The following is a 144,179-nucleotide window of genomic DNA, read 5'->3' on the forward strand; positions in this document are numbered from 1 at the left end:
CCATGACAAAAGAAATATTATGAGAGTCCTTATGACAAAAAAAGGTCTTCAAACCCTCAGGATTACAGGAAATTGAGTCATTCTAAGGTTCAGAATTGTCTAAAACAAATATGGTGTGGTCTCTTGAGTATGCCAGTTCTAACGCATGCAACCCATACATAAGCACAGACTGCAGGTTAAATGCCTTTTTGTCTGTAGTATAGCCAGTGTGGCAGTTATTGAAATTATATACATTCATTAAGGCTTAGAGCCAATTCTTATGGGGAATTGATGCTAAAGGATAGAAAAACATAAAATAGACTAGACTAGGCTCAGTATTCACAGTGTTGCAGTTACCAGGCTCACTAGTATCTCCCTTTTCCCCACATTTCAAGGTATAGGATTTAATAGGCAAAACACTAAGTTTGAACTTGACATATAGCGACTGACACATTTGGTGGTATGTCTCGTCCAGGTACAGCACAAAGCCAGGGTGGTCTTGTGCAAAAATAAATTGTGAACCAGAGAACACCTTCCCCTATTTGCATTATAATGTTTCTTTTACTCTGTGCAGCTCATACACCTCTGCAATTCTCTTGGATGTATCAGAATTGATGCTGTTGACGGGTTTTCTCCATATCTCATCATGTTCAAGTAGCTTCAATGTCCTTTCTCTATGCTTGAATAACTGTGCCAATGTTAGTCTACCAGAGCACCTAATTTCCATCACTAATTTCATATAAATACCTGCCTCTTTGTTTCTGTGCAGCTGAACCCAAAATGATTCTTGCATTAGAAAAATAATATTAGAAATGGATGGAATCTCTAGTTCCAGACTAATAGACAGGCGATACCAGGGCCTAGATTCAAAAGAGATCAAAGAAAAAAGTTTTCTGCTTTTTATAGAGTCAAAATATCCAAGAATCCCTATACGAGGTTGCAGCTATAGCCTTGAGATGGTATGCATGCAGCAGAACAGATTAACCCAAATCTTCTGCTTTATATCCAAGGATAGCAGCAGTTGTTTGCTTCAGCCTTAAAGCGTCCTTCTCTTTGTGTTTGGACCATTTCAGTTTTGCTATGGAAGTGACCACATTTTTGAAACTATGTATATCAATGTCTTTGGTCAGTTCAGATTCAGTGTGACTCGCGGCAGCAGTTTAATCATTTATGCAATGCACACTCTTGCTTTACAAGTGATAACAATGCTGCATGCTGAGGAAAAGCCTACACTCATTACTTACATACCCACAACAAAATAGAGGAAAAAACAGGGAAAAAATTAGCCTGATAACTAAATGACACATTTGATAAGCTCACGCCACATGGCAAATGATCATCTACAAAGACAGAGATTTAATTAGAGGTGGGGACTTAGGGCCCGATGTAGGTAGGGCTTTACCGATCGGTATCGGCCGAAAATACCGATTTTTGGCCCTTACCGATCGGTAAACAGCCATCGAGATGTAGGGAACCAAAAACAGAACGAATCGGATAGAAAACCGATTCGGAATGAGTACCGAATGGGAAAGAATCCGATACGTACATACCGAAAATCGGATATGTAACGAATCGGAAAAACACCGATTCGGATGCAAAGACCGAATCGGTCCAATTACCGAATCGTTAGTGACACCGAATCGGAAAATCACCGATTCGGTCCAATTACCGATTCGTTAGAGACACCGAATCGGAAAATCACCGATTCGGTCCAATTACCGATTCGTTAGTGACACCGAATCGGAAAATCACCGAATCGGTCCAATTACCGATTCGTTAGTGACACCGATTCGGAAAATCACCGATTCGGTCCAATTACCGATTCGGTACAAATACCGAATCGGACATGATCCGAATCGGAAAACATGCCGATTCGTATGATTCTCCGATCGGGAAATTCCCCGATTCCGACAGTTGGGGAGATGTAGGGAGGCACAGAAACACCGAAATCGGCTCAAAGTCGGTAGAATTCACTCGGTATTTACCATGGATTGCAATCAGGTGGTAACCAACTCCAACCCATATAAACAGTCCCAAAATGCATTGCAACTTGCAGGATGGCAGCTTTCTATGTCATTGCGAGGCGGCTACGGCTACAGCAGGAAGGACAGAGGGAATGGCTAAGAAATGAACAGGTCTACAGACAGAGGGTAACCCTGTTCATGCTCACTGAGGCTGAGATCCTACAGAGATACAGGCTGGACTCTGACACCATACTCGAGCTCATCAGGGACCTTAAGCCATTCTTGGACCACCACACCCCAAGGGCACACGCCATCCCAGCGCACGTCCAGGTGCTATGCAGCCTACACCTGCTTGCGTCTGGCAGCTATCAAAGTGGAGTAGCAGCAGCAGGAGGGGTGAGCCAGAGCAGCCTGTCAAGGTTCTTCCACATATTCCTTGACGCCATGATAGACAGGATGGACCAATACATCTCTTTCCCTGCAACCCACACAGAACTGCTACAAACTAAAGCTGACTTCTACCAGATGGCACAATTTCCCCAAATCATCGGTTGCATAGATGGCACACACATTCCGATTTGCCCACCAGCGGACACCGAATACATATACCGCAATCGGAAATCTACACACACCATCAACGTGCAGGTGATCTGCAATGCCAAGTGCACCATCACAGACCTGGTAGCAAAATTTCCAGGGAGTACCCATGACTCCTATATATTCCAACAGAGCGGCATATATGCACGGCTGATGGCTGGCGAATTCGGAGAAGGATACCTCCTAGGTGAGACACATCATCAGACCCCCATAACACATAGTAGGTAGGTGGAATACATGTATGCATGTGTCTAATGTGACCCCTTTCTCTTCCAGGCGACAGTGCATATGCCCTCCGCTCATTCATACTCACCCCCTACCTCAACCCCTCCACACCCAGCCAAAGGAGGTATAACCGGGCCCACATACGCACAAGGAATGTTGTCGAACGGACCTTTGGCATCTTGAAAAGTAGATTCAGATGCCTGCACAAGAGTGGAGGTGCAAGGCAGTATACCCCCATCACCTGCTGCAAGATCATAGCTGTATGTGCAATGTTACACAACCTTGCGGTCAAGAAGGGCACTGAGGTGGAGTTGTCTGACTACGAGGACTATGACGACGACGAAGCTGTGCCACTGACACAGCCAGCTGGGGTGTGTACGCCAAGTGATGGCAGATACAGACGTGAGGAGATCACTGAGAACTATTTCTGACTGAGTACAGATGCAAAGACTGCTAAATGTTGCTTGCAAAAAATCAAATTTTAATAGTGATGCACCACAGTTACAGCACTGATGTGCATCAAAAAATGGAGTTTGTAAAATCAAATAAAGTCCAGGGTACTGGTTTGCTCATCCCCCCTTGTCAGGCTATTTTTTGGCCCGCTTGCCAGACCCACTGGGGTGTCCCTCGGCCCCCTCCGAATGCCCAGCAGCATCAGCGGATCGCCTGGTGCTCCTCCGTGGTTCAGATGCAGCGCTGGCCGGGCTGCTGCGGCTGCTGCTGTCTCCAGCATCACCCAGGTCCAGGGCAGGATTGGAGGCGGCGTTTGATATTAACATGGCCTCCATGGCCGTGGTGATCCTGGCCATCCCCCTGGTGAGCTCAGCCGTATGCTGACTGAGCACAGACTCTTGGTTGGAGCTGCGATGGCACAGTTGTGCGGTCGCCGCTGCAAGGCGGGCCATGGCCCGGTTCAGCACCCGGGCATCCCTCCTGCGTGCAACCTCATGCTCCTCCTGTCTGGCAGATGAGTGGGTGATGGCAGTGGTCAGCCTGCCTAACCCTGCTGCCACCTCCTTGTTGCTGTCCACAACAGCCTGGAAACCCTTCACCAACTCCCCCATCTGCATGTTGTGCTGCAGGAGCTGGCGTTGGCAGGCCATGGTGGATCTGGCCTGTTGGCGCTGGATTTTAACCATCTGGCCCTCCAGGCCCAGGAACACACTGCCCTCCCGTGCTGGTGCAGCAGTGGTGGTGGTGGTGGCACGGCGTCGGGCACTGCTGCCTCCGGCCTGCTGAGTGGGCTGGGGTGCCACTGGTGGGGGTGTGGTGCTGGCCGGTCCCGGAGCCCCTGCTCCCAGGACAGGTTGGACGGGTGGCAAGGCCACGGTTGTGGCAGGAGCTGGTGTCGGCGGAATGGTCTGCCTTGTAGGGGAGTTTTGTGGTGAGAATTGCAAGGGGGGTGTGCTGGCCAGTACTGGTGAGTGCACTGCTTGGAAGTCAATGACCAGGACTCCCTCCATTCCTAGCCCTGGGGTGTCTCCTTCCTCATCCTCCTCCTCCTCCTCCTCCTCCTCCTGGCCAGCCTGGCTGGTGCTCGGCCCTGCGACTGCAGTGTTGGACGTTGCTGCTCCCTCTGCTGTCACAGTTGTGCCGCCTGATGGTGCCCCTAGGTACAAAGAAGCATTTGTAAACTGAGTGCCGATGTATTACAGTCAGTACAATTATGGCATTCCACATGTCCTTGCATCTCCTTACACCGTGTCACACTGTTTCCTGTCTTGTGATTCTGCACTGACATATTTGGCTAACTTCTGCTGACTACATGTACCATGATGCTTGTCTCTTGTATGTTGGTGACAGTACAGTGCTGGTGTTTGCCTATGCATTGTGTCTAATGGGGAGGTGTCTGGTAGGGTGTGTCATGATGCGCATGCTTCTTACCTGTAGCTGTGGCTCTGGCAGAGCTGTCCAGGGTCCCGATTCCTACGATGCTCTCCCTCTCGATGGTGCTGGAGACAATCTCCTCCAGCTCGGTGAGGGGTGGCGCCGGGTTGTTGCCTCCTCCAGTGAGTCCAGCCTGCCTTTGAATGTCAGCCAGCTTCCTCTTCGTGAGGCTGCGGAGGTCGTAAAACCTTTTCTTCAGTTCCTCAATGGACCTGGGGGTGACACCAGCAGCGTTGACCTTCTGGGCGATGTCGGCCCACATTCTCCTCTTGGTGCTGTCTGGCACGTTGAGGGACAGCTTGCCAAACAGCTGGCGGTGCACCCTCACCACCTCCTCAACCAGCACCTGAAGTTCGGTGGTGGTGAACTTGGGCTTCCTCTTTTGGGAGGACTTCTGGCTTCCTGCCTGATCTGCCATTTTCTCCTGTTCAGTTTGCAACCTCCTTCTCCAACTGCTGCTAACTGTGTGTGTTGGGCTCAGGCAGGCTTTCCAGATATTTCCAGAAACTTCTTAATTAGCTGCACCTGCCAGGGTTGCCACTCCCTGTTTGGGTGGGGGAGGGGGAGCCACCTCATTGGCTGAATCGCCTATTGCCGATTCGGCTTTTACCGATTCGGTAATATCCGATTCGGTAAAATCCGATTCGGTATTATCCGATTCGGTAAAAGCCGAATCGGTTCTTTCAATGCATTCCTATGGGCTTTTTCGCCATGGGTCTATGATTGCCGATTCGGAATTTACCGATTCGGCTTTTACCGAATCGGTATTCGCCGAATCGGGAATATCCGATTCGGTGGTAGCCGATTCGGTGATTTCCGAATCGTTGTTGGCCGATTCGGTACTTTCCGATTCGGACCGAGCAGAATCGGAACGTACCGAATCTCATTACCGATGCCGACCGATTCGGTATTCATTCGGTTTTTTTCCCCTACATCTCGTTTTCCGATTTCAGAATACCGATTCGGCCCGCCTCGGTATTTTGAAATCGGAAAATCGCGTTTACCTACATCGGGCCCTTAGTGAGTAACCATAAAGGGCAGGTGTTGGCAAATACATCTGTTGCTCTTTCACGCAAAAGCACTCTTTCATCTTGTTTGCAATCTCTTACAGGCCACTAAATAATGACACATATGTGGAGGGGATCCTATCTAACTTAATGCTTCCATTGATATTTATTGAGGACATAATCATTGGTGATTTCGATGTGTGTATAGAAAAAATCAGACACGAAATCTCAGTGGCTGTTGAAAATGACCATCCTGTGTGTGGTTTTGCGCCGGATTTTTACCTTCTGTTGCTGAACCCGTTTTTGTTTTGCCATAGACCCTGTGGACTTTACAAATTCCAACCAATGGTAAAGTGCTTGTGGTCTCTATTTTATACATGGTAAAATTGACAAACACCTAACTGGCACATTTCATTTACTTATACTTCCTTAGCAAATGTTACTACCCATATCCAGGGCTGGTAAACTAAAATGTGGCTAGTGGGATACAGCACTCATTGTGCCACCCACTGCAGTAGCCCTGTAACTTGCCAGATATAATAGGGACCTGCAAAATCTTACACCTAAGAAGAAGGAAGTCTCAGCCTGCTATTGGCATCTGGTATCAGCAATGGATGAGACGTTGAAGCCCCAACACTCAACCTGGATGACAGACTTACCACGTGCAGAGATTGAGGAAGTATGGTAAGTATGCCTGAAATTGTTGTACTTACAAAAGGGGGTGGTGATGAACAGAGTGTCTGAATTGAGCAGACCACTCTTACCCAGTCCAAAGATCAGGGCTTGATCCATCACCGCTATTTATCTCACTGCCCCATCCCAGCTCAGAACCTGGCTATATGCAAATCAGTCTGTCCCTGGCCCAGTGCATCATGGGAACAGGGCAGACTGAACTACCAAGCCAATTCTTTACCAGAAAGGAGACAAGCTACCGGGGACCGGTTTCTGGCATTTCAGCCTCTTAGGCCCGGCTTGCTTGAATCCTGATGGAGCAGTGAGAAAGAGACTCATGTCTGAGTATACCCTGCCACACCTATAGTGGCCAAAATCGATTTACAAAAGGGGGTGGTGATGAACAGAGTGTCTGAATTGAGCAGACCACTCTTACCCAGTCCAAAGATCAGGGCTTGATCCATCACCGTTATTTATCTCACTGCCCCATCCCAGCTCAGAACCTGGCTATATGCAAATCAGTCTGTCCCTGGCCCAGTGCATCATGGGAACAGGGCAGACTGAACTACCAAGCCAATTCTTTACCAGAAAGGAGACAAGCTACCGGGGACCGGTTTCTGGCATTTCAGCCTCTTCGGCCCGGCTTGCTTGAATCCTGATGGAGCAGTGAGAAAGGGACTCATGTCTGAGTATACCCTGCCACACCTATAGTGGCCAAAATCGATTTACAAAAGGGGGTGGTGATGAACAGAGTGTCTGAATTGAGCAGACCACTCTTACCCAGTCCAAAGGTCAGGGCTTGATCCATCACCGTTATTTATCTCACTGCCCCATCCCAGCTCAGAACCTGGCTATATGCAAATCAGTCTGTCCCTGGCCCAGTGCATCATGGGAACAGGGCAGACTGAACTACCAAGCCAATTCTTTACCAGAAAGGAGACAAGCTACCGGGGACCGGTTTCTGGCATTTCAGCCTCTTCGGCCCGGCTTGCTTGAATCCTGATGGAGCAGTGAGAAAGGGACTCATGTCTGAGTATACCCTGCCACACCTATAGTGGCCAAAATCGATTTACAAAAGGGGGTGGTGATGAACAGAGTGTCTGAATTGAGCAGACCACTCTTACCCAGTCCAAAGATCAGGGCTTGATCCATCACCGTTATTTATCTCACTGCCCCATCCCAGCTCAGAACCTGGCTATATGCAAATCAGTCTGTCCCTGGCCCAGTGCATCATGGGAACAGGGCAGACTGAACTACCAAGCCAATTATTTACCAGAAAGGAGACAAGCTACCGGGGACCGGTTTCTGGCATTTCAGCCTCTTCGGCCCGGCTTGCTTGAATCCTGATGGAGCAGTGAGAAAGGGACTCATGTCTGAGTATACCCTGCCACACCTATAGTGGCCAAAATCGATTTACAAAAGGGGGTGGTGATGAACAGAGTGTCTGAATTGAGCAGACCACTCTTACCCAGTCCAAAGATCAGGGCTTGATCCATGACCGTTATTTATCTCACTGCCCCATCCCAGCTCAGAACCTGGCTATATGCAAATCAGTCTGTCCCTGGCCCAGTGCATCATGGGAACAGGGCAGACAGAACTACCAAGCCAATTCTTTACCAGAAAGGAGACAAGCTACCGGGGACCGGTTTCTGGCATTTCAGCCTCTTCGGCCCGGCTTGCTTGAATCCTGATGGAGCAGTGAGAAAGGGACTCATGTCTGAGTATACCCTGCCACACCTATAGTGGCCAAAATCGATTTACAAAAGGGGGTGGTGATGAACAGAGTGTCTGAATTGAGCAGACCACTCTTACCCAGTCCAAAGATCAGGGCTTGATCCATCACCGTTATTTATCTCACTGCCCCATCCCAGCTCAGAACCTGGCTATATGCAAATCAGTCTGTCCCTGGCCCAGTGCATCATGGGAACAGGGCAGACTGAACTACCAAGCCAATTCTTTACCAGAAAGGAGACAAGCTACCGGGGACCGGTTTCTGGCATTTCAGCCTCTTCGGCCCGGCTTGCTTGAATCCTGATGGAGCAGTGAGAAAGGGACTCATGTCTGAGTATACCCTGCCACACCTATAGTGGCCAAAATCGATTTACAAAAGGGGGTGGTGATGAACAGAGTGTCTGAATTGAGCAGACCACTCTTACCCAGTCCAAAGATCAGGGCTTGATCCATCACCGTTATTTATCTCACTGCCCCATCCCAGCTCAGAACCTGGCTATATGCAAATCAGTCTGTCCCTGGCCCAGTGCATCATGGGAACAGGGCAGACTGAACTACCAAGCCAATTCTTTACCAGAAAGGAGACAAGCTACCGGGGACCGGTTTCTGGCATTTCAGCCTCTTCGGCCCGGCTTGCTTGAATCCTGATGGAGCAGTGAGAAAGGGACTCATGTCTGAGTATACCCTGCCACACCTATAGTGGCCAAAATCGATTTACAAAAGGGGGTGGTGATGAACAGAGTGTCTGAATTGAGCAGACCACTCTTACCCAGTCCAAAGATCAGGGCTTGATCCATCACCGTTATTTATCTCACTGCCCCATCCCAGCTCAGAACCTGGCTATATGCAAATCAGTCTGTCCCTGGCCCAGTGCATCATGGGAACAGGGCAGACTGAACTACCAAGCCAATTCTTTACCAGAAAGGAGACAAGCTACCGGGGACCGGTTTCTGGCATTTCAGCCTCTTCGGCCCGGCTTGCTTGAATCCTGATGGAGCAGTGAGAAAGGGACTCATGTCTGAGTATACCCTGCCACACCTATAGTGGCCAAAATCGATTTACAAAAGGGGGTGGTGATGAACAGAGTGTCTGAATTGAGCAGACCACTCTTACCCAGTCCAAAGATCAGGGCTTGATCCATCACCGTTATTTATCTCACTGCCCCATCCCAGCTCAGAACCTGGCTATATGCAAATCAGTCTGTCCCTGGCCCAGTGCATCATGGGAACAGGGCAGACTGAACTACCAAGCCAATTCTTTACCAGAAAGGAGACAAGCTACCGGGGACCGGTTTCTGGCATTTCAGCCTCTTCGGCCCGGCTTGCTTGAATCCTGATGGAGCAGTGAGAAAGGGACTCATGTCTGAGTATACCCTGCCACACCTATAGTGGCCAAAATCGATTTACAAAAGGGGGTGGTGATGAACAGAGTGTCTGAATTGAGCAGACCACTCTTACCCAGTCCAAAGATCAGGGCTTGATCCATCACCGTTATTTATCTCACTGCCCCATCCCAGCTCAGAACCTGGCTATAGAAATTGTTGTACAGCACAGTGAAATCTGATGGACCTAAAAGGATACTTACTATTTACAGCTGCTATTGGACCCACTTAAAGATGGCTAGGAATTTGAGGAGGGATGCTTGCAGTTGTAAGAGATGTGGTCTTCACGAGCTAATGCATATGCATGTATCTGGATTGCCATGCCTCTGGGTTCTTTTGGCGAGATGTGGGTAAGGTGTTGTTAACCATATTAAACTTTGATATAAAGGTAAACCCCACTTTGGTCTTTTTTGGTATTGAAATTAATAAAATGGAGTAGATCAGAGTTGAGGAGGTCCTCAGGAGGTTGTGTTTCTTCATGAATTTGCAACCAAATAAGGAAATCTGCAGAAATTGCTGCTAGCCTACCCTCCAACTATGGCAGAGTGGCTTTGAGCGGTAAAGCCAGTGTATGACACAGAGTAGATATGATGGTTTGGCAGTTCTGGCTTACTATGGGTTCCTGTTGAAAGATGGATATCCTATAGGGTACCAGATATCACAGTACAATGATTACACTTAACCCCTCATGAAATTAATACAGGTGAAGGCTGAAACAGCTATGTTGGTATTAAGGAAAGATTCCAGGGGATGGAGCTCCTTGGCAGTACTGGAGTGGGATGTTATACACACTGCAGGTGTCTGTGGCACTCTTAAGGTGATATGTTGTAAATAATGGAAAGGAAACAAGTGTACATAGCATTCACTAACACATTATTTTTTTTTGTTTGGAAACCAATATAATGTTGCTAAAACACACACTCATACTGCCACAAATACAAACACATATATAGGTGTGCAAACACATTTACTCCAAACACATACATTCAAGCAAACATGGACATGCAGACATAAAGTTATATAAACAAAAATACATACAGCCACCCATCAAAAAATGCCCATTTAGACACAATGTAGGAAAGTAGGATCTGTTTCTCATGGTTGATGTGATGCTGCTTTCGACTCGTCTGACTGGGATCCTGCTAATCGGGACCCCAGTCTATATGCTTTCTCCTCAAACTGTTGTGTTATGTACTTAGGTACACCCCAGGTTGGATTCTGGGATACACTTGTCAGTCTCTAATATATAGTACCCATGTACCCAGGGCATAGGTACCCCAGAAGTCTCCCATGAGCTGAAGCATGTATTTTGCCTCCCCTGGAGACCATTTAAAATGGAACAACAGACCTGCCATTACAGCCTGCATACATTGGTGCATGCATCACTTACTAAAGATATAGGTTTACCATATCTAAGGGTCACTGCACCTAAAAACTATAAGTCACCCCTATAGCAGGCCTTTACAACCCTGAGGGCAGGGTGCTTGGTTCTAAGTGTGAGGGTGCTAGTCAGATCGGCGTTCTAGTCACTGAGGTGGGTTTTGTGGTACACCACAATACACCGAGGTCCTGGTTTCCTGTGCATAGTTCTGTGCATGAGCAGAATCCCTGCAATATGGTGCCCAACGTGGGTGTCCATGCTGCAGGGATTCTGCTCATGCACAGAACTATGCGCAGGAAACCAGGACCTCGGTGTATCGTGGTGTACCAAACAACCCACCTCAGTGCCTGGAACCTCGATCCGACTAGCATTAGTGTCTCATTCGTTCTCGGTACTACAGCAAAGCTACCAATGATTAGACAACCTAGAACATGCAACTTAGTAAACTCTGAGGAATAATGGGAATCAAGAACACTCTTTTGCTCTAACACTCATACTAGTCTACAACGTAGAGTAAGCAAAGACACAATAGAGTTAAATGTTTATTTTAACTAATGTACTCTAAGATGCAGTACTCTCAACAATACTAACAAAAAGATGGATAAAAAAATACAATCAGCATTGTTACAATTCCATAAAGCACAAAGGGGGAAATCATATTATAATGACAGTGGAAACAGGACTACAGCGCCTTTACCACCCTCCCCGTGTTGGGAGCTAGTTATAGGTAATAATAAAAGAAGACCTCTAGGTTTTGATGGGGGACCCCATACCTCCAAGATCAGATGTAATGAATCACATCCCAGGACAAACAAAGCTCCTCGAGGTTGGAAAGGTTTTTCTCAAGTGCCTCCTCATGCATGCATAGCCATATTAATAGCACACTAGTTTTAGTTTGGGCAGCTGCACCTTCTGTTATGTCTATGTGCGTGGGACTGATCAACTTGAATTAACAGCATACATTGTTATTCGACCTTGAACACGCTGTGCAGACAGAAAGCACAGTGCACGCCTAGATATGTGAAAATCAGAGAATTCTCATGTGAAAAAGCTCAAGCAGTTAATGTACGAGAATCACGCCATGTAGTGTTGTGTCCAAAAGCAGTAAAATGGTGTCTAACCATATATTTCACTTATGCTAACATAGCAATGTCTGCAGTTAACGCCTTATCCTCTCTACAATGTCATATAAAAAGGGATAGATAACTGTGAGCATTGAAATTTCCAAACATACATACACACAAATATTTGCATGCATCTTCCCAGATATTTAAATCTTCACAGACATATGCACGCATATACTGACAGATGCACACATATTCACAAGTAAGCCTGTCGAATTAGGTTGATGTTCCTCATAAAAAGATGAGATGTTAGCCAGTATTAATGCACATGCACGCACACACACACACACACACTCACACACACACACACACACACACACACATACATACTCTGAAACATTGAAATAACTATGCAGAAGGTCAGGAGCTTTGCATAGAAATACACAAAATAACATGCACAAAAAATATACTCAAACAGGTATGGTTTAGAAGGCATAATGTAAAGGAATTGAAAATTTGACATTTCCTCACTACCTTTTGGCACAGACAGGCAGAGCTTCACTATTTTATGTTGCAGATCACATACCGTAGAGATGGCCCTCACTGTACTGGCCTTCTCCGGCCCTAGAAGAGATATGTCTAGCATATTTACCAACTTGCACATTAGCATGATGGAACTACACTAATCTGATCAGTTTCTTGAGGCCCGAAATTCCTCCATCCGCTGTGGTGCCCAAATTGTAAGATATGCAGACTTTCCCATGCCTTAATATATTTCCACATTTAGTACAAGTCAGGTATTTCACCAATCGCCATTTTACATTTTACATTGGCCAACCACATTGCAAGATTGATTGATATATACAAAATATAGGGTGCATCATAGGCTTGAGGCAGAGCAGAGCTCAGAGGGTTACTGGGGTTGGTTATTGGGAATTGGGTCTAGGAAATCCACATCGAGGGCCCCAGACAAACCAAGATCAATTATTGGTCTTTTTCTCTGTAATAGACAAGCATGACAGGTCGTAGAGGTGGTGCAGAAACATGACAATTAGGACCTGGATGTAAATGCTATTCTTATCACCACTGACATTTCCACAGACATTAGTGTTATAAGAAAAGCTTTTCTGTCACAGAGGCTGAGATTAAGGAAATGGGACATGAAGTCCTAGAAACCTCCCAGCCTGTTTTCGGAAGCAACCACAGTACAGAGATTCCACTACTCACTGCCACCGATGACTTCTGCTCCCATCTCGACTAGGGCGAAACGACAGCCCTCATCCTATTGGACCTCTCAGCCACCTTCAACACCATCTCTCATCGCACCTTAATCACGAGACTCCACAATGCTGGCATCCGCAACAAGGCACTAGACTGGATCCACTCCTTCCTGACTGGCCAAACACAGCAAGTAAGACTACCCCGTTCCTCGCGCAGAACCTACAGAGATCAGCTGCAAAGTGCCCCAGGACTCCTCCCCGTGTCACACCCTCGTCAACATCTACATGGCTCCCCTTGCAGCCATCATCAGAAGCCACGGAGTCAACATCGATTCATCTCCTACACCACAACACCCTGCTGATCATCTCCCTCACCAACGAATCCCCAACCGCCAGAATAAACGTTCACAACGGAATGAAGGCAATTGCTATCTGGATGCAACACAGCTGCCTCAAGCTCACCTCATACAAGACCAAAGTACTCATCCTGGGACCCACCGCTCATCCTGGGATGACTCCTGGTGGACCGCTGCACTAGGGAGCCGTCCCACCCATACCGATCATGCATGCCACCTCATCATCATACTGGGCTCCTCGCTCTCAATGAACCACCCAATCAATGCAGTATCTTTATCCTGTTTTCACACACTCTGCCTGCTTTGAAAGACATTCAGTTGGCTCCCCACAGCATCCATATAGATCTTTACCCACACTCTTATCACGAGTGGACTCACACACTATGCCGGCACCATCCGGAAACAGCTCAGGACACTACTGAACGTCCAGAGCGCCACAGCCAGACTGTTCCTCAACATCCCCCTGCCACATCTACATGACACAACACCTCCAACAACCCTACTGGCTCCCTTTCAACAAGAGAATCATCTTTAAGCTCCTTACACATTTCTACAAGACCCTTCATAATGCAGGACCAAAATAACTTTACCACTGCCTCGCTTTTCACACACCTGCCAGACAACTCCACTCCACCCAACTTGCCCTGGCATCCATGCCACAGACCAACAAGACCAGAACTGGAGGAAGGTCATTTCCCTACCTTGCCGCAAAGACCTGGAATGCCCTACCCCTCCTCTTCAGGCAATCCGCGTCGTTGACCCAGTTCAGGAAGGACCTCAAGATGTAGATGTTGAAGAGCGTGGGGCTGGGCGATGATCCTTGGGGTACTCTGTAGTTGATCTCTGTGGGTTCGGAGGGGAAAGGTGGGAGTCTGATCCCTTGGGTTCTGCTGGTGAGGAAGGAGCAGATCCAGTTGAGGGCGAGACCTTGTATGCGGCGTTGTGGAGTCTAGTGGTGAGAGTGCGGTGGTAGACGGTTTTGAAGGCAGTGGAGAGGTCTAGCAGGATGAGGGCTGCAGTGTTTCTTTGGTCTAGTATCATGTGGATGTCGTCAGTGCTGTGGTTGTGCAGAATCCGGCCTGGGAGGAGTCGAGTATGGTGAAGGTGGTCATTTGTTTGTTGACGATTTTTTTCTGTGACAATGGCTGTGAAGGGAAGGAGAGAGATGGGCCAGTAGTTTTTCAGGTCTGTAGGGTCAGCTAAGGGTTTCATGAGGAGGGACTTGCCCTCAGACCACTTCTAGTCATTGGGGAAGATGCCGAATTAGAGAGTGGTGTTGATGGTGCAGTGTAGTTCGGGTGCTATGGCGGTGGCGGCGCAGTGGAAGATGTGATGCGGGCAGGGTCATATTGGGGCTCCTGAGTGGGTGTTTATCGTGGTCACGGTGGTGTCTTCGGTGTTGACCGGTGTCCAGGTGGTCCTGTTGAAGGTCCTCTTAGTGGTTTTTATGAGTTGGTGGTATTCTGGCATGGCGTGTTTGTAGGTGGACTGGTCTTTGGTTGTTTTGCTGTTTCTCCATCATTTCTCGAGCCGTCTGCATGCGTGTCTAGCTTCTTTGGTTGGTGGTGACCCAGGAGACCTTCCGAGGGCATTGTCTGTCAAGGCAGTGGAGGGGAGAAAGCTTGTCAGCGCAGCTGGAGATCCAGTGGTTCAGTTCCGTGGCTGAAGAGTTGGGGTCGGTCATGGCAGAGGGAGGGTTGTGGGTGAGGGTGGCACTGTGAGGGGCGGACCTATGTGCGGAGGTGGTGCTGAAGGGGAAGTTTATGCATTGGCGGTCAGTGAAGAGGGGCTGTGAGGTGTTGTGGAATTGGATGTTGGTTCCTCCTGCAAAGATGGTGTTGAGGATGAGTCCAGCCTTTTGGGTGGAAGTGGTGACAAGCTGCTTCAGTCCAAGGTTGGTGAGGTTGTCCAGGAGGGCAGTGGGGTCCAGGTTGCTGGGGTTGTCGAGGTGGAAATTCAGGTTTTCGATGAGTAAGACGTCCGTAGAGGCGATGGTGTGGGGTGCGATGAGGTCAGCAATGGCGATGCTGAAAGGAGCATAGGGCCTGAAGGGTCTGTAGGCAAGGGTGCCATGGAGCACGGTTCTGGGGCTGGCCTGAATCTGGAAGTGGAGGTTTTCGGCGTTGGGGAGGGAGTCATTTGTGCTGGAGGTGGAGAGCCTGAGGGAGCTCTTCTGTGCGATTGTGAGTCCACATCCTGGGAGATGAGGGCAGTCTTTCATCTAGATTTTGTAGCTGTCGGGGATGGTGGTGGCGATGTCTGGGGCAGAGGAGGCATTAGTCCAGGTTTCTGTAAGGAAGGCAACGTCTGGTGAGAGGGTGCCGAGGAGGTCCCAGATCTCTATGGCGTGTTTGTGCAGGGAGCGCACATTGGGGAGGATGCACTTTAGGGCTCCAGGGTAGTTGGTGCTAGCTGTGGAGGCCGTGTCCATGTAGGTGTGGTCAGTAACAAAAGTCTGGTGGCAGTGGCGGCAGGAGAGCTGCCCGTGGGTGGTGTACGGAGTGGCCAGCTGGCAGTAGTCGTTCCTCCATAGGTTGAGTGCGAGTAGGACAGCAGGATCCTAGCGGTGTGTGTGATGGAAGATCCAGAGGTTCTGGCTCTGGGCGTGGTCAGGTCACGGACGAGCGCAGACGCGCTTGCCTTTGGCGCACAGCGGCTGCCATTAATAGGGAACGGGAAGGGAAGAGCAGCTGGGAGGCGGAAATGAGCAGGGGAGGGTCTACAGGGGCTGCAGGAGCAGAGGGAAGGGAACGGGCGAGAGGGGGCTGAAGACAGCAGTACAAGGCACAACAATGAGGGCAATAGGGGACAGAGGAGACAAAAAACAGGCAACAGACAAGATAATACAGGCACTAAAATAAATAAGGAATAAAGGAAAAATGGAAAAGCACAAGCAAATAAAACTGGCCGAACACAGCAGGCACAATGCGGAGGCTCGAACCCCTATCTGCACCGCACTACCCAAGGAGCAGCAGCAGTGCAGCAGTGCAGCAGCGGAGCTGCACATAGAAAGGGCAGGGCTCTGGCGGTCTCAGGTAAAAACATGCGTTCTAAAAATGTGTGGTAAAGGCACAATGTGCTTCCCAATATTTATGCACCCCTTGGCCTCACTTGCTTGAATGACAATTGCAGAGCTTTTCTCGTTCGCAACATTATCAGAGATTAGATTGTGCAGGTTATCTCTGAGTTACCCTGCTCTGGAGAAGGTTGGAGTCGAGTGGGAATTTTATAAATGGATGAAGCTGAAAAGTGCGGTCTTGCTCTATATATTCTTCGATGAAGCACAGAGCAAAACAGGAAACCGGATTCTGGCACTCTATCCCATTTAACTGTAGTAATTATAGCCAGATTTCCCTTCTAACACGAATGTCAAAAACCTAGGGACTTATTCATGAGCCCTTGCGCCACTTTTGCGCTACCGGTGCATCACTTTGTGCGCATCACTTTGTGTGACACATCAGTTGCGTAAAAAATGTGCCATGTTACGCCATATTTACAAAGTGACGCAGGTAGATGCATCACTTCGTAAACCCCTGTACTATATTATACCAGCACCAGGTATAAGGTATGCAAGGTGGGCGTACCCCTGCAAGAAAGGGTCGTAGGAGTGGCGCAGTGAAATCTAAGAGATTTCCCTGCGCCACTTCTAGGACGCCAATGCGTCAATACCTTGGTGTAAGGGTGATGCAGGCCCTTTCACATGCCCCATGTGAAAGGTACATTTCTGGAGTTGCGTCAGGCTTCCGACACAACTCCAGCAATGCACCACTTTTTGCACTGACAGATACATCAGTTATATTGAGGTATCTGTCCTCCTTTGCAACATGATGCGTCATTATGTAAATATGACGCATCATTGGTGTCGCAAGGAGGGCGCACTGAGAAGTGGCTCATCGCTGCTTTCATGCAGGGATGCTCCACTTCTCGTAAATGAGGCCTCTAGTGAGCAGCCTGGCATCATGTCTTACACTGCTTATCCCAACGCTGATTCATCCCACACAAGTGGACTCCGTGCATATTTTGTCACCTAAATGTGGACTCTTGCCCTCCGGTTTTTATCTTCTGAAGACTCCTATGAAGATGTTTTTGGTCTGTCCTTAGATGCCAAAAAGTAAGGGTGAGCGGGAAATCCGTTACGCTCGCGGATTTTGCGGATTTGTGGGAAATCCGCAATCCGCGAATTTTGCAGATTTCCCGCAAAATCCGCAAAAAAAATCCGCAAACGTAACGGGTTCAAAAGTTGAACCCCCACTCATGCAACTATTTTACAATGGCGCCAGCAAGCTGCCAGTGCCGTTGTAAAATAGTTACAAAGTTAGCTTGCACAGGAACCACTAGATAAAACGAAGCAGGTGCTGCTTTATTTTATCTAAGTGCTTCCTGTGCAAGCTAACTTTGTAACTATTTTACAACGGTGCTGGCAGCTTGCTGGCACCATTGTAAAATAGTTACATGGCTGGGCACAGGTCTGCAGCTCACTCAAGGGACCCCTGTGCCCTTCGGGGCGATTGCATAGTAACACACACATGGTCGCTCGAACTAGTTGATGCTCAAATTCAGTGACTCATTCATTAGCCCAAAAACAATCGTGAGCGTCGTCGAGGCTGGACATGTGTGCCTTCTTCCCAAATCTACCGTGGAAAATCAGCTGTGATGCTGGATAGGCTTTGCATCCTTGACTTTCACGAGCGCAATACCCGTGCTGTTCCTGTGACCAGGAGCTTCTTTCTCTTCATCTGCTGTACTGATCTTTCTCTGACCTTTTATTCACACAAGAGGCACATACCCTACTGGGCACATTGTGTTCGCACGGGTTTCTGCAAGTTCGCACGTGATTTGTACAATTTCGCAATTTGCGAAATTGTACAAAACCCTCGCGAACTTGCAGAAACCCGTGCGAACCTTAAAAAAAAAAAAATCCGCGCAGATTTACGGATTTTGCGGATTTTAGCAATCCGCAAATTCGCAAATCCGCAAATTCGCGGATTGCCAATCCGCAAAATCCGCTCATGCCTACCAAAAAGGCGTTGAACTAAATTGAGTGGGGCTATATGTTCGCCGTCTTCCATAGGATTGCTCTTGGTTCGAATTTCAGCAAAAAGGTGTGTTGGTTGTAACATCACCTCATTGTGCAGGTCAATTGTGGGGGTTACTTGTTGGACCCTTTTCCAAATCCACATGGGTTCGAGACAGGGCGGTCTACTTTCCCCTCTGCTGATTTTAAAAGTTTCTTCCTGAAGTCCGTCAGCGAGGGTGATGTTCGGAGTTGGAGAGGGGGGACAGAGGTGTGGCACAGCAGACAGGGCAGCTGACTCTGAAGCACAGGGCTCACAGTTCGATTCCCGGCTGCAGCTCAGCGCAGTACCCTGTGACTCTGGTCAATTGCTCGGTTAATTTCACTGATGGCCACCAGCTCCTTGAGACCCTTAGGGGTGATTAGTTTGTGCTTTACAAATACCAGGTCATCATTATTATTATTATTCCAAGACTTGGCGGCAAGGTGGGAGGAGTGACCTCCGCTGTTGATATGGTGGATGCGTTGTGTCTGTGCAAGGCTAAGGGTGGTGGAGGTTCCTGGATGGTAGGTGGAAGTTCAGGCGGTGGTTCATTTGTTCTGGTGTTCGTCCATGGAGGACTTTGTACGCGCATATCAGTAACTTGAATCAGCATCTTTTCTGGACAGGGAGCTAGTGGAGGCTCTTCAGGTGTTAGGTGATGTGGGTCTATTTGAGCAGGTTGACGATCAGTCTGGCTGCTGAGTTCTGTATCATATGGAGCCTTCTCATTATTTGGCGGTGGTTCCTGCGTACAGTGAATTGCTGTAGTCTAGCCAGCTGGTGATTAGGGCTTGCTTAATAGTTTTTCATGTGCTGATGGGGAGCCATTTGAAGATCCATCAGTGCATGCAGAGAGTGTGGAAGCAGGTGGAGGAGACTGTGTTTATCTGTCATTTCAAGGTGCATTTGCTGTCCGGGATGATGCCAAGGTTGTGGGCCTGGTCTTTTGGGATGGTTGTGGGTCCGAGTTTGGCAGGCTACCAAGTGTCACTCTAGAGGGATGCGTGGTTACCAAAGATCAGCACTTCGATCTTGTCATTGTTGAGCTTCAGACAGTTGTCCTTCATTCAGTCTACGACATTCTTCATACAGTTTTGGAAGTTGGTCTTAGTAGTGGTGGGGTCTGCTGAGAATAATATTTGAATTTGGTATCGTCAGCATAACATATGATGTTGAGATCGTATGTTCTGATGATGACGGGTAGAGGCTTCATGTAGGAGTTGAATAGGGTGGAGCTGAGGGATAAACGTTGAGGGAGTTCACATAGGGTGTTCATGGGTTCAGAGGTGATGGTAGATAGGTAGATGGTCTCCATTCGTTTAATGAGAAATGATGTAATCCATCTACGTGCATCTCCCTTGATCCTGATCTGGTGTAGTCTCCTGATGAGTGTGTAGTGGGATAAGGTGTCAACAGCTCTGTAGAGGTTGGGGAGGATCAGGGCCACTTATTCTCCCCTGCCTAGTAGAGCACAGATTTTGGCTATGGCAGGGAACAGGGTGGTCTTGGTGCTGTGGTAAATGCAGACACCTGCTTGGATACATCTAGCAGGTTGTTTCTTTCCTGGTGGTCAGTGAGCTGGCAGTTGGTGGCCTTCTCCGGGACTTAGGTGGGGAAAAGGAATGGTGAGATGGAGAGGAAGTTCTGGAGTCTGCTCTAGTTTGCTAAGGGTTTCTTTAGGAGAGGTCTGACATCTGCATATGTCCATGCATCGGGAAAGGTGGTTGTGGCAATGGATATATTGAGGATGGAGGTAAGTTGTTGGCTAATCTCATTGCTTCCTATGTTGAAGAGGCGGTGGGGGCACAGGTCCGTGGGTGCTCGTGAGTGGATGGAGTTCATGATGACTATGGTGTTCGATTTGGTGAGCTATTCCCATGTAGTGAGATGCTGGTCAAGGGAGGCTTCCTTTAGATCAAGGAGGGTGAAAAGGTTAATGAGTAAGGGGTCAAAGTTCATAGAGATAGTGGATAGCTTGTTGTGGAAGTGATTCGCTAGAGTGTTGCAGAGTTATTGCGAAAGAGAAATTGTGTTCTCTGGCTGTTGGGCAGGAGAATTCTCTGATGATGGTGAAAGGTTTCTTGGTGTGGTTGGTATTTGCCTCAATGCCGTCTGCAAGGGCTTCCTTTTACATGTCTTTGAGTCAGTGGTCTCATTTGTTGAGGGCTCACTTGAAGGTGGCTCTGTCTGTGGCATCTCTCCTGGTGTGCCATCTTCTCTCCAGTTGGTTGTAGTTGTGTTTCATTATGCTGAGTTCCAGTGTGTACCTGCTGGTTTGTTTGGTGGATCTGGGGGTTTTGGCCGGTTTGATGGGGGTGACTAGGTTGGCGGTGTTGGTGATCAATTTGTTTAAGTTCTTGAATGCTTCTTCCCGGTTGGTAGCAGCTTCGTGCTGGCTGATGTTGCGGGTGTCCATCCACTGATTCTGTGTCACTTTGCTCCAGCTGCAGAAGGAGGTGTTGGGGGGGTTTGAAATGGTGCGAGGTGACCCTGCAATGGTGAAGTGGAGGATGGTTTGGTCGATTCAGGTGAGTTCTGTGCATAGCTGTACTTGACTCTGTTCCTGAATGAGACGATCAGGTCCAGTATGTGTCCTATCTGTGTGTGGGGTCTGTAAATACTTGGGTGAGGCTGATGTTGTCCATTCATACCAGGAGATTGACAAAGTTAGTGCCTTTGGGGTCATGCAGGAAGAATTTGAGGTCTCAGAGGAAAATATAGTGCTTGGACTTGATGGCATGCAGGTCAATGAAATGTGTATTGGCATTTCGGAGGCCGGTGCATAGTCCTGGGTGTCTGGTAGTAAAGTTGTCTTTGATGGTTGTTTTGTTGTTGGTGTTGAGTTGGAAATGTGGGTGTTACATGGTAGGTGTGTTGTTAACTTCGGTGGTTGTGGGGTGGATTGATTCTTTATGAATGATGGTGATGCCCCCACTGTTTGTTGGTTCAGTCCAGGTGTGTCATCCTATAGCTGTTGGGCATTGAGGTGGTGATGTTGGACAGGAAGAGGATTCAGCCTGGTCTCTGTGATAAAGGTCATGTCAGGGGCGAGGGTAGAGATGGTGTCCCAGACTTCAATGGCGTGTTTGCAGAGAGATCTGGCATTGATCAAGAGGCATCTGAGTGGTGGTGCGGTAGTCTTGGTCGGCGGAGTGGCAATGGTTTCTGTGAGAGTGGGAGATCCTGGGTTGCCGGTGAATAGACAGTGGAGGCAGGTGATCGGCCCTACTGTAGAATGAAGTGATGCGAGGCAGCAGTTATTTTGGCATCCAGGGCCTAGTACTCAGAAAACTGTGATGAAGTACCTTTGGGGGCCCTGAGGGCCAAAAATCCTGCTGCTTGGCATGGTCCAGGTGTGGATGGAAGCAAAGGGGCTTGGCTTTAGCATGGCAGTGGCACACCCACTGTGGGCCGTCTCCTGTGCTGCAGCACTGCGGCATCCATTAAGTAAGTCCTGGAAGGGGCACTGGGGAGGCAGGAAGCAGGTAGCAGAAGACTGTGAGCAAGCGGCAAGATTTGCTGAGCAGACCAGCCAAGCAGCATTACCAGGCTAAAAAATAAGCAAAATACAATTAAATTATGAAAATAAAGCTAAATAGAGCTAGAGAGTCTACTGTTGCTAAGCAACTAGGAATGTGGGTTCAGAGGACAGTTGGACGAGAGGAGAGGCACACAGCTGAGCAGCATGGGGGAGCTGGCAGAAGGACCTGCTATGGCCCAACAACCAGGACCCACTCTCATGGGCTTACCAGAGAGGTACTTATACAGAATGAGTCTGACATTCAGGTGCTTTATAAACACAAGATGCTCTCGGCATTAACCTGCAATCCCATGTTGCAGACAATGAAACGTGTCTCGCACAGCTCACATAACTTTTTACAGTCACACACTACCATGCACACCTTTTGTGAAGGGACATCCCCAGACCATTTGCCTCTAATTTTACTGAGTTCATTTTTGTTGGCCAAAGGACTCTGTGCACATTACCACTGCTAACCAGTGCTAAAGTGCATATGCTCACTTCCTTAAACATAGTAAAATTGGCATACACCTGATTAGCATATTTATCTATTTATTCAATTTATAAAGCGCACTATCACCTTGCAGGCATCCTGGCGCTAAGCAACTCAAAGGCGGAAGTGAATCCGAGACAAGGTCCGGCCAGCTAGTTCTTGGGGAACAGTCAGGTTTTTACACATTTCCTGAAGGGGAGGAGTTCCCTGATTTGCCTAATCTCCCAGGGGAGACTGTTCCACAGTCTTGCCACTGCCACTCCAAAAGATCTACCCCCCAACCTGAATTTCCTAAATCTTGGTACCTTCACCAGTCTAGCCGATGACGGCGGAGCACAGGTCCTATTCCATGAAGGGCTTTAAAATACAGGGAGAGAGATTTAAATTGCATTCTCTGTCTCAGTGAGAGCCAGTGAAGATTTGCCATAGCTGCAGTAGCGGAAGACCTTCTAGGCAGCCCTAAAACTAATCTGGCCGCTGCTGACTGGATCCTTTGTAGTTTGTCCAGCAGGAAGTTAGGGGAATCAAGCAGGAGGGCATTACAGTAGTCAAGCCTACTGAGAATCGTACACCTTGCCACTTGGGCGCGCGACTGAGAAGGTAGTAATGGGAAGATTTTGTGAAGAGACCTCATGATCGCGAAACAGGAGGATGTTGTTTTTGTCACCTGGGCATCCAGGTTAAGCTTGCTGTCAAACATCATGCCCAGGTTACGGACAATATTTATTGGCCAGACTGTGGTCGAAGATCGAGGCGGCCAGAAATTGCCAGAAAGGAGGTAAGGGATCCTGTTCGCAGCACAAATGATCACCTCTGTCTTGCCTGTGTTAAATTGTAAGGAATTGGCTTGGAGCCAGCAGGCCGTATCCTGCAGGCAATTGTGAAACACCTCCACCGACGTTGAGTCCTCGCCCTCAAAGGAGAGGATCAGCTGTGTGTCGTCTGCATAATTTATAATATCGATGTTATGAGACTTGATGACCGCAATCAGACGTTTTCAGTAAATGTTAAATAAAATAGGGCTGATTGCCGAATCCTGGGGAACACCATGCAGCACGTTAGAGAAAACGGATTGGAAAGGGGAGAGGGACACTGCCTGCTGTCTATCCTGCAAAAAAGAGCGAAACCAACGTAAGGCACAGCCTCTCACCCCGGCCTCATTCAGTCTTTTCAGCAGGATTTCATGGTTTACTGTATCAAAGGCGGCAGACAGGTCGAGCAGGATCAGAGCTGCTGCTTGACCCCTGTCTGTCCGCCTCTGAAGCTTGTCCATAACGGTCAGCAGGGCCATCTCAGTCCAATGAGCCATCCGAAATCCAAACTGAGCCTCCTCTAACCAGTTGTGTTGTTCTAGGTGCGTAGAAACTGTGATACCAACAGCACGTTCCACAATTTTAGATGGGAACAGCAACAAGGAAATGGGTCTATAGTTTTCAGAACATTCAGGGTCTAGAGATGGTTTCTTTAATAAAAGGGACACTAAAGCTTGTTTCCATTGTGGGGGAACTACACCACTTAATAGTGACTGATTACAGATCAGGCGAAGAGTGGGGAGCAGTTCATCCTCATACTCTTTCCAGATCCTATGTGGTACTGGGTCCAAGGGTGAGCCGAAGGAGATACCCTGAGCCAAACTGCTGAAGTCCTCCGCCGTTAACGGCATGAACTCAGAAAGATGTTCAGGATCCTGCCAAACCAGGCCATTATCCACACCCTCAGACTCATCCCTCACAGGAGCACCCATGCTCCTAGCCTCAAAGACTACGTTCCCGACTGCCAGCTGACCACCCGCGAGATCATCGATAATCAGCTGCATCTTTTCCTGAAAGAAACTAGCCAGAATCTCACAGAGTTCTTGAGAGGGAGCTATTTCATTCCAAGAGCAGCCAGTGCTGGTGAGACTGTTTAGAATATTAAAAATGCTTCTAGAACTATTGGAGGCATTACAGATTACGGAGGAGAAATAGTCGGCTTTGGCCCTTCTAATCTGATTCTTATACTCAGCAATTTTTAGTTTCCACAGCACCTTGTCTGTCTCCTTGTAACCACGCCTCCATCTCCTCTCAGCCTATTTACATCCGAGTTTCAGATCTTTTAGTATGGCATTAAACCAAGGGGCAGAAATTCTACCCTTGCCTCTGTGTTTTTTAAGAGGGGCACAGGAGTCCAAGAACGAAGTGATCCTTAGACACAATGAGGCGTAGTTCTCCTGAACTTGCTTATCAGAGGAGAAGCAGTCATCAACTTCAAACACAGAACCGCAGCTCCTTAAGCGAATGAGAGCCTTCCAATCTCTGTTAGAGTATTTGGTCGCAGGACGCGGGACCAGGGTCTGAGGGGTCTTAACTTTAACAAAAATGTCATAAAAAAGTGATCCGTCCAGTCCATAGGTAAGATCTCATCAATATGCAGAAGATGGATTTCGGAGAAAATTAGGTCAAGGAGGTGGCCAGCCTTATGAGTGGCCTTGGGGACCTGCTGACAAAGGCCAAGACCTTCTCAGGAGTGGAGAAGGTTGTGAAAACCTGAGTCAAGAGAGCCATTGAACCACAAATTGAAGTCCCCCAGGATAATCAATTTATGGTGAGTGGCTGCCAAATTAGTGAGGGTATCAAGCAGTGATTTTTGCTGCTGAGCGCTAAAAGCCCCAGGAGGCCTATAGCAGATAATCCCTGTGCAAATGAGGCCTGAGTCATTTTTTATGGTCACGTTGAGTAATTCCAGACCACTGATTTACTTATAAGTCCCTTGTGGTGTGGCATACAATGTACTCAGTGCCTGAGCAATAAGTGCTACTAGTTGCCCTGCAGCAGTTATTGTGCCACCCATTTAAGCAGCCCTTTAAAACATGCACCAGGTCTGCTATTGCAGCCTGAATGCAGTTTAAAACTGCCAAATTGACTTGGCAATATAACGCCCTTGCCATCTTTAATTCACATTTGATTCCATATGTCACTGCTAAACCAGGCCTATGGGGCTGGGTGTATTAACATTAACAGATTGGACATGGCAGATAAGCATTTCATGTTTTGTATCTATGGAATCGTCATTAAAAGTATTCTTTAATGGTAAAGCTAGATTTAAATTGCAATTTTGAAACTGCCACGTTTAGAATATTAGCATTTTCCTGCCTTCTGGCATTTAGTGCCATCAGCCTCCAATGGGTTACATGACTGTGTGTAATCAGCAGTTAGACTTTGTAAATTCTTCCCAGACCGTCACACAATAGTGGGATTAGGTGTGCCTGAATGGACCATCTTCTGGCAGTATGGGGAAGCAGAGCTCTGTGCAGCCCCACTTGCAACACATTAGGCTGTACTCTGTCTTCCCCAAATGAAAGCAATTGGGGAGCATCAATCCTCAAGGGCAAAGAGGTACGAAACGGGAGAGCAAGCTGGCAGAGCACTTGCTCTTCGGATTAGACAGGAAGATCAAAGAATGCGATTGTGTGTATAGAAGAGGAAGGAATAACATATACTGAGATAAAGGATATTCTGCTGGTGTTTAAAAAATACTATCAGAAATTACATGAGGAGGATCCCTTTAATAATAATCAGGAGGAGGGATGTATTGACAATGGACTCTGCTTGGATGATTTAACAAGAACATCCCTCGATAAGGATATTACGTTTGATGAAGTTTTATCTGCCCTGCGAGAGTTAGCGCCAGGGAAAGCATCTGGCCCCGACGGTCTCCCCTTGGAGGTATATAAAGCAATGGAAAAAGAGATTGTTCCTCTATTAGTAGATCTATTTAACTGGATACTGTATTCAAGGGTGGTCCCGAACTCGTGGAAATAAACCAATGCTATAGTCTTTCATAAGAAACGTAAACCAGCTGAGAAACCGGGGTCATATCGGCCTATATCCTTAATAAATGCCAATACTAAACTATACTCAAAGATCTGGGCGAAGAGGTTGGGCAGGATCATAGGCAGTCTCGTCTCCCTGTGGCAACATGGTTTTGTTCCTGGGCGTGGTGCGACAGATCATACCTGTAGGGCGATAACTTTGTTTGACGTCCAGGAAGCCGCGGGGGAGAGACGGCCATGATCTTGCTCGACGCAGAAAAAGCTTTTGATCGGGTGGGGTGGAGCTTCCTTTGGAGCATTTTGGCCGGGAAAGGTTTTAGTCCAAATGTCATCAGGGCTATCAAGGCTATGTATATAGATACAGTGGCAACAATTACGTTTATGGGGGAGAAGACAGATAAGTTTAAGATAAGTAGAGGGACACGGCAGGGTTGCCCCTGCTACCCCATATTATTCGCTCTGTACATAGACCCTTTTATTCAGAAAATTTTAGAGTGCCCTAGAATATCTCCAGTGATCTATAATGTCTACGGAAATAAGATTTTAGCCTACGCTGATGACCTGGCTGTTAGCACAACAAATCCGCAGCAGGCACTCCCGGAATTTGTACAGATGGCTAAAGTTTTCGGTCAAGGCTCTGGATATCTTTTGAATGAATCCAAAACCCAGATAATTTGCTCTAGGAATATATCAAGACCCGATTCAAGGTATGTTGATTCTGCTATATATTTAGGGGTAAAGATTAAGATAGTGGAAGAGAACTACCCCCCCTTATTAAATCCATAAAGACAGAACTGAAAAGGATGGATGTTCTTCATCTTTCTCTGGATGGGAGGGTAATTGTCCTAAAAATGGTGATGTTTCCCAGGGTCCTGTATCTATTTAGAGCCATTTCCCTATATATAGAGAAGAAGATTCTGAATAAATTAGAGTCTGCCTTTATTAGGTTCATATGGCAGTATGGTAAGGTTAGACGATCAACAACCCTTATGTCCCTTCCGTGGGAAAGGGGTGGGATGGCACTTCCGAACCTGATCCGGATGTCAATTCTGTTCCAATGTGACACTGGCACGACTAATGTAGACAGTCAGGGTCCCCCTCCAATCTTCAAACTGTTAATGGGGCGAAAAGCAACGGGCCTATTGTTGACGAAACTGGAACATAGGTTCTATAGGAAGGCACGATTTAAGACCTTACTGGGGGCATGGCAAGTATGGAAATCAATATTAAAATTCTATCATGTCCCTAAAATTAACCCTTCTCTTCTTTTGGAAAATTCGAGTCTTTTTCCTCAGTTAAGTAATGATGGGAACCTACAAATATGGAAGGGCTTAGGGGTTAAGACTATTGGAGACCTAATGGTAGGAGCCAAGATAAGTGGTTTTAAGGACATGCAAAGGAGATATGGTCTCCCTGTAAATCAGTGGCTTATATATGGCCAAATCTCGGGTATCATACAGGCTTTTAGGCCAAAACTTAAACCCCTGGTAGACTTCCCTGTGGTTGAGGGCATTGGAAGAAGATGTAGGAAGATAAAAGAGGTTTATAATATGCTGACGTCCCGATTACAGGATGATGTAGGAAAAGTAGAAAGTGACCGGGCCATCAAATTGGGAAACCCGGATATAGATTTGGACCTAGCATTATGGTTAAATAAAAATATCTTTTGGGCGTCCAATTTACGGGTACAACATTTTAAAACAGTTTTTAATCTGTATCATACACCGGCCAAACTATTTGCCTGGGGTGTCAGGAATGATGACTGCTGCCTGAGATGCAACAAGGGAAAGCAGACTTATTACATATGTTTTTTACTTGTGAGCGGCTAGGCCCTGTCCTGGATGGAATAACAACATTTTGGGAGGGGCTGCCAGGTCATAAGATCCATCTATTCCCAACACTGATGCTATTTGGCTCAGATTCTAAACTGGTTTTAACAGAGAATGAGGCTGCCTTGGCTTTTATGTCGGTCGCCGTGCTCAGAATTTTGATCTCGGAAGGATGTTACAGCCCCCTCTTTTCAGATGTGGATCTCTAGATTTTTGGGTATTTATAATATTGAGTCTTGTCTCTATGAACTTAAAGGTGCTAAAAAATGAGAGATGGGAAGACGATTATGGGCCCCGGTTAAGAAATGGCTGGAGGACAGAATAAGAACTTGAAATGTACTGTATTGTTATATTTATTGATAGATCTTCCGCATCTTTTTTATCCCCACGTCAAATAATGTGTTTTTAGCTGTTTATATTCGAGTGATCATGTAATTCCTATACCTTGCTTGTGATTAATTATGTATTTTGTCAATGCACCATGAACTCCAATGAAATAGAAAAAAAAAGGCTGTACTCTGTCTTCACACAAAGGGATTGACACCTCCCCATTTTCCCTGCAGCCGATGTAAGGCCAAGGCAGGGGAAGTAGGAACATTTGAAGCACTTCAAAGAGAAAACATTAGAAACTTCTACCACCTTCAAAGATGCCACCAAGTATAAAAATAGGGCTCCCAGACTGACTCTTCATTTCACATTCTGGATCTGCAGAAGGACTCTCAGATGGCTGCCTGCTGCTGTGCAACAATCAATAAAACGGTGGGAGAGGACCTCGGGGAAGTTTAAAGACCTGGCTCTGGATACAGTCCCCAACAAGCCAAACATTTACAAAAAGTACCAGAGGGTCTAGAGAAAGGAGGAGAGTTCAAAGGTACTAGACACTCACCCAACAGTCCAAAGCCCTTTAACTAACTAAGAGGCAGCGTAGTGTGCACATAACATCTCAAGTGGATGAGGAAAATACCCATCAGTCACCATTCGGATCCGCCCTTCATCATTTGGGATTTATCCGGACCACCCGTCTGAGAATGTTTGTATTACAGTCAAAGAGAGACCAGGTGGTTGAAAAGTCTCTTTTGCTGAACCAACTACAGTGTGGTCTGCCACTCAATATTAGTGAGTGGAAAAATCATGGGACTGGGGTGTGCAGTTCGAATAACCGTGAGTGAAGAACAAAGAAACCAAAAGTGTGCTAAAATTGGTTAAGGGAGCACTCTACTGCCGATCGGTACCTCCCCAGTCGGCTCAGACGCCAGCCACGGAGTACCGACGGACAGGTAAGAGGGGCTTCAGTATTTCGAGTCAGAAACGATTCTTCTTCAGTTTCACCTTACTCGCTGCTACAATCTTTTTCCGATGGGTCAGAGCACGATTCTCGCTTCTTCAGAGTCAGTTTCTAAACGCAAACAAATGGGGTTGTTACCTATTTAAAAAACAAATGCCTTTCTTCAGCCAACTTGAGAGGGAAAATGTATGGATTTTGCGTGCACACTATGTAAACATGTTTTTACATGTTTTTTAGAGCGGTGCTTCACTCTTCCCCTGAGCCACTGCCAGGTGGGGTGAGGTTGTCCCACCTTACAGAATAAGGTAAGATCTTCCTAATGTTTGTATTGTAAGATGTATTTCCTAATATAATGCAACTTACTTTCTATCATAAATAGAGCAAGTGTCAACACCAGTTAGGTGTGACATAAACTGTTGATCCATATATGATGGATTAATTGATCAGAAGAGTTCAAATGGAGCAGACAGCCTTATCTGACACTCATTTCTCCTTTTACTTTCTAAATTCCACAGTGAACAACACTAGCTGTAATGGTATTTGGAACATTCAGGTGACTTTTTGCACTTGTTTTACTCACATTTTCTGGTGTCACTTCTTCATTTTTTCACTATTGTGCAGTAGCACCGGTTTTGTTTATTTGGTCCTGATGAAAGCAAGGACGTAGCAGTCCAATATTGCTGAAACATGTCGACCCGGCTTTACCTTAGACAGTCTACCTAACCTGACTGTCTTAGACAAAACAATTTTAATCTTGGTACAGGGAGCACTCATCGAATAAAGGTTGTTCTGTGCTCCCTTAACCAATTTTAGCACACTTTTGGTTTCTTTGTTCTTTACTCACGGTTATTCGCACTGCACACCCCAGTCCCATGATTTTTCCACTCACTAATATTGAGTGGCAGACCACACTGTAGTTGGTTCAGCAAAGGAGACTTTTCAACCACCTGGTCTCTCTTTGACTGTAATACAAACATTCTCAGACGGGTGGTCCGGATAAATCCCAAATGATGAAGGGCGGATCCGAAAGGTGACTGATGGGTATTTTCCTCATCCACTTGAGATGCTATGTGCACACTACGCTGCCTCTTAGTTAGTTAAAGGGCTTTGGACTGTTGGGTGAGTGTCTAGTACCTTTGAACTCTCCTCCTTTCTCTAGACCCTCTGGTACTTTTTGTAAATGTTTGCCTGCTGCTGCGACCTGATGTGTACTCCACCTCATCAATACTACTATACTGCTTCTGGAAAAAAAATTCTACCTTGAGCCTGAATTGAACTCTCAAAGGCCAGCCTTACAGTTTGAACCCTGCTTCTTCATCTGAATAAAGGACTACACGATTGATTCAGAGGGCTACTTTCCTGGCCTCCTGTTCAGAGTGACGGAAATAGCAGGGTCCAACCATCTTGAAAACGCACTTGGACCCAATTTGAGTGAGTCCTAACCCTGCAGGTGTTGCCCCTTATTCCTGAACCCTTGGTGGTGGTGCTAAAGTTCCCAGACAGCTCAATTCCAAAATGTGGGACTTAAAACAGTTTTGGCTATAAACTGCTCTGAGAACTAGGGAAGACTCAGCCCAATCTGCTTGTCTAGCCACTCAAGGTGCATTGCTGGTCGGCCTGACTTTGTGGTTGCTCCCACTACATTCTTCTCCACAGCAGAACATTCTAATCAGCAGTCCCTCACCTCCTGGAACTGTCTTCTGGTACTTCCATAAAAGTGACTAAGTCTGAACGTCAAAATCTTAACCAAGACTTCATACAGCCGCTCCCTGACGAGGATTCTCCCTCCTTGGGCACCACCTGCGCCTTGCCCTGCTGAACCTTACCTTCTCAGGCATTTTTAAATTGTTTTCTTGAAAATTCTTCTAAGTCTGAAGGTAAGCGCTGATCGGCCTTATTTTTCAACTTTGACCGGGTCTTACATGACTAGAGGTCAATGTTGACACTTTGATCTTTTAGCCACTTGTTCTTACAAAACAAATACAAAAATCATATTTCCAGTTCTACTGATTGTATTTTTCCAAATTGGTGTGGGATTCTTTTGTGTAGTGTTTGCACTTTATTACTGGGTGTGTGTTGCATTAATACTTTACATAGTGCCTCTAAATTAAGCCTGACTGCTTTTTTGTGCATAGCTACCCAGGGTTAAGAACAGGTGAATTTAATGACATTTGTGGTTCACACTGACGTGGATTGTGGCTGTTCCTTGACCAGGGCTAACACTCTAGTCAACCAACCACACACTAGCTCACATATCCTTATGGGAGTACTGCAGCATTTGCATGGGAGGCTAACAGATTGTGTGGGAGTTGTGGCGAAAAGCTGATATTCTTACAATGGACCATATGTTACATCCATCAGGGTAGTATGAAGTCATTTGTTGCAAGCCAGATGGAAAGTAGTTTGCCCCTCTCAACAGTGGAAATACATTCGATTACCCCGCTGCCTGATTATGAAATTGGGTAAATCTACATGATTTACTGGTGCAGAATTTACAGCCGAACCCCTACTGACATCTCTGCATATCAAGTGGCTGAATGTGCTCCACATGGATTAAACTGAGGAAGACTGGACAGAGTTTGTAAAAAGGTTTGGACAGGAGTGTGAGAGAATCCAGGATGAAGTTCTTCTTTCTAAATCTCTGCCGGATATGTACTGGACACCATATAAGCTCTCAAGAGCTGGACTCCTCATCAATCAAGCTACTGAATGTCTGTCTAAAGACACTGACACACACTCCATATCTTCTTTGACTATCCAGCACTGAGTATCCTCTAGTCACAGCTTGGCAGCACACTGGGCGTTACGCTCCAGATGCGGCTCCGTCTCGCTAGACAGTCTTACTGCATAATGAGGTAGATCTCCCTTCCCTGACTAATCATATGGGCTATCTCCTTCAAAATGCCTTAACAACAGCTAAGATCGGCATCTTGAGACATAGGCAGCCACCACACCTACCGCAAAATGATTAATGACTTACTGAACTGTACAAGATGGCCTCTTATGAAAAACCTTTATGTACTCTCCAGGATTCTTTGGAGGCATATCTCTCTGTATGGTCTCCCTTCCTGGAGGCAACATGACCTGTCTCAGTCACTCATTGTCTGCATCCTATTGGTCTGTGAAGTTGCCTGGGACCTGTCATTGTTGATGGGTAAACTATTCTACCTCATTTTATTTTACACATTCGCCTTCACTGACTCGTGTAATGTCCCTTCCTGAATTCCTTCCTCACCCCCCTATTCCTTCCTGCCATGGGGACTCCAGGGGTGGTCTTCAATAGCACAATATTACCCCATCCCCATACCTCTCTCCCCATCCTGGCCTGATAACCCATTTCCTGCTACTGTTAGAAGCTTGTGGGTGGCCCTATATCCTGATGATATTCCTCTTTTAATCAGAGAAGCAAATGTTTTTTTACTCCAGACCTGACCCTGCTTCCATGTTCCTATGCAGGCGCCTACAGTCTTTTTTCAATTATGGGATTGCTACTGTATTATTATGAGTTGTTGTGTTATCAATACCTGCAATACCAAAACATATATCTAAAAACATATCTGCTTCGTTTTCCAGAAAAGGAGAAGAATCAGCCTTCCGATGCCAGATTCTGAGGTTTGTAATAAAAGCTTTGATCCCAGAGAGAGTAGTGTAGGAAATAACCATCTTTTGAGTGATGTTCCCCCCCCAAAGTTTACAATATCTATATTGCTGGCAATAGAATTATGTGAAGTTCACTTTTAAGTGTCTCTGCTCTCCCTTTAAACATATCAAAATTGGCTTAACCCTGATCAGCGCAATTAATTCTCTTAATAAGGCCATAGTAAATGGCACAGAAATACACACTGACATGGAAAATTGTGTGTCAGACAGGGACTGAAGCACCTACTAAGCCATCAACTACAATGGCAAGGAAAACATTTCTTAAGGCCTCCTCTGTGTAGCCTGACAGCAGCAGTTTGAGCCCTGATGCACATAGTGGTCAAATGTAAAAATATGATTGTAAATATTACATAAGTCACCCCTAAGCAGACATTACTGCCCTCTAGATTGGGTTCATTATATTTGAGAGTGGACCACGAATGACATAAGAACTAGAATGTTCCTCCAATGACTAGGGCCAAAGCAGCATTGTCCCTGATTAGGCTGTAACTTTAATCCATAACTTTTTACCTCTGCTAGCTATAGACTCCATTCAAAGACTTCTTTACATTGAACAAAAATCTAATGCAATGGTAAAAGCTATTATTTACTAAATATATTACTTGTAGCAGGTGGGAGCTAATCTGCATCAGCTCCCCAGGCACTTCTGAGCCTGTCCTTTGCCTGAATTATCTTCAGAAGTGGTGTATAAATTGCTCCCAGATCTGAGACAATGGCCTTGATGTGAGGAGTTGTTTCCTTCCCCATACAGGAAGACCAGCTAGAGTGGCTTCCAGGAACTTCATTATCTTCAAAGGGGCCTGTCCTGATACAAACTAATGTTAGGTGACATATGGAAAGGCCTAGATTCTGTCTCCATAGTCAGGCTGGTTCCAAAACCAGTGGGATGACGGCTACCACCAGAATCAGATTTGAGTGACCACAGAAGACGAAACTGCTCATTCTGCACAAGAGGTTTCCTCATCTTGGAATTTGAGAGTAAGGGCCACAGTGGCATTGTTTGCAGTAAGGCAAGCAGAAAATGCTGGAAAGTAAACAAGGTTGCCCTTAGAAATGTTTACTACATTGGATAGAGGTTCCAGGAGTCATTCCCACCCACTACTAATGCCAGACACAAATGTGGCATCCCCAGGAACCATCCTCAGAAAACATTCTAGACATGTGGATGATCAGAAGGGAACTGGACTGTGCTGTTGGTGACCTGAGAGTTGCCCTGAAGGACTTGCTCCACCTTGTATCTAGGAAAAATAATGGGCTTCAGTTGGCTGACCTCCTGTGTGGCTACAGGGACACAACAAGCTACAGGAGGCCTTCTTTCCTGCAGTACCCAACAAAACTAAATATATAGACCGGAAAGAAACCTCAGGTCTTCAGACGCCCAACTCCTTGTTTGCCCACTTTTCAATCTGGCTACAATGGGAGGGAGATCTTTCTCGGTCGTACTACCGAACCTATGGAACGCCCTGCCCGAGGCACTCCGTAAGGAGGGTAATCTGCTCTGTTTCAGGAAAGCCCTGAAAACCAACCTTTTCAGAACAGCATACAACCCAGCGTAATTCCTGTCCTTTCCTCTACCCTTCACAGTCCCTTGGTTGTTATGACATGTGGTATAAGCGCCCTGAGACCTGCAGGTGACTTGGCGCTATATAAACCCGCAATAACAAATAACAAATAACAAAACAGTGGCAACGGGACACATATTGGTCTTTGCATGTCACTCTGGAAGTCTCTAGGTGCCTCCTAGGGGGCCTTAGCAGAATACTACTATGGTTGCTTGGGAAAGGTACTACAGTTTGGAAACAGGTTCCTTCACAGCCTTAGTGGAACTTGCCACAAAAAGTATTAAACCAGCAGTACTACAGCGTTGGATTGAATTTAAGCTTTGTCCCACTCGGGGCTCCCAGCGCCTGGTAAAACATGTTTATGTGCTGTTCCGTGTTGGGAGTAACCTGCTTCAGGTATCTGGCCTTTGGTTCTACAAAAGTGACTGCTATTTCAGTAACAGTCCACTCAAGGAGTATTTTTCCTTCCAGAAAGCTCGGAAGTCCATTTCAGAAGTGGGACATTTTGACTTCCAATCTTTTCACTAGGTCGATCCACTTGTTGTAGCTGACCTGGGTTCCTACTGTGGTCAGCCTCAAATTGTGCCTAGTTCCCTGTTTACTGCTCCCATAGACTATTGTTGTTGTCCTCCCTTGTTTATTTTTTTGTAATTTTGATGTCTGTCTGTGTGTCTTTGTTAACTAAATTTTACTATATTTTTCAATTCTGGAATTTGTATTCTTTTGTGTTATATTTATTATTTGGTGTTTTGAAATTATTACTGTTCAAATACTGCACACATACGTTACAGATTGCCCTAGGATAAAAATGCTGTTCTGTGCTATAGCTACTACTGGGTTAAGTTGAGGTTAATTCAGTTACTTTGACGTTTCATCCAGAGAGTGATTATTCATGAAGGTGGGTTGTCACCCACCCCAAATAACAATTCACTTTCTTACAAATAGTTTAACTCACACTGCATTCAATTTGTTTGGCATCTTCATTACTGATCAGAGTGGAACTCTTACACCATTATGCATGGGTAAGACGCAAGCCTAATATACCTAATATATTTTAATAAAGCGTGTTCATCCTTTTAGCTGTTACACTTTCATCTTGACTTCAACACTGGAGCAGGTAACCGATTTCACTTCTCCAAATCATGACTACCCAACCTCAACAAGCCCCTTCACCACTACATTGAACTGAGTCACCTGAATTTCCATGTCAACACCCTCTCCTCCTTTACCATAAATGTTCTGTAAAAAACATGAGAGAAACATCTCTTTTGCCTTGGGACAATTCATGATCATTGTTAGTTGGATATACTCAAACCATGCTAGAATCAAAATGGCAGCAAAGTATACTAAACATCTAGGGGCATATATATGAGAGCCTTGTATCATGCTTGTACCACGCAATGGGGTACATGGATGACACACAGCTCCAAATCATATTTATGAAGCCATACGAAGCCACGTTGTGTAGTTTTGAATGGCTTCATTAAAATGGAGTAAAGTAACGCAGCACAAAAATCGCGGCATTGCATAACTCTGCACAAGGGAGGAGTTCCATGGGCATTGCAGGTAGGTGTTCCCACACAAATCACAAGGTTTTTGACAGATACCCTGATTTATCAAACCTGCTAAACTTAGGAATGCGCCAAAAAGTTACGCCTCCCCAAGTGAGGCGTAACAAGGGGAAATATCTTTCTTTCTCCTAGTTTTCTCCTAGTTCTATTTGCAGCAAACATAGAAAGAGGAAAATGCCTCTATGGATTGTTTTTGTGTAGGAATGTGCCCCTTTATGCACGAAAATAGTCCTGCCTACAACACAGGCACCCTTGCAACATGGTGCAAGGGTTCCTGCTTTGTCGCTAGACTGCCGAAACAGTGCCAGCACAAAGGAAAAAGCAGGGACGTAACACAGGCCCAAAGCCCCCAAGTTCCAGGGGGCCCCTACAGAACAGCACTCTTGCTGCAGAGCCCCTGTTTGGGGAGGGGGCCCCTCCACGTGTCTTGCAGGGAGGCCCCCTCGAGTTTTCTACACCAGTGGGAAAAAGACAAGAATGTACTGCTTTGGATAAATACGGTGCATTCCTGCCCTTTCACTGTAATGCAGGGCAGCACAACAATTTAACTTGCTGCGCTGCCCTGTGCCACAATTCCCATACTAGTGTGAGCCTTTTCTGTCCTAAATGAATTGTAACATAATAGTTACTCATTCACTTTGCACAGATGTATAACTAAGTGACCTTGCCATCCTTACCTAATATGTGAAATATTTTAAATTACATTTTCCGGTGAAGAAAGATCAAAATTTACATAACTAGATAGTAACACAACTATACTAAAGACAATAACTTTGATCTGTGAAAATATTGGACAAAGACCTAATTTCTTTTAACATTCATGTGTATTATATTTGCACTTTAAGTACCACACAGTTTAATAAAGCATGGCTGGTTTAAATGGCTTGTCAAAATGTGTATGTTAAATGTCATATTATAGTTTGTATGGATTCATTTAAATGTATTTGCCCAAAACATATAATATGAGTTGAAGGAACTATCCTTTGCAGTCATTTATTGCAAGATTGTCCTAAAATGACAACCATGCAAACGTTATTACCTTGGCTACATATCAATATATTCTCTGTTGCTGCCTCACATTACTCCATTGTCCGCTTATGTCTAGCTCATTTATTATAGCAGCGTATTCGAAACAAGTCACTAATTTGTCTGTTTGGCAAGACAGCTGTGAAGGTTGTTCTCCTATAAGGATTTTTTGCAGAACTGCCATCATGCCAAGCAATTCATAAGGAATGCCACTTCTAATTACAATATGTTGAATTCGCTAATTTTATTTGTGAAGCATGAATATAAAAATTGTGACAATAAATCTGGGAAAATATTTCAGAATAAATGCGCTATGGGGCAGCCTGAATTTGCTTTACGACTACCATCTGCAGAGCTCCTGAAATACATCCAGGGGTGAATTGTATTTTAAACATTGCAACAACATATGAAAATGCATTATTTATAAACTGAAGCACTGCAATTTACTTGTTTGATTCCTGCAAATACATAAAAAGAATATTGCATTATCTACGAGTAAGTATTTGAGAATGCAAAGATCAGTCATAGAGTACTTTTATTACCGCTATTTCACTACAACTAGTGAGATAACAATTGCGGATTTGGTGACATTACAGTAGGCCTTGGCGGTAAATTTTGTTAGGCTCGTGGAATTTGCGATATCTTGACATTTTCGCGTTCAACAGAGAGCGCGAAAATGTCAAAACTTTCGTAATCTGCCGCAAAACTGAAGTTTTTTCTTGTTCGCGCTTTAAAAATGCGTTCTAGTGCGCAGTAGCTACTTACTGGGTCCCTGCACTCGCCGACAAGTTTTCCTATCCGTTTGCATGCGCCACGAGATGTTGGATTGTTGGTAACCGGTCACGCTATCCCACGTGAGTTTGCGATCGCGAACACGTCATTCGACCCGAACCAGGAAATAAGCATCGCGAGCAAGATGGACGCGCCCATTAGCGACCGCATGGGCAAGTTAGAGGTACATTTCCCTGCGAGCACGCAAAAACACATTGCGAACCGGCAGGAAAAGCAATCTCCGCATCTTTGAGAAAGTTCTGCATGCCCGCGGAGATTTTGCACAATTTTGCAATAGTTTGCAAAAGTCAATTTCGCAAATTCCGCCCACCCCTACATCACAGTAGGGGAGCAGAGACTAGCCACTCCAGGACCGACATTGGAGAACCCTGGTCTACAGCATTACTTTTCTCGTTTGAATTTACCCTTTTCACGGACGTCCCTTGACCTTGGATGTCACTCGGTTGTCAACCTTTCACCGCTCCTCCTAAACCAGCATGCCTCGTCCTTGATTCTGCTATTCCGGTAAGCCATGTGCCCTTAAAAGAATAAAAACCATTTCATGAAGACGTAGTCTAGGTAGAACCTGTCCTTTTTTTCTCTATTCTCCTTTCCAATGTATAACCGCTCAGTAACCAGATACTACTCATTATTACATGTTAAGGGTTCTTGTAACAATATGTCTTTCTCATTATTTGTTCACTTCCCTCCATGTTTAATCCCCACCGTCACATTTATTATTGTCTTCTGTTAGAACTGGCACCCTTGGCGTGGTTTCCCCATAACTTTCTCCCTGCAGACCTCTTGTTTTTGCTGACTTCGGGGGTCATTGTAATGCAGCCATTCTCCGCCCACGAGATAAGGATGGCGGGCGGTGTGCTGGCGAACGGAAAGCCTGTCCTCCACAGATCGACACAGGCAATTGTTACCATTGCCTGTTGCACCCAACCCACATCCACAAAATGGTGGTGGTGCCTAGCAGGCACCGCCAGCAGATTTGGATGCTGCATCCCCGCCAGACTGTGTAAGGCGGTTCAACCGCCAATCAAAGGCTGGCTGGGATGTACTTTAGGGTCCTGTGTCGGGCCCACCTTTTGCAGGGGCATGTTACTTGGTACTTTTGCACTTGGGGGGCACAGTTCCCTACACCAGGTAACTGGCTACGTGTGGTGCCTGCCACTTTGTGCAGAGAAATTCACAACATGCATGTTTATCATTGCAGGCGAGTGCGCCAGCCAGCAGCACCCACAGCAAAGGTAAACATGCACAATGCAAATGCCACAGTGGCATTCTCATTGGAATTACAAGTGGGGAACCACCGCCATATAGGCGGCCGCTCCCAATTCCTGGGATGATGCAGGCGGACTTGAGAGCATCCGCCATCGTAATCACCCTCTTAGTTTATGCTGGCCTCATTACTATGTGCACCTTACCACTGCTAAGTAGTGCTAAAGTGCTTGTACATTTTCCCTTAACATTGGCTTATACCCAATTAGCACATTTATTTTACTAATAAGTTCCTAGTGAAGTGACACTATATGTAACCAGGGCCTGTAAATTAAATGCTAATAGCGAGTCTGCAGCACTGATTGTGCCACTCACCTCAGTAGCACTCTAAGTATTTCTCAGGCCTGCCATTGCAGAGCCTGTGTGTGCACTTAAACTGCCATTTCGATTTGGCAAAAACAAATTTTGCTATGTCCAAACCTTCCATTTAATATATGTGTCACTCTTAGTGTAGGCCCTGGACAGCCCAGTTGGGCATGGTGCAATGTGTTTAAAAAACAGGACATATACTTTCAAGATTTATATTTTCTGGTAATGATAAACTCTATAACATTGGAGTAGTTCAATTATACTTTATAAGTGGAATTTACGAATTGAAAGCATTAAGTGGTTCATGTTTGGTGTCTCTGGAATCACAATTTAAAATTGTAACTTATCGTGAAGTCAGATTTTAAAATGAAATTTTGTAAATGCCACTTTTATACAGTTATTAAATTCACAACAGATGGTCAGTTCTGACGTATGATCACAAGCCATACAAACATTCGCAAGTCCAATGTATTCAATAATAGTTACTGCTATTTGTTTCTTTCGAATGAAATTTACCCAACTTTAATTTTTAGAATTGACACTCAAAGGAGGAACAACAAAAATTAAAATTCAATAATACACACTGTACCACCCACTGCATATACAAAACATGTACATACATTCAAATTAGACTAATCACATGAAAGCCATTTGTACAATTCACATATACATAAAAGAACAATCAACATAAATATTAAACAGTTCTGAATTAGCCAAGCCCAAACTGAGGATAAACAATAATTTGCAGCAACTCAATCCAGATTCCTTCGATCCTGTAACCAATGGGCACTGCAAGCTAACAATGCTCTACTAGTGCCACCTGGAGAGTCCATCAAAACTTTGCCTATTGGACCATGGTTGCATTTTAATCCAATAATGCTTGTTAGTTGCGCTGATGTTGACACATTTCAAACCTGTATATCTCTTTGTCGGTTCTCTTTAGGACTAAGATCTGTAAAAGAAACAAAAATCACAATGGATACCTGTGCATCACAAGCTGCAGTGGTGGATGTATATTGTGCACCTCCATCACATCAATTAAAAAGATCGTACCTTAATACAACTATTATTGAATAGAGTGGTCTGGTGAGTATTTGTATGGCTTGTGATCCTATGTCTGTACTAGCCATCTGTTGTGATTTTAGTTTTTTAGTGGCTTACTGATGAATAGGGTCCAACCCCATAGTTACTAGACTTTTAGAAAGTTGGCATTTTCTTGCCTTAGCCATATGGTGCCTGAAGTCTGGCTCTGGTCACATGACTGGCTGAAGCTGACAGTTCGTCTTTGTGTATTCCTCGTAGACAGCCACACACAAAAAGAACTAAGGTGTGGCTGGATCGGCCATCACTGGCAGGATGTGGAGAAGTGTGGCTCAGTGGTTAGAGCGGCAGACCCTGATGCAGAGTTCTGACCGGGACCAGGGTTTAATTCCCAACGCGGCAGGGTCTTGGGCTCAATGTCCATGAACTCGATAATTCTCGCCTCGGTGCCTACTCTAATCATGGGTCACACTCCGCAACTCTGATCAATAGCTTGCTTATTCTCCACAACGGCCCTAAAGCGCTGGGATGCCTGGTTTCACCTTGGGGGTGCCCAGTAGGGAGCATCTCACAGGGAAAGCCAGGACGGGTTCCACAGCTGTATACAGCCCCAAGATGCCTGTCAGGTGATAGCGCGCTTTACACGTATACATACATTTACATTTACATTTACATGGGAGGGAAGAGCCGGACACAGCCCCACTTGCACTTGAATAGACGTGTCCTGCCTCCACACAAAGGGCTGCATACCCGCTATAGTTAGTCAGGATCCAAGGCAGGGAAGGTAGGACATGCGTTCTTCCAAAGCATGTCTCCAAAAGCTTCTCTCCACTTCAAAGGCACAACTACGTACAAAAGAAGGACCTCAGAAACCATCTCTTCAGTACACTTCTGGCCCGGTGGATACTTTGCCAGGAAGAAGGACTGCAGTGCAGCTCTCTGCTGAATTGTTGCTCTGAAGGAACTGCTGACCTGCTTTGCTGACCTGCTTCCTGCTGCCCTCTTACCTGGAGAAGAAGAACTGGATCTGCAACTTCATCTTGAATGCAGGGTCTCAGAGTGATTCCAAGGGCTTATCTGACAGACTCCTGATCTGAGCCTTAGCTTCATAAAAGTCTCCCCAACCAGCTCATGGACCAAGCTGCAGAAAGTTCCTGACACCCAAGCGGTGCTTCCCAGGTCCTGGAACTTTGGTGTTGCTCACAAGCTCTTGAACTCAAGTTTTTGGGTTCTCCGCGAATGGGTCCGTTTGCACCGGAACCATGTCGCTCACACCCAACTTCAGTGTGAGTCACCGCCAGCCTGTCTCATCGCACAGCAAGAATCATTCACCGGCGGAGGACTGACACCGTGAAGCTCCAGTGCTCCTGCCCTCAAAGACTGGCCTGCACTTTGTGCCATGCTGACCACTGCCTGTGACACTCTCCTTTCGCTCTCTGATCCTTTCCAACATGAACGGGACTCTTAGCACAAAACCTGAGAACGTAAAACTTCAGTGGGACTAATCTGCCATTGTATCTGTCTAGCACTCCATTATGGTCTGCCTGGACATTTGGCTTTGACCCGGTCCACTATGACCAGATAGCTGTGGTTAACGCTTTCTTCTTTTCAGTGCATTTTTACCGTTTATTTTCAAAAATGCATGACTTTGTTTATACTGATTGGATTTTTGTCATTTTGGTCTTTAAAAAAAATTAAATTAAGCTCTATTTTTCTAACCTGGAGTGGGATCTTTTTGTGGGGTGTTCTTCTCAGTTTTACTGTTTGAAGTGTTGCAAAAATAAGTTACACATTGCTTTTAAGTTAAGCCTGACTGCTCTATAGCTAGCTACCAGGGTAGGAGCACAGAATAACTTTTGATTTGCTTGTGCCTTACCCTGACTTTGATTGTGGTTGCTGCTTGACCAGGTCTCACACCCCAGTCAACCAGTAATCTAGTTTCTAATGTTTTCCATTGCCATTTCTTTCAGTCCTACAAGTTAAATCCCTCACGACACACCTAGAAGAAATGTTCTTTTCCTCTGCCCTCCCACTAGAAGCATATCTCATGCAACAGCCTTGTGGATTCTCCATTCATAAGCACCTTGGGGCATATTACCAATAACAGGCGAAAAATATCGCTAACGATATTTATCGCGACAAATTTTATCGCCAAGCATCGCCTGGAAATATCGCTGCCGTAGCGAGGTATTACCAATACCGCGCAAGGCGGCGATATTTCCCCAGAAATGCGATAAAAGCGTGCGGTAAAACTAGGGTGACCGCGCTAAGCCGTCGCAGGCTAATGTGAAAAAATTCACGTTGGGCCTATCAGCGATGATTATCGCTAAACCAATAGGCCCAAGTCTACCATATAAGGGTGGGCGTAAAATCCGTTTCGCGGGCGAATTTGCGGATTTTCCGCGATTTCGCGATTCGCGAATCTTGCGAAATCGCGGTAAAATCCGCGAATCAGCGGGGACACATTTTCAGCCAAGCAAGGGTTACAGCAGCAGGTGCAAAAGTTGAACCTAATTTCTTTGTAACCTTTTGCAAAAGGGTTACAAACAAATTAACTTCAACTTGGACACCTGCTGCTAATTGCTTCCTGGCGCCTCGTTGCCTACTTGCAACTATTCTCTGACCCTGCTCTGACCCTTGAAGCAGGGTCAGAAAATAGTTACAAGTAGGCAGCGAGGCACCTGTCCAAGGAATTAAACCTCATTAGGAAGCACTTACAGTTATAAAAAACAGGAAGAAGAGAGAGGATGGCAAATACACCCATTTTGAGTTGTCAGGAGGGGTTAAACTAAAAGAGACCTTTACAGCACAATTTTCATATGCATTTTGCTAAAAATAAAAAGCTGTATGTTCTGTAGGGGCAACTCAGGAATCTGGCCCTTCAGAGATACTGCCTCTCTTTCTTTCTCTCGTCCTCTCTCTCCCTCTCTCTTTCCCTCTCTTTCTCTCTCTTTCTATCTATCTATCTATCTATCTATCTATCTATCTATCTATCTATCTAACTACCTATCTATCTATCTATCTCTCTCTCCCTCTCCCATAAACGACTGCATGGGTAACTTCGCTATGCAAGCGGCTTGCGAAGACGCAAAAAGCCTCGCGAACACGCAAAAAACCCGGCGAACACGCAAAAAACCCCACAAACACGCAAAAAAACGAAAATTCGCACAAATTCGCGAATTTTGCGGATCGCGAATTCGCAAATCCACAAATTCGCGGATCACGAATTCGCAAAATTCGCCCATGCTTACTACCATATAACGCGTTAGCGGGACGAAAAAATGCCCGCTAAACCGAAAATCGTTGCTAAACATGGAGAATATTCAAAATGATGGTGAGCAGCCAGGGACTAGTGCAGAGGGCACAAACACAACCCAGGAAGGCCAGGCAGAGACCCAGGGAAGGGGCAAGAGGAAGAGGAACCCAAAGTTCACTCTAGATGAGAACCAGGTACTGGTTGAGGAGGTGACACGACACCAGCAGGAACTCTTCGTGAGTTCCACCGTCACCATGGCGAGGAAAAGGGACATATGGCAGGACATAATGACCAAGGTCAATGCCGTGGGGGAGCACAAGAGGACAGTGGAAGAGTGTAAGAAGCGGTGGCACGATACAAAAAGCAAAACAAAAAAGAAACTGGGAGCAAACCTAAGAGCAGCAAGTGTGACGGGAGGCCGTGGACCAGCTCCACAGGAGGAGCTGGATGAGTTGGAGGAGCTGGTAGCGAACGTCATCAGTGAGGAGACTGTCATCGGAGCCACAGGCCAGGATTCTGCTGTACTGGAAGTCACACAACAACACCAGGGTGAGTGTCAAACAGGAACAGGTGGAAGTGGGTGGATGGGCACCGTCGCATTCATGTACCATGCAAGTCTTTACAGTGCATACCCTCATGTACTGTAGAGCAAGTCCTGGAGAGCCCGGGTCATGCTGGCATAGGGACACATCACCAGGAGGATGAGGGCAGATGTTTTGCTGTTGCACAGTTGGCACATAATGTCGTCAGTGGCAGACATGAGTACTGGCAGGGTGCTGTAGACTTGAATGATGCAGGCCTGGGATGGGTACTGGATGTTGTTGTCTACCAGGTGGTGGGCCAGTTGCATGTTGAACAATTCCCAGTGATCGGCCCTGGAAACAGGAGCAGGGAGAAATGCTGGAAGCACTTCAGGTCCATGTGGCCTGGCTTCGGCTAGTTGAGGAGGGTGTAGAATAAGTTGTGTTCCAAGCTCCATGGAAATATTGCTGTAATGTAGTCAGGTCAGATAGCAGCATCTGCCATGTTACATACGTGGTGTGGGAATAGGTGTGACAGGGAGCGTGAGTGGATGGAGTACATAACCTTGTGTATCTTGTAGCCGTTGACATTGGACCGGGAGGTCAGGTGGCATGCGCTGCTGGTGTACACAGGGGAGGTGGGCCCTGGCATAGTTTGGGTGGGTGTCGTGTTGAAGCTGTCATGGATATCAGCGAGCTATCAGTAGAAGAAGATGGCTAGTGAGTTGCACAGTTCTACTCAGGGAGTCATGTTGTTGGTGTTGGAGCGTGAGCCAAAGAGTTCCCTTATGATGCAGAAGAGACCCTTGCTCCTGTGTGTGTTGTCATCCAGTTAGGTTTAGAAGGAACAACCCTTGGTCAATCACAAGAGGTGGAGATGTATGTGTATGGCATCCTTGTGGTCTGTGTGGTTGTCTGGAGTGTATATGGTGACCAATAACCACTCCTGTTTCCGGCATCCAACTCAGGATACACACCAGCACATTGGTGAACGTGGCGGCTGGCCTGCTGTTGTGGGTTTAACAGGGTTCCTTGAGTGGCCCAAGTGTGTTGTCACAGTTGTACATACACTGCCTGAGGTGGCGGCCTGCAGCGTAGGAGTTGGTCGAGATGTTGTGTGGCCTGTGGGTAAGGGTGGTGATTAGCTGGTCTACAGTCACTCTCCTCCAGCAGTGGTGAGTTACCCGTTGTGTGCGGTGGTCTGTGGACTGTACATTGAAGTAGGGAATGGATGCAGCACGGTACAGTCCTGTGGAAACAGGTGTTGTGTACTAAAGTAACGTGGGTGCCTGTGTAGAAGGTGGTGTCCAATGTGTGACCAGCGGCGTGGGTGGAAGTGTTGGTGTGACGAGTTGGCTGAGGCTGAGGTTGGCTAGTGTGGCCGACAGGCTTCTGGAGTTGGTGTTGTTCTTCTTCCTGAGCTGGAATGTCCGCTCCACGAGGAGGATGTAGTCTGTGGAGGTGAGTGCATGGTTGCAGGCGAGGTAGGCGAGGGATTTGCTCAATTGACAATGCGGTCTGGGAGGGCTGGAGATGAGTTTACCTCTGAGGGTGGCGTTGGGGTTGGTGTGGATCTGGAAGTGGAGATGTCTGGCAGTGTTGAGAAATAAATTTGTGTGGGTGGTGAGCTTGAGGGTGGCAGTGGTGAACCAGAGGGTAGTGTGAAGAACAAAATAGTGGCAGGTGTGAACCAGAGGGTGCTGTGAGGAACCAGAGGGTGGCATAGCTAAACTGCCTGGGAGACCTGTGTGTCTGAGCCCCGTGCTGCATAACTGCCCCTGATCCCTCCCAGTGTGAAAATATTATTTTGCACAATTGCCTGTGGTCCCTCAGGGTGTGAGCACATATTGTGCCAAGTTACCCCCTAGCCCCACTACATATATACCCGTAATGCACAGCACGATCATGCCCTTGCACCATGAAGTCTTGTGCCTGGATGCTCCATATCTGTGTGGGTGGTAACACCGTCAGTGCAGTCAAAATGTAAAGTCATAACTACCTACACAGCACCATCAAACATCTGTCCCCCTTGGCACAGGTATGTGCATGTACCATTCTTGCAGCACCTGCATGCCCCTGCACCCTACTGCCCAGCTCGAGCATAGTCCTGTATGGGGCATTTAAGTATGAGATGGGACATTGTCCAGCAGCAGCAGCTGCATGTGCATGAACACACTGAGCTGGATCTGAATGGCTATGTACCAACACGCACAGCAGAGCAATCTTGGACATCTGTAGGATTCTGGGGTCCAGAGCCAAACATATATTAGCATCCATTACTTTCCCAAGCCCCATTCCTCTGAAGCTCCTGTGACAAGGTGCCTGCATTCTTCTCACCTGCTGCTCTGCTTGGTCTCTGACCCCTTCTAAACAAGATGCATGTGAACTCACATAGAAAGTCTACCTGTTTGGCAACCTCCACCACACACTAGCAGTATGAACCATCTTCTCGGCCGTACACACTATAACGGGCAGTACACTCAAGGGACCTTGTTGCATTATGGTGTGCTGGCAAAGTGACAGGCACATGTGGGCACATATTTGTTCATATTGCAACCAAATGCACAAGTACGCCAGCAACTTAGCAAAATTGTGGACTGTCTTGCCATTCAGTGCAATATAGCAGAACGCTAAGTAGCTGGGGGTATATTACCAAGCAATAGCGATCATTATCGCTGAGCACCGAGGAGTGTATACCGCTGAGATACCGTGATATTATCAAGGTTCATCTCAAAAGCGGTAAATATCCTGCGAAATGCATTAATATGGCAGAAAAATCAGCTAAATACATGAATTATCGTGACAATGCTCTTAGCCATGTTATCCACCTTCCATTGGATAACATCGCTAAGAACTGATTTTAGCAGGCGTTAGCTTTTTGAGATATTTGCGCTTAGCGCAAATATTTCCAAAAGTAGTTAATAGGAGTCAGAGATGCTAGCAACTGTTTTCAGACGCCAACATCTTGGCACGCCCAATTTGCAAGTCATTAGCGATAATTATCGCAGACATGCAAAGTGGGCACCTAAATTCCTGCTATCGCCTACAAGCTGTTGCTAACTGGTGTTAGCGACAGCTTGGTAATAGGGCGACAAAATTATTGCCGCATGAGCGGGAAAAAGTCCACCTAATGCGGCGAGAATGCCCTTGGCAATATGCCCCCAGATTTTGCCCATACACAATAAATCCAATGTAATCTGTCAACCATGCAAGTCAACAGATACCACACCTAAGGTGTACTGAACACTATACATGCATCCCAGTAACAGGTTGCATCCAAAGTCACACATACAGGGATCATACCACTGATGACCTGAGAAGCATACAATGTGTGAAGACCCACACTCTGCAACCTACCTGACACCAATGCAAGTAGTAACCAATTCAAAAGTATTTATTGTACACATAATAAACTAAACTACACATATAATACTGACTAAACCCTACTACACAAACTACAAAAGGACATAAACCCCCCACCCAAAGAGAAAATAAACAATAACAATATCTCACTACACTAAACTAACTATACCTAATCTAAAACTATTCTACATCTAAATCCTATTATACAACTATATACAACCAAATAACTAAGAACAAGGAGGGAAGGCAGAAGAGGGGTGTGGGGCAGAAGAAGTCCAGGTTTAAAGTATTCCAAGTTTAACAGCAATGTCATTCACCCGCCGGTTCAGGGTTATCAGTTCATTGCGCACATCGAGGAGCAAGTTGTTGTTCCTGGCCAGCTCAATTAGTATCTCTTTATGGGTCTCAGCCATTGGCGGCGTTGTGGTGGGTGCCCCCAGATCCTGGGCTGTTGTGTACTGGGCTGCTCCCTGGCTGGGTGCAGCTTGAGCTGACCCCTGGCTGCTGGTACTCGGAATTGCTGCAGTGGTTGGGATGGGAATATCAGGTGAGACCACTGTCTTAGATTTCTTAACTCCTCCAGCCTTGCCACCAGCCTTGGATTCCTTTGACTTGTCTCTGTGTCCCACAGCCTCTGGCATCGCGTGCCAGGTCCCATCCTTCTGAGCAGCCGCGTATTTCCGTGCCATGGACCTGTACCCCTTCTTAACCCTGCAGATGTGAACCCACCGTTCCTTAGCCACATTGAAGGCATGTGTCTCCTCTGCATTCATGTTGTCTGAAAAAAATAGGAAATGTCAATCCCAACCAATGACACTGGTTCATTTGCCTATCATCATATTATTTGGCACAAATCACATACCACATGGGAGGCAACACACATGTCACATCCTGTAACGTCTCAAAGTGACCTGACCACATAATTGACAAGCCCTACTTTCTACAATACAGGCCCTGGAACGTGACATGACAGTACATGGCAGGTGTGATGTACTGACAAATTAGACTCCAAATGAGACAGTGATAACATGTCACCTTTGTGCATCCTGAGAGTGTGCAAGTAGTCCAATTAACATTAGTAGTGTGGCACTACCCCTCCATGGGCAGCACCACCCTCATCTGACCCTGTGACACACTGCTGCTACTGCTGTACGATGCACATGTGCAGACATGTGTGTCTATCTGAAAATGTGTACAGGTCATGTAGTCACTGACAAGACAGCCACTCTTTTACATGTTTGCCAGTGTGGCTGTATGAATATGTCAATTGAAACTCAATGTAAGCTCAGCCTACATGCATGGGAAGAAGACCGGGACACCCCTACCAACAACAGGTGTCAAGAATATCAAGAAAGTTCTCCACAATATTGCTGCGTACATCGGCAGGAAACAGCTGCAAAACACGCCATAAAGGCCTTGACAATATGCACCTGAGAAATCACATAGCTGTCCTGGTCATGGGGCAAGGATCTATCCTAAGTCCAAAGCTGTTCAATCTATACTTGAGCCTGCTGGGCAACGTCGGGAAATTGTACGGCTCATCTAAGCGTATTGTATGCTGACAATAACCAGTAACTGAGTACGTGTGGGACAAACTACACTGACACACGTCTCTGTTGTACAAACAGCATGTTTAACATGAGTAACTAGAAGAGCACCAACAAACTCAAACGAAACAGCAGTAAAACATACCTCATTCCGTTTGGCAGCCCTGAGGTATCTTGGTCACATGAAAGGTGGCAGCTGGAACTGTGCTCCTGTCCCCCTTGCAAACATGTGATCTTACACCTACGACTAACAAAACAACATGCCCTGTCCTGGACAAAGCCCGTCAGGCAGGTAATTTTCACCTGCTACGGGTTCATGTGTAAAATATGGAATAACTCCAAATGCCATCCTATTGAACCAAGGAACCCTTTGCTGTAGGGCCTGCCCATCAGCCACACCGATGACAGCAATCCTCTGATTTTTTGACTACATTTAAATATTTGTGTCAAACAGCAGACCCTGCAGAATCTGCCAGCCACACTGACTCACGACCTGTCGCCTATAACCCCTTCCACACCTACATAGAAAATACACCACCGGCTCATCATGCGGCAGAAAAGTAAGTTTAAGAATCAGAGTTGCATGCATGACACCCTGTCTAACCCAGGACCTAAAGACCTCATAAAGGAGAAGGACTGGGATGGGCAAAATAGACCACTTAGATCCTGGTATAAAACGTTCATGACCCAGTCTTGTGTCAGTCCCTCTCAACATGGCTACGCTAGGTAACTTCTCTTGCCCCTTGGCAGTGTAATGAACTGCCCCCTCACCCATTATCCATCTATCAACACAAACTCTCCTGTGAAAGTTGGTAAACTTGCCTGTTCCCTATGTGGTGCAACATTGCCTTGAACCTCGATGGCACAGTTTCATCTGATTTACACTGCAAAAGGACCTTCAAACCTTGTGTGGATGATATGTGATCTAATCATACCTTACACATGACATGACCTTAACTGGGCATGATATGGGTATGTCCCAGGGCATATAAGTAAACGTCAATGTCGGCTTCAGTGGCAGTGTACTGCAGATGAAGCGTGGATACATCTTCTGGCTGGTCTTGATAATATGTAGCCATGTGTGAAAATCCTGTAGTGTAATGCCTGCATGATCCCTGGATCATTGTCTATTTAGCTATAATCTGTGCTGGATGTCATGCACAGGTAATCAGAGCAGTCGCATTGTCCCTTCATGGACAAAGTCACAACTTAGATAGATATGCGTCTAACCACTCTCTTATACATATTGTCTGAATAATAACATAACAATACTCAGCACCTTGTGGCCCAGTGACATGCTGAACACACCAGCATTGCAAAACTACCGTGTGTTGCATTACTCACTGACATCCATTACATCACACATGGCAATTTACATTACAATTACTCACCAGTGGCTTTTGGGTCCTTGAAACGATCCACGTCACCCTGCGTGATGGGTCGCCGACCATCTGTGAGTGAACCAAATAAAATATGTGTCATTGCATGGCATCCAGAGACATTACATAAACATGAGGAACAACTTTTCAGTCACAGGAAATGCTACATCACTTTGTAGGGGATTCACACATTGTACTAATGACTCTGTGCACTTTCATTGGCATGCACACATGGGCTTGCTAATGCAGTGGTGGCCAAACATAACATAACCACAGTCATACATGCACATAACAGTTGGGTTTTGCCATTTATAAGCACCATGTCCACACATGCATCATGTGTACGTTGTACTGCGAATGATGGTAACTATGCATTTAGTAAGAGGCTGATACACAGTCCTTTGGGATGTAAAACACTCTGGAGCTGTCAAACGCACACATTGCATAATCACCTGGCAAGGATATATCTACACATGACCCATGTACAGGGGCCGTGTAGATACAGTCCTGCTGCTCATGGATTTGAGCATCTGTCACACTGTGTACTGTTGTGGGGGGGGGGCGTGGGGCTAGCTGGACCATTAATATAACTTGTACACAGATTGCCAGCTACACACTTACTTAAATCCTCTATTTTTGAGGGAACAAACCATAAGAGACTTCCTGGTTCGTACGGGTATATCACTCTAACCCTTTTATTATTCATTTATTTTTTGTCTTTTTTAGTATCGATGTATGAACGGGACACCTTATCGTTTTGTACACCTTATATACAATTATTTACAATTTGCGATTATTTACAACTCAAACACATACACATAACTAGTTGTATTATACAAAGTGAATTGCTCTGATATATATACACTCAAATATTCATACTACGAAGAAAAAATCATCCGTAATTCCATAAAGACCAGAGTCAAAAGTATAAACTTGATGACAATCATAAATCAATGAACTACAGTTAAATGTAGGCAGTTCAAAAAAGGAAAAATAGACTTCAAATTAATTCATTCAGTCCATTCGACCAATAAATGGCTAATCTTTTTACGCCAACGCGTTTCGAATCCGGTATGTCAACTCTACGGATTCTCATCAGGGCTCTGTCTTAATACGGGATATCTGCAAGTGTATAAAATAAAACTTGTTTTAGCTACATTTCTGACAGTTGTTTAGCTTCCAACTACATTTAACTCGTATTCCTTTTATTACCTGTTGAACCAGCAGCCGCCGGTCAAGGGTAGAGTATTAGTTCTGACTGAGTTTCTTTTCTTTTCGGGATCTAAAAACAAATACAGGTATCATGACCTGTTCTTGCTCACTTTCTATGAACAGAATGGGGCACATGTGTTATCAACATACCTTACTGGATCATTCTCGTGATCCTACGTTTCCACCAAATGGGAGTTAATTTTCAGTCTTGTATTACAGCCTGAAAATAATGAGAATAACGTTTTACGCGCTTTTTATGCACAGACGGAGAGAGTATGGCACTCGTTGCTCTACTCGGCATACCTGCTCTGAGGGATTCCTCGCTTGGGCTGTTCGTGTTCTAATCGGTTGCAGCGGTAAACGCTTTCTAACCATGCAGGCACCGCTTTCCTCAGTCCTTTTTACTCGCGCTCGCTTTCCCTAGAGGAAATAACAGCGTTTTATTAGGTTTCTGGGGCTACTGCATTATTGGTAGCAAATCAAACCCATGTTAGCTCTAGACTTACTTGAACAAGCTGTGACTCGGCATCTAGCTCTCATTCACTTAGTTTGGCAGCCATGTTGTAACATGGTTTTAGACCTACTTAAAGCTACTTGCTTGGCGGCCATCTTAGAGTGGGGTCGCTAGTTTGGCAGCCATGTTGTAACATGGTTTTGGACCTACTTAAAGCTACTTGCTTGGTGGCCATCTTAGAGTGGGGTCGCTAGTTTGGCAGCCATGTTGTAACATGGTTTTGGACCTACTTAAAGCTACTTGCTTGGTGGCCATCTTAGAGTGGGGTCGCTAGAGAAGGCTATCATTTAGATGTGAAAAAAGGTGAATTTAAACCACATATGAACACATATGCGCAATTACCATCGACTCTTTCTTTTGGAGGCACTGTACTAGATATAGCTCACACTCTAGATATTTCAGATAGCGAGTTGAGCCCGCTGAGTGCGCTATTAAACTTAAGTATAAGATAGGCCTCTTTTTTTAGTAGAAGTTTATCATGGTCAATGGATCTAGACTGTTGCAGAGCATATAGAATTGACCACTTCAAGTCATTCTCAGTGTGTTTATTTTCAATGAAATGCTCCACCATGGGTGCTGTAAGCACTTTATTCTTGATTCTAGATTTATGTTGCGTTATGCGCAGCTAGATGCCGAGTCACAGCTTGTTCAAGTAAGTCTAGAGCTAACATGGGTTTGATTTGCTACCAATAATGCAGTAGCCCCAGAAACCTAATAAAACGCTGTTATTTCCTCTAGGGAAAGCGAGCGCGAGTAAAAAGGACTGAGGAAAGCGGTGCCTGCATGGTTAGAAAGCGTTTACCGCTGCAACCGATTAGAACACGAACAGCCCAAGCGAGGAATCCCTCAGAGCAGGTATGCCGAGTAGAGCAACGAGTGCCATACTCTCTCCGTCTGTGCATAAAAAGCGCGTAAAACGTTATTCTCATTATTTTCAGGCTGTAATACAAGACTGAAAATTAACTCCCATTTGGTGGAAACATAGGATCACGAGAATGATCCAGTAAGGTATGTTGATAACACATGTGCCCCATTCTGTTCTTAGAAAGTGAGCAAGAACAGGTCATGATACCTGTATTTGTTTTTAGATCCCGAAAAGAAAAGAAACTCAGTCAGAACTAATACTCTACCCTTGACCGGCGGCTGCTGGTTCAACATGTAATAAGAGGAATACGAGTTAAATGTAGTTGGAAGCTAAACAACTGTCAGAAATGTAGCTAAAACAAGTTTTATTTTATACACTTGCAGATATCCCGTATTAAGACAGAGCCCTGATGAGAATCCGTAGAGTTGACATACCGGATTCGAAACGCGTTGGCGTAAAAAGATTAGCCATTTATTGGTTGAATGGACTGAATGAATTAATTTGAAGTCTATTTTTCCTTTTTTGAACTGCCTACATTTAACTGTAGTTCATTGATTTATGATTGTCATCAAGTTTATACTTTTGACTCTGGTCTTTATGGAATTACGGATGATTTTTTCTTCGTAGTATGAATATTTGAGTGTATATATCAGAGCAATTCACTTTGTATAATACAACTAGTTATGTGTATGTGTTTGTGTTGTAAATAATCGCGAATTGTAAATAATTGTATATAAGGTGTACAAAACGATAAAGTGTCCCTTTCATACATCGATACTAAAAAAGACAAAAAATAAATAAATAATAAAAGGGTTAGAGTGATATACCCGTACGAACCAGGAAGTCTCCTATGGTTTGTTCCCTTAAAAATAGAGGATTTAAGTAAGTGTGTGGCTGGCAATCTGTGTACAAGTTGGCACCCTTACTGGCATGTGGTCATTAACCATCACATAGTAATGTGACAGCAAGTGACACACAGAGAAACTCTGTCCCACATCTGGTCTGCATACTGCAAATATGTGTTCACACCTCACTGAGAACGTGACTACTCACTCCAACTGTCAAATCATGGAGCCATACAAATAGGGACATTAGCATTGACTACTCACACACCTACTGTACTGTAGCACACCAAGGGACAGTATTACAGTTAGTGGTGCATACCACCAAATCAGCATTGAGGCAAGAGTAAATGTGCACCATGGCCCAACTCACATGGTGAGCTGCATGTCCCATGCTGCGCACCATGCTGCTAAAATGGCACTTATACATCAGGCATCTGTGCTGTAAATGCAGTGCATTGCAGGAGTTGTGAAGCATGTGGGGCGCAGCTCCAGCAATGCTCTTGTTGGCCCAATCTTGTCAATGCTGCGTCAATCCTCATGCCTGCTTCAGGCAGGCCCAGAGTTAAGACGCAGCATTGCCATGAAAGTGATTGACTGAAACCTGAAATATTTCACTCTGTCACTTTACAGAGGTGTTCCTGTGTATGAATTCCCTCCTCTGCGGCAGAACGCATCCTAAAGGTGCATAACTTTAGAAAGTGACGATTCTCCCAGAATTGTGATATTGTACATACCCTGCACCATGACGCTACTTTTGCGTTGCCGCTTAGTCACATAAGTAATTCAACTGCGCCGCCAAATAACCCCAAGAGGCATGTAAATCTGCTAAAATGTGCCAGGAAGTGGGAGTCCAAATTAATCTTAACTGAAGCAAATCATGTCAAATCACATAGGGACAGATGTATCAACATTCCCTTTTGCGATTACTAAATAGCGATTTCTAAGGATTCGCTAATTTGAAATCGCAAAATGGTAAGTATGTAGGCAATCGCTTATTGTTAGCGATCCATCAACATTCCTACATTGCGATTAGCAATTCATTTCTATGTGCCAGGAGGCCCATAGGAATTAATAGGAAATTTAGCAATTACCAATTTGCTAATTGCAAATTGAGAATGTTTCCAATGGTGCAGGGGTGTCACAAGAACACCCTGCAGCACCCGTGAAAATGACATGTGTGCACATATGGCGCACATACATGCCCTAAGGGCATGTATGAGCGTCACATGGCTGCTTTTGATGTAAAAAAAAGAGCACATTTCAAAAATAGCGCTACTTACCACCAACTAGAAGTAGGTGGTAATTTGTGAATCCTAAATGGCAATTTGGAAAGTTATTTGCCCTGATACATTGCATGTAAGGAATTGCTAAAGTAGCTATTCCTCAAATGCTATCGCTAAATAAGGAAAGGAAAATTTTGCAATTCCTAACTTTGCACAAATAATGTCACACAAATACCATTTACCGAAAAAGGGTTCGCTGACGCCGCAAATCAGCTAATGTCTGCGTTAACAAACTATTTTTGCCTTGATACATATGGCCCATAGGGAAATGACATTGTCATCAACACCTTGTCACAGTATCACAGTAATGAGTCAGCATGTACATGCCATGCACACATGTCACACACGTAACTCACTTACATAACATTTGAACATTAAAGTGAAACAATGGCTTTTGGACTTACCACCCTGAATGCCTGGCATCACTCCGGTGTAATCCAGGAGGTCGGCCTCCCGCGCAGTCATGTCCTGCCAGCGGTGCTTCCACTGGTGCACAGAGCGTGCTATCTTAAAGTAGTGCTCCATTTGGAGCCTCACACGCTCCCAGCGCTCATTCCGTGCCCCCACAGCATACCCCTGCAGGATACGCCCCCTGCCTCCAACATATTTGGCAGATAAAATTTTATCAGCCATAAACCCCCCCCAATGCCTCCTCACTCATCCTCCCCGACCTCCCAACAGCAGTTATCTCCCTGACCCCCGTAACCCACTTAAAACTAATAAAAATTAACCCACTTAACAAACTCTCTATAAAAATATACAAACTAACCCCTAAATAAACTCTACAAAACAGAGGACACTAGACACACAAACTGTGTACAATACAACAAACACAACTAACAGACACTGCAGACAAACCAGAGGACAGTAGATACACAAACTGTATGATATACAACAAAAAGTACAAACAGACACTTCAGACAGGACAGAGCACGCAGCACCACTCCCCAAAACCAACTTCCAACACAGCAACCACCATACACCTCCTCCACTCAGCCTATGCACCAGCAATTGCAGAAAAGAGAATGTGAAAGTAAAAACCACACCCATGTGACAGGAAGCAGTAATACACCACTTCCTGTGTTTGCTGCTAAAAATCCCGACTTAGCGACAAAATAAAGGCGTTAGCGTTGAAAATCGTGTCATTAAACGTCGCTATGGTAGTCATATACAAAACCGATCGAAATGCGACCCGTTTTTTGTATTTGCGACGAAAATATACTCGCTAAATGTCCCTAAGCGAAATAATAATTATTTATGATTCCTAAATGAATAACATCATGGGTTTCAAGGTAAAAATATAAATAAATACCAGAAAATATAGGAAAAATTTTGACTATATTTTTAGTCCCACCAAATCTTATTTTCTTTTTTTGATTAATAGGTGTAAACACAAATTACAAGATTAATCTTAACATAAAATAAAATCTACACAAGAGATAGGGGTCAGGGAACTTGATCATGCACAGATTTCCTACAGGAAAAATATTTACAATTAATGCTACAATGCTGTTTCATCATGGTTCTGTAGAAAAGTATGGAAGGACGTTCAATGATTCACTTCCAAATGCATTTAAATAGACGTTACTGGTCAAAGTCTTTGTTTTGCCTCTACATGTCATGCATAGCGTAGAAAGATGACATAACATCATGCAGACGTAGAAAGGCAACACACAATAGCAGAGATCAGAACACCACAAACCATACATCACGGTGCAGATTTACAAGTTCCTTGCACCCCTGAAAGTCAGCATCAGCTTTACATTTTGTGCGGCTGCTATAGCGCAATCCATGTGCAGCATATGTGGTGCAAAGGATGCCCAATGCTGTGGCATATCCCCATGGTCTTGCCTCATGAAGAGAGGTGTACCGTCACTAAGGGCTGCCACCGGGGGTGGCACAAATGCACAGGAGGTAGTGTACTGGCGTTGCTACGCGTCATTCCATTGGCTGATGTAATGTAGAATGATACCAGCCACTCACTCTTGGACCAATGCTGCGTCCTATCCCTGCACTTGCTTTCAGCATGCGTGATGCTTCATGCAGGGCGGTTATGGGGTCACATGGTGCTTTCATTGATATCCATGTGCGAATGTACATGGCTTGGGCCTCTGGTGGCGCAGGCTGGCACAGGTCTAGTGTGTGATTGCAGCCTATGCCTTATGTATATCCCATGGTTGCTTCGTTTGCTCTGGGCTCTTACTGCCTTTGTCCCTCCTGAGGATGTTGATGTTCCGGTCACACTGTGTCATGGTGGTGAGTAATGCCACATGTGTGCGTTCCCACCAATTGCACACAATTTGTGGATCGTGCTGCAGGTTGGACTGGCTTGAGCCTCCTATGTGGGGAGGCATCGAGTTTGGTCGGGGTGGGTCTGACTCCCTACATTGTGTTTGGCAGTGGAGTCTTGCTGCCAGGCCTGGACTGACCGTTGTGGGCACCGGGCAATCCCCCGGTGCGCCGCAAGGGTAGGGGCCGGTTTCGGGCCCCTGGGGTCCCTTTTACCTACAGGGCTGTTTATGCAGCATAGCTGAAAGCTCGTCCCTGTAACGAAGTCGGACGAAAACCGGACCCGGCAAGGAGCTCTGTTGCACATCCAACCTCCCCAGGGTGGACAGCCAAGCACTTTGCCGGGGCGGGTTTTGGTTCCCAGTCCGGCCCTGCTTGCTGCGGCTTGCCGGAGATCCCTTGTTGTTTCACATCTGTCTCGGGGTGTCTACTCTGCTTGTGGGGTGGCTGTGGTGTGTCTGGACCTCCTTGCGTTGGCCTGTCCTCCTACTATGGGTGAGTTTGGACCAGGGTTTGGTAGCCCTTGGCCCCTCTGGTTCCATGCCAGTCATGTGGACATTTTACCAGGAGTGCTGTCCAACACGGGGTGTGTCCACATTAGAATCCGGGGGGTGTTTAGGATTACGTGTTGTTTGGCTTCAACTATGGTCGGGCTCTGTCCTCTCTGCAAGCTCTGTGTGTGGCCGGATGGCCCTTTGGCGGTTTGTGGGTTGAGCATGCGAGCCCCTTGTTGTCCAGATGGACCTTGAGTTAAAACCTCCTGGGGCAGGTATTGTTATTCCTTTGCACATTGTCACAGTATATGGTTCTAATATTGTTCTGTTGTGTACCTCTTACTGATGTATATGTGCAGGTGCTCAGTTTTGCATTTGTGCACACTCTAGAGGTGTGCCTCCTTCATGCTGTGCCTTTGTTGTAGGGTGGTTATCCCTTTGGCCTGGCTGGTCATTATCTGTGGTCTTCTGTGCCTACTCTCCATCAGTGGCTGTGTTGGCTGTGGGGCCTGTGTTTGGGCTTGTGGTGTGTGACATGGGCCGTTTGGAGGTTGCTTGCGTTGGGTGTAGCAGTTCATTGTGCTTGCCTCTGGAGGAAATCCCTGGCCATGTTGTGCATGGATGCCATGGGGTGTTCTCAGCACACTCTAATGTCATGTGGACATAGGGTGATGTGTGGGACTGTGTTTCCTGGCTTTGGGTAAGCAGTGTTGTTAAATGCTTGGGTAACTTGCTGCTTGTGCTGCTTCAGTCTGTTTTGCTACTGTGTGAATCCAATTCTTGTTTAGCAATCTGCACAATAGTAAGGACTGGTACATGGAGGGCTATGACTCCGAGTGATGTTCATTTGCATAGAGTCACCCGACAATACTACTCCCCCACCTGCATATGTGTAACCCTGCACATACTACCACTTGCACCTGCACATGGCTGACTTGCACTTGCAAAAACACTCCAGCAATGCCACACATTTACGGCATAGATGGCTCTCACACATACTGTCATTTTAGGGCCCAGGCTGCACAACACGTAATACGCATCACATCCATGCTGGCTGTGGCGTTCTGCACAATTACTTTGGCATCCCTGCAGACATGCAGGGAGCCAACAGGTATTGGAATACTGTACCTTATTGTCGGACACTGTGGGCCATAGGAGACATGTAGTACACCATAACGTAATGTAGGCAATCATGGCATGGCCATTGTGGCTAGCTGGACACATAGCTACTCCCCTATTGGAATGCAGATTTTAGAATGGGTGGTAGTTTTGCAGTAAGTCATTATTACACCAGGACATGTATCAGCCTTCCATTACTCAGTCCACACTAAGGAAGTGGCTGGTGCGTCCAGATAGGTATCTTTCATCCAAATGCCATACAGCATGAACCAAAAGCAGAACTAAGATGAGCCACCCACTAAGGGGGAGGTGATGTCAGTCACAGTATTGTGTGGAATTATGAGCATATGAGATGAAGTCCCACAAGGGCTGCCAGATAGCCAGTGTAAATATGCATCACAGTCCAAATAATCAAGCATTGTGTCAAGATACACTACACACTCATTAGGCTATTTCCTAGTGCTAAGGCAGAGCCATTTTGGTATGTCCCATAGGAGATAGGGCACTGTGAGACGACCATGTACCACTACTACTTCTCACGTGAAATCTCCTCAGGTAATTCCCCATTTGTCAAACACAGGTCCTTTCCTCTAAACAAGTATGATCAGACAATGTCAGGCTGTATCAAGGTGTAATGTTCAAATGCATGATTGTTTGTGACAAACAGTGATGTAATTCATCTCCCATGTCACATTGTAGAGGGCGAGACAGCACCTCCTGAAGAGCAACCTGGACAGGCACTCACTGATGACCCGGATGTCTACGCTACAATCGACATCGACGATCTGCAACTCATCCTCAATGACATTGCCTCCCCAGCCTCCGGTGCAGGGCAACCCAGTAGCCCTCGGCAGAGCCCACCCCCTGCTCACACCAACGAGCAGCAGGCATCCACCACCCCAGCCACTTCCCTGGGGCCAGATCCAACGGCACGTGCATTCCAACAGCGGATCATAGAGCTCCAGGAACGGTTGGGGGATAGGGTGGAGGTGGGCTTCCAGCTCATGGCAGCCGAACTCGCAGGCCTACGTGGGTGTCTTACTGACACCCAGGGCCCATTCCATGCTCTCCACCAGTCCATGGCTGACATCGCTGGAGTCATGGTCCAGAGGCAACATGCTTTGTCTGCTCAGGATGGTTCCAGCAATGTCGTCAAGGAACTTGACAACATCAGGATGATCCTGGAGAGCATGGAGCAGATGCAGGCCCAACATCTGGCTGCCAGGGCTGAACACATGCGCCAGGTTACTGGGATTTGTCGCCTCCTTGCTGCCACAGGGTTTGGTGCAGATGGATGCTGCAGCAGCCTCCACATCCTCAGCTCCAACACCAGGAGTGTCAGTGCCTCACATGGCTGCTGCCACAACACCCACTGACCCCTGTGAGGCACATGACACCGATGATGATGGAGATGAGGATGACTGCGAAATTGTGCTGAGGAGGAAGCGGTAGTATCCCTCTGTACCAATGCCCCAGTTTCTTTTGTTTTGCTGCACTCTGAATCGTGCCACCCATGAACTTCTTACACTCACTTTCACTGTCCCCCGGAACATCCTTAGACCCCCCATGGACTACCATATGAACCCATTCCTTGCCACTTCAACCAGCCTGTGGAGTGAACTATGCCTCTTCCCTTGGACCTGATAACATCTATAGTCTCTTTCTGGCCATCCAACGGGCACCCTCTGCACTAGCCCTATATGCTCACCACGTGTATTTACTGTAAATAAATTATTATTTTCCCTTTCATATGTGTATTGGTCAAATGTTGCAAAGGTAATAACTTGCTTTTTATGGTCCGGAGACGGTTACCTTAGGAATGTACGACAATGTCAATACGAGCAGTGTACATGTTGATACTGATCCAGAGATGGTGTAGAATAATGTAGATATGTGTAACCATGTGGTGCCACCATTGCACCAATGCAATGCTATGACATTGTCACAATGTAAATGGGCCATCAGGTAAGGTAATCAATTGGGACATGCCAATGAGCATTAATTTGCTAAATGTGATAGGAGAAGGCCCCTTGGTCCATATTTGGATGCAGCAAGGCAAGCACTACTGTCCTCATGTCTAGTAGGCCATACACTGATACATACCACTGGTTGACCTCCATATTGGCATCATACATTAGAAAGGGTACACACAGTCTGAATAAATATTAGTTCCACTACTACATACACTGAGTATTCCCTGCCCTCACACTGTTATGTGTGTAGTATGTGAATCATGAGTCTCTGGCCCTGAGGTGCAATGAGCATGCCTTTCATCAACATCAGATTTGGGGAAGTGCTGCAGCAGGAGTGTAGTTGGGCCACAACTTACCAAAATGGGCAGCAGCTCTGCATCCTACATGTGTAGGCACAAGTAGGAAGGTAGCTCCGGGCAGCCCCAAGCACGTCTGTACTATTTGTACACTTAGCCACCACACATGCCTCGTCATGTTAGCATTAGTCCACAAGTGGTCCATGAGTGATGATAGCCTCGTCTTACATGTGCTACTCCCCCATGGTGGACACGTGACATAGGCCCATCACTTTCTGTAAACTTCGCGGTGTGTGCACCTGCATGTGTAATGTCAGATGTAGATGTTACGATGTCACGTAGTGGTTGAAATTCAATGACAGATGTGTCTAACTGGTATCTATGAATGACCCAGGGGTCAGTGTGTATCCACATATACTTGTCTGTCCAGCTGTAGGAGGTGTCTTCACCCAGCCATGTAAAATATTTAGGATGTTGCTGTTATGCATGTCTTGGTGATGGTTATGGTCCATCCGTTCTGCAAAGTATCTGCTCAGCATAGTGATGTTTGGCCTTGTGGATCTGTAGGTGGTAGTTGTTTCCAGGCGGATGTCTTGTGACAGACATACTAATGTTGTTCCCACATTAGACGCAACATCAACTTGTTACTCAAATTTGTCCCATTACTTTTAAAGTGGTCTAAATTATAGGCCCTTTCCCCTGTCCATATGGCACCACTTTTCACCGCCCATATCAACATTTTGGGCCATTACATGCCCTATTTGCTTCTCTAATCACATTCCACACATGCATCTTTGAGGCATATGTTCAGGAACCTCATTGACAGTATGGCCATCTGGGCAGATATGTACTTGACATAATGCATCAACAATGAGCTTGGTAATAATCAGGATATGTATCTTATACGGGCCCTGGTAATTTACACGGCACATCTTTTGCGTGCTTCCACGGGAAAAAAAACTGGCTGGTAACCAGGAACATTGTACACATCTTAAGGGTCAGTTTACTGCTGCTACGACGGACATGGTTTGGACAAGTGTCTTGATGATTGGCACCATTGTGTATTGGGATGTTGCAATGACTATTGGCATCATGCACACCATTTCACACACTCCTGATTAGTGTGATTCACACAACATAACCAATCAATTATACATGGATTTGGGAAATGGAGTCAGAATAGGAATGTCATCCTCTTCACAAACAGCACCCTAGTTTGCTAGTATCTGCACCATGTGACACAACCATTTGACATAGGGTAGCCTACATAGTACCGTGACAAGTAGAGTTTCATACATTTGACAAAGTGCAGGGCATAACTGTATTGCGTACACATTCCCACCCTCCATTGATAATGGGCTCATCTGACCACTCATTGGGACACGTAACAGTTTGATGGGTACAGTGCCCATGGCAGACAGTAACACATAAAGATGTTATATTTTTGACAATTTTATTTCACAGACAACATGTGACTGACTTAAGCAAAATAATTGTTGATGATGCGGTTCCTCCGTGCTAGTCCAGCAGCATTTGGTGTGGGGTGTACAGCACCAGCCTCTTCTTCTTCTTCTTCATCATGTGGTTCTGGCACTTGGATCCATGGTGCTTTGGTACGGACACATATGTTGTGCAACACACAACATGCCATGATAATTTTGTTCACCAATTCAGGACTGTACAGCAGGCTGCCACCTGTGATATCCAAGCACCGGAACCTGGACTTCAAGACACCAAATGTCCGCTCTACAATGGACCTTGTGTGTATCTGTGCCGCATTGTACTGTCTCTGGCCAGGGGTGGTGGGGTGACGTACTTGTGTCATCATCCATGCTCCCAGTGCATATCCTTGGTCCCCTGTGACATACAAGGGAAAGCGGAATTAGTCATTGCTTGTGCTGGATGTGTTGTTGATGAGCATGGATTTGTGTGTTGGGATGGATGTCATGTTGTATATCAAGTTGCCCATGTGTATAAGCAGAAGGCTGTAGTGCATGTTAGCATGTGATTAAGGCTCACTGCTGTGACTCCATCCAACATCATTTTAGTGTGCAGAGGAGTTGCATGTGTGGCTCTTTTCCCATCTGCCACAGACAGTGATCCACCTACTGCACTGTAATTTACCTTAGCTATATAGGTGGCATGACTACACACAAAACACACTTGACCTACTGTGCGCCAGCATTCAGAAATCCTGCTGCAGAACACAACACATGCTTCTCATGGTAATGGTCTGAAACAAATCACCAGTCAGCTACCCGTTACATGCATGGACCATTGGGGCCTTGTTAGGTTGAAAGACGACATCAACTCCAGCATGTGCAACACCATCCACTACCTGTACTGTGTGCTCCTACCTGTCCTGGACTCAAAACTAAATGACATGAGTGCTCAGCCGACATGATAAAGGTAGCAATATCACATATCTAATGTTTAAAATCTTTTTGTAATAAGACTTTTTATTATTCTTAAATACATACTAAACAAAACGAAGGGGCCTTAATGAATTCAGGCAATCCACTTTCCAAGTTAAGACTGGACAAGTATGCAATACGTAATAAAGCATATTAACCACCCTCAGTTTGGATGCTATCATGCCCAGCCCATCAATGAACCACAATCGAGCATGAATACTGGTTCATGATTCTTAAACAACGCCCCATCGTTGGGCATGCACATTGATCATCAACTCCCATCCCCCCACCCCGGCTGCTGGTGCAGTAGTGTAAAATCTATGTGTTGCAAAATCACAACTGATGTGTGTCATGTACCAATGAGTCAGCGTACGCTCTATAGTCTTGTTCTCTATAACCTCCTATGTTGCGGGAGCCTCTCACTGTGCTAGTCCCTCTCTATCCGAATGGAGCTACTCATGCATGTCCCACCCCCACTGAGGACTCAGAACTGCTATCCTCCTCCCTGTCTATTATCCAGAGTCCCGCCACCAGGGCCTCCCATGCACGTGAAGCTTCAGGCACTTTTTCCCAATGGGAGCTATGCGCCAGCTGCATTCTGATGGAGCTCTCACTCCCCGCCCATTAGAGTATCGCTGCCTTCCACCTAACAAAGCTGGGGCCAGCCGCTGCCTTCCAATGTGACGTATGTCCCTCTTGGCGGGAATGATGCCTAAATCCACAAACTTACTAATCATGTCATTTGATTATTGTGTGTGGTAACCAGTGCATCCTCAGCTCCAATACTGAGAGACGGTCCAAGAGCCCTTCCATTGATGCAGATGGTGCCGTCTGCGCTGTGCCAACCTCCTGAAGTGTAGCTTCCGATGGTTTTACTGGGTGTGCAATTTTTGATTGGTCTGCACGCAGTAGGCCTAATACAGTCGCAACTTGTGCAATGTCCTCCTGAGGAGCAGTGCGTGTGTCCGTGATGGCCACCAGGATCTTGTAAAATTGCTGCAGCATACCGGCATTCAGCAGCAATTCCGGTTAAATCCAGTCTTCCAACGGTAGGGATTCTGCGTCGGACGGCGGTGAGTCCCCCTCCTTCCAACCTCTGGGCTGGACCATGGTTGCAGCTGGAGATGTACTCCGATCCAGCGCCCCCGTCTGCTCACACCCACTGCGCAGTCCTGTTAAGCTGCACCTCCAGTGCGTCTTATTGAGCCATCCCGGCCTCCTCACAAGCAAGGTCACTCTGCACTGGCCCCTACGCTTGCATCCACAGCTGTGGGGCCCGCTCCGCAGCTCTACCACTGGTACTCCCTCGCTCAGTGGCCAGTTCCGGGTGTGCACACAACCTCTCTGCAGTGCAGATTGCAGCAGCCCGCCACCACTGGGAGGTCTAACTTCCTCAAGGAACTTCCCGCACCTCTATCCGTGGCCGTCGCTGGCTCTGCATCCTTTGCGCCAGTTTGCAATTTGCGCTCAGTCCACGCACCACTCAACAGGGCAGTCCAGTGCCATCACCAGCCTATCCCTCCCTCAATGCACCGTGTGTTCACACCGCTCCAATATTGCTAGAGGTGGGGGTAGGGTCTGCAGCTTCTCGAGGGTCCGTCAACCTCCAACCTGCACAGCTTTGACTCAGTTACATTGGGGCAGGGGGGGCTCCCACCCAGCCGCAAGTCTACAGGCCAGCTCGCTTTGCCCTACAATAAGACCAAACCCCACCTGCTCAGCCTCCACAGTCATAATCTGCAGTTTCAGGGCAGGGGCTGTCAGTAGCAGGCTTCAGATGCGCCCCACTGTAGTCACCGGGGGAGCCTCTGCAACGTTTGCGGGGCATATTACATGGAGGGCCGAGCGGTGTAGTCCGCAGTGGGCTTGCTAGACTCTTTAGGGCAACCGCCTGCCGCTCCCTTCACCAGCGCATCCCCAGCTTGTGGCCAGCCGCACCAGTCACCTCAGGCCCTGCCCGTATCTCTGCCGTGCCGGGGGTCAAGTCACTGTCAGTGCGGGAGGGTGTCTCTCGGAGCCCCGTCCTCTCTCGTTGCCCTCCTTGCTGGGGCTGCGCAACCGCCGTGCGATCAAGGCTCCACAGTCAGCATTCGCAGAGCTGTGATCCACATCAGGTCCCACCTCTATTTACAGAGGCCAGAATGGCTGCACACATAGCCCCGGGTGTGTGTGCTCCAATTTTCGCTATCAAGGCGCCATTCCTGCTGTCGGCCGCATCACACTGACCCCCACCCTGTCATTTGAGGGTGCCAGCGCTCCCCAGGCAGCCGGGAGCAAAGCCACAGGTCCGCACTCCTATATTAGCGGCGTCACAGCTGGGCACAGCCATAACCAAGACTTTGCCCCGGCACCATATGAATGTGGGTGGCAGCTGGTACCCCCACTCCATCACGCAGTTCGTGCGGCTGCCACTCGCTCCTCTCTGGGCAAGTCTCGGTGCCCCTCTGCGACAGGCCGCCCCCCGCTCCTGTGGCTATGGTTGTGGAGTCAGGAGGCATCAATCCTAGGATTACTATGGGGGATTAGGTGCTGAGGTCAGCGCTCCGACAGCCTTCCACATCGGCACAGATACCACGCACCAGGTGCCATATCACATCTCTGACATTAGGCTGACCACCGCCATCACCACACTGATCCACAATGCAGGCAACACCTTGGAGTTGGCATTATGCACAGCTCGGGCCATCACCTTGGCACCTGTCTACACACAGTCCGGGCCACTTCTTAAGGAACATACAAGTCATACACACCATCAGAGCATTGGGTACACAGCCAATGAACTGCAGAGCAGGGCTGCCAGGTTTGTACATGTATGTCAGCATTGGTGAAATGTAAACAAGTAAACTTCATATGGTGGACACAGCAACAATGACATGACACACTTGATTACGGTCACACAACTGGCTAGAGACCAGTCCTTCCACAAGCTGAATATTCTACACATTAGCTTCCATGATTCTGTATGCAACACCATACACAAGGGACACAAGGGACACAAGGCGACGTGAGATGCATATTGCAAAGACGTTGCTTGTTAATTATTCCAGCCCTGTAATCCTCAGTACCTGGTGGCTAGGGGTTTACAAGTTTGGATCATGTGTGACAAGGAGGGATGGTCTAGCAATGTATTTGTGACTTGATAGCACATGCTAAATGTGATAGAGTGCCATGCAAAGATATTGAGGATGTGTATCCACACTCAACATCATTGATGGAAATTACACTGCATGTTTCCTGAGTTGCAACAGCAGTGGGCCAGGATCTCACATGACGTCATTGGCTGTAGGTATTCATTTATCTACATTGAGGGACACTTAGCAAAATGTTCCTCATCCCAGATTATCTGTACATACACTTAGTAGGATTTGGGAATACAGGGGTACCATTATTGTGTGACGTGCTCATGGTACAGCACGTGAAGCAAATTGGACATTGCTCACACACAACAAGCACTCCACTTCCAGGTAGCATTCTTCACTGACATGACTACCATGGAATGGTTTTTGCTCGTACCCATTTCCATGGTCCTACCAACATAGTGACACTTTTCACATGCCATGTCTACTTGTAACACAATGCATGACCAATGAAACAGTGGCCCACAGGCAGTGGGATGACAAGCACATTTTGTAGCGGTTTACATGGTTGTGAAAGCATGTAGGTACTGCCAATGAAGCAGGCACTGACATTGCCATGTGAGAAGGGTGGTTTCAAGTTCCATACATTTGTATGTCTACCGCCTTTGTAGCCAAACACAGTATGCATACAACTGGGTATTACCACATGCCTTTCCACCTCATGTAGCCGTAGTAGACAGGGATGCATATCCTACCCCACTTTTGAGCGTACTCACACATGTGAACAGTCATACACAAAAAACAGGTATGAAGACAATACACACCACTATAGCAGTGTGTCACGTGATTGCTAAGCAGAATAAAGTAACTTCATATACACCTGCACTCCCCCTGCCATGTGACGCAGCACTGTCCGTTACACAGGATTAGGGTCCTTTGCGGTCTCTCCGTGAGGTTAGCATTGTGCAGATGGGGGACTTATTTCCTGAAGGGCACTACATGACAGACAATGACTTAGGCTATATCCATACGCCCTCTCCCATGTTTCACTATTCCTGCTTTTGCCTACAGCAGCCTATACACGATCAATACCCAGACTCCCCCCTCAGAACCACCAACACTACAGGCCCTGCAGTTGCTCCTTGTCTTTCCCTCAATGATGTACTTAATTTCCTACCTTTAGTAGGCGGTGCAGGGGGAGACGGGCAAGGGGACAGACAAAGGCTTACACAAATGGAATACCGTATTGTATCAGCCTGCATCTGAGGAGGAGTGGGTGAACGTCAATCAAAAAAATTTGGAGAGTGCGCTACTCACCCATTAGGGTCTCAAGGCGCTGGGAGGAGGGGGAGCCACTACTGCTCCAAGAGCCAGGTCTTGAGTTGTTTCCTGAAGGAGAGAAGGTCCTGTGTCAGCCATCGGTGGGTGGGGAGGGAGTTCAATGTCTTGGCTGCCAGATAGGAGGAGCATCTTCCTCCGGCGGTGGCTCTGCAATTTTGTAGGATGGTGGCAAAGGCCAGGCTGCCAGATCAGAGCTGGCGTGTGGGTGTGTAGAATGTGAAATGGCTGTTGAGGTATTTGGGGAACATGTGGTGGAGAGACTTGTGTGCGTGGGTGAGGAGTCTGAACCTGATCCTCTTGCTGACGGGTAGGCAGTACAGGTCTCACAGATGGGCAGAGATGTGGCTGTGACGGGGGATGTCCAAGAAGAGTCGTGCATAAGCGTTCGGTATGGGCTTGAGTTTTGTCAGGAGTTTGGCTGTGGTTCCAGCATGGAGGGTGTTCCCGTAGTCCAGTTGGCTGTTGACGAGGGCCTGGGTGACCATGTACCGGAAGATATTTTTGAGCATGTGCAGGGTGTTGAAACAGGATGACATGACAGCGTTGACTTGCTTAGTCATCGTGAGGGAGGAGTCCAGGTTGACGCACAGGTTGCGTGCATGGTCCGTGGGCTTGGGGGCGGTACCCAGTGCAGGAGGCCACCAGGAGCCATCCCAGGCAGAGGGGGAGTGTCCCTGGATGTGGACTCCCGTCTTGTCTGAGTTCAGTTTGAGACGGCTAAGCTTCATCCATTCTGCAACGTCTTTTATTCCTTCCTGGTACCTGGCTCTGGCAGTGGCGTGGTCGTTGGTGAGTGAGAGGATCAGCTGGGTGCCGTCAGCATAGGAGATGCTGTTTATGTTGTGTTGGCATGCGATGGCTACGAGGGGGCTCATGTTGACGTTGAAGAGGGTGGGGTTGAGTGAGGATCCTTGATGGACGCCGCAGATGACTTTGCTGGCCACGGATCGTAAGGGGGGGAGGCGGACTCTCTGGGTTATTCCGGCGAGGAACAAGATGATCCACTCCAAGGCCATCCCTTGGATTCCGGTGTTGCTGAGGCGCAGTATCAGTGTGCTATGGCATACGGTGTGGAAGGCTGCCAAGAGGGCCAGGAGGATAGGGGCAGCGGTTTCCCCATTGTGGAGCAGGGACCTGATGTCATCGGTAGCTGCGATGAGGGTGTTGTCTGTGCTGTGGTTAGCTTGGAAACGGGACTGCGGGGGGTCTAGGGATCCGTTAGTCTTGAGGAAGGCGGGGAGTTATTTGTTGACAGTCTTCTCGATGAGTTTGGCAGTAAAAGGGAGGTGCAAGATGGTGCGGGAGTTCTTGAGGTCCGTGGGCTCCGCAATGGGTTTCTCCAGGAGGGCGCTGAGCTCAGCATGTTTCCAGCTCTCCGGGAAGGTGGCGGATGCGAGGGAGCTGTTAATGATGTCCCGGAGTTGGGGTGCGATAATGGAGTAGGCTTTGTTAAAGATGTGTTGTGGACAGGGGTTGGTTGGCAAGCGGGTGTGTATGGTGTTCATCATGCGGGTGGTGTCTTCGGAGCTGACCGATGTCCAGGTGCAAAGGGTGGTGGGTGGCGCATGTTTGGTGGTTTGCTGCGTTGTCTGTGTGCTGAAGCTGTTGTGTATGTCGGCGATCTTGCAGTGGAAGAACGAGGCAAGTGAGTCGCAGAGGTCTTGTGAGGGTGTGATGTCGTTGTTGCAGACGTAGTGGTTGGTGAGCTATTTGACGATGCTGAAGAGTTTTTTGCTGTTGTGGGTGTTTTTGTCTAGTGGTTGTCTGACTGTTGTCCTTTTGATGTTTGGGATAAGCTTGTGTTGTTCGCAGACTGCGTTCTTGAGGGCTGTCATGTTTCCTGTTTACTGGTCAATGCGCCAGGCTTTCTCGAGGGTGCTGCATGTTTTCTTTGGATTTTGATGTTGTTGTACTACGAGGATTTGTTGCTGCCAGGTCTGCTGGGAGGATACTTCAGCAGTGCAAGCTCATTTGCAAAGTTTTTGAGCCACTGTGTGAGGTTGCGGGCAGCTTCGTTGGTCTCTGTTGTGTTGGTGGGAGGGTTCTAGCTAAGGGAGGTGGTGAGCTGGTCAGCAGTGATCTTGCTCCAGCTTCTATGGGGAACCTGTAGCAGGTGGTGGTGGGTCGTGGTTCTCCTGAAGTAGAAGTAGAAGCAGCTGTGATCTGTCCAGTGTAGTACGGTGGAGTGGCTGAAGGAGATGTGCTTGCTGGAGGAGGAGACGGGGTCAAGCGTGTGGCCGGTGTAGTGGGTGGGGGTGTTCACCACTTGCTTGAGTCCGAGGTTGGCGAGGTTGTCCAGCAGGGTGGTGGTGGTGTTTTAGTCATTATTGTTCTCCTGTTGGAAGTTGAGGTCCCCAAGGAGGATGTAGTCTGAGGGGGTTAGGCCCTGCGAGCTGACAAAGTCTGCGATGGGTTTGCTGAATTGTGTGCGTGGTCGCAGGGCTCTGTAGATGAGAGTGCCTCTTAGGGTGGTGTTGGAGCCATCCAGAATGGCTATGGCGATGTGGGGGGCAGAGGAGGCATTCATCCAGTTTTATGTGAGCATGGCAACATCTGGTGATGTTGTGTCAAAGAGGTTCCAGAGTTCAACAGTGTGCCTGGGTACAGAGCGGGTGTTGAGCAGGATGCACTTGAGGTAGTTTTTGCTGGGGCCTGGCCTGGCGGATACGGTGCTGGTCCGGAGGCAGGTGAACTTGCAGGGTTGGCAGGTGAAGGTTCTGTGTGTGCATTTTTGGCTGGCTTGGTGGCAGGTGGTGTTCCAGCCGGCGTTGAGTGCGTGGAGGGTGGAAGCATCGTTGTTCAGACCGGTGGCCTGGTATCGTTGAGGGCCAGGGGTCCTGGCGCTGTGCGCCGTCCATGCGCGGACGGGCGCAGATGGGCTTGCCTTTGTTGCGCCTTCGGCACTACAGCGGTGCCTCCGCTGCACAACAGCAAACTTGCAATATTGTATGAAAATTAATACCACTCAACACTCACACGGGGTACTAAATCAGAAGGGATGAGGGCAGGCACAAGGGGACCCAGAAGGCAAGGGGCACAGGCAGTCAAGGGGGGCTAGGCAGCAATGACACAGGTGAATCACCGTCGATCTGAGATAGGGTAAAAGCTGGAAGAGCGGACAGGGCAGGAGGAGCAGCAGCAGTGGGTAACCAGCCTTTCCAAGGGTCAAGGGTCTCTGTCTCCACTTCGCAGCGGCTGCGATATCAGGGGAGGAGGGGTCAGCTGGGAGGCGTGCGGCGAGGACAGCGAATGGGATCCAGGGCACGGTGTGACATGGGTGGCAGCATGGGGAATGACAAGCCCGGATGCGCTAGCACCGGCAAAGTGTGCCAGCTGACGAGCTGCCTCACACCCAATGGCAACTTTGTGCTCATAAATTTACCAACTGGGCACCAAACATGCCACCCACCCGTTGAGCTCCATAGATTGGGTCTCAGGGGAAATGATCATAGCAAGTGCTGTGAACAATCCGGGGCAGTCTTTATTACTTTGTCCTGGGGCTGTATTCCTGGTCATCTATACTGGGAGGTAGTGTTGAGATACTTGCACACCGCAATGGGTTTGCAGTTGCCGTGTACAGCTCTGGTTTGACTACTTCCTCATACTCTGCACATTAAGGGGACAGTGGCCAGGTTCATCAGAATTGGTCTCAGACTGCATATACGCCACATCTTATTTACATGGGATAGTAGGGCGTAGCCAGGTATGGAGTGCTGGCTGGATGACTTGGATCACTGTAAGGGCCCTGTCAACTTATCCTGAAGAACTGCTGAGGACGTCTCAACCCAAGTACAACTGGGGTCCACTGCTGAGTTTCCTTTCTCCTCCTTCACCTGCAAGTGTCACCAAACATTCTTCCACGCGTCATACTTTCCATAGTTAATTGTAAACCATGGTTGATGCGACACCTATGTTATTATGCAAGAAATAATATGAGGTATGAACCTTTTGTTTTTGTGCATGCCCATGCTGTATTATCCACTGACGTCTCTTGTTTTTCAAGTATGTACTGCCGTAGATTGCAGTATTACTGGGTTATGTTGTGAATAGGTAAAATAACAATGTAATGAGGGAACAGTCCTGTATCAGCTCCATATTTGAGGGTCAGTCTCCATATACCTAGAGGTGTACCAGGTAGTCTGCATCTGCATCTCACATGTGTCGGCGTCCTCCATACAGCCTTAGCAATTTTGCACACATTGTAGTGTGCTATTGGGTCACTGACGGTAAGTGACATGCAGCAGTACTACACTAGCACACTAAATGGCAACATGTCAGTCTCTCCTGTGGTATTCATCATGCCTGTCCAGCACAGGACATGCACAGTGGGAGTTGTGTTGCAAGTTTGCTTGTGAGTGATGTTTCTCCGTCACACATGCATGTTTCACACATCTTGCAACTTTGGGGAGGGGGACAGGGATGTACAACTTGCAGTGATTTTGGTCTATGTATCTGGCTACAGTGCCCACAGTTCATGGTGTGAATGTGTCTGGTGTGGGGTGATGTTTTTGGACATCTTGGGGCAGATTTACGAGCCCCTTGCATCTCATTTACAACGCTGTAGCGTCACTTTTGTGCAGGGGTACTTACAACGTGACGCATCTGGGAGATGCAGCACATTGTAATGGCCTGCACCACATGTAGGCGTTCCTGTGCAGGGGGGGCCTTCCGCCGCTGGCACACCTCCTAAAAGTAGCAGAGTGAAATCTACAAGATTTTACTCAGTCACTTTTAGGCCCATGCTGCATCAAAACCCTGCGCCTGCCTGAAGCAGGCATGAGGATTGACGCAGCATTAACTAGATATGGCACCAAGAGCCTTGCTGGATCTGCGTTGCGCTTGTAACGCAATTCCAGCAATGCGTCACTTTTACGGCACAGATGCATCACGCATCTGTGCCGTTTTGGCATCATGGTGCACCGCATTGTAAATGGCGCCCATCCATGATGGCAGAGCTGTGGTGCACAATAACTGGCGCATCCTTGCTGATTAGCGGGCATGCGCCAGTTATTGTAAATGTGCCCCCTTGTATGTGATACAGTGACATTGATATTGGTAGATTTCAGTTTTGCATGTATGTGCTGTAGATGCAAGTGGTATGTTGGATTACTACTTACCAACTAGGACTGCATTCCCATATGTTCCATCCTGGAAGCGCTGGTTGATGCACTCTCCCTGGGAACTTTGCTATGACATTTGTGAACATTCCACGGTGGTCCACTATTGCCTGCACATTCATTGAGTGCGTGTGCTTTCTGTTTCTATATATGTGTGCCCTGTCCGCAGGTGGCACAAATCGGATATGTGTGCAGTCTATTGCACCCAGTACTTGTGGGATTCCAGCTATGGCGTACAAACCCTGCTTGACCAGGAGCTGTTCACGCACAGTATTGGGGAAGTGTAGTTCCTGGGGTATCAGGCTGAATATGCCATCCAACACAATTAGGAGGAATCTAGAAAAGGCTGCCTGTGAGACACCACCCACTCTGGATGTTGTGGGTTGAAAAGTCCCGGAGGCCAGGAAATGCAGCACAGCCAGTAGCTTTGTTTGCGGGGGGATATTGGTTATCCGCTGGGTTGGTGGTGTGAGCCTGTGGCCTATGTGGTTCAGTATAAAGTCAATGGATGTCCGTTTGAGCCTGTAGTGGGCTAGGATATCCTGTGGTTGTAGATCTCCAAGGACAAGTCGAGTGCGCATTGGCCGCCGTCGTCTTTGGCGCTGCCTTGGTGGTGGTCCTGGAGGCGGTGGTGGTGGAGGCGGTGGTGGTGGTGGCGGTGGGGGCTGCGGCCTTTGTGGGACTCCAAGCTGTATGGTTACTGCCTCCATGGCGTCTGCAGGTCCTCAGCTTTGTGGTGGGGCTGGGCTTGGCTAGGTCTCCTTTTATATGGTCTTTTTACCTCCAGTTTTGCTTTTTTAGAACTAGTTTTAGCAGTTCTTATTTATCTCCAGCTAAGGGGCCTTAGCGGGAATTTATTTGCCGCTAAGCATGTCTAGGCGATAGTTGATAATAGTGCGCTAGCGTGTTAGCGACTTTTTTAGTGGAATTTAGCGAGGGTGCGCCTGCCTCGCATATCATTAGCGATATTTATCGCTTCCGCGCATTGCGATATTTTTTTCCCTTGCTAACGCATGGGAACTGTCGCTAACAGTAGTTAGTGGCAGCTTCGTAATAGGGCGATAATCTTTTCACCGCTTTAGCGGGGATTTTCCCCGCTAAAGCGGCGATAGTGCCCTTGGTAATATGCCCCTTTGTGTCTTACCCCATGTTCTACATTCCAGCCCTCATCTCCATTGGTCTAGCTGTAAACAAGTTGGCAATAATCATTTTATGTCCCACTCACTTTGTTTCTCTTCATCCAAAATTCATCCTAGCTCTCCCCTCTATAACCAATGGCATTTACCTCTCTTTTTCCACAGAATACACCATTTCCTTCTAACGTACACCACTGTGACATTCCAGCTCAGCTTCCCATATAATTGTTGGCTCCTTCAGATAATAAATCCCACACTTCTGTGGTCATCCTTCCCTCTCATTAGTGACTGGGCCTCCTTTCTTTCCATACTTACCATATCCCCTTGTTTGCTTATTTATGCAATGGAATCATGTTCCTTTACACCAGTGGATAGGATGTGGCTTAATGACATGAGGTGCCGACTTTGGAACCTGTGGTAGCCAGGTGAGTTTCTCGGCGTCAACATCATGTGATTCTGGGAAAATAACTTAATCCCCCTGTGCCTACAATTCAGCGCCTTGAGAACCTCATGGGTGCTTTGTCGTGCTTTACAAATCCTAGACTTATTAATGTATGTATTTACCTCCTACCTTCTACACAGCTAAATAGTTGAACGTCACAAGACATTAGCTTTGCTTACAATTTCTGTACATCAACATGCAATTCTCCTACCTCTTCTTGTGTGCTTTATGACAGGTTGCATCTATATAAATATGCATTATTGTCATAGCTTAAAGAAGATAAAACCTAATAAATTAGCTGTAATGGCTTGAGTTTACTGTAGTGTCACCACAAATTATGTCTCATGGATTCACATAAAGCTCCACATTTAAAAAAAAAATATTAAATGTTTTAATTCTTGAATTCTTCATGCATGCTGTGATAAACCTGTGTTGCATTCACGTTTACCATCATTTCTAACGTTTATTCTAAACATGTTTTTTTAAAAAGGAAAGAGTGAATACTTATTCCAACCTTGAATAACCCCCTGGCCTACGAGCTGTGAAAAGTGTTTAATGATGTCTGTCACACTTTTATACTAGAAGTTTAGGATGAGAAAAATAGCAGAACACACAGAAAAATTGTGTATACAAAATCATCACAGGATCTGTGCTATTTAGGGCCTTTTGAAATTAATATATTACTTTATTATTATACTGTGTAGAATTCAGGTGTTTGTGTTCCCTCTATTTATGCTAGTATACCTAGAAAGGTGCACATGGGACCAAAGCCAAGGGCACCCCCAGGTGCTACCGGGGCCAGAGTCAATATATATTATATAAATTTTAGTCCTATGGAGCTTTTTCCAAATCTTAGATACCCCTTAACTATTCAGAGGAATCCACCAGCTAATGCAAAATATTTTTAAACATTTCCAGGCACAGTCACGATCACCTGGGAAAACTGCGCGCGCTATTATGGAGCTAGCAAGGCATTTTTAATCACATTCCTTCCACTCCCCCACAAACTGCACTACACATAGTCTTCCAAAAAGTGCTCCTACGTAACTCCACAAGTCGTAGCACGCCCCAGTTCATATAGGACTGGGATGGCCCCAATGATGAAGCATGTCACCATGGGGAAACCCTGGTGAGTGAAGGGACTCAAAAAAGAAAACTTTTTCTTTCTTTAAGGCTTTTCCTGACCACACATGTTAGGAGCCATTATTCTGTGGACTAGGTCTCTAAATCCAATACTTTTCTTTTTTGATTCTATATGCTAGGAGGACGACCTAGTCCTTACTCCTCCACCTTCCCCCACCTTGCGTTATACTACTAAAAAAATCAACATGTCACTATTAATTTTTAAAATAAAATAACACCCTGCTCTAAGCTAAATCACAGAAAGTTTCACACATTAAGGAGACTTCATCGACTTTACTCACTCCATTCTAAGTTACTTTGGGGATGGCAGGGGACATTAGGATGGTAGAATTTTCTATTCACACCCCAATCTAATCTTCACTAGGGATAGCTTTGGGCATTGAGAGGGTGGAGTTACTATTACCACTCCAATCTAAACTACATTGGATATGTATTGGACATTGATAGGGTTAGTTTTGTTATTCCCACTGTAACCTAAGCTACATTTGGGAAGGTGTTGGGAGCGGAAGTGGTTAAAATTACTATTTATACTCCAAGCTAAGCAATATTGGGGATGCGTTGAATGTTGAGGTGCCTAGATTTCCTATTCCCACTCCTATTTAAGCAACATTTGGGAAGGAGTTGGACAGTTAGGGAGTTAAATGTATGATTTCTAGTCAAATCTAATCTCCATTGGGGGTAGGATCAGACATTGATAGGAGGAAATTTACTATTCCCACTCCAATAAAACCACAATTGAAAAAATGCAATTTTAACAATTTTCACCAAATTAAATGCAAAAATATAATTGTTAAATCATCAAAAAAATGATACATAGTGCAACAATTATAACATGATTTATTCTAGAATATCTAATATTATTAAATTATTTCTAAAAATGTCATCAGAATATTATTCAATATATAATTTTCAAGTACTGCATTTAAATACATCTAATCAATAATATTTCTAATGATGGAATAAAAAGTTCAGATCATCATTGCAACAAAAAAATTATTTCCGTAACCAATTCACAAAAAACATAAAATTAAAATGTGCAATTAATTATCAACAACTACACTGAAGTTAAAACAAAAGAACACCATATATAAAAAAGAATTTCATAAGAAGAAATTTGAATATTTAATGAAACCTATTTCAAACTTATTTCATAAGCATTTTAAAAGGCATACATTAAAATATATCACGTTATAGTGAATAGAAATACTAAAACAATTATTCAAATTATTAGCAAAATTAAATATTGAGAAAATATCATTATATTTGTATACTTTATATTCAAGCTATATTTTTTACAAAAGATTTACAAAAAAATAAATACAACACATTATAAAATTGTCCCCACCCTTTCTCCCTATAAACTCTACATTCCACAATAAAAAATCTAAACAAACACATATTTAAAACAAATTATTCACACACTAAAACCAAAATGTAAAATCAAAATAATATGAACAAATCACTTAAAATAAATCCTCACATAATTTACATTTAAATTCATAAATATCATAAAAACAAATTCCTGCTCTTAAAATATTTAGGGGCCTATTCACAGAACTAAAGTAAGACTAAGTCCTAAACTTACTTTGGTGTTCACAGAAGGCATTTAGTAGTGGTAAAGCTAGGATTTTGTCTTAAGTTTGACTTAAGACAAGTTATAGTTTCCTTGGGCCGCCCGGTGTCCATCACAATATTATGGGGGAGGAGGGCATGCAGCCCTCCTCCCTAGGCCAATTTCATCCCCGTGGATCGCCAACTCCCAGGGCTTGGCATTATTATAAAGTTGACGCAATTCATGGACAAAAGGCAGAACAAATCAAAACATTTACCCCCAGCCAAGAGATCTGGGTTAAATCCATCAATCTTTTGCTCACCGTGCCACCACAGTTTAGACCTGGCCATCTGCAAACCAGTCTTTATCCTGTGCCTCATGGGAAAAGTCCGCCCCGAACTGCCAAGTCAGGTCCTCCCAGGACCAAAAACAAGCATCCTAGGACCGGTTTTGTGGTTTCACCCCTCTTCAGCCAGGATAGCTTAATTCTAGTGGCACAGTGAGCCCAGGACCCACGTCTGGACATACCTGGCGCACTTAGGGCAAGAAAGCAAAAGACACACAATTGATGGACGGAATGCAGAACAAATCAAAACATTCACCCCCAGTCCAGAGATCTAGCTTAAATCCATCATTATTTTGCTTACCTGCTACAAGGCACTCACCTGTGCTCCAGATTGTTTTATCTTGATGACGATGTGAATGATGAGAGGACAGGTCCACAATCCCTCTAGAAACTAGCAGCGTGATTCCAAGATCATTTAGGATCAATCCGGTAGTCTCAGGGGGGAAAAGGGGTTGGGATGACAAGAAAAGAGAAACAAGAAGATTCCATCTGACTTCTTTTAGGGGGACCAGGGCTTCTGGGGGCTTGTGTATTCACAGGATACAATAAACAGGAATGTAACTGGATAGTGGCTTGAGTTTTCCACTAGACTCCTAAGTACAAAACACAGAAGATAAATAATGTGTATATCTGTGAGGCAGTATCTCCTTACAGTTATCAAAACTTGTAACAAAAATTCTCCAATAATTCTTACCTACAGACTACGTAGGTTTCAATAGAATTTTGGGTTGATCTAACAATCTATTTGTCGATGTATGCAATCTGCAATAAACAACACAATCATTAACATACGTTCAAATAAGTTTAACAATCATGATAGCATTTAGTTATGTTCATCAGCATAAGTACCTGAATCCTTATAAGCCCAGATTAGGATCAGATGCCTTGAGTCCACAGAAGTTCAAATGCTGAAAAACAACCTTCTACCATAAAGGAACAAAATACTGCATACAAAATAATAGTAGTAAAAACAACATCTGTGATGTTGTGATTCTTAAGGCTAACTTTGCTTTGCGATAACTATTTTCACACTTTTAAAACGGCACAATCTTCTTTGTTTTACAAATGTCAATAGTTTCTGGGTACTACAGGAAAACTCACCTTAACACTCGAGATGAAGTGTGCTCCTTCTGTCCAAGAAATATAGTTCTAATAATATGCGCAGTTCAAAGATCAATGTTCCAAGTTCTAAAGCAAATGTTCCAAGTTCTAATGTAAGCAGACTCACCATGGGATAGTTGTCTTACAAAAAATACCATAAAGCATGTTTTCTCTGAACTCTTCTTTTTTAGGGAACAAGACATGGAAGAAGACATCAAACTCAGCCCGGAACCAGGAAGCCAGGATATTGCTGATGTAAGGCTGTCAAGCAGGAGATGCCAATGGGAAAAGCTGGAGCCCGGTAAGTATTTTGAAGCAATGAGGCCAAGCCCTGAATAGAGAAGGGGAGTGGTTTAAATATGCTCCTACGCAGGTGCTGGGTGTGGTCCTGGGTGTGGCCCAACTGTCTTTCAGGCCCAGGGTTTGTGGCAAACCTGGTATGGCTTCCAACTATCTTTCAGGCCCAGGGTGTGGTCCTGGGTGTGGCCCAACTGTCTTTCAGGCCCAGGGTTTGCACATAATAACTACACATTATTCTATTACTTACAGGATGATGGAGCCACAGTTTAAGAACATGACATAATACATGAATATATTTTACAGTAAACACATATATGAACAGGATGGCATTCCATGAGTTGAAATGGAAGAAATCGATACATTAACAGGATGCCTCATACAAGATACCAGTGTTATATTACCATTAACTCTGTTTCTGCTGATATGTGTTCAAATCAAGGTGGACAGGGAAGGAGACGTGCATCGGACAATGCACCTGTAATGTTACCATGCCACCCCAGTTTAGACCTGGCCATATGGAAATCAGTCTTGACTCTTCGCCTCAAGGGAACAGTCCAGCCCAAACTGCCATGCCAGGTCCTCCCTGGATCAGAAACAAGCATCCTAGGACCGGTTTCGCGGTCTTCAGCCAGGAAAGCTTGATTCCAGTGGCACATTGATCCCAGGACCCACGTCTGGGCATACATGGCACACGTAGGGCGAGAAAGCAAAAGACAAACAATTGATGGACGAAATGCAGAACAAATCAAAACATTCACCCACAGTCAAGAGATCTGGGTTACATCCATAATTCTTTTGCTCACCATGCAACCCCAGTTTAGACCTGGCCATATGCAAATCAGTCTTGACCCTGTGCCTCATGGGAACAGTCCAGCCTGAACTGCCAAGCCAGGTTCTCCCTGGACCAGAAACAAGCATCCTAGGACTGGTTTCAGGGTTTTACCTCTCTTCCGCCAGGATAGCTTGATTCCAGTGGCACAGTGAGCCCAGGACCCACATCTGGGCATACCTGCCGCACTTAGGGCATTAAAGCAAAAGACACACAATTGATGGACGTATTGCGGAACAAATCAAAACATTCACCCCCAGTCAAGAGATCCAGGTTAAATCCATCATTATTTTGCTTACCCCAAAACCGATCCTAGGATACTTGTTTCCGGTCCAGGAAGTCCTTGCTTGACAGTTCGGTCTGGACTGTTTCTATTAGCACAGGATTAAGACTGATTTGCATATGGCAATGTCTTTCGATTTAATAAACCTAAAGGAAGAGAGATTCCATTCACTAGAGTTATCACTCCATAACTGTTAATTGTCACTGCTTGTTTTCAGTACATATCCAACCTCTGTTTCAGGTTAAGGCTCACTCCTGTTCTCAGGGTTTGCTCAAAAAATGTGTCACTTCATCTAAAAATAATGTGTTCCCTTTCACACACATTAGCCTGAAAGAAAAGAGAGACTTGTAGCTAAACTCTTTCCTCCATACATACAAGTTATCTCCGGGTGCTTTTAGTACATATCCTACCTTAGTTTAAGGTTCGGGAAAATTCTTCACATTAAACAGCTGAGGGACTGTAGGTTCAAAGCCTCCACAAGCTTGTAGCATAAATCAGCTAGTGGAGAAATGGTGAACACGAGTACAACCTATTACACTTAGAGCATTTCTAAATAGCAATCTATGTGTGCCCTCCTCGCCTCACTCTCTCAAATGACTCTCAAGTGTCTCACCTTCAGATCAGCAGAGTGTCAGGGCTACGAACGTTCTCCCTTTTGTTTATTGGTCTCAGAGAGTCACAGGAGCACACCAAATTTAAATGGGTGTGAGCGTGTTCTGATTGGACACAAATGCCACCCTACTTCATAGCTTTCCTGCTGTGATTTCCTGCCTCACATGCATCTTTTGCTGACGCTACTATATTGTACCCGGAAGTTCTTCTGTGCCTGATTGGCCTCCAATGATATCTCTTCTATAATACATGCTCTTCACATATTTTGGCACCCCGATTATTCCTCTATATAACGGGCTCCTCTTAGTAAGGTCCCAAACTTATATCTAAATCACATCTAACTACTAGTCATATTCCCACATTTATATAAACTTATAAACCAGATTCATCCCAATAACTGAAATATGAGATATTAAATATAATCATCAGAAATGAGATGTGAGAGAGTGAGGCACACTCTTATGACACAGCGAGACATAACCAAATAGGAGGCACTGGGGAGAGAGTGATGTCGAGATAGAGATGTTAGATGTGATTTAGATATAAGGTTGAGACCTTACTAAGAGGAGCCCGCAACAAAGAGGAATAATCGGGGCACCAAATATGTGAAGCGCATATTTTGAACTTAATTAAGCTCTGTATTATCAAATTCAGTCTCAAGCTAGCAAAATAGGATACTTGCAGAGGCTATATGTCTTTGGTAAGCACACAAAATACTGCTGTTTCCGTCCTTCTTAACCTCTACACAGTGACCCTGACCCTGCTCGCAGGCCAAGTCGCTCCCCCTCTGTCGCACAGCTTCTCCTGCTGCGCAAGTGCTCCCGCTGCTGCTCCGTGGCGCCGTGAGGCGCAAGTTCGATCCCACAGTGCCTGACTGCCGCCCGCCTCTCTATTGCTCCTTGCTGCAGTGTTTACCCCGTTTTACTTTACTTACTGTGTGGTTGTGTAATTTACTGTTTTGTGCCCCATTTGTACATTACTTACTGTGTGGCTTGTGTAATTTACAGCCCTGTTTCTTTCTCAGTATTTCCCTCTGCCTTCCCCCACCTCCCTTTTCTTTGATTCTGTAACCCCCGCCCGTGTCCCGCCACTGCTTCCCAGCGGCAACGCTCCCCTCGTCGCCCATTCGCCGCCCCGCTCCCGCCTCCCAGCTGCTCCTCCCTGCCTTGTCATGGAGGCTGCGGCACGTGCCAGAGGCAAGCCGGTCTGGCGCACGCCAGAGGCAAGCCCGTCTGCCCCGTCCGCGCCTGGACCGCGACCAGCACCAGAACCCCTGGACCCTGTGAATGCCACGACAGCAGAATCCACTACGATGCCAGCACCCTCGACGCACTCAACGCCAGTCGAAACCACACCTGCTTCCAGGCAGCCCCGAAACAGACCCACAGACCCTTCTCCTGCCACACCTGCAGCTTCACCTGCGACAGAACCAAAAAACCTCTAAGGACTGGACCTAACCACCTCCGCTGCATTCTCCTCAACACCCGCTCCGCGAGCAAACACGACATAGAGCTCTGGGATCTGATCAACACCTCTGCCCCAGACGTGGCCTTCCTGACCGAGACCTGGTGGAACGTCTCCTCGGCACCCGACATCGCTATAGCCATCCCGGACGGCTACAAGATCACCCGCAGGGATTGCGCCAATGGAATCGGAGGAGAAATAGCTATCGTCCACACGTCCTCCCTCAGGGTCGCAACCCACACAGACGACACCCTCAACACCGCCGAACACCTGCACTTCCGGATCCACACCGACCCCAACCCCACCCTCAGAGGCACACTCATCTACAGACCCCCGGACCCAGGGCTCTGTTCAGCGACTCCATCATCGACCTCGCCAGCACCCACGCACTTGCGGGGACCTGAACTTCCACCTCGAGAACCACAACAATGCCAACTCTGCCGCCCTGATCGCCAACCTCGCCAACCTCGGCCTCAGACAACTCGTCACCGCACCCACCCAAGCTGCTGGACACACGCTGGATCCCATCTTCTCCACAGGCTCCCATGTCACCTTCAACCACACCACCGAACTCCACTGGACCGACGACCGCTGCATCCATTTTACCGTCAAGAAACCAACCACGCACCACTGCACCCAAAAGATACCTCGCCGCTGCTTGAGCAAAGTCACAGACGACCAGCTGATCATCACCCTCGCCCAGAACCGACTCACCGACCCCACCAACCCAGATGCCACAGCCCGCAACCTCAGACAGTGGATCGATGACTGCGCCAACACCCTCGCCCCGCTCAAGAAACCCTCCAACAGCCACGCCAGCAAGAGAGCCACCTGGTTCACCAATGAGCTACAGACCTCCAAACGCGCATACTGGAAACTGGAGAAGATATGGCTCCACAAATGCACACCGGACAACCACGCACCCCACAAGGATGCCACCCGCAGACACCACCACCTCATCAGATTAGCCAAGAGATCTTCCTTCAAAAACCCCTTGGACAACAATGCACACGACAGCAAAGAGCCCTTCAGCATTGTAAAGGAACTCTCCGACCCCAGCGCCAACGACATCCCGCCCTCACAAGAACTGTGCGACTCACTAGCCATCTTCTTCCACCGCAAGATCGCTGACATCCACAACAGCTTCAACACCACGACCGCCCTGACTACTGCAGACTCCACCTCCCCTGTGAATGCCACCAGCGCCAACCGCCTGACCTCCTGGTCTAACGTCAGCGACAGCTAGACGCGCAAGGTCATGAACTCCATCCACTCAGGAGCTCTGTAAGACCCGTGCCCACACCACGTATTCAACAAAGCAGACGCAGCCATTGCACCCCAACTATAGAAGGTCATCAACATCTACCTTCGAAATAGAAACATTCCCGGAAAGCTGGAAGCACGCCAAAATCTACGCCCTCCTTAAGAAGCCCAAAGCAGATCCCAAGGACCTCAAGAACTTCTGGCCCAAGACAACAACATCTTGGACCTGTTCCTGTCCGGATTCAGATGCAACCACAGCACCGAGACAGCCCTCATCGCCGCCAAAGATGACATCAGGCGCCAACTAGACAATGGCGAAACATCAGTCCTTATCATCCTGGACCTGTCAGCCGCCTTCGACACAGTATGCCATCGCACTCTAAAGACATGCCTCCTAGAAGCCAGAATCCAAGAGATGATCCTCGACTGGACCACGTCCTCCCTCTCCGGCAGAACCCATAGAGTCCGCCTCCCAACCTTCCGATCCGAAGTGCCAAACATCATCTGCAGTGTCCCCCAGGGCTCATCCCTCAGCCCGACGCTGTTCAACGTCTACATGGCCTGCTTCGCACAAGTGGCCCGCCATCACAACCTCAACATCTTCTCCTATGCTGACGACACCCAGCTCATCCTCTCCCTCACCAAGGACCCACACACCACCAAAACCAACCTCCACGATTGAATTAAGGCCATCGCTGACTGGATGAGGAGCAGCCGTCTAAGGCTGAACTCAGACAAGACAGAGGTCCTCATCCTCGGACCCACCCCCTCAGCCTGGGACGACTCCTGGTGGCCGACCACAATGGGAACAGCACCAACACCCACCTACCATGCACCCAACCTAGGATTCATCCTCGACTCCTCCCTCTCTATGTCTAAATTGGTCAACGCCGTCTCCTCTTCCTACTACAACACCCTCTGCTTGCTCCGCAGGATCTACAAGTGGATCCCAACCGAAACAAGAAGAACGGTGACACAGGCCCTCATCAGCAGCAGTCTGGACTATGGCAACGCAATCTACGCAGGAATCCCAGCCAAACACCTATGATGACTACAACGCATCCAAAACGCCTCCGCCCAACTGATCGGCAATGTTCCCTGCCACAGTCACATCACTCCCCACCTGAGAGACCTACACTGGCTCCCCATCGACAAGGGGATCACCTTCAAGCTCCTCACCCAGGCACACAAAGCACTGCACAACACCGGACCAGTCTACCTGAACAGCAGGCTCAGCTTACACACCCCCACCTGCCAGCTCCGATCCACCAGCCTCGCCCTCGCTGCAGTCCCCCGCATCCAACGTATGACCTCCGGCAGCAGATCCTTCTCCTCCCTCGCCGCCAAGACTTGGAACACCCTCCCTACCCACATACGGCAGACCCAAGACCTACTCGCCTTCAGAAGACTCCTCAAGACCTGGCTCTTCGAACAGTAGCAGCACCCCCCAGCGCCTTGAGACCCTAACGGGTAAGTAGCGCGCTTTATATGTACTGTGATTGATTGATTGATTCCCTTGTCCTCAACAGACTATCTCCAGTGGGGCTGCTCGCTCCTGTAGCGAGGATTGTAAAACAAATAATATGCCCCCAAGAGATGCGGAAAAACAAACAGGTTCCGTGGAGCGGGCCCTGATAGCGCACTTTATAATATGTCAGTACTGGCCGCATATCGCAAGGGACCCCCGACAGTCACTGGGCAGCCCGCGGATCGGGGACCAAAAGCGGCTTCACAGGTAAACCCCCCTTAGTGCTACGAGTCCTGATTAGGGCATCAGCGTACCTGGAGAAAGCCTTCACAATGCCAGATGGGGGTGCTGAGACGGGAGGGCCACTGCGCCCACAACCCCCAGCCTTCACTGAGCAGCTGCTAGGACCTCGGACGGCTCCTGGGTAGTGCAGAAGTCAGGCCCCGGCTGAGGACATGCTTCCCTCTCTCTCGCTGTTGGTGACCTGCTGGGCGGGGCGCGACGAGCACCAGCTTCTCCTGATGACGAGCCCCTTGTTGCTAGGTGACGCCTCACATCTTCCTGCGTTCAGCACAGCTTCTTCTGGTGATGAGCCCCTCACTGCTAGGTGACGCCTTACAACTTCCTGCTTTCAGTGCGGCTTCTTCTCCAGACTCGGGCCGTGGCGGTGAAACATCCATGCAGTGCTTTGGCAGTCACGCTGTTAGCCCACATAATGGTCACAAATGCAGCAGCGCTGCTTGAAGGTACATGCCCCTCATACCTCGGCGATCATGCTGCTGCCCCCACGAGGGTCACGGTCTGGGCAGTGCTGAGCACAGGTACACACCTTCAGTACTTTGGAGCTGTGGACAAGCACGGCCCCCGGTAAACACGACAGCTCCACAGGGGTCAATAGTGGTGGGCAGGCTTTCACGAAGGGGTCCAGACACAAGCAACTGCAGGGTAAATATGATCCTTTGAAACTTTTTATATCCCTTGGTTTCAGCAACAGGAGGCCAGCTCTCCTCAGGTCCTTGGAGACTTGCTCTTCTTTCAGGACACAGCACACAGCAAAGTCCTTCTTGCAAGCAGAGGGGATGCAGCACACAGCAAAGTCCCTTGTCCTCTCCTTAGTAGAAACAGCAAACTGCAGGCCGTCCCCAGACACACAGCAAGGGCAGTTCTTCTCCTTAGTCTCTTCAGCTGATCTTCTTTGGCAGAGGTTCCTTTTGATCACAAAGTAGTCTGATTTACAGGGGTTTCAGCTCTTACATTTACACCCCCAAAGTCATTGTTCTTTATGTGTAACGGGGTCCTAGACCCAAGTCCAAACCAGTTCTGGGTGAACTCTGCCAGTGCACAACTCCTTCCTTTGTGAAGATGGGCCAGGGTCTTCAGATTCAACACAGGAAGTGGAACCAATCTTATGTGGAAGGCAGGCACAGCCCTAGTCAGAGACAGATACTACTTCTCTCACCACTCCAAATGCAGATTGGCCTATTCAGCTCAGGCTGACTCACCCAGAATCCTGGAGCCACCCCAGCCTGTGTCACTCCAAAGCCAACAGTCAATCCATAACCAGACAGAGGCACAAGGTTGAACAAGAAAATAGCTACATTCTAAAAGTGCCATTTTCAAACACAGAATTTAAAAACCACCTTTACGAAAAAGATGTGCTATTAAATTCTGAGTTCAGGGATACCAGACTCCAATTTTCTATCTCACTCCTATGGGAAGATATGGAGGTCAGCATGTTACAGAGCATTTCCCATTCGGTCATATGGGCAAGTTAGCCTTACAATAGTAAAAAAAGAAATTGGCAATATTTCACTATCAAAACATGGTACACACATCAGTACATGTCCTACCTTTCACATACACTGCACCCTGCCCAGGGGGCGTACCTTGGGGCTACTATAGGGGTGTGATATGAGCATAGATAAGGGAAGGGTATGGCCTGGCAAGTGGGTGCACTTGTCAGGACAACATGGCAGTTAGAAAACTGCATGCAGGCACTGCAGTGGCAGGCCTGAGACCTCTTTTTAGGGCTACTCATGTGGGTGCCACAATCAGTGCTAGAGGCCCACTAGTAGGATTTGATTTACCAGCCCTGGAACACTCAGTGCAATTTACTAGGGACCTAATGGTAAAACAAATATACCAACCATGTGTAGTGTAGTTCCTATATTCCCAATAGGCTCTGCGCATTGGAATAATATATCCTATAGGACTTATGTCGACTAGGTCTCTATCGAATATATTAGACTTAATTGTGAGTGCCAGCTAGCTCAGAGGTCACTAGAAACGTTCTCGAGTTCACAAGAAGGGATTTAGTTTCTGACAACAGCATAAACATGACAACTTTGTTTCCCCAAGATAAAACTTATCTTCAGAGTTGTGGAAACAATAGATAGATATTTTACTCTGTTATTCGTGCATGCTTCGTTTCACCAGAGGTGCAGAGAAATAGAGAGACGGGGGTTTTCAATAAAAGTATTTATTGAACAGTCTTCTTTCTCAAGCAAAATAAATTAACTGCTACAATCGTAATACTGGTTGCAAAATATAATGCATACAGTAAAAAGAGTAGAATAAAATAATATTGTAAGAGTATTGTAAGGTTCCTAGACCATAGATAAATACATACGTAAATAACAAAGGCAAAAAAGTACTCAACTGGTGCTTCTAAAATACGCCTACCCCGATGTACCTAACCTAGGTCGAGTACGAGGGAAGAAGTGAGGTGTAGCATAAATGTAGTATTATTTGCCAAGAATCTATGCAAGATTTATCTATGGGTCTAATCAGCTCCATACCTTGGTTTTAGAATGAAGAAGGTCAGGCTCAGGACTCTATTTCCTAACAACCCGCAAGGGTAGCTTGGAAACACTGGAGCTGGATTTCTCAGCAGGAGAAAAGACAGCGTCTTTCTCAGTGCATCAGCTGGAGGGTTGGCTTCCTTCGGCACTTGTAGTAGCAGGGTGCGTCGGGCAAGTAGATAGTCGAACTGCTCCAAACCACTGTGTGTTTGCTATGGCAAGTGTAGGCATATTTATACCTAGAAGGTACCAAGATTGACATAAAGGTGGACATAATAAGGTCATCAAAGAGTCTCAGTTCTTTGAAAACTCAATGAGTTCTTGGACAAGTCAGTATTCGAGAAAAGGGGAAGTCCCAAGCTGCTGAAGCCAAGTTTTCCAAGAAATCGTTGTGGATTTTTAGAACTAGTGGAAGTAGCCCTGCCGTATTTGGACTGCATGAGCTATATCTAAATATGGTTATGATTTCTATGCCTATATAAGGAAATGGTGATTTATACCTATATAAAGGCATGAATCGGGAAAATTACAATAGGGTCCTAAAATGTTATACAACACATTAGTTACCAATCACAATAACAATTTAAACAGAGAGCATATGCACTTTAGCACTGATCAGCAGTGGTAAAGTGCCCATAGTCCTAAAGCCAACAACCACCGGTTAGGAAAAAATGGAAGGAAGAAGCAAAATGTTTGGGGCTAACCCTTCAAAAAGGGCCATTTCCAACATGCTGGTTATATACAAAAAATCCTCCTTTTGCCGTGTTGATATTGTGTATTCTATTGTGATAGCTCTGTTGCCTAATGGACAATAACAAAGAACAACATTTGCACACTGAACTTTTTCTCTTGGACTAAATGTTCAAGGTGTTGTGATAGTGTGCATACGAAGCAATGTAGTTTCAGAGAATATTATCCTGTACAGACATGCAAGCAAATGTATGTCAAATATCATTAACTTTATGGAGAGAAGGCAACTTAACAACATGAGCATGTTAAATGCAGTGTCTATACAGGCTTAATGTAACAATGTGACAACACATACATTGGCATACCCAGGCATACATCGATGCATAGACTGATAAACCCAGGCATACACCAAAGCAGACGCTGATATACACAGGCGAACACTAATTATTCAAATAACTTACTTAGGCACACTCTGACACAAACACTGAAACACCCAGCTATACTCCAATTTAGACACTGACACACCAAGGCATGCATCAAAACAGACACTGACACATGCAACCAAACACAAAATCATTCAATGAAGAGCCCAGGCTTACACTGATGCATTCACTGACACACCCAGGCTTACAACGATGCATACAATTACACACCCAGGCATAAACCAGTACAGACACTGGCACATGCAGGCATACACCAAAGCACAACACAAACTGACACAGCAAGCCAACAACTAGTGCATCCAATAACATACCCAGGCATACACTAACACTCCCACTCTCACAACAATACAGTCACTGACACATTAAAGTCAAAGAGTTAGCAGTTTGTTTGACCAGATGGTGGTTCTAACAAGAACCATTTTTTCCAAAAGGGCCTTTTAACTGCTTTTTTAATTGTTCTTCTTTTTTTAACACAAATGTAACAGGATAGTAAAAGGGTGAGGGTGGGGAAATGCAAAGAAGCAACTGGCTTCAGTCTTCAAAAACATTATGTGGTCACTGGAAGCAAAATAAACTAACAGTGTTGCTTCCTCACTGTATCCCAGAATGCACCCACAGAAGACATTTTTTAGTGACAAGCATGTGTCGTTTCACACAGTGAATAGCCATGTCATTCAATTCTTCAAAGGCAGCTGGCATTGAGATGACTGCAGCTGATGATGGTTCTCCCAAGGCTGCTGTAGAGGTCAACTGTCCTGCTGTACCTGCTTTCTCCTGCATCATCCGGCTGTAGTTTTTTAAGTGCTTCCACATGGAACTTGTCCCATGTGAATATGTCTTTGCAGTGCCTCTGGCTAACTGCTTGCCACAAATATTGCACTGCACATATTTTGCTGTTACCTCTTTTCTCCAGAAGGTAAACTAAAGTTCTTCAAGGCATCACTTTTTTTTGTTTGAGGTGGTTTCTTCCTCGTCATCAGGATGTAGAAGTTCATTCAGGATGGAAGATAGAGCTTCAAGCATCCTGTAAAAGCAGAGCACCACTGGTTTTCAATCCACCTGGAAAAGTCACTGGATAAGTAACTGGCTTGGGTGTTGTTTCCATGTGCCTGGGTGAGGTCTTCATATATCCAATCAAATCACAGGGACTGGGTGTAGTTTTGAGCGAATCAGGAGCACAGATTTACAAATCACAAAACTGGTCAAATGGATAACTTTGTTGAAAAACAGATATGAGGGGGTTTAAATATACCTCTAAATATGTTCACACTGATGTCATTAATGAAAATGGATCTGCAGATTTGGACTCACTGATTTATTCCGAACAAATGAGCAGAATTAAAAACCAAAGAGTAGTAGTTCATCTATGTGTATAGACTCTCAAAGGTATCACAGTACCCCAAAGTTGCTTTTTTAACAAAAAATGTATTTATTTAATTACATTAAAAAAGTCATATACTTCACATTTAGTACATATGTAATTTTTATGTTTTTAAATGAATATAAAGATTATTTATAAAAAAAATTCTATAGTTAAAAAAATAAAACTAAATTAAAAATAAAACTAAATTGTAATACTCTTATGGCCCCATTACAAAATCGGTTTGACAAGTGTCCAAACGGCGTAGTGTTGGAAACGGGACCGACGGACAAGAAGTCGGGGGTCCTGTTTACCAAATTAGGGTGCGTCAACCTTCACAGCTGTCAGAAAGTGTATCTTTCCTATTGCGGCTTGTGGGCTGCAGCACAAGCCGCAATAGGATAGATACACTTTTTTAAACATCTATGCTCTGTGAGGTGCCTGCCACAAAATGCATGGATGTGTGGTGCCCCCATGCCTCATAGTTGAGGCTATGGGAATATGGTCCAAACTACCCACAGTCTGTTTCTGACAGCCGATTTATGGTAGTGGGCAGGCGCAGCTGGTTCAGGTAAGGATGGAGGGGTAGGGTTTTATTTTTTTCTCCATATTCTGTCATCTGTCAACTTCCTCTCTGCCCCACTGCTTGTACCTGAACCTGCAGCGCTTGGGGGTCGGATCACCATAAAAAGGCTGTCCGAAATGTGCATTGTAATCCCCACAGCATTGTTTGAGCAGGCACCACCTCAATTTGAGGATTACGATCTACCCTCTTCCCCGATGGGCCACTTTGGCCTCTTGAGACAGAGCAGATTCTCCCCGCTGGCATCAGTCAGACCTCCCATATCATGAGATGGCGGTTGGACCAATGCCTCAGATGTCGAGCGGAATGCCACGATGAGCTGTCAAATGGCCTTCTGCCTGACATCATAATTGGGACCTTAGTATTAAAAAGTTAACCCTACAAATTAGCTAAAAAAAGGAAAAGGAGGAAAGACATAAAACTTTATTAATGGAATTTCAAAAACATAGGAAATTCATTGAAACAATTAAAGGTTACAAGGAAGATATAGTTAGGAAATAGAATTAAAAGAAGCGTAGAAATTAACTGAACATATGGAAGGTTACAGGGACATTATAATTAGGCTCAGATTTCACACACACAAAACCATAGAAACTCAGCAGTTTTAGTTATCTGAGCTAACTAAAATATACGCCCCCAATGTACTGCTTATTTCTATTTAATTTATTTATTTTGACATTTTTGTATAACGTGAACAAGACCCTTGCGGGAATCGGGCACATGCAGGTGATTGACAGATACATCTGAATACGATGAGTTATGCAAATACATTACTGGTAACTGTTAGCGACTAGCACATATCAACAAGAGTTTATAAGAAAGTTCAGGTGAATCTGGACAAGAAAATCGATTTCACTTCTTTTTTTAAGAAAGCAGTGGGTGGATTAAGTCTTGTTTCTGAGGGCAAGGCATTCCAAATCCTGGGGTTCATTCCTGAGAAGGTACAATAGTAAGTTTTGTTTCTTAGAGAAATGTTGTGGTTTAAGTAGAAGATTATAAGAACTCCTAGTAGTTCTGTTTCCACCCGATAGTGCTACTTTCTCCAAAAGGTATCTCAGGGTTTTTTGGTGCAACGCCTTGTGTGTCATACAGGCGATCTTCGAATGGATTCTGGCCTCAAAAGGTAACCAGTTGAGGGCACGAAGGTCAGGGGAAATGTGGCAGTTTCTTCTGGAGCCTATGATGAGCCTAGCGGCTGTATTGATTGAGGCTCTTAGCACACCCATTGTTGAACTGGGAAGGCCGCAGAGAGCAACACTCCCATAGTCCACTCTGGGAAATACTAGAGTTTAAACTGCCTGTTTAAAGTCATTCGCGGGTATGAAGGGTTTCAGTTTTCTCGGGGTGTTCAACTGAAAATTGGCTCCTTTAGTTACAGCGCTAATGTGTTTCTGCATATTTAGTTTATTATCCAGAGTTATTCCTAGGGATTTTGCGGAATCAGTGATGAGAGGTTGACCATCAAGTGCAGTTAGGTGCTGCATCCACTCCCGGATCATGTCTGTTTGTTTGGTTTTTTGGAGTGTTGAGTTAAGGGACTTGGGCCCCGATGTAGGTAAAATTGATTTACCGATTTTAAATTACCGAATTTTACCGATTCGGTAATTTAAAATCGGTAAATCAATGGGTCCGATATGTAGGTATTCCAGATGTGCTGGAATACCGAATCGGATGAATTCGGTATTTACCGATTCGGTAAATACCGAATCGGTAATGCCCATTCATTCCTATGGGCTTTGAAGCCCATAGGAATGAATGGACATTACCGATTCGGTATTTACCGAATCGGTAAATACCGAATTTCTCAAGGGTGCAGGGGGTGTCACTTTGACACCCTCTGGCACCCCCAAAACAGGCACGGGTGCCATGTGGCAGGCATACCTGCCCTAAGGGCAGGTCTGCCTGTCACATGGCATAGGTGTGCATGCACACATGTGCATGCACACCGGAATCGTTATTTTACCATCAAATAGGATTTGATGGTAAAATACCGATTCGTTAAGGCTCCTGGGACTCTGAAGAGTCCCACCTACATATGGGTGGCTCCGAATCGGTAAAATTACCGAATCGGTATTTTACCGAATCGGTAACTTTACCGAATCGGTAAAGTTACCGATTCTGTATTTTACAGAATCGGTAACTTTACCGAATCGGTAAAGTTACCGATTCTGTATTTTACAGAATCGGTAACTTTACCGATTCGGTAAAGTTACCGATTCGGTAAAATAGTGCACCTACATGTCAAATCATGTATACCGATCGGTAACGGCCGAAAATACCGATTTTCGGCCGTTACCGACCGACCTACATCGGGCCCTTGATGTCTTCAAGAGAGTGGACCTTAATGTAGACTTGTGTGTTGTCGGCGTACATGTGATATTAGATGTTTGAGGAGTCGAGAAGCTCAGTGAATGGTGGCATAAACAGATTGAAGAGTGTTGGGGAGAGGGAGGGTCCCTGGGGTACTCCCAAGGTGACTGGGGCGGGGTTATATAAAGATTGGTTGAGCTTGAAACTTTGCGTTCTGTCTTGGAGGAAGGAAGTGAACCAGTTTAACAGTGTTCCAGATAAACCCATTCTATGTTTCAAGAGGTTTAGTAGGTTGCTGTGTTTTACTGTATCGAAGGCTGAGGATAAGTCAAGTAGGATTAACAAACAGGCTTTATTTTTGCTTAAACTTATTTTTTAGACATAAGACATGATATTTAGTTCATTCATAAATTCAAATTAATATACATTTTCACCATGTCGACATCTCCTTTTTATCATTTTCACCCTGTCCCGCCCCCAGAAGAGGGAATGCCACAGAGAAGGAAGGAAAAAAAACAAAAATTAGACATAACAACAAAAGAGGAAAGAAAAAAACCTATAGGAACATCAAAATACTAATGCACCCGAAATAAAAAGAGGAAAAAAATACATTAATCCTCAATTCTCAGCCAGAATCCAATTATTCAGAGGTTCCCAAATGCGTTCTCCCTCTCTCCGAGCCCTAGGACCGCATTTCTAATATACCAGCATTTCCCACTTGCTCACGTTAACCAATTTTGGCAGCCATTCATGTACGGGGGGTAGAGTCCAACCAAATAGTAGCAATTCAGAGTCGTAAAATTGCCATAGTTATAAGGAAAAATGTACGTTCAGATTCAGTCAAATTCTGATCTACTACACCCAACATTATAGCTAGAGGGGTCAAAGGAACCCTTTGCTCTAACGTTTGCGCTAGATATTGTTCGATCTTATTTAAACAGTGCAACAGAAAAGAACAAGATGCGACCATATGAATACCATCAACAGCATATTCCCCACACCTGGGACAATCAACCCCGACGGTACCCCCCCATTGTTGAATACAATGTGGAGTAAGGTAGAGGTTAAACCAGGTCTTATAACACTGGACCTGGAGGTTTGCTGAAATCGATGCTGTTTGACTTTAGCCTAAAGATTCCTTGCAGGTCCTCTGTCCAGCGTTTAGTCCAGTCTGCCACCGACCAAAATGTTTAGCAAGATCATCAGTACGAGTCTCATTTAATAACTTATACATTTTGGAAATAGTTGGTTGCCCCATTTTTATTACATCAATAGGCGGAATTTGAGACCAATTAGTCGTTTTTCTAGAAAAAAAATCTCTTCTCTGTAGAAACTTAAAAAAATGCCTATTACTAACTCCAAACCTTTGTTTTATACATTCAAATGTCAGCAGGCCAGCTACCGAAACTATATCTCCAATTACCGTTACCCCATGTAAAACCCATTCTCTAAAATATGCATCATGAAAAATATCAGGCAAAAGGGTGTTCCGAACCAAAGGAGAATAAATATGAAGCCGTCCTATGCTACACATTTTCCGAATCCTAGGCCAAATTTTAAAAGCCCCCAAAAACACCGTGAACCTAACCCGTTTGAAATAGGCAAAATCGATATGTCTAAATAATAACCCTCTCGCCTCTTCTCCCAAAATTAAATGGTAAATTGAAATATCTGTACATTCTAACTCTTGAAAATCTAATAGTTCCGCGATGTGCCTAACTGTGATTGCCCAATAATAAATCTGAAAATTAGGTACAGACCATCCCCCCCTCTCTCTAGGTAATGTCATTTTTTCATGGCCCGTCTTGCCCGTTTCCATGCCCATAAAAACCAGGAGATGATCCGCTCCATTTTCATTAACCAAATTTGCTCAAATAATAAAGGAATAGCTCTTAAATAATATAATATTTTAGGCAAGAATATAATTTTGACCACATTATATCGGCCCATTAGTGTAAATTGGAGATTATTCATTCGACGGGCATCAACTTCAATTTTATCTAATAATGGATTTAAATTAATCAGTATTATCTCGTCTGGATTGGCACAGATCTCTACCCCCAGATATTTCGCATGATGCAACACCCGAGAATCAGCTAAAACAATGTTATCATTGTTTATGATTTGAGTCTTGGCCTCATTTAGCAAATATCCGGAGTTTGCACCGAACTGTGACTTAAGAATCTGAATCTCTTGTAATGCCACCTGAGGAGAATTAGTTAAAATAGATAAATCGTCCTCATATCCAAGAACGTTGGTGTCACCCCCCTTTGCACAAATTGGACGTATCAAATTATTAAAGAAAATTTTTTTATTTAAAAGGATCTATATAAATAGCAAATAATAAAGGGGAGCAGGGACAACCCAGCCTTGTGCCCCTCAAGATGTTAATTATACCAGACTGTATTCCCATAACAGAGATCTGGGCTTTGGGTTGAATATACATACTCATTATTGCACCTATGAATTTATCCCCCAGCCCGTAGTGTTTCATACTTGCCCATAAAAAAGGCCAGGAGACCCTATCAAAGGCTTTTTCTGCATCCAGTAGGATTAAAGCCATAGGGTCTCCTGAAACCTTAGTAAAATCAATCAGAGCTATTGTGCGCCGAATGTGATCTATTGTTTCCCATCCGGGAACAAACCCATGCTGTTGAGGGGCAACCAGCTTTTGAATCGCACCAGAGAGCCTATTTGCTAGTATCTTGGTGTATATCTTTATATCACTATTTATAAGTGTGAGGGGTCGATAGGACCCTGTATCTGAAGGTTCCTTCCCCTTCTTTAGAAATGTAACAATTCGAGCACTCCTCCACGATTCAGGAGGCCAATCTCCTATCTGGATCTTCCAAAACATTTCAATCATATTGGTGACAACTGAGAACGAAAACATTTATAAAATTCCCCTGGTAGGAAATCAGGCCTACGGCTTTGCCAGACGGAAGGGATTCAATAGCTAGTAAAATTTCCTCCATTCCTATGTCGATATCTAACATATTCCTCTCCTCAGTAGATAAAGCTTCTCTCAAGTATTCCAGAATTTCCTCCTGTATTACCTCATTTTCCTGGATGTCATCTTTATACAATTTTTGATAAAATTTCTGAAATGCGGCAGCAATAGCATCTTCCTCACATACAAGACCAACATCAGGATTGTAGATATTATTTATCTGCATTACAGATTCTCCGTCCCTAGTTCTAGAGGCAAGTAGGTGTCCAGCTCTTTCACTATTTTCATACATCTTTGGCCTCCAAGCCATATATTTACTAGCCGCCTTACTTAGGGATATTTCTATTATTGCTGCTTTAGCTAGAATAATCTGAGTTTGAGCGGAATCACTATCCTCTTCCTGAGCAAATGCTCGGGCCAGATTGGCCTCGGCCTTCTCTAATTTAAAATATAACTTAACTAATGCTGCATTTTCCTTTTTTTGACTCTCCCAGCCAAAACGAGTAGTTTCGCCCCTTATCCCGGCCTTTAATGTATCCCAGTCATTTTGTGTCCCTGTACTGCCCAGATTTTCCTCCAGAAATCTACTAATCCAAATAGCTATAAGCTCTACATACGTGCTATCCCTTAGCAAACCCCGATTAAACGTCCATACAACTGGTTTATCCCTACTACATTGGACACTTATCTCGAGTACAAGCGGATTATGGTCCGACATCACTCTAGGATATCGGATGATATTAGATTTGGCAGCAAGTGAGGAAGAGATAAGAAAATAATCTAATCTAGAACACATTTTATTTGGGGCAGAATAATAAGTAAATCCAGAGTCCTTAATTCTGAAAAATGCCCAGGCGTCAATTAGCCCATGCAGGTTCATCATATACCGTAAGGCCTTATATACCCTGGGTTTACGTCCTGAATATGTTACTCTAGTTTGATTCATCAGGTCACATTCAATATTAATATTAAGGTCACCACAAATTATTAATGGCGATAGCCAGCCAAGCAGCTCCATACTCAGCTTTTGATAAATTTCTGGATCATCCAACACAGGCCCATATATTTAGCATAAAGTTAACTCTTTATTTAAAAATTTGCCATGCACAATTACCCAGCGCCCTTATAGATCTACAACTGTCCGAAAGATATTTACCTTCCCACATCTTGCCAAAATGGTGACCCCTTTAGTCTTGGCTTCTAATTTGGTCCATGAAACTAATTGATACCCATATATTTGTGTCGACTGGCCTCAATATGGGTTTCTTGATAACATATTATATCCGCCTGCAGAAACTTAAGATCTTCTCTAACTCGCCTACGCTTATTGGGATCATTAAAGCCACATATATTAATAGATGCTATTCGTAGAGCTATAATATAGAAAACTTCCTTCTAACTTTAAACCTGTCAGTCTTGAGTAAAGCACTAATCCAGCTCCCTCGAAACATACATTCAAATCTTCCTTCCCTCTGTGCATCCCCTCTCCCCCTTCTCCAACCCTTCCCCCAGAAACACCCACCCCCCAAGCGCCCCCCACCCACAAAACAGACAATAGGGGTCCATGGACCCTTGTGATGCCTCCCGCTCCCCAAATGTCAGTGGTCATCCCCTGTCTGTAACACGGCAAACCATGAGATTAAAAGAGACATGTTACACCCACTGAATAGAAAAAAGAGATTGAAGAAGGTGGGGAGAGAAAATAAAGGAGATGAATATACAGCTCCTATAGAACCTATAGAGCATGTAGAGCCTTCACCATGGTACGTATAACCTCAATGTCCTCTATGCTTAAATCCAAAGTTAACCATCAGGCAGTTCATTCAAGTAAATCTCGGCTTGTATTTCAGAGAGAAACACCCGTGTTTTGCCTCTATAGATAACCTTTAACCTTGCGGGGTTCATTAAATAAACCTTGCATCCCTTCTTTTGAATAGTGTATGGAGTCGGTACAGAACGGGAATATCGTCGTAAAAATATCGACTAACATAAATATCGCTGCAAAAATATCTACAGGAAGAAATATCGATGACAAAAATATAGTCTGACCAGAATATCGACAGACAGGTGAGTAATATCGATAACATTAATATAGTTGTAATAAATATCGTTTACAAAAACATAGTTTACAAAAATATCGTTTTTTAAATAATTATAAGTAATGTAGTGTTTTTAATGAGTATTTGTTGTCAAAGTAGTATTTTTTGTAGTATTTTATTAGTTAATAATGTATTTTATGTTTAATTTAGTATTAATAGTTCCGTAGCGGGTTGTGGGTTTATAGGGGAGTAGGGTGGGAAGTAATTTAAATATAATAAAATAATAGATTAATTAATGTTTTAAATGAATATAAATAGTGTAATAAATAATAGTTAATTTTTCAATTAGTTAATTGATTAATAATTATGTAATTAATTATGTTAATTGTTTAATTAATTTTAGGTGTCTGTACTGGAATTTTTTAGTGAAAATGTAGTAAATTAATTACATTTTAATTGAATAATTATTTAATTAATGATTAATTAAATAAAAATAAAGATTTGGTATTTTTAAATGACTAAATACATTTAGTAATTTTTACACCTACACTATCCAACGCTTTCCCTACTGTTGCACCTTCTGGAGTGGGAATAGTAATTTTTACCCCTACGCTATCCAACGCTTTCCCTACTGTTGCACCCTCTGGAGTGGGAATAGTAATTTTTACCCCTACGCTATCCAACGCTTTCCCTACTGTTGCACCCTCTGGAGTGGGAACAGTCATTTTTACCCCTACGCTATCCAACGCTTTCCCTACTGTTGCACCCTCTGGAGTGGGAATAGTAATTTTTACCCCTACGCTATCCAACGCTTTCCCTACTGTTGCACTCTCTGGAGTGGGAATAGTAATTTTTACCCCTACGCTATCAAACGCTTTCCCTACTGTTGCATCCTCTGGAGTGGGAATAGTAATTTTTACCCCTACGCTATCCAACGCTTTCCCTACTGTTGCACCCTCTGGAGTGGGAAAAGTAATTTTTACCCCTACGCTATCCAACGCTTTCCCTACTGTTGCACCCTCTGGAGTGGGAATAGTCATTTTTACCCCTACGCTATCCAACGCTTTCCCTACTGTTGCTCCCTCTGGAGTGGGAATAGTAATTTTTACCCCTACGCTATCCAACGCTTTCCCTACTGTTGCACCCTCTGGAGTGGGAATAGGTTTTTTTACTCCTACGCTATCCAACGCTTTCCCTACTGTTGCACCCTCTGGAGTGGGAATAGTAATTTTGACCCCTACGCTATCCAACGCTTTCCCTACTGTTGCACCCTCTGGAGTGGGAATAGTAATTTTTACCCCTACGCTATCCAACGCTTTCCCTACTGTTGCACCCTCTGGAGTGGGAATAGTAATTTTTACACCTACACTATCAAATTTTTTAACTATTAATATATTGTATATTTTAATTATATGTATGTATTATTGTTGTTATATAAAGTAATGTGTTAAATATATGTATATGTACACATTTATTAAGTTTATAATGAAAAAGTGTAGTTAATTTATTTTAAATAGTTAAAAAATAAAAGTAATGTAATGTATTTTGTTAATAGCACTTATATTTATTTATTATTTAATGTAATTTTAATTAATTTAAAAAGTCGATATTTTTTACATCTATATTTACTATAACGATATTTTTGAGTAGATATTTATGTACTTACCTGTTTAAGTATAGGGTGTCAATATTTTTGTAAACGATATTTTTACAACTATATTTATGTCAACTATATTTTAGTAATCGATATTTCAACACCCTACCTATGGAGTCGCCACCTGTTACATCACAAAAATCATAGCGTACAAAAAACAAATGCCCCTCTGCACTTCTCTTAGCGTCCGGACGGGCTTTTTCAAAAATTGCTTGCCTTAACAAAAAATTACCCCAAAAAATTAATATAGCCCTTGGTTTGGCTTCAGTGCCTGCGTTCTTTTTTAACATAAAAGGGAACCGATGTACTCTTTGTATTTCTGTTTCCCAGCACCAATGAGTCAGCTCCGGGAATGCGGACTTAAATAATTATCAGCCCAAAGCCTCTAATATGCTGCCCTCCGCATTCTCTTCAACGCCTAGCAGTCTTAAATTATTCCTGCGTAAGCGATTCTCGGAGGCTTCCAATTTACACATTATGTCAGTTAGCTTATCAACGTTGGCAGTAGTCTTCGTTCCGCACACTGTAATCCATCCTCGAGCCCGACAATCCGCTCTTCCAGGGCAGTCGTTCTGGCAATAACCTCCGCACAAGCCTTTGTATTCTTGCGAATAGCCCCTTGGATCTTCATAGTGGCCAACTGGGCTCTTTTATGTTTTTGCCTAACTTCGCTTTGGATGGACTTCCACATAGCATAAATCACTGAATTAGGGTGGGATGCATCCGCTGCCCCTCCCTGTTCTTCCTGAGCCTGCAAACCATCTGCACCGGCCAAAGAGGTGGTAGCATGTAAATGATCACTGTCCGATGCCCTAAATCCTTGTTTGAAGGTCTTTCTTCCTTTGACATGCCGGGGGGTAACCTTCCTTAATATATCCCCAGTGTTAGGAGGACTCCCACTTTCATCTCCTGATATTATGTCCCCTTCAGCAGAGTCAGCTGAATCCGTAGTAGTCTCAGAATCTTCAGGGACTGAGAAAAAACGATCTCCCTCCTGAGCCTCATGAGAGTAACCCCCTACTGGTCCTGAGTGTAGTTTACATCCAGAGGGAGTTGAAAACTTAGAGGTTTCATTCTGTTCAGTCTCAAGGTTATGTACTAAGCTCTCCTTGATGTTAAGAACTCCTTGATTTTCTCCAGGCTCAGCGACATCAAACCTCAATGGTTGAAGACACAAATTATCACCAGTGCTCTGCTGCGTTTCTCTATCCAATTTTAAAGTTCCCGTATCACTCGTATCATGTAATGAGCCTTTTATCCCTTCTGTAAGAGCTTGTGCTTCCTTCGTTTTTTCCATCACAGACTTCTCACCATTTTTAACGATTTCCACTTCTCCTACACCCCCAGCCGCTGCTTTTACATTTTGGGGCTGATTTTTGATCACAGGCCCCTTCCCAGAAAACATCTCAGGGATTATTGCTGTTTTTCCGCGTCTGACGCCGGGCACGGTTAATGTCTGAATCCCCACACTTTTTTTTACCGTCCTCGCTCCTGTTTTCTGGTAGCAGTGTCTTCTCCATGGTTTTCCCCTTAATTATGCCCTTCTTAAGACTCACCGGTAGTGCCTTGGGGCCGGTTCTCTCAACTCTGCCAGTTTTTTCTATTTCTGAACTCGGCGTCGGCGGTGACACTCCTTTCCGAGAAGCAGCCGGCATTTCCTCCATAGCACCGACAGAAGCCTTCCCATTCCAGTTCTTATGTGGCGGCATGTAAACAGCAGATTTGCCGACCGCGGCTGCTTCCTGCTTCAGGTCCTTCGGAGACCACACCTTCCACAGGTGCGCCTGACTCCGTAGAATAGTCGCTGCAACCCGAGACGCCCGCACGAAAATGCTGAGATTCCGCCGAGATAACAACATATATCTCTCCAGGTGACAACACAGCCCAATGGTAGTTCCCTTCTCCAACCTAATCTCACACTTTCCTCTCTCCGTTTCTGCACCGTTATACTCCCGAAAACACCTTGATTCTGCCAAGACCAGACAGGGGAGACGCTCACTCGGATCAAGCGGTCGTCATCTTGCCCCCGCAAAAAACGCCCAAACAGGCTATATTTTGATCCAGTATTTGTATAACATCATCTATAATGTGGGTCGTGGCTGTTTCGGAACTATGCCCAGATTGAAAGCCAGATTGGTCTTCAGATGCATGTGGACAGATTTTTCGAGCAGTGTGGCCAGGGTCGAGATGTTGGATATTGGGCGATAGTTATTCAGGTCTGACGGGATGCTGATACTTTCTTTAGGATAGGCGATACCTGACCCACTTTGAGGATGTCTAAGATGGTTTCTTGCAAAAGAGAGGTGTTTGTAATCCTGGTCCATTGTGGCACTAGCTGTGGCATGAAGGTCTTTAAGTGGGTTGCTGGGAGAGGATCTGTGTAATGAATGGAGGGATTCAAAGCCATGAGCGTGTTTAAGATAGTTTCTTCGATCTAGAAGTTGAAGGTGGTCCAGGAGGCGTTGTTCTTGAGGTCGAGCTTTGTAGAGCAGTTAGGCGGGGTCACTGGTGTGGTTAGCGGAGTGTTAATGTGTGGGTGGGTGTGGGATATTAGGTTGTTTAGTAGGTCTGTCTTTAAATTTTCAGTCTTTGTTGGGAAAAAGGCGGCAAGCTCCTCACAATTGGGGAGTGTTTCTGGATTAGCTTGGGGGGAGTGGGAGACACCCTTAGATTGAGCTTTGATTATTTCTAATAGTTTTTTGGGGCGATTCTCAGCTTGGTCTAATTGTTTACATATGAAGTCAGCTTTTGAACGTCTAATCTTTCTGTAATAGGAGTTTCTGGTGCTTCTTAGTGTTGTGCTCTTATCTAGGACCCTAATTCGATATTCCCGATTTATGCCCTTGTGAGGTTATAATCAATAATGTCCTGACAAAGGCATAAGAATCAGATTCATTTTCAGTAATAGCCCATGCAATCCAAAGCACAGCACGGCTACTCCCATCGACTCCTAGAAAGCACAACGCATTCTTTAAACAAACCAAGCCTCCAGTAGCCCGGGAAAACCCCCCCTGCTTTTGTTTTGATTTGAACAAGAACTCCTGAAGTCCTGCAAGAACTGTTAGTTCTTGGTGACGTCTTATGTCCAACCTTACGTCAAACCCGGCACCTTTCAGGTATAAAATACCAACAGTTGCCTTAAGCAAACACACAGTGGTTTGGAGCAGAGCGGCCATCTACTTGCCCGAGAGCCCAGCTGATGCGAGTGCCCGCGGAAGCCGCCCCTCCAGTTTGACGCACTGAAAGAGACGCTGTCTTTTTCTCCAGCCGAGAAAATCCAGCTCCGGTGTTTCCAGCCTACCCTTGCAGGTTGCTGGGATATCGAGTCCTGAGGAAAGAGATACCAGACCTCCCACATTCTATTACCAAGGTACGGAGCTGACTAAACCCTTAGGAGAAATCTTGATGCAGATTCTTGGCAAAATTATCTTAACCAACTTAACTTAACATCGCTACTTACTTGTCCCTTCCCACGTATTAGGCTTAGGTCAGGCTCACCGGGGTAGGCGTAGTTAGAAGCACCAGTTGAGCCTTTTAGTCAATATATTTCTGTATGTATATATTTTATCCATTTAAAATTATCATATTGCTAAGAAACCGTATCAATGCTTTTACAGTATTATTTCATAATACTACTTTTACTGTATGCACTTTACTTTACTTTAAGTATTGCAATTGTGGCAATTCATTTCTCTTGCATGAGAAGGAAGACTTCTCAATAAATAACATCTTTTATTGAAAACGCCCGTGTCTCTATTTCTCTGCATTCTGGTGAAACTAAGTATGCACTGCTGACTGAGTGAAATATCTGTTTATTGTTTTCACACAACTCTAGAGATATACTCTTATTCTGAGGGAGCAAAGTTGTCATGTTTATGCGGTTGTCGGAAACTGAATCCCTTCTTGTCTGAGCCAGGGGAGCTTGTCATTCCCTATTTCATTCAAGAAAGTTTCCAGTGACCTCTGAGCTAGCTGGCGCAAACCTAAATTAAGTTTAACATAGTCAGTAGAGACCTAGATGACCTCAGTCCTACGTCTACACTGTTGTTTATGTTATTCCAATGCGCAGAGCCTATTGGGAAAATAGGAACTACACTACATGGCGTCCAACGTTTGGTAAGGCGATAATCTAGCGCAAGACAATAGAGTAACTCAGTCGTGCTTTTTCATACAGAACCCTTTTCCCGTAAAAACTCCAATAGACGTCTGGAGTGGGTGAAAGGTTAATATCCGCCGGAACTTAGTAGGATGAGAATCCTATGTATTAGTTTCTGGTTTTGATCAACGTTGAAGGATACAGTGTTCCAAAATATTGTGCACCTAATCTTTGTTTCCTTGAAACTCGATCTGCAACAGAAAACTTCCAGTCAGTTAAAATGACAGAAAGTGACGAAGAAAGGAAGCGATTAAGAATAGCAACTCAACTCTTAGAGGAAGACACAAGTCTTCATGAAACCGAACCAAATGCTGTACTCATTCCGGTCAATATAAGAAGAACTATAACTCTAAAATTTATAGAAAATGGCCTGACACCGCGAGGTGGTACAGTCATATTTGTGATAGAGGCACACGAATATCGGCAGACAGAGATATTATATTCATGGATACACTTTCCAGCAGCACACGCTACGACAAAAGACTTCCACTATTACAAAATAGAGGAACCTCCAGATGAATACACTCCTTTCGAGGAGATTGAAATTCCAATAAAATACCAAGAGCACCTGCTCTGGTTTAAAGGCGCCCTAAAACATAATAATCACATCACTAGGCTCGGTCCACTAGGTAGACCAGGAGAAACGGGGCCGGTCCTATGCAACCATGCAACACACCCAGACTACGAAATAATGTTAAGCGAACAACTCCTAGTTAAACTAAAAGAATTAACAAAGGCATATATAGAATTAGTTCAATTGGCAAGGGATGATATAAAGAACCTCCAGAAACTGAGGGAAACAGATATAGCAGCCCAACCTTTGGAACTTGCCAGAATTATGGAAAAATCTTATGAAGAGCTAGGAAGAGATAGTTTGGGTGGGAAACCGATAAAACCCTAATTAACTGAAAATCCTAAAAAAACATCTATTAAAAATAATTTAAAAAATACCAAAAAAGAGTTGGGAAGGTAATAAACAAACCATTCCCAGGGAAAAACGTTTCCAGTCCAGAGGAAGGTCTCCTCAGCGTAGAGAGAGATCTCCAGGCCGAGAATACCAGTCTCCCCAAAGGGAACCCTCTGAAAAAAGATACAACCTTAGAGATAGGGATAAAATAAGAAAACCAGACAGATATCAAGATGTTGATACACGTCCCTCTAGATAATTCTCACTGAATCCTTCTCGATCTTCCTCGCAGAAATCGGAAAGAAGAGGACGGTCAGAACACAGAGAAGAGCACGCCAAGTCCAAAGACAAGGAACCTGCTCATCAAAGTAAAAAATTACAATTTTCCAGAAAGAAGGTAGCAAGTATTAAGATTAAACATGCTGAGGATACTGAGGACACAGCTGAAAAACGGAGAGTGGGCACCGACAATGCTAGACAGCGGAGCAGAAGTGACCATAGCTCACAAGACCCTGATGAATCTTCTGGAGACAGTGGACACGAATGAATACATTCAAGTGGAAACTGCAGACACACAAGTTAGTGTGCCCCATAAGCTAAATGAAATAACATTACGTATAGAGGGAGATAAAACCAGGAAAATAAAAAGTCTCTTTTGGGAAAAACTTTCAAAAGGCTATGACATTCTTTTAGCTGAGAAAGACTGCCCACCAGAGTTTGTCAGAGAGTGCCCTCATGGCAAAGAAATGATTATGCCTGCCTTCTCGAATCATATCCCGATTCATAAAAAATACACATATGCAAGAAAATGGGCAGTAGCCCAAGCTCCTGCTTTGTACAAAAATCATGTAGGATGGGATGAGGACTCACCTCACCACAAGATCCAGTTAAAAAATCAGCCCACTGCACAAAGGCAGTACCCAGTTAAACAAGAGGCTAAAAAACAAGTCAGGGAAATCTTAGATCAACTTGAGTACCAAGGGGTGATCGAAACATGCACCTCTCAAATGAACAATCCTTTGTTTCCTGTCTCCAAGCCAGACGATTCGTATCGTCTAGTTTTGGACTACAGACACCTAAACTCCTGTTGTAAAACATTTGCAGTACAAAACTCACATAGTGCAGCACTAATGAATAACATTGTGCGCAAGAAATACAAAACAACATTAGACATCTCTAATGGATTCTTCTGTCAAAACATTGCTCCAGAAAGCAGGTATTTGACTGCTTTCTCAATATTTGGGTCGCAAAAACAATTGTGCCGACTCCCACAGGGATTCAAGAATAGCCCGGGATTATTCTCAGCAAGGGTAACAGAGTTACTACAAATATATGATGATGAAGCATTATCATATGTCGATGACATCTATCTCACAGATGATGACTTGGAGACTCACTTAAAAAGGGTGATCACCATAATACTTGGACTCGCCTCAGAGGGCTACAAATTCAACTTTAAAAAGTCACGAATTGCCCATCTAACTGTCCTATTTTTAGGTTATGAATTATCAAGTGAAGGCAAAAGCCTGGCAGACAATTTCTTAGAGAAATGTGCTGTACTCCAAGCACCAAAAACGCTGAAGAATTTACAATCACTACTAGGTTTCCTGAATCTCGGAAGAACATACATTCTAAATTATGCTGAGAGAGTTAGACCTCTCTATGAATTAATAAGACCAGATTTCAAACAAACCAATTGGACTCAGAAACACACAGAAATTTTGAGATCACTACAAACAGACGTGTTAACTAAAACAAATTGCAAACACGTGAAAACTCACGCAATCTTGTAATCCGAGTCATCCCAGGAAGATGCGGATTCACATACCTGACCTCTAATGTGGAAGAAACGGTACCTCTAGCTTACAAATCACATTTGTACACTGAAGCTGAAATGAAATTCAGCTCCACAGAGAAAATTCTAACTACGGTCAGAACTGCTGTAGCTAAAGAAAGAGCCCTTGCCCAAGGCAGAAGAATATCTGTTTTTTCAGCAGAATCAGCCCTTGAGGCGTTAACAAGTCCTCGTAACCTGGTTAAAGGAGTATTAGATCCAGAATGGATAGAATGGGAAACTTCTTTTTCTACAGAAGATGTTAAATACTATTTTGACCCAAAACTGAAAAAACTAGATGATCTAGTATATGAACGCGAATATCCTCTGCCAGCTGAAATTCTGCCTCTAGAAAAATATACCTGCGTAATCTATATGGACAGATTCGCAAAACACTATGATGTAGAAAATAAATCCTATGATGCAGCGTGCGTGATTGTTAAAGGTCGCTGGCGCTCTGGTAAATTCAAACCAATGATTACCAAAACAGAATCACTCAGGAAATGTTCAGCTCAGCGAGCTGAAATAAGAACCTTAAAGATGGCGCTTGAAAATGCTGATCGCGAATTCCCCACACTAATAGTGTGCGATTCGTATTTCTGCGTCAAATCCTATAACAGTGACATGCAGACATGGATCAAAAACGGTTACAAAGATGACACGGGTGCTACAATAAAGCATAAAATGCTTTGGGAACAAGTAGTTCTTTTTCAGAAAGAACTACAAAAGACTCACGTGATACACACACTGAGTCATCAACGTGATGGCGTTCACGTTGCAGGGAATTCATTGGCTGATGAAGCCTCGAAGGCAGCTGTGCAAACAGCTTCCGTAGCTGCTATCACCCGGTCAAAAACAAAAATAGACAGCGACATACTACAAGTTGTCAGTGCGTCAGTAAAAAAAGACAGAAAAACACTCCCAAAAGGCTTTCCAGAAAAGTACTCATACATAACTGATGCGAACAATGTTCCATTTGCTCGACTCCCTGGAGTGGGGGATAGAACGATTCCAAACATTGAACACAGACAGCGGCACACAAAGGGTTAGAATCGGCACATGCTGGTATTTCCACCACAACATCATTATTAAAACAGAGATATTGGTGGCCGGGTATTAGGAAGCAAACTAAGACCTATGTTCTAGAATGGAAAATATGCCAAAGAATGAAAGTTTCAACAGTAAATAGACCAGCACAGACGCCCCTTCTAATCTCAGATAAACCATTAGCATGTGTTTACCTGGACCACTGTGGTCCCTTAAAAAGGGATACAAAAGGGGGGTAGTGATGGACGGAGCATCCGAATCAATCAAACACTCACACCCAGTCACAAGATCTGGGTTTAATACATCACCGTTCTTTAGCCCACTCTGCCACCCCAGTTCAGACATGGCTATATGAAAATCAGTCTGACCCTGTGCCTCATGGCAACAGTCCAGCCCGAACCGCCAAGCCATGTCTTCCCTGGACCGGAAACAAGCTTCCGAGGACCGGTTTCTGGCATTCCAGCCGTCTTCAGCCCGGCTTGCTTGAATCCAGTGGCAAAGTGAGCAAGGGACTCACGTCTGAGCATACTCTGCCACAATTATGGCGGCCAAAAGCGGTACAAAAGGGGGTGGTGATGGACGGAGCATCCGAATCAATCAAACACTCACACCCAGTCAAAAGATCTGGGTTTAATCCATCACCGTTCTTTAGCCCACTCTGCCACCCCAGTTCAGACATGGCTATATGCAAATCAGTCTGACCCTGTGCCTCATGAGAACAGTCCAGCCCGAACCGCCAAGCCATGTCTTCCCTGGACCGGAAGCAAGCTTCTGAGGACCCGTTTTCTGGCATTCCAGCCGTCTTCAGCCCGGCTTGCTTAAATCCAGTGGCAAAGTGAGCAAGGGACTCACGTCTGAGCATACCCTGCCACACTTATGGCGGCCAAAAGCGGTACAAAAGGGGGTGGTGAGGGATGGAGCATCCGAATCAATCAAACACTCACACCCAGTCACAAGATCTGGGTTTAATACATCACCGTTCTTTAGCCCACTCTGCCACCCCAGTTCAGACATGGCTATATGAAAATCAGTCTGACCCTGTGCCTCATGGCAACAGTCCAGCCCGAACCGCCAAGCCATGTCTTCCCTGGACCGGAAACAAGCTTCCGAGGACCGGTTTCTGGCATTCCAGCCGTCTTCAGCCCGGCTTGCTTGAATCCAGTGGCAAAGTGAGCAAGGGACTCACGTCTGAGCATACTCTGCCACAATTATGGCGGCCAAAAGCGGTACAAAAGGGGGTGGTGATGGACGGAGCATCCGAATCAATCAAACACTCACACCCAGTCAAAAGATCTGGGTTTAATCCATCACCGTTCTTTAGCCCACTCTGCCACCCCAGTTCAGACATGGCTATATGCAAATCAGTCTGACCCTGTGCCTCATGAGAACAGTCCAGCCCGAACCGCCAAGCCATGTCTTCCCTGGACCGGAAGCAAGCTTCTGAGGACCCGTTTTCTGGCATTCCAGCCGTCTTCAGCCCGGCTTGCTTAAATCCAGTGGCAAAGTGAGCAAGGGACTCACGTCTGAGCATACCCTGCCACACTTATGGCGGCCAAAAGCGGTACAAAAGGGGGTGGTGAGGGACGGAGCATCCGAATCAATCAAATACTCACACCCAGTCAAAAGATCTGGGTTTAATCCATCACCGTTCTTTAGCCAACTCTGCCATCCCAGTTCAGACATGGCTATATGCAAATCAGTCTGACCCTGTGCCTCAAGGGAACAGTGCCTCGGAAGCTTGTTTCCGGTCCAGGGAAGACATGGCTTGGCAGTTGGGGCTGGACTGTTCCCATGAAGCACCGATTTGCATATAGCCATGTCTGAATTGGGGTGGCAGAGTGAGCTAAAGAACGGTGATGGATTAAACCCAGATCTTTTGACTGGGTGTGAGTGTTTGATTGATTCAGATGTTCCGTCCATCACCACCCCCTTTTGTACCGCTTTTGGCCACCATAAGTGTGGCAGGGTATGCTCAGACGTGAGTCCCTTGCTCACTTTGCCACTGGATTCAAGCAAGCTGGGCTGAAGACGGCTGGAATACCAGAAACCGGTCCTCGGAAGCTTGTTTCCGGTCCAGGGAAGACATGGCTTGGCAGTTCGGGCTGGACTGTTCCCATGAGGCATAGGGTCAGACTGATTTGCATATAGCCATGTCTGAACTGGGGTGGCAGAGTGGGCTAAAGAACGGTAATGGATTAAACCCAGATCTTTTGACTGGGTGTGAGTGTTTGATTGATTCAGATGCTCCATCCATCACCACTCCCTTTTGTACCGTTTTTGGCCGCCATAAGTGTGGCAGGGTATGCTCAGACGTGAGTCCCTTGCTCACTTTGCCACTGGATTCAAGCAAGCCGGGCTGAAGACGGCTGGAATGCCAGAAACCGGTCCTCGGAAGCTTGTTTCCGGTCCATGGAAGACATGGCTTGGCAGTTCGGGCTGGACTGTTCCCATGAGGCACAGGGTCAGACTGATTTGCATATAGCCATGTCTGAACTGGGGTGGCAGAGTGGGCTAAAGAACGGTGATGGATTAAACCCAGATCTTTTGACTGGGTGTGAGTGTTTGATTGATTCAGATGCTCCGTCAATCACCACCCCCTTTTGTACCACTTTTGGCCGCCATAAGTGTGGCAGGGTATGCTCAGACATGAGTCCCTTGCTCACTTTGCCACTGGATTCAATCAAGCTGGACTGAAGACGGCTGGAATGCCAGAAACCGGTCCTCTGAAGCTTGTTTCCGGTCCAGGGAAGACATTGCTTGGCAGTTCGGGCTGGACTGTTCCCATGAGGCACAGGGTCAGACTGATTTGCATATGGCCATGTCTGAACTGGGGTGGCAGAGTGGGCTAAAGAACGGTGATGGATTAAACCCAGATCTTTTGACTGGGTGTGAGTGTTTGATTGATCCAGATGCTCCGTCCATCACCACCCCCTTTTGTACCGCTTTTGGCTGCCATAAGTGTGGCAGGGTATGCTCAGACGTGAGTCCCTTGCTCACTTTGCCACTGGATTCAAGCAAGCCGGACTGAAGACGGCTGGAATGCCAGAAACCGGTCCTCGGAAGCTTGTTTCCGGTCCAGGGAAGACATGGCTTGGCAGTTGGGGCTAGACTGTTCCCATGAGGCACAGGATCAGACTGATTTGCATATGGCCATGTCTGAACTGGGGTGGCAGAGTGGGCTAAAGAACGGTGATAGATTAAACCCAGATCTTTTGACTGGGTTTGAGTGTTTGATTGATTTAGATGCTCCGTCCATCACCACCCCCTTTTGTACCGCTTTTGGCCGCCATAAGTGTGGCAGGGTATGCTCAGACGTGAGTCCCTTGCTCACTTTGCCACTGGATTCAAGCAAGCCGGGCTGAAGACGGCTGGAATGCCAGAAACCGGTCCTCGGAAGCTTGTTTCCGGTCCAGGGAAGACATGGCTTGGCAGTTCGGGCTGGACTGTTCGCATGAGGCACAGGGTCAGACTGATTTTCATATGGCCATGTCGGAACTGGGGTGGCAGAGTGGGCTAAAGAACAGTGATGGATTAAACCCAGATCTTTTGACTGGGTGTGAGTGTTTGATTGATTCAGATGCTCCGTCCATCACCACCCCCTTTTGTACCGCTTTTGGCTGCCATAAGTGTGGCAGGGTATACTCAGACGTGAGTCCCTTGCTCACTTTGCCACTGGATTCAAGCAAGCCGGGCTGAAGACGGCTGGAATGCCAGAAACCGGTCCTCGGAAGCTTGTTTCCGGTCCAGGGAAGACATGTCTTGGCAGTTCGGGCTGGACTGTTCCCATGAGGCACAGGGTCAGACTGATTTGCATATGGCCATGTCTGAACTGGGGCGTCAGAGTGGGCTAAAGAACGGTGATGGATTAAACCCAGATCTTTTGACTGGGTGTGAGTGTTTGATTGATTCAGATGCTCGGTCCATCACCGCCCCCTTTTGTACCGCTTTTGGCCGCCATAAGTGTGGCAGGGTATGCTCAGACGTGAGTCCCTTGCTCACTTTGCCACTGGATTCAAGCAAGCCGGGCTGAAGACGGCTGGAATGCCAGAAAACGGTCCTCAGAAGCTTGTTTCTGGTCCAGGGAAGACATGGCTTGGCAGTTCGGGCTGGACTGATCTCATGAGGCACAGGGTCAGACTGATTTGCATATGGCCATGTCTGAACTGGGGTGGCAGAGTGGGCTAAAGAACGGTGATGGATTAAACCCAGATCTTTTGACTGGGTGTGAGTGTTTGATTGATTTGGATGCTCCGTCCATCACCACCCCCTTTTGTACCGCTACTCCACCAAAAGGCAGTTAAAAAAGTTTTCTGATAAATTCCAATACTTCTCAGGACTTAATAACAGTGACCCAAGAACATTTTATTTTAAAATGTCAAATAGAACAGGAATGAAAACAATGTTGACAAATACTAAATTGATTTATTCAGAAAAATGTTATGATAGAATGTCTACATTAGGTTTCGAAATTTGGAAAAACACCATTGAAACAAAAACAATCTGGGGTTCCAAAGATTGGCAAGTACAAGGCCTAGAAGCACTGTTTAGGGCCTGCATGATCCCAGAACAAATTATTTTCTTGAATGACACAATTCAACAAACTACTTGCCTTGGCCTTGCTAAGATAAAAGACATGAACACACCATCTATTCCAAAACCCATGCCTGATAGTGAAAGCACTACTGATGTGGAGACAGACGTTTCTAATATTTTACACCAAAACAGAACACATGCTGATTGGAAAAAGTGGTTGATCTGGCCAATAGACACGAATAACTGTCAAGATAGATTCCTGAACAAAACACAGGGGTTCAAAATGACCAGACCAGACCCTAGATATTCCCAAAGATAACATCCAGGGATAGTTACAACATACAGTGTAGGGAAACTATGCCTTGAGTGGCTACAGAAATCCACACTTGCTGAAATTAAGCAACACTTGACTTTACTTAAAGACGGTGCTGACTTGCATGATTTCATAATGGGACCACGCAAACAGCGTCAAAAACATTTCATAGCGGCCGGTATATACGCTGCATACAACGAAGCATGGAAAGTAATGCAAATTGAGACAGCAGAAAAAATACGAGAAACTGATGGTATAAATTTAGAAAAATCACTTTCTGTTGTGGACAATGGGTTAACGACTCTGTCTTCCAGAATATATTCACTGGACAGCATTGTATCATCTGCCTTTGATATAATAGAACAGGACTTACTAATGTTACAACATGGTCAGTCTCAATTACGTTCTATTGTACAGCTTGGCTGGACGTTGCAAAATCTGCGTTCAGGCTACGTACCATGGCGTTTACTCAACTCAACGTCATTATTCGGTATCTTTAACCTTACTGATAAACAAATCAGTTTGGCACAAAAAGGAGCATACTATACGATTCTGAGCATTGAAAAACTCGAGAGATTACCATTGACAATGTCAGAAAGACCTGTCATTGAATGGATAATACATGGAACAATTACAATTCCGATAACAACTTTCCAGTTTAATTACTGTCAAGAGTACATACCAGCAGGCCAGTATGGAAGGATGGGTAAAGAATACATAAAATCGACCTGGGATTTACCTTATACACACAGATGTTATAGTGAAGGAAACAGAGAAGTATTTCTTAGTGGTAACAGTTGTAAAAAATCACTAAGCGGTACACTTCTGTGTCAAGGAATTAATTTGCATGGAGCCTGCGAAGGGTCTTCAAACAACATTTCATGTCACCTGCATGGCACGCCTGCAAAACAGATAGAGCCATTCTTTATGCCACTTTCAAACGGTAGTTACATTTTAATAAGTGACCACAGCTGTTGTGGCATGCTGCCAGGAAAAGCCTATCTGACAACTGTAACTTCCAGGGCCATTTGCTGTATGCAAGTATTGTATCCACACAGCAATCCAGATATGGGGGCTGCGTTATGGCCTCGGTTGAATATCTCTTCTATTCGAATTGATACTTTAAGCAGAATGAAGTCTATTCTTTTACAAACAACTGTGCCTCTAACGTCATCTAAAGAAACATATGAACTGCAAGTTGCAAGGACAACAGCAGAGATACATACCCTTTTATCAACAAATTGCCCCGGACATTTGGTAGAAGTGTTAAGCCAAATCTTAAACATGTCTGATACCAGTGGCATCACACATGTATTTAGGACAATTTTTTCGGGACTGTTAGCACCCTTTGAAACAGTTCTGGGCATCTTCCCGAATGTTGTCCATTCTGTCTTTGGCGGCCAACCCTTAATCTTGGGACTCGTGGCAGGAATTTTATTTTTGCTTCTTCTGCACCGATATGGCAAGCCAATCCACAGGCAAGACTCTAGCAACAATGGAAGAAACGATCCTAGCAATACGATACCGAGACCGTATCACTAAGGTCCTCGGATTGGCTAAGATATCTAAGTACAACCTGGTTTCTTTCATTCAGACCGATCTGGCAAGATTGCATCATACCTGTGCTTTGATGTCTGCTATGCGGAGAAGAATGCGTGTTGGACATCTGTCTTACACTATAATCAGCAGTACCAATGGATATCAATACTTTGCTAGGCCCGGTAACGACTCATGCATCGTGTTGTCCCCAGCGGCTACCGATTCTGATGACGGCATTCTTTGAGACTTCACCACTACGAGTATGTGGCGGTGAGGTAAGAGAGGAAAGCAGCACCGAACAGGTATAGCCTTCTGTGAGCATTGCTGATCCAACTATCGATGATAGCACTCACGCAGAGAACTGCACAGTTGCAGCATTTTTATACTTGGTCGAACTTTCACCTGATGTGGTAGACCAATTTTTTGCAGGTCTTTCCAACCAACGAGAATAACTCTTAATAAAAACAATGAGCACACAGCGTTCCCTGAACTCTGGATTCGGCCTTCAGTTTTTGATAAACAAAGCTACAGAAAATATTTGGAACTTTTTCCCCTGAAAGCGAAATTATTTTGACCATACTTTCAAAATATTTACTTTTTTGGCACATGGTACTCTGCTTAAAGTAGAACTATTCTTAGAGAACAGAGCTTCTATTTTAGGATACTAGAGACAATATTTTACCTCAGCCTCTAGAAGATATACAGCAATTTGTATAAATATGTGATGAAATGGTCTCGACCTTCTTTTCTGTATTTAGAGCCATTTCATGTGTAATTTTTGCAATTCGTTCAGCTGATATATATATGCATTTCTCTGAATGATAACACTGCTTGAAAAGCGTACAGTACAAATACTCATTTCCGTGTATTTACTGTACACCATTTCAAATGCGAAATATGTATTTTGGGGTGGGTCGGAAAAAAACACATGCACCTTTGAATGTTTAATATTGCTTAGTTTTAGTAATGATGGACATCAATTCGTGGGGTGGGTGTCGTGTTCTTATCTAGGACCCTAATTCGATATTCCCAATTTATGCCCTTGTGAGGTTATAATCAATAATGTCCTGACAAAGGCATAAGAATCAGATTCATATTCAGTAACAGCCCATGCAATCCAAAGCACAGCACGGCTACTCCTATCGACTCCTAGAAAGCCCCCTGCTTTTGTTTTGATTTGAAGAAGAACTCCTGAAGTCCTGCAAGAACAGTTAGTTCTTGGTGACGTCTTATGTCCAACCCTACGTTAAACCCGGCACCTTTCAGGTATAAAATACCAACAGTTGCCTTAAGCAAACACAGGGTGGTTTGGAGCAGAGCGGCCATCTACTTGCCCGAGAGCCCAGCTGATGCGAGTGCCCGCGGAAGCCGCCCCTCCTGTTTGACGCACTGAGAGAGATGCTGTCTTTTTCTCCAGCCGAGAAAATCCAGCTCCGGTGTTTCCAGCCTACCCGTGCAGGTTGCTGGGATATCGAGTCCTGAGGAAAGAGATACCAGACCTCCCACATTCTATTACCTAGGTACGGAGCTGACTAAACCCTTAGGAGAAATCTTGATGCAGATTCTTGGCAAAATTATCTTAACCAACTTAACTTAACATCGCTATTACTTGTCCCTTCCCACGCATTAGGCTTAGGTCAGGTACACAGGGGTAGGCGTAGTTAGAAGCACCAGTTGAGCCTTTTAGTCAATATATTTCTGTATGTATATATTTTATCCATTTTAAAGTATCATATGGCTAAGAAACCGTATCAATGCTTTTACAGTATTATTTCATAATACTACTTTTACTGTACGCACTTTACTTTAAGTATTGCAATTGTGGCAATTCATTTCTCTTGCATGAGAAGGAAGACTGCTCAATAAATAACACCTTTTATTGAAAACGCCCGTCTCTCTATTTCTCTGCATTCTGGTGAAACTAAGTATGCACTGCTGACTGAGTGAAATATCTGTCTATTGTTTTCACACAACTCTAGAGATATAATCTTATTCTGAGGGAGAAAAGTTGTCATGTTTATGCGGTTGTCGGAAACTGAATCCCTTCTTGTCTGAGCCAGGGGAGCTTGTTCCTCCCTATTTCATTCAAGAAAGTTTCTAGTGACCTCTGAGCTAGCTGGCCCAAACCTAAATTAAGTTTAACATAGTCAGTAGAGACCTAGATGACCTCAGTCCTACGTCTACACTGCTGTTTATGTTATTCCAATGTGCAGAGCCTATTGGGAAAATAGGAACTACACTACATTAGTAGTTTGAGGTGGGCAGCGGATAGAGCGGATCACCATTGTCTTTCAATTGCTCTCAGTTATCTTCTGTCTTCATTTAGCCTACAATCATACCAGGGGTTTGAGTCTTTTGTGGTGACTCTTTTCAATTGTAGGTGTGCTAAGTTGTTGAGTACCCTGTTCATATAGTGAAAGTAGTGATTGGTCAAGTACTCTACATCCTCTAATCCATCCGGTGGGGGCGTGAGGATGTGGCTAGTGGTTGCGAGTGCGGTAGGATTGAGATTATCTAGGTTCCTCCTCCTGATTTTCATTCTCTTAGGTTGGATGCAGAGTAAGCTAACTACTTCCTTATTATGGAAAGTGATTATGTGATGGTCGGACCAGTCGCAAGAAAGAAACGATTCTAGCTGGATAGAGTCCACTTTGGAAATCACTAGATCAAGGGTTGAGCCCTTTTCGTGGGTTGGACTATCACAAATTTGGGACAAGTTGACGTCCGACAGGAAAGCTTTGAGGCTGTTGACCTCTGGGTCATTTGGATCATTCCAGTGGATGTTGAAGTCCCCCAGGAAGATCTGAGAAATCTGTTGACCGACATTTGTGGTTAGAATATCCATAAAGTGTTCGATGAAGGTAAGGTTGTTACCAGGAGGTTGGTAGAAAGAATCAAGTGAACATATTGACTTCTTTTTGCTTGAGATGTCTAGGCAGAGGTATTCACATGAAGAGAATACCGGGGAGTTGGAGCGGTACACAGAGAGGCTGTTCCTAAGAATGCAGGCAATGCCACCCCCTAGCTTATCTAGTCCATCAAGTCTTGTGATTTAATAGTTTGGGAGAACTACAATGTCTAAGATGGGTGTAGATGATTTGTTTATCCAAGTTTCGGTTAAGATGAGAAGGTCAGGTTCATTGGTTATAATGAGGTCAGCTATATCAGCGGCATGACGTGATGCTGATCTACAGTTTAGTAGGATACATTTTAGGTGGGCCTTGGTCAGAGTGGTGTTCTGGTCATGGGAGATGGATACACTCTTGAGGTTATTTTCATCAATACCTCTGGGTGTGTGTCTTGTAATTCTAGATGGATTTGGATGGATTGGTTGGATTAAGGACAGTTTCTGTGTGTCGTCAGTGTGCGCAGGTTTAGAGGGTAGGGAAGGGAATTAGTAGGAATGAAGCAGGGAAGTGAGCTCACCTGGAGATAGGGTTCTCTTTTCCCTGGTTGGGCAGGATGAGGCATTAGGGCAGGGTACTGCATTCCATTTGGGGAGTTGAGGCGGTGGGCTTGTGCATTGCCGATGAATAGGTTTCGCTTGTGGCTTGAGTTGATGCCGAATCAGGTCATGAAGAGTTTGGTTGTCCTCTCTTATTTGTTGAAGGGATTGTAGTATCTCATTGAGTCTGGGGTCATGTGTAGGAGTTATATTGATGGCCTGAACTGTGGTAAGGTGAGGTGGGGTTATTGCTAGTGTGGTGTCCTGGTGTATGAAGTGAACTGGTTTGATGCATGGTGTTTTTTTCAGTGTGGGAGTCCGTAGGGAAGGGATGGGTGGAGAGGGGATGTGAAGGGGTATTGATGTGTGCATTGGGATAATCAGATTCGATGTGTGACATTCTTGTAGAGTGATGGTAACTGGAATGGGGGGAGTCAGGAGGGGACATAAGGGGGTATTGGAATGAGCTATAGGAGGAGGAACAATGAGATTTGTAGTGCAGGGAGAGGGAGAAGATGGAACAGCGGATTGATCTGGAGTAAGTGTGTAAGAAGAGATCGGAGCAGAATCCGCAGTAGAGTTACTGGGGAAGATGATGGAGGTGGAGAGGGATGTACTAATTAAAGGGTGGGTGAAGATGCGTTTGTTGAGATGGGGAGTGATAGTGGAGGACGCGTGGGCGTGAAGGAGAGCTGGGGCGAGGTGATGCGAGTGAGATGGGTATAGTAGAGATTGTGGTGGTGCTGGTGAAGGAATAGAGATTTTGTGGGTGTATGTCATTAGATGGAGTGTCAATTAGGTCTGGGGTGGATGTGTATGACCAATGGGATACCAAGGGGGAATGTCTGGGTAGGGCGTCAGGTAAGGAATCTGACAGAGGATTAGGAGAATGGTTTGTTTGGGAGGTGGAATAGGATCTTGCAACCTTCGCTTTGATGCTCGGGGAGATGTTGTACAGTAAATTCAAGTTAGGGTCTAATGCCTGCATGAGGATGATCCCATTATGATAAATGGTAAATGTAGCAGTTGCTTTGTAGAACGAGGAGGGAATGATAGTTAATGTGAGACCTTGTGCAGTTTTTTTGGTTGATGCAATTGATAATAGTGCTTTACGCCATCGTTCTCTGCTTTTAGAATATCAGAGAATGTTGTTTGTTATGTGTCCTGTGTTATTTGAACAATAGGGGTCAGAGATTGGGGTTTCTGGATGTGATTTTAGTAGACAATATTTGAAGCTTTTGGCCGCCTTTTTTGAGAGGTTAGAAGGGTATTTAATGGACTTAGTGTGTGGGCCCATAGGCTCCATAATATGGTGTGGATATTAGGGAAAAAGGGGGCTGAGAGGGTCAAATAGTGGGAGAGGTATTATGGGGGAGAAATATTTGGGGAGTATGAGAAGTTGTAGGCCTCCCTCTTTTATTACAGATGATGAGTCCTTGGGATAGGTCCTCACTCCATTACCATTAGTAGGTCAAGTAGTGGTAAGTGGTCCTTGCTATTTGTGAGGGTCGGATTAACTTGGCTTACTATGTCCCAAATTAAATAGGTAATGTCAGATCCTTAGTCATAAAATTAGCGGTTGCTGTTATTTATAGTAAATAGTATCATTCGATTTGAGGGTTAGAGTGTCTGGTGATAAGATCAATGGGCTCGCTCTGTTGAAGTTGCATAATGTATCAGTCGTTCCAAGATGGCTGCTTGCTTATCTAGTGATGGAATAAATCTGTGGATTAGTCCTATTACTCTTTCCATGCAACAAAAACTACCAGGGTATTGTCCTCTGTCTGTTTCTATGGGGGCAGATCAGTGTGCAAGGTCCTTTATTTCTGTTTGATAGTGTGCTGAATGCTATAAGTCCTATGTCTTTGCCTATGTGGTGGTGTGAGGTGAGTGGACCTTTCTTTATTTTACCCATACAGCTAACTATTCATTTTGAGTTTCCACCGTTTAGGCACAAAATGGTGTGGCTTGTGCTGTTTGTCGAGGTGTGACCATCCAAATAACTGTTGAGCTCCTTTTTATCCGTCTCTCTGTGCGCTGTTCTCAATGCCCCTTCGCGTGAAACAACCAGTTTAGAAGTGGAGACCAAAAAGTGTGTAGTAGCGAGAAAGCCGAGCATAGAGCTTCATTTATTGAGTGTGGTAAGCTCCTCTGCATCCGTCTCTCCGTGTGCTGACCTCAGTGCCCCCACAACGTGAAAGCCCGGGAACAGGAGACATCCATTAGAAGGCTCATATTGCAGTCGGAGCACTCTAGAATTAAGTGCAGGCCAAGGAATGGGAGTGGCGCTAGGGAATAGTGCGGCTTATGCGGGGAGCCTCAGCTTGGTCGTCTGCAGCAGGGCTCACCTCAGATAATGTGGCTCTTTAAGGGATTCTCCGCCCACCTCCATAGGTGTGAGGGACTTAGGCACCGGGCGGGATTGCTTCGATGTCTCGCTCTGATGTGTCACTTGGGCGAGGTGCTGCTCATGCGGGGAGCCTTAGTTTGAAAGGCTGCAGCTTGGGGATTATAGGCGCAAAGCAGGATTGCTCCGATGTCCCAGTTGGATGAAGTGCTGCTCATGCGTGGAGCCTCAGGTCGGACGGCTGCAGCCTCACATATTACATCATTCATGTCATTAGCTGATTACTTGAATTATTTGCCCGAAGTCCATCTCCCGAGCCATTGAACGCCCTAGGGACCCCATCCCTTGAGGCTAATTAGGAAAAAAAATGTGAGAGGGCCACACAGCCCCCCTCACTGACCCTCAAAGGGTCCTGGGTACCCCATCTCCCGGGGCCATTACTTATTTAAAAGGGAGGGGGTTGTGTGACTCCCTTCCCTGAACCTTCGAAGGCTTTAGGGACCCTATCCCCCAGAGCTGATTACTGTATTTAAGGGCAGGGAGTGCATGCGCCCCCTCCCAAGCTTCTAAAGGCTTAGGGGACCTGATTCCCATGAACCATAGCTTAATTTACAGGGAGTGGGATGTGGCCATTCCCTGCGCCTTCAGTGGCCCCAGTGATCCCATCCCCAGGGCCGGCTCAGTTGCTCTGTCCTGGGGAGTTCACCCCAGGGAAACAGTAAACTTGTGTTTGCTACTGCTTGGTAGGAGCATTTTCAAATCTCCCACCAAATGGGAACAAATACAAAGTCTGCTCCCAGCATATGTAAGCTTTAAAAATGCTCCTGCCAGCTGGGAGCAGACTTAAGATTTGTTTTTCTGCTGCAGCAGTGCGGGCATTGAAACAGAGCAACAGATTGCTCTTGCTTGATGAGAGCAGCATTAATAGCTGGTGACTCCAGGTGGGAGCAAAGTGGGCATGCACTGCATGCAGGGATCTGGCTGGGGCTCCCCCATGGCCAACTGCATGTGTATGGTGGGGGCCATGGGTAAGCATTGGGGCCCCCACCTTTAACTGATCAACCACCCCGGGGATGGGGTCTCCGGGCCATAATCAACTTGGTTGAGGGGCAGTCAGCCTCACTTCCCTTTAAGAAGAATACAGACCTGGGGGATGGGGTCTTCAAGGTCTAATGAGACACACTGTGTGAGATGAAAGCCAATATGTAGAGTGTGTTGGGCTGCCTGTGGGGCCTGCCTAAAGGCCATACCCTGTTGCCAATTCTCTGCTACGAACTGCGGGGGTGGCTTTAGGTATGGTAATAAAATATTACTCTACATGAAAAAAACAAGAAACTTACTGAAACAAGCATTTGCAATGCAATAGGTCTCGCATTATTAATGTTTGAGCTATTGGCATTGCTAAAATAATGCAACACCAATAGCTCAAACCTATTGCCTTGCAAATGCTTTTGAGACTGTTGCCTTGTCTTGCGGAGAGGGTGAAAGAGAGAGAGGAAGCATGAGGGAGGGGGAGAGAGAGAGGAAGCATGAAAGGGAGGGGGAGAGAAAAAGGAAGAGGGATAGAGGGCAAGAGAGGGAAAGGAAGAGGGGAGTGAGAGGGAGATGGAAAGAGGGAGGGGGACAAAGAAGTTGTGAGGGGGGAGAGGTGGCGAGAGAGAGGAAGAGGGGAGACGGAGAGAGAGAAAGCGAGGGAGGAAGGGGTCAGGAAGAGCTTGAAAAGAGAAACCGGGAGAGACTTTCACTTAAAAAGAAAATCACAAATAGTACACTGGCCGCAAGCTCAGAAAAGAAGCAAAGGAGTATTTGGACACCTTCAGAATGCACATGATGGCAGTGAGTGGAACATCCATTTGTGTGCACTGTAAGAAGCTGGCAATGATGGCATGGTGACTTGGCACTGGTGGTGAGGATCGCACGGTCAATAACCTAAATCAATGATTACTCATTCCCCAACTCCATTTCTCCTCTGCCAATGAGCCTCCTTGGAAAACCAGGTTTTACTTAAGTTCAGTTTTTTTGCGCAAAAGGGGTATATATGTGTGTTTTCCAAATGTAAGTCAATAGTAAAAAGCATACTTAAGTATATCGCAGGCAATAATGTCACGCAACTTTTTTTTTTTGTCCTTCAGAATTTTATATAGCGCGAGCTTGACCCGAAGGTATCGGGCATCAGACCGCTTTACATGAACACATTCGTTTTTGTTAGGCAGGGAAAGATAACTGATGTTGTGCGTTGAGACTCGAATCCTGTTCCCCAGATTTGAAGTTGACCATTCTAACCGTTTGGCCACATTCTGTCTCTTCCTTGCTTGATGATTTTAATGAATCCGACATCGTTGTAAGCTTGAGAACAGTTCAAAATAAATTCAAAATAAGAGCAAAGTCTCATTAAGAGAGAAATGAACTGCATTGGCACAAAATGCACAGTATATAAAGGTATTCAAATTAAATGCAGAAAATATTGTTCCCAATTAGTACAGCAGAGCTGAGATACGTATGTGTTCTTCAATAGAAGGGTCTCTGGGTTGTTTTCTCCTGTGATGGGAAGGCTCCTTACAGCATCCTCAGCATTGCTATGCACCCCAATGAGCGCTGAATAGAAAGAAAAAACAAGATTTGTATTTTTTTCCCCCTACAGTGTTTTATAGGTTGTGCTGAATATGCGGCTTCGGCTGTGTAGTGTGCACAGTTGATAACGCCGGACTAGAGTACAATTGCCTGTAAGTGTAGAAATCTATTAATGAAGGCAAAATGGAAGGTGACAAAGCCGATTAAATGTGGGTAATGATACTCTATGTGGTAATGTTTATTCGGGGTTAGCAGCTTAAAACTGCTACAGGTTTGTTTGTACCCATACGACCTTTTGATCAGCAGTTGAAAATGTAAAACGAGGGAAAACACGGGGGAAGCTAAAAAGCGAGTGAAGGGCGAACGGAAACCATGTGGTAAGGGGCTGCCTGATGGTGCGAAAGATAACATTTGGAAAACAGTGTTTGAAGTAGCCGAAAAGGGGTTGAGGGCATGTGTTTAAGCAGACTGTTTATAGCTGCGTTGGCGTGTGACTAGCAGCAATAGAGTGGAGGGAGGAGGGGCTGGACCGAGGAGAGAAAGTGTGCGCAGATAGGGAAACAAATATCTGTAGGTTAAAGCCCTCCAAATTATATGGAGATATAAGGGGATAAAAGGGTACTATAAGGCATGTGTATGTCCCGCAAACAGTTTGTAAGAGAAATATAGGTAGTAAGGGCAAATACATGTGGCAAAAGCGTATTAGTAAATGGATAGTGTGACTCTCCGTGGGCTAATGTTGTGCGCAAGATGATTGCGGTAGCATAGTGTGGAGCTGCAAAACTGAGCGAATGTTATATGTATAATGCAGTGGTTTTTGGGGAGCGGCTTGAGACCCTTACACTGTTTGCTAATAGTTACATTAACATGTAACCAACAAAGGCACAGAATGGAGGGATGAAGGAGTGGGTGGGAGGGAAGGCATGAACGGAGGGGGATTTAAAGTGTGTGCGGAAAGCTGTTTTAAATCACTGCGTGAGGCAAACAAAAATAGCAGATGGCTGCTTGTGTAGTGACCAACAGCAACCTGTAAGTGAGGGAGAAGGGGTCTGACAGGGGAAGGTAACAAGCCCTTTACCGCTAATGTAATTAAAGCAGGGGATGGGGGAGCGGATCCCTTGAAGCACGGCCTCGCGGCCGTAACAGCAGTGATGTAATTAGGGGGGAGGAGAAGTCGCGCTTGGATGAATGCCTGAGGCCAAGCTGCCCGTGGGAGGGAGGCTGATGGCTGTGATAGAAGCACGGTCACGAGCACGTGCACTTCTACAAATCCGGCTCGTAAAAAGTCATTTGTGGGTGGACGGCAATCGGTCTCTCTCTACGCGAGACCTAAAAACAAGCATTTGCAATGCAATAGGTCTCGCATTAATTAAGTTTGAGCTATTGGCATTGCTAAATATTGCAACACCAATTGCAACCAAAGTCTATAAATTGTAGGCCAAAACAATGTGTGTTTTTTTTTGTAGCAATGGTGGCATGCTGCGCTTTAGATGAATATGTTTAAAAGTAAAGTGCGCCATACTGCGATTGCTACAATAGTTAATTGTGGATGCGTTAACAATTGATGTGTGCACTGATGGCTGGTGGTGTGTGTGGCTGGCGGTGTGTGTGCCTGGTGGAAGTGTGCACTGCCGGCTGGTGGTGCGTGTGCCTGGTAGAAGTGTGCACTGCTGACTGGTGGTGTGTGTGCCTGGTGGAAGCGTGCACGGACGGCTGGTGGTGTGTGTGACTGGTGAAAGCGTGCACTGATGGCTGGTGGTGTGTAACTGGTGAAAGCGTGCCCTGACGGCTGGTGGTGTGTGTGTGTGTGTGTGCCTGGTGAAAGCGTGCACTGACGGCTGGTGGTGTGTGTGTGCCTGGTGAAAGCGTGCACTGACTTCTGGTGGTGTGTGCCTGGTGGAAGCGTGCACTGATGGCTGGTGGTGTTTGTACCCAGTGAAAGCGTGCACTGACGACTGGTGTTGTTTGTGCCTGGTGAAAGCGAGCACTGACGACTGATGGTGTCTGTGCCTGGTGAAAGTGTGCACGGATGGTGTGGTTGTGTGTGTGGTTGTGTGTGTTGTTGTGTGTGTGGTTGTGTGTGTGGTTGTGTGAGAGGTTGTGTGTGTGGTTGTGTGTGTGGTTGTATGTGTTGTTGTGTGTGTGGTTGTGTGTGGTTGTGTGTGTATGTGTGGTTGTGTGTGTGGTTGGTTGTGTGTGTGGCTGTGTGTGTGTGGTTGTGTGTGTGTGTGTGGTTGTATGTGTGCTTGTATGTGTGGCTGTGGTTGTGTGTGTGGTTGCATGTGTCGCTGTGTGTGGTTGTAAGTGTGGTTGTGAGTGTGGTTGTGTGTGGTTGTGTGTGTGTGAGGTTGTGTGTACGTGGTTGTGTGTGTGTGGTTGTGTGTGTGGTTGTGTGTGGGCGCGGTTGTGTGTGGATGGGTGTGGCTGTGTGTGTGGCTGTGTGTGGTTGTGTGTGTGTTGTTGTGTGTGTGTTTATGTGTGTGGTTGTATGTGTGGTTGTGGTTGTGTGTGTGGTTGTATGTGGATGTGGTTGTGTGTGGATGGGTGTGGCTGTGTGTGTGGCTGTGTGTGGTTGTGTGTGTGTGGTTGTGTGTGTGTTTATGTGTGTGGTTGTATGTGTGGTTGTGGTTGTGTGTGTGGTGTGTGTGTGTGTTTGGTTGTACTCCCGAAAATACTGTGACTATTCACGGCAGTGTTTCGGTACTCCTAGAAACCGCAGTGAAGGTGTTCAGATTAGGCACTGCCATGCTCGTGAATGCCTTACCACATGCATAGCAGAAGTAAAAAGTGCTTCGGCACTGCACACTGCCACCACCACGCCACCAGTGCTGGAGGCCTGAAAGGGAGCAAAGGGGTCCTTGTATCATACCACAGTCAAGCTAAAAGCACCAGTGAAGGTCTTACTGTAAACAGCACGAGTCAATGGTGCTTCGGCACTGCACACCACGCACTACCCCCCACCACGCCACCAGTGCTGGAGGCCTGGAAGGTAGCAAGAGGTCCTTGTATCATAATAAAAGCACCAATAAATGACTTACCATGCATAGCAGGAATCAATGGTGCTTCGGCACTACACATCAAAGAAAGAGAGAGAATGCATGTGTGCGTGAGTGCCTGTGTGTGCGCGCGAGGGCGAGAGAGAAAGTGCGTGTGCATCGGTGTGTGTATGTCTGTGTGTGAGAGCGCGAGAGAGAGCGTGCATGTGTGTGTGCATGCGTGTGAGAGAGCGAGAGCTCGCATGTGTCCGTGCATGGGTGTGTGTGAAAGAGAGAGAGTGCATGTGTTTGTGCGTGTGTGTGAGTGAGAAAATGTGTGTGTGTGCATGGCTGTGTGTGTGAGAGAGAGCGTGCATGTGAGTGAGAGGGGGAGAGAGAAAGAAAGCAGAGAGCCTGCTTGTGTGAGTATGCGTGTGTGTGAGTATGCGTGTGTGTGAGTGCGAGAGAGCATGCCTGTGAGAAAGAGAGTTCCACTAAGCCCTCTGTGCCCTAAATGGGTTATTAACCCCGGTCCCAAATTAATTTAACTGTTTTTGAAGGTTAAGAACGTACACAGCATCAAAGGGCTGGCCGAGAAGGGAGAGGGGAATGCGAGGAGCCAAAATGAAACTGACATCTAACAGTAAGGTCAGTGCATTTAAATGCAGATTTTGGCTAGCCTCTCATCTCATTAACAAGGAACTCTCAGAACTTCGATTTCGACAGTGAATGCTACATCACACTTAAGGCGGTGTAAGGTCTCTGAGTGCATACTAGTGCAAGGTGAACTTTAAAAAACAACAACGTGTTTGCTTTTGTCAGTGCTTGTTTATTATTTCCTTTCAGTTGAAAGAAGCAAATTTTTTCCAACTAATGCCTGGTTAAAAACGTCTTAACCGAGTTGTGACACTGATGTGCTGTGAAATCACTTATCCACGACTCTTTTAACGGAAGTGCCGATTAATCATACTCATGACAACACCCAAATGTTTTAGCATCCAGTGGTCGTGGTAAACCACTAAAAACACACTATTTGATGGGTGATTATGAAATAGACAAGGTGCTGTCATTCTTCATTCAGTTGCACGGGGGAGGAACGGACTGCAGGGGATTTGCATCTCAACACATGCATTTAGGCGCTGCTCCTAAGGAACAGGACCTATGCTTAATCCACCCTATGTGAAGTTAAAAGATACAAAGGTGCCCCCCACCCCACGTCCTGTTTGCATTTGAGAAGCACCTCGTCCGTCTGCCTGTCTTGGGTTTGATTGATGTACTGGCTCGAGATTAGATGCACAGCTGAAGCTCCAAAGATAATTGTTTGCCTCTCTGTCAATCATATGGAAAATAGGCCGGCAACACGTTCTCTGTAGTTTGGAGTGCAGAAGTGATTTAAAGCGCATAGAAGATGTGTACCGTGCATTAGAGAAGATGCTCGAACAGTACCATCTCTCCTCGCCACAAAACTTACCTGGGTTATTCAATTTGTTTGTAAATTAGCATTCGTATAGCGCTTGAAACTATTGGTGTGGCGCCGCCACAAAACCTACCTCTGTTACTCACGGTGTTTGTAAATTAGCATTCGTATAGGGCTTCAAACGACTGGCGTGGCTCAGCCACAAAACCTACCTCTGTTACTCACGGGGTTTGTAAATTAGCATTTGTATAGCGCTTGAAATTACAGGTGTGGCTCCGCCACAAAAGCTAGCAGTGTTATTCAAGGTGTTTGTAAATTAGCATTCGAATAGCGCTTGAAACTATGGGCGTGGCTCCGCTACAAAAGCTTGCTCTATTATTGAAGGTGTTTGCAAATTAGCGTTCGTACTTAAGAGCACTGTGCTGTTGAGGCTATCCAGGCTCTATTTATGCTTTGGTGTACTGACTCTGGAACGCATTGAGTGTTGTGTGTGTGGGGGGGAGGGGGGTGTTGCTCCTGTTATATCACTGCAGGAGTGTTGCGCTTTGACACGAGTATGGCTCAGTAGGGTGCCAGAAGGAAGTTTGGAATCATAGTGATGACATATTGTATTTGTAGGCACAAATACCCACTTGGGTGTCCACCTGGTGAAGTCCGTAACCAGTGGTCACTCTTTCACCTCCGCTAAGTAGACTGGTGACTGACACTGAGAGGCATCCGAAAAATAAGTAAGCTGGGGTACATGGCAGGAAGGACACAGGTGAATTTTGCCAGTGGAAGTCGTAAGAGGGCAGAAGAAGGAGCTGGGCAGCAATGCAGCTCAGTGGTAGAAAAGCAGAGAAGAGGACATCTTGAAAGGAAGAGCGCAGATTAAAAGGCTTCCAATAACAAGGAAAAATGACGTGGCCGTGCGCCCGCCCGTGAAAGTGATTGCGATCAATGACAAAGACAGATGGCGGTGCGATCGCGATCAAGCGAGAACTAAAAACAGGGAAGATGGAGGTTAAGTCTGAGGGCCATACAGAGCTGTGATCTACGTCTCTCTGTCCAACCTGTTTAAAAAGCACATGAGTTTAGGTCTCCATCATCCATCAAAATGTGCAAGTGGGAGAACGTCATTTTTTTTCTTTCCATTAAAAAGGCTAATGAGGAAAAAAAAAAGATTCATAACATGTTCAATAGCTCTGTAAAGCTATGGTGCATTAGGAGGATATGCGTTTTCGAAATACTTTTTTTTCAATTTAATTCGCACATATAGTGTAGCTTATTCGTTCACAGTTTACATAGCATGTCATATTTATGCATATACATACATTAATAATTTCCATTGGTTCGCGCAGCAAGGTCTAGTGGTTAACTCTTCATCGCCCCACATTTCAGTGACAAAAACCCAGCATGGTTTACAGCACGTCATTTGTCATTTGATATTACATTACGTTACACATGGAAATTATACCACAAACCATACCCCCTGCGCTTAGTGGCTAAGAAAACAAAGCAGCGCTGGGAGGGGGGACTGGGCACGAAGGAAGGAGAAATGTGAGTCACGGCAGCCGTGAAGTGTGAAGCAGATCCCTTTGAAGCTCTCGGTGGCAGGAGCAAATGGTAAGGGGAGGAGAAATGCTGCTGGGGTGAATGCCTGAGGCCAAATCCGGATCGTAAAAGTCAGCTTTGTGGATGGACGGCATTAGGTCTCTCTACGAGACCTAACAAGGGCTAAAGAAATGTTATAGTTAGGTGAAAACATCATTGACAACAATAACGTTTAGAACTTAAAGCAACACAGAATTTAAGCAGTTACAGGTAGCAGAGCTAACTATATATTGTTCCTCTGCCATGCACATCTTACGACCTCAGATATTACATCACTCATGACATGTTCTATGATAATATTTATGACATCACTGATGACATCTCAAATGGCATCCCAGATCACATCAATGATTATGTCTAAACAGGCAAGCTTGACAGTTGAGCCCTCTGATTAACATCACTTAACCTGCTATCGCTCTGCTAATATTATCCTCTCTGTCTTTACTGGGGTCAGTGTGCACCTTTGATCGAACACACTGTCACAGTGCTAGCTCTCGTAGGAACCTAACAATTTAAAGTAAAAGCAACGGTCCACCACACATGAATTTTAAGTTTGTCTTTTAAACTGGGCAGGCAACCTTTCATTGTTTGCATTTTGCAATGTAGTCCACATTCATGCTTTTAGTTGACATTATAGATAATAGTGACATTGAATATCCCACAAGCCACGAAGCCTGCTATTCACTGGCCTCTCTCTGAATGAGATTGATCCACTTAATTCCTAGTGGTGGGTATCCATTATCCCTGATCATTATCTTCTTTTTCATACTACCTGCTGCCAACATGATTTGGTTTGGCAAAGAGGTTCGAGATAAACTCTACATCTTGACATTGCCCTAAATGTAATACTGTCTCAAATTCCCCTTTCTCTCTTTCTGTTGCTTTGTCTGCCTTTCAGTCTCTATGGGTATCCCCCCTTCTCGTTTTACCAATCATATGAGTGTGCAATAGTAGCCTTGTTAATATAGATGGCATAAATTTGAAAGAGGTGTAAACTAAACTACTCTAAAAAATACTATTCAGGCTAAGAATGTTTGTCTAAACACTGTTCGTAGGTAAGGAACATTATAATGGTAATTGATAAAAGAATGTCGATCTATCTCACTGTTTGCTGATTTTTGTTTGTATTGTCTATATGTACTACTATGTAGTTATGGGTTAGATAGATTACCCTTTTTTATCTATGTATAGTATGTAATGTGTTACATTTGTTGTGAGTTTTGTCTACTGATATGTATATCTATTTGTTTAAAAGTTAACAGCCCTGAAGAAGTGTTGTATTAGGACGAAACGCGTCAGCTGTATCGTTGGGAAAAGCTATATTTTTTTCTTCGCTTTTAAACTATTGAAAATGGAATAAACAGAAAATCTTGAAGAACATCAGTGTTGGATTTGAATCATATAATTGTTCTTCTTGTTTTGAAATTCATGTGTGGTGCACCTTTGTTTTTGGTTTTGGTTTTGTACACATTACTCTATAAACTAGTGTGGAATTAGAGGTCTGAAAGTAAGCACGAAATAGTTCAGAATAATATGAAGAATCTTTAATACCATCACAGTTACTACTACCGTAGGTGAAACAAGCATGTGTTGTGTACAAAATTGATCCTATGGCATACACTTCAAGGGTAGCCTTGTTCACATTAACAATCAACCCCAGATATATGGGAAACCCTCATTGGACACAGTGTTTAATAAATATCCAACTGTTAAAAAAAAAGCCAAGTTCCTCAAGCTACTCAACATCTGTTCCAAAATGAATCCACTACCACGGACAGGTCTTACCTGTATCAAACCCCTCACAGTCAATGACATAATTTGAGAAATGGAGTTGAGATGAGTAGAAAAGTGGGTACTATAAAAAGTGTTTACTCTATGGAGAGAGGCCATTCAACAAACTACTCAGAACCTCAATTGTTCACCATCTCTCGACAACTCTCAATTATGAATCTAAAAGACAACAGCACTGAAACAGCATTAGTCACGGCCACTGATGACATTGGGATCATTCTGGACCATGGAGAAACAGTGGCCCTTTTCCTGCTAGATCTCTCCGTGACCTTCAACACTGTTTTCCATAACACCCTCATCAGAAGACTCCATGAGATTGGCATACAATGACCCTTCCTCACATGTCACTCTTCACATTAGAGACCAAGAAACTGATATGCAGAGTCCTACAGGGGTAGTCCCTCAGCCTCACCCTTTTCAACATAATCACAACTCGGTTCGCCAACATCATCCAATCAAAGGCCATCACGGTCATCTCCTAAACCGAAGACACCCAACTAATCCTCTCTCTGACAGACAAAAGAACCACTGCCAGAACCAACTTCTCCAACAGCATGACCATGGTAGCAGACTGGATGTGAACCAGCTGCCTGCAGCTCAACTCCGACAAGATGGAAGTACTGGTTAAGCAACTAAACATCCCCATGGGACTACCGCTGGTAGCCGTAGGAGGTACGATCAACCCCCACATGCATAGATCACGCTAGAAATCTAGGGATCATCCTAGATGACAAGCTCAAAATGACAGGAGAAGTCAATGCAGTGTGCACCTCCTGCTTCCAAATCCTATACATACTGTGAACAAATCTTCAAATGGTTACCTCAGAACACCAGACAGATCATCACACAAGCACTCTTCATCAGCAGGCTGGACTATGGCAACACTCTCAATGCAGAATCTCAAAACAACTCCTACACAGACTCTAGACCATCTAGAACACCACTGCAGGAGTCATACTTGACCTCCAACGCCACACCCACAACACACCACACCACACCTCAGGAAGCTTCACTGACTCCCCATTCACAAGCGCAGCCAATTCAAACTTCTCACACACACATACAAAGCCCTACACAACACAGGACCAGAGTACCTGAACCACCGCAAACACTTTCACCAGCTTACCAGACATCTGTGCTTTGCCTCACTCTCACTTGCAGACATTCCCCGCATCTGCAAAAGCAAACCAGTAGGTCGCTCATTCTCCTACATTGCACTCAAGACATAAACGATCTCCCGCAACACATCAGAGCATTTTGGGGACCACCAACCTACACACCTTCTCAAGCGCCTGGATACCCTCTCGAGTGATTAGTACACCATACAAATCAATATGCCATAACATAATATAAAACTGTGGAATCTTTCTGTATAAATGCACAAGTGAGGGGTCATTCTGAGCAACACACATACACATCACTTAGGTGAGGGAAGCTTGTGTTGTGTGCAACACTGATCCTATACTATACACTTCATAGTTCAATTTAACAATCAACCACTGATAGATGGGTTACTTCTCCTGAACAGGGTGTTCGACCTATATACAAGTGTTCAGAGAAAAACAAGTCAAATCAAAAGGTTTTGACTAACGTCAGATATAAAAAATTTATAATAATGATAGCCATGACTGACGGTCTCTTGCTAAACGAAAGATGCATTTAAATGGGGAAATGACTAATTATTTCTCTGCTTTGTCTGTATTGAAATTCATCGGTTTCCATTGAAAAAAATTATATCAGTTTGCATACAATATTGGGTACAGAGTGTCCTTTTTATTTTCTAGTTTCAAGTTAAGAAATTATATTAAACCGACTTTATTTTTAGAGCAAAATACATTGCTGTGACACTAGCAGTGCTAATGTGGCCTTCAGTATTGCAAACTAGAGTTCGTCAATTCTATTTTTCCTAATGAAGACTTGCCTTTTTTAATGCATCGCGCTGCCGGAGTGAATGCTCTTTTCAGCAAATGTATTTTAAAACAAAATGATTCCAAGAGAGTTCATTTTCTAGATGGTAAAATAGAAATTGCATTTCAACTAAAGGCAAATTTAATAAAATACATCTAAAGTGCTATCTCTTTTTTATTCTTTCTGGCAGAAGCCATTTAAAATCATTGTCATTGAATTGGAACTCATCGGAAATCGGTGATATTTATAGCTGGCTGCAATCTCCTGCTACCAGGTTTCCAAATTAAATGTGCAGTGAAAGATTTATGAGCTCGTGCCTTCAATTAACCTCATTCATGTTAATCCGGTACAGTTGCTAAGTCTTTCTTCCTTGACACTGCAATGAAAACAACGTTAGCAGTCTGCCAAGATGCATGCGATTTTGAGTTATGCTTTCACAAAACATCATACGAAGTCTGTTTGTCACTTTATTTAAATGTCCATTAATATCTCTAGTTTACGAATGCTAAGGCACTTATGCAGCAATGAAGTAGAGCCCCTAGAAAAACTAGCATTAGCAAAGCCATTAGGTCTAGGTTTCATACGCCAAGGCATGTCTTATCTTATATTCACCAAGTTTTTAATGCTGCATGTATGCAACGAAAGAGGCAGGATGTACAGGGCACGGCACAAAGGCTGAATGACATAAAGTGAACACTGTAAGCAGTACAATTAGACTTCAGGCTATGCCAAGGTCTGTCTGAGTGGAATCAGTGCCTTGGACAGTGGTAAATTGTTCCTTGCCATAACCACATTAAAGTAATGTGCTACTTTTGGCAGAAAATGTGGCAGCATTTGTTCACATATTTAAAGTAAGCAACAAGACATACCAGCATGACATATTCAAAGCAACATGACAACACTTTTAAAATATAACAGGGCACATCAAAACTAAACAGGAAAAACAGATTGCAGCGCAACTACTGCTATCCACTGCACTCAAATCACATTGTAATTGTATTTATATCAAGCTTAGTTACTCATACAAGCTGTTGAAGCTCCTTTCGGCAAGTAGCAGGCAACTCAGGAACCCAAAGGATTTGTGGTGGATTAGTATAGGGAAATAGAAGTTGTTAATTTGAGCGGTGGACTAAATATTCTATTAGTTTGATTGATTAAGTTAAAGGCGTGATAGAGGAGGGAAGAGTCTAGAAAATGTTATTTGCAATATTGCAGCACAAAAAACAGCAGCATATAAAACTACAGTACATATCACCACAACAGCAAATGCCACACAATAAGACACACAAACGCTTTTGCCACACATTACCACCTTCAAAATCCTATTTTTATAAGATACAAACCCACAGAGCTCAGTGAGGTATGTGCCATCTTGTGAAATTTGTGTGCTCAAATTAAAAGTGGGAATGATGGCAAGGCAAATTTAGTCTTTCATCCTTACATAGGCCACATATTGAACTCCAGTACATTGGGTAAGAATAACATTTTTCATTTACAGAACTTGCAAACATCACAACTATTCCATTAAGCAGTATATAAAAACAAGTTGTTATTAGTAAGCTAATGGCTTGTAAAGCAGTTGTCTCCTCAGAAACTCATGTAGCAAACTCATGTAGCAGACAGATGGGAACAGGCTGGACTATAGGGAATCTGGAATATTTGCAAAAAAGCTAAGAGGGTCTGGCATAGTTGGTACAGAGGTATTCATGCACATCTGGCTCACTCTACACATGCTCTCAAGGCTTTCAGAGACACCAATTTGTGCATCACTTGCTATGTGAGAACTTAGTGAGTTAGTGCTTGTGATCCACCTTACTTCGGCTCAATGCATCCATGCTAAACTATCACACGCTGCCAGGCTCTCACAGTTCACAATGCAGCATTCACAGCAGGGTTCACTGTCTGTACGAGAGATTCCTTTAATGATGTCATTAAGCAAAGGTTCATGCAGTGAGAAGCACATGGAAGGACGTCTTCCAAAGCTTTGATGGAGCCTTAGAAAGAATTCCTCTGCCTCTGACAATGAGTAGGGTGGCTGTCTGGTCATATATCAACATGCCTGTTTTTTTTGTGTAAATGAATTTAAAGAATGTAAAAATGAACACTGTGTATTTCCTACTTTGAAAGATAAGTTTAAAAACAACACCTGTCCCTTTTGAATGGGTCTTCCAGTTGCCTCAGTCCAAGGGATTGGCTCGTGAAAGGAACAGACAAAAGTCATCAAGCGAAAAGTAGGAAGCCCATCAGCGAAAGGAAGGCAGATTGATCTAGAGGTAATTTTGTCTGAAGGCAGAACCCGGCACCCTAAGGTCATTCCACAAACACACACATCGGGAATCTTCGGCCTCCTTCTTCCACCTACGTAGTGTGGCGCAGGCCCCATCTGGCCAGAGGCAGGATTTATATACCGGAGAGTACTTTCCCTCATTACATGAGACATCTATTGACATCTTATGGTCTCTGCCATGGCCCCACGACCAAATCAACGCTGGTGACATGAACATTTGTCCTGGAAACCTCCGCAGTGTGAAAGCCTTCATAACTCATGTATTGCTCAGATTAAAGGGTTACAGTGCTCCTGGCTAACAGACCCATTTTAACCTGCAGTTCAGTCAGGTGGAGCTCAGGAGTGTGTTAAATGTAAAGTGCAGGAGAGTTGATGGTTCACCCAAGTCTAACAGCAACTTACTTATTGTGACACTGGATACCTAGGACTTGAGATCTGTGAGTAATAACCCATCATTGAAAGTGCATAATCGACTAATGGGTGGTGAGTCACTGCTCTCCCCTCGCACAGCTCCTCCGTTAAGGCTATGCCCTTGAGCCCGAGCTCCTTCAGGTAGGTGTTTGAGCACCCTGCACTACTGTTAATCCGGTCTGTGTTCTCTGTTCTCTTTTACCTCTTCTCTCTGCCTCTTTTCTTTTGCCCTTTTCTCTTTGCTCTTTTCTCTTTTATTTGCCATTTTTTTTGCCCTTTTTTCTTGCCTCTTTTCTTTTACCCTTTTCACTCTCTGCCTCTTTTGCCTTCCTTTTGCCGCTTTCTCTTTTTTCCCTCTGCTTGTCCCCTCTTCCCACTCTCCAAGCCGCTGCTTCCCCCATGGCCTCTTCCCCCTAGCGTATCTTTCACTTCTCCCACTTCCCAGCTGATTGCCCCCCTAACTCCTACTGAATAGCAGCAAGCCAATATGTGCCCGTACGTGACCCGACCGCGACCAGCACCAGGGACCCTGGTCCCCCGACCCCCAGCTGTTACAATCCCAGCACCCTCCACACTCTCAACCCCGGACGCAGAAACAACTGCCAACTCTTGATGCTGAGCAACACCCAAGACCCATTCTCCTGCTGCCACTGCCACCACACCTTAACCCACCTCCGTACCCGAACAGTGGATTCCAGCCCACGGAATGCCAGTGCACACAATCTACTGAACTGCATCCTCCTCAACGTACGCTCCCTGCACAGACATGCCATAGAAATCTGGGACCTCCTCAAAAGTCACACACCCGCCAACGCCTTCCTAACAGAGCCATGGACCAATGTCAATGCTGCACCCGACATCGCGACCACAATCTACAATGGATACAAGATCCTGTGAAAAAACTGCCCCAGCCACCCAGTAGGAGGCCTCGCCATCCTACACAAAAGCTCCCTCCGATTGACAACCACCGACTCGGATGATGCCTTTCCCCCCATGGAACGCATCCACTTCCAGATCCAGACCAACCCCAGAACCACGCTCTGCGGAACGCTTGCTTACAGACCACCTGGCCCTGCACCCCATTCACCTATATCATCACCGACCTCATCGCACCCCACGCCCTTGCCTCCATAGACCTCATACTACTTGGAGACCTGAACTTACACCTGGACAACCACAGCGACCTCCTAGAGATCCTCACCAACATAGGACTAAAGCAACTTGTCTCTTCCCCATTCCCACAGCGGAGCACAAACTCAACCCTACCTTTGCAGGAGGAAACAGCATCTTCTTCAGCCACACCACAGAACTGTTCTGGACTGACCACCACTAAATCCATTTTGAATGTCCTAAACCAACCGCACAGAAGCAAGTGCGCCTCCTACTATGCAGTATCTGGAACAAAGTCTCTGAAGAACACCTCACCACAAGACAACACAACAAGAAAGAAAACTGGTTCACCACAGCACTCCAAGAATCCAATCGCTCTTGCTGATGACTGGAAAACCTGTGGAGAAACAGCAAAACTCTGAAAGGACACTGCACTTATAAAACAGCCACCATGGCACACCACCAACTCATCAAACCCACATAGAAGAGCTTCCTCCAAGACAGAATTGTCCCCAAAGCCCACAACTCCAAGGAACTTGTTACACCCAGAAAAAGGTCCCTTAAATCCATCACAGTGAATGCTGTTAGGCATCCAACAACATCAACAGTGGGGTGGTGGGCCTTCATACTGTATAAGAAGCAATAAAAAGAGTAATAACTACTATTCCCATGAGGACCAGCGAGTGTGGAGTCCATAAAAATTACTGTTGTCATGTTGAAACAGGAGGGACTATGTAGGCCACTTCTGTTCTAACCATGTGGCTGATTATTCCAGGAGAAATCAGCATGTCCTGCAGACATCAGGAATTCATGCAGGTATGATAAGGGTGTTCAAACGCCAAATAACCACAACTCATTGTGCCCGTTCGTCTTTTGGATTAGTGGGGCTGTCAAGAGGTGGACCCGATTCAGCAACAAACCTATCCTGAGGAATTTGTCTGGGCCAGGGCTGACAGAATAATCGGCACAAGTGTTACTTTCCTCCTGGTCGGTTTGGGGCCAATATGGCCACTTTGGATAATGTTTTAGCGGCGTTAGCCATAGAAAAGCAGACAGTTACAGCTTCCAGAGAGGAAACAGCCACATTACAAGATTGAATAGGCAGGATTCTAAGAAATACATTTGATGTAAACACTAGCAGACACCTGGGAGGGGCGTCATGGGAGGCAGGTGGTAGTTCATCACAGACTTCTCCGATTTAGGTAGATTCCCACTCCAATCCCTCTTAGTAGCACGTGAACATTTTCATGGTGAAGCCTATAAGGTACAGGTGTTCGTAACCAAATTCCTTTTACATTTTACTTGTCGACAAAGGGCTTGCCCCACTAATCAGGCAAGAGTCACGTTTATGATCTCTTACTTAGCAGGTGATGAAGCTCAATGGGCAGTGCCTTTAGTTCATAGGAACGACCCATTATTAAATGATTGGGAAGAATTCCGCACAGAATTTAAAAAAAGGTTTTGATCGAAGGGCTGCATCCTTTTTTGCGGATAAAGAGTTACTGGAGTTAAGAGTAGCAAACAAAAACCTTGTAGTATATTTAAATTCCTTTAAACAGTTGGATGCAGAAACCTGTTGGCTAGAGGAAAAGAGGTTTGCAATATTCCATCAAGGGTTGCGGTATGAACGTAGGGATGTTTTGGCACAGATAGATCTGCAATCCACGAATTGTACTTATCTTATCAATCTGACTTTATGTTTAGATCATCTTTTAAGTGAACGCAGAGTAGATAGAAGGAGATTAGAACAGCCTGCATCTAGATTTGAGAGAACCAAAGGAAAAAGTGGGAGTTCTGCACCCTCTTCTGAGCCGATGGAAATAGGTCAGTTAGAGCTTCTCTGACACAGGAAGAGAGAGTACAAAAGGTGGAAGAATGGGCATTGTTTTTATTGTGGAAGGAAAGTTCACTTTGTTAATGGATGTCTACTGAAACCCAAAATTAGACCAAGGTACTCCAAGACATCCATAGCAGGTACGGAAAAGAGATCGGAAACTAGTCAGCTCAAGGGTAATGGAGGCGGCATATTTGGGCTATACAGACATCCCTTTGTAAAGCAATACAGAGGAACAACAAAGAGAACATTTTTTTTGTCTGTACAATTGCACGCACATGATGGATGCCAAGCAGTAAAAGCCATGGCAGATTCAGGGGCAACAAGGATTTTCCTAAATGAAAGGTTGGCACAAGAAATGCAATTTACACTGGTGGAAAAAGAGATGCCAGAAATAGTCCTAACAGCTGATGGGAGAAATCTAGCTTCTGGTCTCATCTGCTTTCAAACTGAAGATATTGGTGCTAGATGTACAGACTTACTTCTAGAAACGTTATGGTTTAACATCATAAGAGCATCTCAGTATGGGTTGATACTAGGACTTCCTTGGCTCATCAAACATAATCACACTATAGACTGGGTTAATAAATCCCTATGTTTTTAGTCTTCCTTTTCAGAGATCATTGTTGGGTATCACACATACATTCAGCTCAGGCACTTGCATTAGGACATGTCAATGCCACAGCAGCAGAAAAATATGTTACTCTCCCAGAACCTTACAGTGAATTCCAAGATGTCTTCAGTGAAAAGCAAGCAGATATCCTGCCCCCACATAGGCATTCCAATGGTCAGATTGATCTGGTTCTAGGGGCAGTTGTGCCTTGTGGGCGAATATATGCATTAATGGAGCCTGAGAATGAACATTTGAGGCAATAAATAGACAAATACCTAGCTAATGGGTTTATGCACCTGTCCAGATCACCAGCAGCTTCACCTTTGATTTTTATATCAAAAGCAAATGGTGAACTCAGGGCTTATATAAACTTTAGAGCTCTTAATAACGTAACTGTCAAGAATAGGTATCCTTTACCACTGATCAACTTAAAAAGGCCAAAATTTACACAAAACTATAAAGGGAGCATATCATTTTGTGCAATTGAGGAAGGTGACGAGCGGAAGACAGCCTTTCGTACCTAGTATGGTCTTTTTGAGTATACAGTGATGCCTTTTGGGTTACGTAATGCTCCCGCCACATTTCAATACTTTCAAATGATGTGTTAATAGAGTTCCTGAATGTATTTGTGGTGGTATATTGCCGTGTAGTTCCTTTAAACCTATATAGGATCTGCACGTTTAGACAACATAGACTGTAGGGCTGGTGTTTAGACTGATTCAAGAGGTATATTTGCCAGTATACTAGCTCGCTCACAGTGCCACTAGAAACCCCTCTTACCTAGTAGAGAATCGTTCTTGGCAACTTTCGAACATGACAACTCTGTCTCATCAAGGATCGCACCTACTGCCTGTTTGCTGCTCGTATGGGCGGACTGCATGCCCCAATATCCATCGCTCTCCCAGGAGGGAGGAGCCTGACACCATTCATGCACTTCAAAAAGCGCAGGTCAACTCAGCTGCGTGGGATGCGCCTACTGCCTGTTTGCTGCTTATTTGGGGGAACTGCATGCCCCAAGATCCATCGCTCTCCTAGGAGGGAGCAGCCTGACACCATTTATGTGCTTCAAAAAGCACTGGTCAACCCTGCAACGCGAGACTTGAGTGGCCGCGCCCGGGTGGCTCCTAGGCCAAGGGCGGGCCCCTCCTTGCCCGTCATTGCCAGGAAGAGGCAGGACAGGGCCACCTCTCTTGGCCTTGATTCACAGGACCTTATCGGATAAGACACTTCTGGCCTTTTACTACGATCCAATGCCTGCTTCGTACTGAACGTTGTGATCTGTTCCAGTGGATTTTTGGGAAGTAAACCGGGGCAAGCATATGCAGTGAGGACTTCTAGACTGTTCTAAATCTGCACTTGGGAAGAGTCTCGTATCCTACCCTCTGTATTATAATGGTCAGGGTTGATTTTTTGCCCACCGTCTGATAAAATCTTTATTGATCTGTGCATGCTTAAGTCATCTAATCAGCAACCGTATCCCTGTATGTTCTAACAGATTGACGTTAGACTAGGCTCAAGTGTGAGTGTTGTGGGTCTTGGCCAGAGGGACCCTGTAGGCTTGGCCTAGCTCTACAATGGGGAAATGTACAAACAGTCTCACCAACAAGTAACCACCTCTTCCCTGCTACCTGCTACCTCCGACCTCTATTGATTTAATGTTACAGAGAGCAATAAGGGTGGTAACCTCAGTAATTGAACTCACCGAAAGGCGCCTATCTCTAACCCCAGATCTTTGCTTTCTGTCGACAGATCAATCCACTTCTAAAACCCCCACTACATCTTCACCTCGATTAGATGTCCCCTGATCATCGGCACAAGAAGAAGCTGCCCCTTAAACAGAAATTCATAAGGGGGTGTTACTCTTACCTCACGCAAGACCAGGAAGCACAAGCAAATACATGGGAGGACACCAAAGAGTAAGAAAGATAGAGGAGTGTGGATACCTCTAACGCAATAAGATATTGTACTGTCAACACCCAAACTGATTTGGTGTACCCATTCTGGGTACAGAATTTGGTTGTAGACCTACTGGCCCAGTTCAAAATCATCGTAAAGGAAGAAGTTGCCCCTCTAGCAGATTCCATGTATATACTAGAAACACTGGGGGATACCAGGTAAACAAACATGGGTAACAACCCAATGCAGCCTTTGTTGAGGGGTCTGATTTCAGCTGTAAGGTAGACACTTTAGGCCTGACGCCTGCAGATAATACACTGATCCAAAGGAGCCTGGACTACACTAGCTCATGTGGCTCCAGTTGGCCCAAATATCAAAATAACAGGAGTGACAAAACTGTCAAGATCAGGTCAACTGCAGGCGCAAGTTCATACAATCCATACAACAAGCAGGAATCTTAACTCTGAGGCCAGGAGCGACAGCATAGCTAATACCAGGCAGAAAGAAAATAATAAAAATGCTACAACCTTACCAGGGCCCAGCGATTCCAGAGAAGTATATGAGGGGGGGAGAATATAGCGGGTAGTACAGAAGTAACAACCCAACCCACTATAAATTTACCCCCAGCCACATCTCCTTATGTCATCGTGTTGACAGGGGTACCAGTGCTAAAAAATGGCCAGCGAGAGTCATATCTGGATCTTAGGAATAAAAGCCTGTTCAGGCTCGCAAGGTACAGGCAGTTCCCCTACGACAGGGCAGGAAAAATGTTATTGGTCCGTAGAGTTGGTTGAGTGGGAAATATCCCCAAGACGAAGTAGGGGGACTGTGTAGTTATAATTATTATTTTTTAACAACAAATTTTATTGGGTTATTCTTTGAGAGGAGGGGCGATAGCCCCACACGTTGACCTTTAGTTCTCGATTTCCATGCTAGTACATACCGCATAGCGGCATCAATGTTCACATACAAACGGGACTGCACTGCCCGTTCAAGGTGAAGTAGAGAGTATTGAGTAATAAAGATCAAGGGGGTCAGTCAGGGGTCCGTATCCGGCAGAGGGGGAAGTTCGATTCTGCGATATGTCGCCCATCGGGTCCAAATCTTCTGGTGTTTTGTAGGGCATCCCGAGGCAAGGAAAACTGCTATCTCGGCCCCATACATCTGTCTAACTCAGTCTTCCATTTACCCAAGGTTGGGGGAGATGTAGCCTTCATTAGTTTCTCTATGTCCCTCTTGGCGTTGGTAAGAGCCAGAAAAAGTAATTGATGTTTGTACCGATTCGCCCCAATGTCGTCAGTTCTATGTAAGAGGAAGAGTTGTGGGTCAAGGGGAAGCTCCAACGACAGTACCTCAATGAGGCAGGACCGAATCCTGTGCCAACAGGGTTGCAATGCCATGCAGCTCCATACAGTGTGCAAAAAGGTCCCCTACTCCTGGTAACATCTCAGACAAGTAGGGGACTGAATAACTCCCATTCGCCAGAGTCGAGTCCGGGTATAGTATGCCCAGTGGAGGTATTTGAACTGTTTTAGGTGACAACACGTGAAGACCGCCGAACCCTTGGGCTGGCGATGGCTTCTGCCCAGTCGTCATCAGTCAGGTCTGGGATGTCGGCCTGCCACGCAAGTCCTGTCTTGTTGAGGGTAGTTGGAATGTGGGTCATAAGAGTCTGATATATTTGCCTTATTTTGTGGAAGCCAGATCACCAATCAGCAGGCGGCCCTCCAGGGGGTGAAATTCCGGGAGGGTCTTCAATGTGCGAGTCAGGGGGGTGAGTGAATGCCGAAGTTAAAGAAATTTGTAAAATTGTGTCCTACGGAGGTCGAAGTCGGTCTGTAGTTGAAAGGATTTCAATGTGATGCCCCGTAACACATCCCCGAGGGTTGAGATCCCCACAAGGTCCAACCCCCATAACCCCTTCAGGGGGGCCACTGAGCAGAGGTATGTACCCTGCCTTAGGGGAGTTTTCTGGGTGTGTTTCCCATTCCAGCCCATCTGTTGGATTTCGGCCTGCCACAGCTGTATCACAACTCCACCAGTCGGCGGCATGAACTCCAGGCGTGCAGTACTGTATAATAAATAAAGGAGGGGTACCCGCTCCATCGCCACATGCTCTATCGAATATGCCAGGCCTGTGGAGCAGTTATACCACCATTCATTTACCACGAGGATGTGAGACGCTACATAATATGAGTAAATGTCTGCAGCTGCAATCCCTCCACAGTATGTAGATTGCGCACAGGTGCAGAGAGCAACTCTAACTGCACCGCCATTCCAGAGGAAATTATTTTGTATGGTGGCAACTTATATGAACCAGGAGCGTGGGATAGGGTATGGGAAGTTTTGAAGGCAATATACGATTTGGGGCAATGACACCATCTTAAAAATGACTGAGCGCCCATATAGGGTGAGAGGGAGAAAAGACCAAACTGCTGTTTTGCCATCGAGGCTTGATAACAGTGGGGTGATATTATGACTTTGGGGCATGGGGATACAAAAATGCTGAGATATTTGAAACCATCCGTTGCCCGGAAGAGTTGTGAGGCCCATGTATTGTGACCCTGGTGTCCATACACTAGGAGTAACCCTGGGCGAAGCACTACGCTAAGCTCGCGTAGTTTGCGAAGTTTGCGCAACTTCGCACGTCCTCGACGTCATGTTCACGACCCCGAGCAAGCAAAATGACATCCCGGCGAGATTCTCAAAGTGGGGAGGTCAGGTTTCTCATTGCGAGTGGTTGCGCATGCTCGCGACCGCTCGCAATGAGAAACTACCAGTTAGCGTTGAGAAAGCTGCCGCTTGAGTAAAAATCTACTTGATCAGCAGAAAACTACAGCTCGCACTGTGCAAGATGTCATTTTCAATGATTGCACAGTGATGGATGCTTTTCCGCACTGTGCAATCATTGAAAACGCATCTTGCACAGTGCCAACATGCTACTACGCAGCCCGCATAGTGCTACGTGAAGTTCGCGTAGTGCGAAGTGCACTTTGCGTAGCTTCGTGTAGCGCTACTTAGCTAACTACGCCCACCCTTAACTAGGAGTAGTATTGATTGGGCAGGACTTGTGTGTAAGCCAGTAGTTCATCCAAACAACCTGAGGATTTCTAATATGCGAGGCCCAGAATCCCAGGGATTTGTTATGAAAAAGAGGACATCGTTTGCGTGTAACGCGATGCAGTCATATCTCGACCGTGCCCAGATAAAACCTCGGACTACCGGGTCACTTCTGACCCACGCCGCTAAGGGCTCAATTGCAAGGGGGACAAGGAGCAGCCCTGTCGGATAC

At 45.5% G+C, this 144,179-nt stretch overlaps 2 protein-coding genes across 2 annotated transcripts; one reads left to right on the forward strand and one right to left on the reverse strand.

Annotated features, from left to right (window-relative positions):
* The first annotated feature begins 43,942 nt into the window (after positions 1 to 43,942).
* On the forward strand, positions 43,943 to 90,257 carry LOC147663260 (uncharacterized). Its single transcript, XM_086950581.1, has 3 exons — positions 43,943 to 44,491; positions 60,073 to 60,617; positions 90,153 to 90,257. The coding sequence occupies exons 1-3, from the start codon at positions 43,999 to 44,001 to the stop codon at positions 90,255 to 90,257; spliced, it is 1,143 nt and encodes a 380-aa protein (XP_086806707.1). The 5' UTR covers positions 43,943 to 43,998.
* On the reverse strand, positions 48,108 to 55,996 carry LOC147663261 (uncharacterized). Its single transcript, XM_086950580.1, has 3 exons — positions 55,832 to 55,996; positions 50,761 to 50,824; positions 48,108 to 48,604 (listed from the first exon to the last, which is right to left on the reverse strand). The coding sequence occupies exons 1-3, from the start codon at positions 55,994 to 55,996 to the stop codon at positions 48,108 to 48,110; spliced, it is 726 nt and encodes a 241-aa protein (XP_086806706.1).
* Positions 90,258 to 144,179: the final 53,922 nt, after the last annotated feature.

Source organism: Lissotriton vulgaris, unplaced genomic scaffold, assembly GCF_964263255.1.
Source record: "Lissotriton vulgaris unplaced genomic scaffold, aLisVul1.2 SCAFFOLD_679, whole genome shotgun sequence".
Taxonomy (NCBI): Eukaryota; Metazoa; Chordata; class Amphibia; order Caudata; family Salamandridae; genus Lissotriton; species Lissotriton vulgaris.

Coding starts and splice junctions, on each gene's coding strand:
- LOC147663260 (XM_086950581.1), top strand. CDS start 43,999: ATGGAGAATATTCAAAATGATGGTGAGCAGCCAGGGACTAGTGCAGAG. Junction 44,492..60,072: donor AGTCACACAACAACACCAGG/GTGAGTGTCAAA, acceptor GTCACATTGTAG/AGGGCGAGACAGCACCTCCT. Junction 60,618..90,152: donor GGGCTGAACACATGCGCCAG/GTTACTGGGATT, acceptor AATTCTTCAAAG/GCAGCTGGCATTGAGATGAC.
- LOC147663261 (XM_086950580.1), bottom strand. CDS start 55,996: ATGGAGCACTACTTTAAGATAGCACGCTCTGTGCACCAGTGGAAGCAC. Junction 50,825..55,831: donor CTTTAATGTTCAAATGTTAT/GTAAGTGAGTTA, acceptor GTTCACTCACAG/ATGGTCGGCGACCCATCACG. Junction 48,605..50,760: donor GACCCAAAAGCCACTGGTGA/GTAATTGTAATG, acceptor TATTTTTTTCAG/ACAACATGAATGCAGAGGAG.